The sequence below is a fragment of the Triticum aestivum genome, chromosome 5D, assembly GCF_018294505.1.
Source record: "Triticum aestivum cultivar Chinese Spring chromosome 5D, IWGSC CS RefSeq v2.1, whole genome shotgun sequence".
Classification (NCBI taxonomy): Eukaryota; Viridiplantae; Streptophyta; class Magnoliopsida; order Poales; family Poaceae; genus Triticum; species Triticum aestivum.
In genome coordinates, this window is record NC_057808.1 from 187,292,340 (window position 1) to 187,436,518 (window position 144,179).

A 144,179-nucleotide genomic window follows, 5' to 3' on the forward strand; every position below is an offset into this window, starting at 1 on the left:
ATGCATTATCATTTATTTTCTCTAACACCTTAAAAGGACCATCAGCACGTGGCATTAGCTTTGATTTGCGCAAATCAGGAAATCTATCCTTACGCAAATGTAACCAAACAAGATCTCCAGGTGCAAACACAACATGTTTTCTACCCTTATCTCCAGCAAGTTTATATTTACCATTCATACGCTCAATGTTTTCCTTAGTTAACTCATGCATTTTAAAGATCAATTCAGCACGTTGTTTAGCATCAAAATTAACCTTCTCCGAAGATGGAAGAGGCAACAAATCAATAGGTGCACGAGGTAGGAAACCATACACAATTTCAAAAGGGCACATCTTAGTAGTAGAATGCAATGAACTATTATAAGCAAACTCAATATGAGGCAAGCATTCTTCCCACATTTTCTTATTATTCTTCAAAACAGCCCTAAGCATAGTAGACAATGTTCTATTGACTACTTCAGTTTGTCCATCAGTTTGGGGGTGACAAGTAGTACTAAAAAGCAATTTAGTCCCCAACTTAGCCCATAAACATCTCCAAAAGTGGCTAAGAAATTTAGTATCATGATCTAAAACAATAGGATTTGGCACACCATGCAAACGAATAATTTCACGGAAGAACAAATCAGCAACATTAACAGCATCATCGCTTTTATGACATGGTATAAAGTGTGCCATTTTTGAGAATCTATCCACGACAACAAATATGCTATCCCTCCCCTTCTTTGTTCGAGGTAAACCTAAAACAAAGTCCATAGATATAACCTCCCAAGGAACACTAGGTACAGGCAAAGGCATATATAAACCATGAGGATTGATTCGTGACTTAGCTTTTTGACATGTTGTGTAGCGAGCAACAAAACGCTCAACATCCCATCTCATCTTTGGCCAAAAGAAATGTGTAGCAAGTACGTCCTCCGTCTTCTTCACGCCAAAGTGTCCCATTAATCCTCCTCCATGCGCCTCCTGCAACAACAAAAGACGAAGAGAGCTAGCTAGAATGCATAGCTTGTTAGCACGGAACACAAATCCATCATGAACGACAAACTTGTTCCAGGTTCTTCCTTCTTTACAATTCTGCAAAACATCTTTAAAATCCGCATCATGCACATATTGATCTTTGATGGTTTCCAAACCAAATATTTTGAAGTCAAGTTGTGAAAGCATAGTATAGCGACGAGACAATGCATCAGCAATAACATTTTCTTTACCTTTCTTGTGTTTAATGACATAAGGGAAAGTTTCAATGAATTCAACCCATTTAGCATGTCTACGATTCAGTTTAGCTTGACATTTAATATGTTTCAAAGATTCATGATCAGAATGTATAACAAATTCTTTGGGCCATAAATAATGTTGCCATGTTTCTAAAGTCCGAACAAGAGCATATAGTTCTTTATCATAAGTACAATAATTTAGACTAGGCCCACTGAATTTTTCAGAAAAGTATGCAACAGGTTTACCATCTTGTAATAACACACCTCCTAATCCAATTCCACTAGCATCACATTCAAGCTCAAAAGTCTTATTAAAATCAGGAAGTTGGAGTAAAGGAGCATGTGTCAACTTATCTTGCAATACCGTGAAGGCTTCTTCCTGTGCGGTACCCCAAACAAAAGGCACATCCTTCTTTGTAAGCTCGTTGAGAGGTGCAGCAATGGTGCTAAAATCTCTCACAAAACGCCTATAGAAACCAACGAGTCCAAGAAAACTCCGCACTTATGTGACCGTTTTGGGCTGCAGCCAACTCTCAATAGCTTCAATCTTGGCTTTATCAACTTCAATTCCCTGTGGAGTAACAACATAGCCAAGAAAAGATACTCGTTCGGTGCAAAAGGTGCACTTCCCAAGGTTACCAAACAAACATGCATCACGTAGAACAATAAAAACAGCACGTAAATGTTCCAAATGTTCTTCCAAAGATTTGCTATAAATCAGTATATCATCAAAATAGACTACCACAAATCGTCCAATGAAGCACGTAAAACTTCGTTCATTAGTCTCATGAAAGTACTAGGTGCATTAGTTAACCCAAAAGGCATGACTAACCACTCATATAAACCAAACTTAGTTTTAAATGCAGTTTTCCATTCATCTCCCAATTTCATACGAATTTGATGGTATCCACTACGCAAATCAACTTTGGAAAATATTGTAGAGCCACTCAATTCATCAAGCATATCATCTAGCCTAGGAATAGGATGACGATAACGAATAGTAATGTTATTAGTGCCTCTACAATCAACACACATACGCGATGTACCATCCTTTTTAGGCACAAGTATAATAGGAACAGCACATGGACTAAGAGATTCGCGTATATAACAGTTGTCGAGCAGCTCCTGTACTTGACGCATAATCTCCTTCGTCTCCTCTGGATTGGTACGGTATGGTGCACGGTTGGGTAGCGATGCACCGGGAATTAAGTCAATTTGATGCTCAATCCCTCGAATAGGTGGTAATCCCGGTGGCACGTCTTGTGGAAAGACGTCAGCGAACTCCTGCAAAATGTTAGTGACAGCAGGGGGCAAAGAGGAAGGCACGTCCTCGAATGAAAATAATGCCTCTTTGCACACAAAAGCATAGCAAACAGATTTGCTGAAATCTAGCTCATAAATATCAGATTTTGTGGCAAGTAAACATGCACTTTTCAATTTAATTTCAGAAAGAACACTAGATGGTTTATTATTAGGTTTCATTTGTTGCTCAAATTCTTTTGCCAAAATCTGATTTTAACTCTTATTTTTCTCCTGTTTTGCTTTATTAGCTCTATTAATGTCATCTTTCAAAATGGAATCAGGAGTCATAGGAAGCAAAGTAATATTTTTATCCTTATGAAGAAGAGTATACTGATTGTTTCTACCATGGTGTACAATTTTTTTATCAAATTGCCATGGTCTACCAAGTAATGAGGAACATGCTTGCATGGGTACCACATCACAATCAACATAATCAGCATATGTAGAGATACTAAAATGCACACGAACAGTACGTGTTACCTTAACCTTGCCGCTGTTGTTGAACCATTGGATGTAGTAAGGATGTGGATGTGGTCTTGTGGTGAGAGATAGTTTCTCCACCATCTCCATGCTAGCCAAGTTGTTACAGCTCCCTCCATCTATGATGACGCGAACAGAACGTTCCTTCACAACTCCCTTTGTATGGAACAAATTATGCCTCTGATTTTGCTCTGCTTGTGTGACCTGCACACTCAAAACACGTTGAGCAACTAAACATTCATACCTGTCAGCGTCTTCAGGAGCCATGTATTGCGTCTCATTTTCAGAATCATCTCCACCATGTTCTTCACGTGTACTAAGAGCCAAAGTCTCCTCATCATAGTCACTAGCGGACTCATACCCACCATCCTCAGTAGCAATCATTACACGCTGAGATTTGCATTCTCGCGCATAATGTCCTCTTCCCTTCCAACGACGACAAATAATATCACTTGTGTGCCCTGTTGATGCCATGGAAGAAGAAGAGCTCTGTGCAGGCCCGGCAGGTGCGCTCTTGGCAGATAGTGGTGGTTGTGCCTGCTTTCTTGTATCACGGCTGGAGGTGGAACCTGATGGAGGTGCTGGTGCAGTGGAAGTAGAAGATGCACGCGGTGTCCATGATGAAGGTCGACCTGCAGAAAAGTTAGTTCGCGCCAATGCTTGTCGATCCTGCACTTCACGTTCAGCTTTACAAGCAAGATGGAATAAACGAGTGATATTAGTATACTCCTTATACTCTAGAATGGTCTGAATCTCTCTATTTAAACCACCCATAAAACTTGCAAGCATAGCTTCATTCTCCTCAACAATACCACGTCTAATCATGCCAGTTTGTAATTCCTGATAATATTCTTCTACAGAATTTTTCCCTTGTCGTAAACGCTGCAGTTTTTGAAGCAATTCACGTTGATAATATGGTGGAACCCAACGAGTACGCATAGCAGTTTTCAAAGCAGCCCAAGTAGCTGGAATAGGATATAATCTACAATGTTCAGACCACCATACACATGCAAAACTAGTGAAAGCACAAACAGCAGCAGCAACCCGTCTCTCCTCGGGATATTGTAAACATGTAAAACGTTGTTCAGTTTCTAACTCCCAAGTAAGATATACATCAGGAATGTATCTACCCTCAAAAAGTGGAATATTCAATTTCAGTTTAGGAACATTGTCATGATCTCGTACCTGAGGTGGTGGTGCAGGCCTACCGTTGCGAATATATACCTGAGGTCGACCTGCTGGAGGTGGTGCTGGTGGCTGCACGTAGTTCTGATTTTGATCAACCTCATCCTCATAATCGCCCGCATAATCGTCATCCTCCTCAGCCGCCGCAGTAGCAGGAACCAAAGAAGCATCAACAGTAGGTGCAGCGGCACCCGAATTTTGAGCAGTCTCAATTGGAACGCGCTGTGCTCGTCCCACTTGATTTGGAAGGCAGCGTTGGAGATGTGGTTGTTGTTGTTGTAGAGGTGCGACAGGTGCAGCCGGTGGTGGTTGGGGAAGACGCTTGAGCAATTCATTAAACCTGTTATCCAGCTTTGTCTCAAACGACTTCTCCACGGCATCTATCTTCTCCATAGCCTCTTCAAATCTGTTTAGCACATCTCCCACCTGGCCACTCATCATTTGCTGAAATTTATCATGCAACCCCTTGTTCGTCATGTTCTCCCAATCAGTCTCATCGGCTTGTGATCCTGCCATGGTTAGCAGCAATAGAAACACAAAAGAATATGATCCTACAGACTACTAGGAAGTGGTGGTGATGGTGGTGTGTCACAAATCCTTCAAGCGAATCTCAAATTCTTACCAGTTCTTACCCAGAAGCAGGTGGTGATCGGCAACCGTTGTTGTCAAAACTCTCAAAGCTTGGATAGAGCGATTACCAGGGAGAGTCAAACGCACGACGTAGATGTATGTGGAGCTGGGAAGGCTTATAATATGGTAGAAAAAAGGATCAGCAATAATCAATTCAGATATGCAAAGTTGAATAAACGCTCAATGACGGTACTGTGCTGGTCCTAGGCTAGACCGTGCTAGAGACGCGAGCCTAGAACACTAACAAAATCACGGTGCTGCACGTAAACAAGGGAAGAGCACACTCTGAATTTTTTTCTCTTTTTTTCGCACTTTTTTTCCTCTCTTTTTTTTGCTCCGCAACAATTTTTTTTCGAAAAAGTCTACAAATGGTCTAAAAACTGCCTAGCCAGAATTTTCCAGACTTAGTTTTTTTTTGAAACTGGAACTATTTTTCTACGGCGGGTAACACAGAAGTTTGGGAGTCCTTCTCTGTCACGACTCGGAGTATGGCGCGATCTGGAAATCCAAAACAGAGTAACAAAATACTGGACTTGGACTAGGACTGGTGGCGGAGATGAATCTGGTGGAACTCGGACTGGTGGCGGAGATGAATCTGGTGGAACTCGGACTGGTGGCGGATATATGTTGTAGGTGTACTCGGATTGGCGTGATGGCGGCGGATATGTGGTGGCATATATGGACTCGGATTGGCGGTGAATATGTGGTGGTGGTATATGGCAGCGGCGATGAAGTTGGTGCGGTGGTGGTAAATGGCAGCAGCGATGATGATGATGCGGTGGTGATATATGGCAGCGGCGACGTGACAACCTGTGAACAGAACTCGAAACTCTAAAGGACTAGACGCTAAGACCAGCAACTTGACACGACGATGCAACCGCAAATTCAACAAAGCAAACACAGAAAAGATTATGCAAAGGCTCAGCTTGGTTCGGATAGGATGAACTAACCCTTTTTTTTTGGCTTTTTCGTGGACTATAGGTATGAAGAACAAACTCGATCTAAACTACGAAAAACTGTAAAATCTCACCGAGCAACCTGGAAATCTGATACCACTTGATAGAGGCAAAGGTGTCCCGTCTTTCGATGAGATGATGGATATCGCTTTGGTGGAAGTCGACTTTGACGATCCGACTACGAACGTGCGATGACGTCGCGCCTTAGCAATCGCTAAACCAACTCCTAGAGGTTATTGACCACGCCGGAGCACGATCAACCTGACCACGAGGGTCTGTTTCCTGCGAGCAAACGAAGAACAAGCAAGAAACTGAGATTGCAATCTGGATATCGCGAATATAAGATGAAATCTTTATTGATCAAGGTGGGGTTCTGTGACGCCTTTGTCTGGTCGTTGAACACAAACGAAGTACATGAAGTTGCAGCTATGGCGAACTTTTAATCTAAACAAAACCCAAAGTCTAAACGATGCCCTAAGGGCTGTATATATGGAGGAAGAGGGGGGAATTTCATGGCCCTTGGGGAAGGGGTCCGAAACCAACCCTATCTCTTGTTTCCCCACACATACGGACTCTAAAAACAGCCTATACTCAAGTATTTCGAAATTACATGGGCCTGGCCCAATAATAAGGTGACGCAGCACCTAGAATAGCCTCTGGACGAAAGTTATGAAGTAGCATCTTGTATATTTCGTCCAAGGCTTCATGCACGCATTATGGTGGCTTCAACGTCCTGAAATCATCACTTGTAACTCCGTTCTTGTTCCCCATGCGCATGCCATCATCTCCATGCTTGTTCTTGCTCCAATGTTCATCCTTCTCAATGCTAGGCCCTTCATTTGTAAGCAAAACAAATGTATCCAATTTAGGCAGCATCATATTCTCATGAACATTAGAATCATTACCAAGAAACGAAAGTACCTGGTAATTTAATTGGCGTGCGCGAGCTCTAGTAATTGGTCCAGTATGTATAGCAGCAGGGGCTGTGGGTGTAACAATGGTATTGATGTCCTCATCAATACGTCAATCGTAGCGGAACTGGTGCGAAGCATCCTATGGTCATCCCCATGGACCTACCATCGTCTCACCAAGTGCCAAGAGGACCTATGACATGAGCACGAGCTAGAGCTCTCGAGACCGAGGTGACCTCCTTCCTTAGTGATATCACATCTGATCCACTCGAGACATGGCTACTACCTAAGTCCGAGATGTTGTGCATGATTAGGTACCAAGAGGACCCTTCCGAAGATGCACGTGAAGACGGACAAGTCCCCAAGTTCATGGACGAAGAGAACCAACGTAAGGAGTCAAGAACATCTCCCAGGAACCGGACATCCGGCCGTGACCCCGGACATCTGGCCCCTGGAGCATCATCTGCAGCAGCCGCCCAGCCGCCAAGTACATATAGGCCCCGGACATCCGGCTGCAGCCCGAACATTCCGCCTGAAGCCCGGAAGTCCAGCACCCTCTATCCAGAGAGCACCAAGGCCGACCACGCCAGCCCGGACATCCGGCCCCCAGCCCGGACATCCGGCTCCTCCTGAAGGCCCAGACATCCAAACATGTACCCCTTCGCCCACCTAGACTATATATACTCCTCCTCCTCCCTCTTTCTAGGGTTAGCGTTGTGATAGCTCATATGTGAGATAGAGCCTCTCTCATCCATCCGGATCTACTCCATCGCGAAGGACCGACGCCTCTTCGGAGAAGATCCACTTGGATTCAAACCCCTAACGGGAAGACCTCAAGACCTCCTCACGGAGAAGAACCGGTTACCCTATGTATCATCTCTTGTTGGATTTGGACCGTGTGATCTCTGTGTGTACTCAGATCTAGCATATGTGTGACCTAATCTTGTTGGTTTGAGTTATACTCTCGTGTTTCCCCTCGTGATTTCTCCTCGTGTTCTTCGTGTTCTTCACGGGATCCGCTCCTTTCGTGAAAGATTGGCCGTATAGGGTTCCACCCTACATCAGGAACCGTCGGTGATGCACAGCAGATCGCAAACGATTTCTAGCGCTACTACGTGTGCGTGGAACCTCTGGAACCATTTGTGACATCGCGTTATCGCACACGAGAACTCAGAGTAAACCGTGCCCAATGTAAAATACAATCACAGTCGTAATTTTTTCAGGAAACGTGTGGGATCCCAAACGAAAAGCACACGTCACTCTTGCGGCAATCATCGGTGATACCCAACAAATCACAAACGGTCTGCAGCACTTGTACGTGTGCGAAGGGGCTCCTGAACTGTTTGTGATAGAACATTATCGCAGATGGTAATTGTTGGGAAACGTGTGCGATGGAGTCTTGCATTGCAGACGGGTTACGCAGAAAACTCGTTAGCGATGGGGCACTAATCGCAAACAGTTCATATGTTCGCCTGTGTGCCTTACATACTGTTTCCCAAATGGTTCATTACGACATACCGTATGGTTTCACTTCGTCATTAGAAATGTTTAATCACCGATACCACACGTGTGAATGAATTTAGTGTGTGATGCATCACACACGATTACATTTTGGAAGGCCTCTCGATCATTGCTCCATATCCCCGGCGGTTTCTGGGTCGTGTGGGAAGGACACCCTATCGCCCACACTCACTTGGCGACGGTCCCAAATGCCGTCGCGGAAAGGGGTTAAAAACCGTTTGTATAGCACTGATGCGTACCAGTGTAGTCCGGGGTGCTACCTGGCTAAGCCAACACTTGGTGTAGCAATGCTTACACCAATTCTTCCACACATTGATTCGTCTTCGTGCACACCGTCACAGTATGTTAGATCATAATCCCGGAGTTCCCGCTAGATTTGTCTGGTTAAGTAGGCATGCATATTGTGTGACTAGCAGTAATATGTGACCTTGTTTGTGTGTGGATTGATTGTTGTGTGCTTTTGTTTCGTTGAGTTGCTTCTTTCTTTTTGGGCCCTCGGTGTTACCTTATTTCCCCTTATGGAAGTTTCTCATCAACCAACACTAGACTCGAAGAAGCAATAAGGATTTCAAATAATTGGAAGAAGCTCAGCTAAACATTATGGTCTACCCAGTCAGCTGCATTATAGTATTAATATCTGCTCAGAATACCAATGGTGTCTTGGATTGATTATCAGCATTGAGTCTACATCAGTACTCAATCCGCACAACAGTAATAATTCAGTCAGCATGAAGACAAGTCAGGTACCAAAATCCACAGTATATTTTCAGCCAAAGGTATGGATCTTGTGCAATGTTCGGCTCAGTAATGAATGATGCTCGAAATATGTTATCATCCAAAAGAACGTCAGAATTTGCTATGATCAAGGAAGAAGGTCAATGATGAGGACATCAATACCATTGTTACACCCACAACCCTTGCTACTATACATACTGGACCGATTACTAGAGCTCGCGCACGCCAATTAAATTACCAGGTACTTTCGTTTCTTGGTAATGATTCTAATGTTCATGAGAATATGATGCAGCCTAAATTGGATACATTTGTTTTGCTTACAAATGAAGGGCCTAGCTTGGAGAAGGATGAACATCGGAGCAAGAACAAGCATGGAGTTGATGGCATGCGCAAGGGAGATAAGAACAGAGTTTCAAGTGACGATTTCAGGACTTTGAAGCCACCATAATGCGTGCATGAAGCCTTGGACGAAATATACAAGATGCTACTTCATAACTTTCGTCCAGAGGCTATTCTAGGTGCCGCGTCACCTTATTATTGGGCCAGGCCCATGTAATTTCAAAATACTTGAGTATAGGCTGTTTTTAGAGTCCGTATGTGCGGGGAAACAAGAGATAGGGTTGGTTTCGGACCCCTACCCCAAGGGCCACGAAATTCCCCCCCTCTTCCTCCATATATACAGCCCTTAGGGTGTCGTTTAGACTTTGGGTTTTGTTTAGATTAAAAGTTTGCCATAGCTGCACTTCGCGTACTTCGTTTGTGTTCAACGACCAGACAAAGGCGTCACAGAACCCCACCTTGATCAATAAATCTTTCATCTTATATTCGCAATATCTAGATTGCAATCTCAGTTTCTTGCTTGTTCTTTGTTTGCTCGCAGGAAACAGACCCTCGTGGTCAGGTTGATCGTGCTCCGGCGTGGTCAATAACCTCTCGGAGTTGGTTTAGCGATTGCTAAGGCGCGACGTCATCGCACGTTCGTAGTCAGATCGTCAAAGTCGACTTCCACCAAAGCGATATCCATCATCTCATCGAAAGGCGGGACACCTTTGCCTCTATCACTGGACCGATTACTAGAGCTCGCGCATGCCAATTAAATTACCAGGTACTTTTGTTTCTTGGTAATGATTCTAATGTTCATGAGAATATGATGTTGCCTAAATTGGATACATTTGTTTTGCTTACAAATGAAGGGCCTAGCTTGGAGAAGGATGAACATCGGAGCAAGAACAAGCATGGAGTTGATGGCATGCGCATGGGGAACAAGAACGGAGTTACAAGTGATGATTTCAGGACGTTGAAGCCACCATAATGCGTGCATCAAGCCTTGGACGAAATATACAAGATGCTACTTCATAACTTTCGTCCAGAGGCTATTTTAGGTGCTGCGTCACCTTATTATTGGGCCAGGCCCATGTAATTTCGAAATACTTGAGTATAGGCTTTTTTTAGAGTCCGTATGTGTGGGGAAACAAGAGATAGGGTTGGTTTCGGACCCCTTCCCCGAGGGCCACGAAATTCCCCCCTCTTCCTCCATATACAGCCCTTGGGGCGTCGTTTAGACTTTGGGTTTTGTTTAGCTTAAAAGTTTGCCATAGCTGCAACTTCGCGTACTTCGTTTGTGTTCAACGACCAGACAAAGGCGTCACAGAACCCCACCTTGATCAATAAAGCTTTCATCTTATATTTGCAATATCCAGATTGCAATCTCAGTTTCTTGCTTGTTCTTCGTTTGCTCGCAGGAAACAGACCCTCATGGTCAGGTTGATCGTGCTCCGGCGTGGTCAATAACCTCTCGGAGTTGGTTTAGCGATTGCTAAGGCGCGACGTCATCGCACGTTCGTAGTCGGATAGTCAAAGTCGACTTCCACCAAAGCGATATCCATCATCTCATCGAATGACGGGACACCTTTGCCTCTATCAAGTGGTATCAGATTTCCAGGTTGCTCGGTGAGATTTTACAGTTTTTCGTAGTTTAGATCGAGTCTGTACTTCATACCTATAGTCCACGAAAAAGCCAAAAAAAATTAGGGTTAGTTCATCCTATCCGAACCAATCTGAGTCTTTGCATAATCTTTTCTGTGTTTGCTTTGTTGAATTTGCGGTTGCATCGTCGTGTCAAGTTGCTGGTCTTAGCGTCTAGTCCTTTAGAGTTTCGAGTTCTGTTCACAGGTTGTCACGTCGCCGCTGCCATATATCACCACCGCATCATCATCATCGCTGCTGCCATATACCACCACCGCACCAACTTCATCGCCGCTGCCATATACTACCACCACATATTCACCGCCAATCCGAGTACACCTGCAACATATATCCGCCACCAGTCCGAGTTCCACCAGATTCATCTCCGCCACCAGTCCGAGTTCCACCAGATTCATCTCCGCCACCAGTCCTAGTCCAAGTCCAGTATTTTTTTACACTGTTTTTGATTTCCAGATCACGCCATACTCCGAGCCGTGATAGAGAAGGACTCCCAAACTTCTGTGTTACCCGCAGTAGAAAAATAGTTCCAATTTCAAAAAAAAACTAAGTCTGGAAAATTCTGGCTAGGCAGTTTTTACACCATTTGTAGACTTTTTTGAAAAAAAATTATTGCAGAGCAAAAAAAAGAGGGAAAAGTGCAAAAAAAGAGAAAAAAAAGAGAAAAAAAATTCAGAGTGTGCTCCTCCCTTGTTTACGTGCAGCGCCGTGATTTTGTTAGTGTTCTAGGCTCGCGTCTCTATCACGGTCTAGCCTAGGACCAGCACAATACCGTCGTTGAGCGTTTATTCAACTTTGCATATCTGAATTGATTATTGCTGACCCTTTTTGCTACCATATTATAAGCCTTCCCAGCTCCACATACATCTACGTCGTGTGTTTGACTCTCCCTGGTAATCGCTCTATCCAAGCTTTGAGAGTTTTGACTACAACGGTTGCCGATCACCACCTGCTGCTGGGTAAGAACTGGTAAGAATTTGAGATTCGCTTGAAGGATTTGTTGTGACACTACACCATCACCACCACTTCCTAGTAGTCTGTAGGATCATATTCTTTTGTGTTTCTATTGCTGCTAACCATGGCAGGATCACAAGCCGATGAGACTGATTGGGAGAACATGACGAACAAGGAGTTGCATGATAAATTTCAGCAAATGATGAGTGGCCAGGTGGGAGATGTACTAAACAGATTTGAAGAGGCTATGGAGAAGTTAGCTGCAGTGGAGAAGTCGTTCTAGACAAAGCTGGATAACAAGTTTAATGAATTGCTCAAGCGTCTTCCCCATCCACTACCGGCTGCACCTATCGCACCTCTACAACAACAACAACCACATCTCCAACGCCGCCTTCCAAATCGAGTGGGACGAGCACAGTGCGTTCCAATTGAGACTGGTCAAAATTCAGGAGCCGCTGCACCTACTGTTGATGCTTCTTTGGCTCCTACTACTGCGGCGGCTGAGGAGGATGACGATTATGCGGGCGATTATGAGGATGAGGTTGATCAAAATCAGAACTACGTGCAGCCACCAGCACCACCACCGGTAGGTCGACCTCAGGTATATATTCGCAACGGTAGGCCTGCACCACCACCTCAGGTATGAGATCATGACCATGTTCCTAAACTGAAATTGAATATTCCACCGTTTGTGGGTAGATACATTCCTGATGTATATCTTACTTGGGAGTTAGAAACTGAACAACGTTTTACATGTTTACAATATCCCGAGGAGAGACGGGTTGCTGCTGCTGTTTGTGCTTTCACTAGTTTTGCATGTGTATGGTGGTCTGAACATTGTAGATTATATCCTATGCCAGCTACTTGGGCTGTTTTGAAAACTGCTATGCGTACTCGTTGGGTTCCACCATATTATCAACGTGAATTGCTTCAAAAACTGCAGCATTTACGACAAGGGAAAAATTCTGTAGAAGAATATTATCAGGAATTACAAACTGGCATGATTAGACGTGGTATTGTTGAGGAGAATGAAGCTATGCTTGCAAGTTTTATGGGTGATTTAAATAGAGAGATTCAGACCATTCTAGAGTATAAGGAGTATACTAATATCACTCGTTTATTCCATCTTGCTTGTAAAGCTGAACGTGAAGTGCAGGATCGACAAGCATTGGCGCGAACTAACTTTTCTGCAGGTCGACCTTCATCATGGACACCGCGTGCATCTTCTACTTCCACTGCACCAGCACCTCCATCAGGTTCCACCTCCAGCCGTGATACAAGAAAGCAGGCACAACCACCACTATCTGCCAAGAGCGCACCTGCCGGGCCTACACAGAGCTCTTCTTCTTCCATGGCATCAACCGGGCACACAAGTGATATTATTTGTCGTCGTTGTAAGGGAAGAGGACATTATGCGCGAGAATGCAAATCTCAGCGTGTAATGATTGCTACTGAGGATGGTGGGTATGAGTCCGCTAGTGACTATGATGAGGAGACTTTGGCTCTTATTACACGTGAAGAACATGGTGGAGATGATTCTGAAAATGAGACGCAATACATGGCTCCTGAAGACGCTGACAGGTATGAATGTTTAGTTGCTCAACGTGTTTTGAGTGTGCAGGTCACACAAGCAGAGCAAAATCAGAGGCATAATTTGTTCCATACAAAGGGAGTTGTGAAGGAACGTTCTGTTCGCGTCATCATAGATGGAGGGAGCTGTAACAACTTGGCTAGCATGGAGATGGTGGAGAAGCTATCTCTCACCACAAGACCACATCCACATCCTTACTACATCCAATGGTTCAACAACAGCGGCAAGGTTAAGGTAACACGTACTGTTCGTGTGCATTTTAGTATCTCTACATATGCTGATTATGTTGATTGTGATGTGGTACCCATGCAAGCATGTTCCTTATTACTTGGTAGACCATGGCAATTTGATAAAAATTCTGTACACCATGGCAGAAATAATCAGTATACTCTTGTTCATAAGGATAAAAATATTACTTTGCTTCCTGTGACTCCTGATTCCATTTTGAAAGATGACATTAATAGAGCTAATAAAGCAAAACAGGAGAAAAATAAGAGTGAAAATCAGATTGTGGCAAAAGAATTTGAGCAACAAATGAAACCTAATAATAAACCATCTAGTGTTGTTTCTGAAATTGAATTGAAAAGTGCATGTTTACTTGCCACAAAATCTGATATTGATGAGCTAGATTTTAGCAAATCTGTTTGCCACTTTTGTGTGCAAAGAGGCATTATTTTCATTCGAGGACGTGCCTTCCTCTTTGCCCCCTGCTGTCACTAACATTTTGCAGGAGTTCGCTGACGTCTTTCCACAAGATGTGCCACCGGGATTACCACCAATTCGAGGGATTGAGCATCAAATTGACTTAATTCCCGGTGCATCGCTACCCAACCATGCACCATACCGTACCAATCCAGAGGAGACGAAGGAGATTATGCTTTAAGTACAGGAGCTGCTCGACAAAGGTTATATACGCGAATCTCTTAGTCCTTGTGTTGTTCCTATTAGACTTGTGCCTAAAAAGGATGGTACATCGCGTATGTGTGTTGATTGTAGAGGTATTAATAACATTACTATTCGTTATCGTCATCCTATTCCTAGGCTACATGATATGCTTGATGAATTGAGTGGCTCTACAATATTTTCCAAAGTTGATTTGCGTAGTGGATACCATCAAATTCGTATGAAACTGGGAGATGAATGGAAAACAGCATTTAAAACTAAGTTTGGTTTATATGAGTGGTTAGTCATGCCTTTTGGGTTAACTAATGCACCTAGTACTTTCATGAGACTAATGAACAAAGTTTTACGTGCTTTTATTGGACGATTTGTGGTAGTCTATTTTGATGATATACTGATTTATAGCAAATCTTTGGAAGAACATTTGGAACATTTACGTGCTGTTTTTATTGCTCTACGTGATGCACGTTTGTTTGGTAACCTTGGGAAGTGCACCTTTTGCACCGACCGAGTATCTTTTCTTGGCTATGTTGTTACTCCACAGGGAATTGAAGTTGACAAAGCCAAGATTGAAGCTATTGAGAGTTGGCCGCAGCCCAAAACGGTCACACAAGTGAGGAGTTTCCTTGGCCTCGCTGGTTTCTATAGGCGTTTTGTGAGAGATTTCAGCACCATTGCTGCACCTCTCAACGAGCTTACAAAGAAGGATGTGCCTTTTGTTTGGGGTACCGCACAGGAAGAAGCCTTCACGGTATTGAAAGATAAGTTGACACATGCTCCTTTACTCCAACTTCCTGATTTTAATAAGACTTTTGAGCTTGAATGTGATGCTAGTGGAATTGGATTAGGAGGTGTGTTATTACAAGATGGTAAACCTGTTGCATACTTTTCTGAAAAATTGAGTGGGCCTAGTCTGAATTATTCTACTTATGATAAAGAACTATATGCTCTTGTTCGGACTTTAGAAACATGGCAACATTATTTATGGCCCAAAGAATTTGTTATACATTCTGATCATGAATCTTTGAAACATATTAAAAGTCAAGCTAAACTGAATCGTAGACATGCTAAATGGGTTGAATTCATTGAAACTTTCCCTTATGTCATTAAACACAAGAAGGGTAAAGAAAATGTTATTGTTGATGCATTGTGTCGTCGCTATACTATGCTTTCACAACTTGACTTCAAAATATTTGGTTTGGAGACCATCAAAGATCAATATGTGCATCATGCTGATTTTAAAGATGTTTTGCAGAATTGTAAAGAGGAAAGAACCTGGAACAAGTTTGTCGTTAATGATGGATTTGTGTTCCGTGCTAACAAGCTATGCATTCCAGCTAGCTCTCTTCGTCTTTTGTTGTTGCAGGAGGCGCATGGAGGAGGATAAATGGGACACTTTGGCGTGAAGAAGACAGAGGACGTACTTGCTACACATTTCTTTTGGCCAAAAATGAGACGGGATGTTGAGCGTTTTGTTGCTCGCTGCACTACATGTCAAAAAGCTAAGTCACGACTCAATCCTCATGGTTTATATATGCCTTTGCCTGTACCTAGTGTTCCTTGGGAGGATATATCTATGGACTTTGTTTTAGGTTTACCTGGAACAAAGAAGGGGAGGGATAGCATATTTGTTGTCGTGGATAGATTCTCAAAAATGGCACACTTTATACCATGTCATAAAAGCGATGATGCTGTTAATGTTGCTGATTTGTTCTTCCGTGAAATTATTCGCTTGCATGGTGTGCCAAATACTATTGTTTCAGATCGTGATACTAAATTTCTTAGCCACTTTTGGATATGTTTATGGGCTAAGTTGGGGACTAAACTGCTTTTTAGTACTACTTGTCACCCCCAAACTGATGGACAAACTGAAGTAGTCAATAGAACAATGTCTACTATTCTTAGGGCTGTTTTGAAGAATAATAAGAAAATGTGGGAAGAATGCTTGCCTCATATTGAGTTTGCTTATAATCGTTCATTGCATTCTACTACTAAGATGTGCCCTTTTGAAATTGTGTATGGTTTCCTACCTCGTGCACCTATTGATTTGTTGCCTCTTCCATCTTCGGAGAAGGTTAATTTTGATGCTAAACAACGTGCTGAATTGATCTTAAAAATGCATGAGTTAACTAAGGAAAACATTGAGCGTATGAATGGTAAATATAAACTTGCTGCAGATAAGGGTAGAAAACATGTTGTGTTTGCACCTGGAGATCTTGTTTGGTTACATTTGCGTAAGGATAGATTTCCTGATTTGCGCAAATCAAAGCTAATGCCACGTGCTGATGGTCCTTTTAAGGTGTTAGAGAAAATAAATGATAATGCATATAAACTTGAGCTGCCTGCAGATTTTGGGGTTAGTCCCACTTTTAACATTGCAGATTTGAAGCCTTATTTGGGTGAGGAAGATGAGCTTCCGTCGAGGACGACTTCATTTCAAGAAGGGGAGGATGATGAGGACATCAATACCATTGTTACACCCACAGTCCCTGCTGCTATACATACTGGACTAATTACTAGAGCTCGCGCACGCCAATTAAATTACCAGGTACTTTCGTTTCTTGGTAATGATTCTAATGTTCATGAGAATATGATGGTGCCTAAATTGGATACATTTGTTTTTCTTACAAATGAAGGGCCTAGCTTGGAGAAAGATGAACATCGGAGCAAGAACAAGCATGGAGTTGATGGCATGCGCATGGGGAACAAGAACAGAGTTACAAGTGATGATTTCAGGACGTTGAAGCCACCATAATGCGTGCATGAAGCCTTGGATGAAATATACAAGATGCTACTTCATAACTTTCGTCCAGAGGCTATTCTAGGTGCTGCCACCTTATTATTGGGCCAGGCCGATGTAATTTCGAAATACTTGAGTATAGGCTGTTTTTAGAGTCCGTATGTGTGGGGAAACAAGAGATAGGGTTGGTTTCGGACCCCTTCCCCAAGGGCCACGAAATTCCTCCCCTCCTCCTTCATATATACAGCCCTTAGGGCGTTGTTTAGACTTTGGGTTTTGTTTAGATTAAAAGTTCGCCATAGCTGCAACTTCGCGTACTTCGTTTGTGTTCAACGACCAGACAAAGGCGTCATAGAACCCCACCTTGATCAATAATGCTTTCATCTTATATTCGCAATATCCAGATTGCAATCTAAGTTTCTTGCTTGTTCTTCGTTTGCTCGCAGGAAACAGACCCTCGTGTTTAGGTTGATCGTGCTCCGACGTGGTCAATAACCTCTCGGAGTTGGTTTAGCGATTGCTAAGGCGCGACGTCATCGCACGTTCGTAGTCGGATCGTCAAAGTCGACTTCCACCAAAGCGATATCCATCATCTCATCGAAAGACGGGACACCTTTGCCTCTATCAGTGGTGGAAATTGATGGATGGTGTGGTGGACAGCAGAAGGGATAACGATGCAGCGGCGACGTGACTAATGTGAACAGAACTCGAAACTCTAAACGAACAAGACCCTAAGACCAGCAACTCGACACGACGATGCAACCGATAATTCAATAATGCAAACAATGAAAAGAAAATTGCAAAGGCTCAGACTGGCTTAGATAAAAGGATGAATAGATCTAACTTTTTGTGGCTTTTTCTTGGACAATAGGTAAGAAAATAAATCTAATCTAGGGGAAACTGGAAATTCTCACCGAGCAACCTAAAAACTGATAGCACTTAATAGAGGCGAGGGTGTCCCGATCTTTCGATGAGATGATAACTATCGATTTGGTGGAGTCGACTTTGGCGATCCGACTACGAACGTGCGAGGACGTCGCGCCTTAGCAGTCGCTAAACCAATCTCCTGAGGTTACTGACGATGCCGGAAGCACGATCAGCCTGACCACGAAGGTCTATTCCTGCAAACAGTCGAAGAACGAGCAAGAATATGATAAAGCAATCTGAATATTGCGAATATATTAAGTATTGATAATGGTGGTGATCCGTAAGCGGTCTTGGTCTGGTCGTTGGACACAAACGAAGTACACGAAGTTGCAATGGCTAACTTTTAACTAAACAAATCTCAAGCAAAAAGCTACTAGATGGATCTACTTATATAGGATCAAGGGGTGACGGCCAAGGAGGTGGGAGGACGTCCCAAGGCAGCCTAAAACTAACCCTAGGTCGTACAAGGCTCATGGGCCCAAGTGGAGGTGATGCAACACCTTTGGACTTGTTGTTTGACTCGGATTCTGCTGCAGCGTCAGATTGTTTCATCCATATCTCAATGCTCCGGACGAATTTAAAGGTGAATCCGATTGGGTTGGAAAGAGGACGAAATCTACTTTCCAACAAAAAAAGAATCACCCAATTCGGAGTCCGTATGAAAAAATTGTTGGCGTTTTGAGTCAGGTATGTCTGTGCAGTCCGAATCTGTGCAGTCCGAATCTGAATCCAGAACGTGAGAGACTTGGACTCTATCTTCTCTTGGCCCAAAAATGACGTGAGAGGACTTTTTGAACAGAACCTAAACTTCTCCTTTTCCCCTATCTTCATATGTGGATTGTACAAATGTCCCATACACCTGCAATTAGACAAAACACAAAAGTGTGTGAAGGATTTTTGTTCTGGATAACATAAAGAGATTATTGAATAGTTTGCACTAGAAATCACCTGACAAATATGCATGTATGCAATATTTTTGGTCGTATCCAAGGTAGTCATGTCCTCATCAGGGCCCGTGGTGACTGCCTCCTTGGCATGGCGCTTCACACGCTCTGGCGGCATCCGACGCGTTCTGAGCTTCGGGCAGCTCTGCCTCGACGGTTTCCTCACGTCCGCTGGTGCCGACCTAACTCCCCTGCTCGCTCCCGTCGCCCTCGACCCTCAGCCCCATCTCGAAGCCTCCTCGCCGGAGCTAGCCGCCGAGTGCCCACGAGAGCACAGTGGCCCTTTGGCTCTATCTTCGTCTCGGCCGCTTCCTCCCCGTGCCTCTTGGCGTTGTGTTGCCCCGTGAGCCTCCTCTGCCTCCTCGTCAGGTCGGCAGCGTCGCAGAGTCGAGCTAGCTGCCACCAACCAAAGTTTGAGCACTAGAGCTCCGGCCGGATTCCCGCGGCGGCACTTGGTCACGGGCGCCATGTCCCGCCTATAAAAAGGCCCTCGAGCCCCTCCTCTCCTCACCACTCTCCTCTGGCCCTCCCCATCCACTTACACAAGCTCCAAGAGCTCTCTTCACTGACCATTACCGCCATGGCCGCCTCTGGCCCCGTCCCAAATTCGAGGCAACCGAGCCTCCATTCCACGCCCTGACCTCTCCATCCACTTACCCACACGCCGGTGATCCTCCCTAGCCTCTCACCTCGTCGCCGAAGTGACTGAAGCCGCCGTCCCCAACGTCCAGCGCCACCATGATTGCTCTCTGTTCTGGTGGCCATCCCATCTCCCGCCCTCCTCGATGTTCGTGCGACCCAGGAACCGATGCGCGGCAGCCTCCTGAGTTCTCCGGTGGTCGCGTCATCCCAAATGGTGGCAGGAGTTGGCCGGAATCCCGCCGGCGCCGTCGACCGACCCCTGTCTAGCGAGCAGGCGCGGGGGAAGAAGAAGGGGGCGAGGGAGGAGGGAGAGTCAACGACGGGCCCCACCTGTATGTGACCCAGAGCCCGGTCCCACCACTACCACGTCATTTAAGTGGAAGCGTACTTTTGAATGTATGTTTTCTCGTGGAGTAAGCGTATTCTGCCCCGGCTTTAGCCAAAAATGCGTTTACTCTTCTAGAAAACGTATTCCATTTTAATGCGCTTTCTGATGAGGACATCAATACCATTGTTACACCCACAGCCCCTACTGTTACATATAATGGACCAATTACTAGAGCTCGCGCACGCCAATTAAATTACCAGGTACTTTTGTTTCTTGGTAATGATTCTAATGTTCATGAGAATATGATGCTGCCTAAATTGGATACTTTTGTTTTGCTTACAAATGAAGGGCCTAGCTTGGAGAAGGATGAACATTGGAGCAAGAACAAGCATGGAGTTGATGGCATGCGCAAGGATGCGGAGCATCCTACGATCATCCCCATGTACCTACCATCGTCTCATCAAGAGCCAAGAGGACCTATGACACGAGCACGAGCTAGAGCTCTCGAGAACGAGGTGACTTCCTTCCTTAGTGATATCACATATGATCCACTCGAGACATGGCTACTACCTAAGTCCGATATGCTATGCATGATTAGGTGTCAAGAGGAACCTCCCGAGGATGCACATGAGACGGACAAGCCGCCAAGTCCATGGATGAAGAGAACCAACGGAAATGGGCAAGTTCTCCTTCCAGGCCCCGGACATCCGACCAAGACCCCGGACATCCGGCCCCTGGAGCAACCACAGCAGCAGCAGCCCAGACGCCCAAGTCTACAGGGCCCGGACATCCGGCGTCCAGCCCGGAAATCCGGCCAGAACCCCGGAAATCCGGCGCCACGCTACAGAACATCCAGAAGCTGAGCCCTCCAGCCCGGCCATCCGGCCCCTCGGGAAGGCCCGGATATCCGGCCCGTCGCCTGGACATCGGGACCCCCCTGTCTGCGCACAGTAAAGGGCCGAGGCCCGTGTACCCCTTCGACCCTCTAGACTATATATACTCCTTCTCCCCCATCTTTCGAGGGTTAGCAAAGGATTAGCTCATTTAGAGATAGAGCTTTGCTCATCCATATCGGATCTACTCCACGAGAGAGACCGCGGCCCCTCTACGGAGACGATCCACCTTAGATTCAAGACCTCCTCACGGAGAAGACCCCCATCAAGACCTCCTCACGGAGAAGAACCGGTTACCCTTTTATCGTCCGTTGTTGACTTTGGATCTTGTATCTTACCTTTGTGTTCATCGATCTAGCGCATGCGTGATCTATTCTTGTTGGTTGAGTGATTTCTCTCATGTTCCTCTCGTGTTTCCCTCGTGTTTCCCCTCGTGTTCATCACGTTCTTCGTAGGGATCCGCTCCTTTCGTGAAAGATCGGCCATATAGGGTTCCACCCTACATCATCTTGGTATCATGAGCCAGGTTGATCACGATTTCGAAGCCCCCTCTCTTTGTTTTCTAGCTTGATTTTGTTGTTTTTCATCCTAATCCGAAAATTGCCCCACAAAAATAGCCCCAATTTTTTTTGTGATTTGTTGGTGTGATGAAGTTTGGTTGGATTTGATCCGCGGATTTCGTGTGTTGCAGGTAGATCTAGCTTTTCCCCATCTTTTCCCCAATTTCCATCCACAAAATCTTCCGAATTTTGCCACGGATTTGACCTCTCCACGCGGTGTTCTTCGGATCCCGAGCCCGGACATCCGGCCCGACCGGCCCGGACATCCGGCCCGGCCCGGACATCCGGCCCGGCCCGGACATCCGGCCATCAGCCCGGACATCCTGCCCCTGACAGCTTTACTTCCATCCTCCACTCCGTTTACCGCCTAACTTTCGTCCAATTTTGTCCCGGTGCCCACATACACTTCCGCATACCACCACCACTTCCGCATAGCTCCACCATAGCCTTTCCCGCTACCAACTCCGACAATTTTGACCCATTTTGCTTTGAGAATTTGAGTTGTGGTTTCCGTGTCCTATTGTTTTTCGGCTATCTCGGTACGGTTCGACATCAACATCACCACCGCTCATTTTCGCCAAGGACTACTACGAACGGCTACATCACTTCGGTATCACCTTCACCTTCATATCATCTTGGTATCGTGATATCATCATACTCTCTTGCATTTGCATTGATACCCCATAGCCTCACTATTGCGTAGCTTACCCATCGAGACTAGCCTTTGAGTATAGCCGGCAACGTGACTTGTGCACATTAGTGTTCATACTTCCCATAGCATACATACCATCATTGAGTTGCATATCTTGGTATCATCTCTTGTGTCACAAAGTTGTCTTCGCATACACAATTGCTATCTTGGTTCGTGAAGCATTGCATGAGAAAAGAGCTCCAACAACAAAGAGCCAACCAAGCTTTTAAGCAAAAAGGAGAAAGATAAGCAAAGAGCTTATAAGCAAGAACCATAGCATCAAACATCATTAAGATTGTCATACTCGATCATCTTGGATCAAAGCATAGAAACATCATACATATAGCATACTTGGGATAGAAGTCGTTGCATTTTTGCTTAGTAGGTTGTGCACAAGTTCGTATCCGCCTATTGTGCAATCGTGCTAGCGTCTCTCTAGTGTTGTGCAACGAGAGCATCTTGGTGGATTCCACATTTTGGCTCATCCTTGGTTGCCCAACCCCACATTATCTATTTGCGTGTGTGTTTCCGTGTACCATATCTTGCTATTGGTCTACTTGTTGCATTTGCAAATTTGTGAATCTTTTCCAACATTATTGAGTCTCACTTACAATTGCATCAAATTTTGTGCCACCATCCTAACCAAGCTCCACCATAAACTTTTACTTGTGTAGGTGTGAGAACCGACAAGAATTGGTACCAATTGTGTTATTTCCTTGATACACATTGGAGTGATCTTTGATCCATTTTCAATATCGGTCAAGGTACATTTGGTAGTGGTTCTTCTCTTTCTCCCACTCACATATCTTTGTTTGGAATGATGGATAGGCCAAGTACTTCTACCAACCCACTCTTCTTGGAGCAAGACGACGACATGTCATCCTACGTCACCAAGACTCAACTATTTGGTGCACATCGGGCTTTGCATCAAGAACAACTTGCTTTGGGCGACCGCATCGACAACCTTGCCACCGACCTACGACAATCCGAGCAACGTACAAGAGACTACTTCGACACATCCATGAGTTCCCTCAAAGAAGATATCCGAACCATGATGGTCCGCTCTTCTACAACTTCGTCTTCGTCAAGACGGAACCGCTCAAGTCGACACTCCGACGACACCATCTCCAGTTCAAGTACACTGACATCGAACACTCTTCGTCGTGCCGCGCATCAAGACCGTCAAGCTAACCGCAATCCTCTACATGACACCGACTCTCAAGAGCATCGACATCGTCAAAACCAAGCTGCTTTCGCACAAGCACAAGATCGGCAACGCCAACGACAACAAGAACAAGAGGAGCGAGCGCGACAACATCAAGATGCACAAGACGCTGAGGCACAACGTCAAGAACAACAACTACATGAAGCTCAAGCACTTGAGGCGCAACGTGGCCTTCAAGATTCAAGTCGCGCCGTAGCCAATCGAGGCCGACAAGATCGACTACATCAAGAAGCACTTCGCGACGAAGCTAAAGACAGGATTTACGAAGCACGTGTGCATCGACAAGCTCCTCGACAAGATCGACAAGCTCCTCCTCAAGCGAGACAAGAACGGCAAGAGCATCATGAGGAAGACAACCCTCCTCGCCAAGAGCAACATGAGGAAGACAACCCTCCTCGCCAAGAGCGACATGAGATTGCCAATCCTCACCGACATGGGCGTCATCATCCCCGACCCCAACACAATGAAGAGCAACGATATGGCAAGCTAAAGTTCACCATGCCCAAGTTTACCGGAAGCAATGACCCCGAAGAGTACATATCATGGGCATTGAAGTCTGACAAAATCTTCCGCTTGCACAACTACGAAGAAGAGAAGAAGATCGCATTGGCATCCCTCGAATTCCAAGACTACGTCCTCATTTGGTGGGAACAAGTCATTGAGCGCCGAGCGGCAAGAGGTGAACCACCCATCACCACTTGGGCACAAATGAAGGATGTCATCAGAGCACGATTCGTGCCAAACTACTAAAACCGTGACCTCTTCAAGAAACTCCAACAACTCAAGCAAGGAACCAAGAGCGTTGAAGAGTACTACAAGGAAATGGAGATTGCCATGATACGAGCCAATGCCAAAGAAGATGATGAGCAAACTATGGCGCGTTTCTTGAATGGACTCAATCACCCTATGATAGAGGCAAAGGTGTCCCGTCTTCCGATGATAGAGGCAAAGGTGTCCCGTCTTTCGATGAGATGATGAATATCGCTTTGATGGAAGTCGACTTTGACGATCCGACTACGAACGTGCGAGGACGTCGCGCCTTAGCAATCGCTAAACCAACTCCGAGAGGTTATCGACCACGCCGGAGCACGATCAACCTGACCACGAGGGTCTGTTTCCTGCGAGCAAACGAAGAACAGGCAAGAAACTGAGATTGCAATCTGGATATTGCGAATATAAGATGAAAGCTTTATTGATCAAGGTGGGGTTCTGTGACGCCTTTGTCTGGTCGCTGAACACAAACGAAGTACGCGAAGTTGCAGCTATGGCGAACTTTTAATCTAAACAAAACCCAAAGTCTAAACGACGCCCTAAGGGCTGTATATATGGAGGAAGAGGGGGGAATTTCGTGGCCCTTGAGGAAGGGGTCCGAAACCAACCCTATCTCTTGTTCCCCACACATACGGACTCTAAAAACAGCCTATACTTATGTATTTCGAAATTACATGGGCCTGGCCCAATAATAAGGTGACGCAGCACCTAGAATAGCCTCTGGACGAAAGTTATGAAGTAGCATCTTGTATATTTCGTCCAAGGCTTCATGCACGCATTATGGTGGCTTCAACGTCCTGAAATCATCACTTGTAACTCCGTTCTTGTTCCCCATGCGCATGCCATCATCTCCATGCTTGTTCTTGCTCCAATGTTCATCCTTCTCAAAGCTAGGCCCTTCATTTGTAAGCAAAACAAATGTATCCAATTTAGGCAGCATCATATTCTCATGAACATTAGAATCATTAGCAAGAAACGAAAGTACCTGGTAATTTAATTGGCGTGCGCGAGCTCTAGTAATTGGTCCAGTATGTATAGCAGCAGGGCCTGTGGGTGTAATAATTGTATTGATGTCCTCATCATCCTCCCCTTCTTGAAATGAAGTCGTCCTCGACGGAAGCTCATCTTCCTCACCCAAATAAGGCTTCAAATCTGCAATATTAAAAGTGGGACTAACCCCAAAATCTGCAGGCAGCTCAAGTTTATATGCATTATCATTTATTTTCTCTAACACCTTAAAAGGACCATCAGCACGTGGCATTAGCTTTGATTTGCGCAAATCAGGAAATCTATCCTTACGCAAATGTAACCAAACAAGATCTCCAGGTGCAAACACAACATGTTTTCTACCCTTATCTCCAGCAAGTTTATATTTAGCATTCATACGCTCAATGTTTTCCTTAGTTAACTCATGCATTTTTAAGATCAATTCAGCACGTTGTTTAGCATCAAAATTAACCTTCTCCGAAGATGGAACAGGCAACAAATCAATAGGTGCACGAGGTAGGAAACCATACACAATTTCAAAAGGGCACATCTTAGTAGTAGAATGCAATGAACGATTATAAGCAAACTCAATATGAGGCAAGCAGTCTTCCCACATTTTCTTATTATTCTTCAAAACAGCCCTAAGCATAGTAGACAATGTTCTATTGACTACTTCAGTTTGTCCATCAGTTTGGGGGTGACAAGTAGTACTAAAAAGCAGTTTAGTCCCCAACTTAGCCCATAAACATCTCCAAAAGTGGCTAAGAAATTTAGTATCACGATCTGAAACAATAGTATTTGGCACACCATGCAAGCGAATAATTTCACGAAAGAACAAATCAGCAACATTAACAGCATCATCGCTTTTATGACATGGTATAAAGTGCGCCATTTTCGAGAATCTATCCACGACAACAAATATGCTATCCCTCCCCTTCTTTGTTCGAGGTAAACCTAAAACAAAGTACATAGATATATCCTCCCAAGGAACACTAGGTACAGGCAAAGGCATATATAAACCATGAGGATTTAGTCGTGACTTAGCTTTTTGACATGTAGTGCAGCGAGCAACAAAACGCTCAACATCCCGTCTCATCTTTGGCCAAAAGAAATGTGTAGCAAGTACGTCCTCCGTCTTCTTCACGCCAAAGTGTCCCATTAATCCTCCTCCATGCGCCTCCTGCAACAACAAAAGACGAAGAGAGCTAGCTGGAATGCATAGCTTGTTAGCACGGAACACAAATCCATCATTAACGACAAACTTGTTCCAGGTTCTTCCTTCTTTACAATTCTGCAATACATCTTTAAAATCAGCATCATGCACATATTGATCTTTGATGGTCTCCAAACCAAATATTTTGAAGTCAAGTTGTGAAAGCATAGTATAGCGACGAGACAATGCATCAGCAATAACATTTTCTTTACCCTTCTTGTGTTTAATGACATAATGGAAAGTTTCAATGAATTCAACCCATTTAGCATGTCTACGATTCAGTTTAGCTTGACTTTTAATATGTTTCAAAGATTCATGATCAGAATGTATAACAAATTCTTTGGGCCATAAATAATGTTGCCATGTTTCTAAAGTCCGAACAAGAGCATATAGTTCTTTATCATAAGTAGAATAATTCAGACTAGGCCCACTCAATTTTTCAGAAAAGTATGCAACAGGTTTGCCATCTTGTAATAACACACCTCCTAATCCAATGCCACTAGCATCACATTCAAGCTCAAAAGTCTTATTAAAATCAGGAAGTTGGAGTAAAGGAGCATGTGTCAACTTATCTTTCAATACCGTGAAGGCTTCTTCCTGTGCGGTACCCCAAACAAAAGGCACATCCTTCTTTGTAAGCTCGTTGAGAGGTGCAGCAATGGTGCTAAAATCTCTCACAAAACGCCTATAGAAACCAGCGAGTCCAAGAAAACTCCGCACTTCTGTGACCGTTTTGGGCTGCGGCCAACTCTCAATAGCTTCAATCTTGGCTTTATCAACTTCAATTCCCTGTGGAGTAACAACATAGCCAAGAAAAGATACTCGGTCGGTGCAAAAGGTGCACTTCCCAAGGTTACCAAACAAACGTGCATCACGTAGAGCAATAAAAACAACACGTAAATGTTCCAAATGTTCTTCCAAAGATTTGCTATAAATCAGTATATCATCAAAATAGACCACCACAAATCGTCCAATGAAAGCACGTAAAACTTCGTTCATTAGTCTCATGAAAGTACTAGGTGCATTAGTTAACCCAAAAGGCATGACTAACCACTCATATAAACCAAACTTAGTTTTAAATGCAGTTTTCCATTCATCTCCCAATTTCATACGAATTTGATGGTATCCACTACGCAAATCAACTTTGGAGAATATTGTAGAGCCACTCAATTCATCAAGCATATCATCGAGCCTAGGAATAGGATGACGATAACGAATAGTAATATTATTAATGCCTCTACAATCAACACACATACGCGACGTACCATCCTTTTTAGGCACGAGTATAATAGGAACAGCACAAGGACTAAGAGATTCGCGTATATAACCTTTGTCGAGCAGCTCCTGTACTTGATGCATAATCTCCTTCGTCTCCTCTGGATTGGTACGGTATGGTGCACGGTTGGGTAGCGATGCACCGGGAATTAAGTCAATTTGATGCTCAATCCCTCGAATAGGTGGTAATCCCGGTGGCACGTCTTGTGGGAAGACGTCAGCGAACTCCTGCAAAATGTGAGTGACAGCAGGGGGCAAAGAGGAAGGCACGTCCTCGAATGAAAATAATGCCTCTTTGCACACAAAAGCATAGCAAACAGATTTGCTGAAATCTAGTTCATCAATATCAGATTTTGTGGCAAGTAAACATGCACTTTTCAATTTAATTTCAGAAACAACACTAGATGGTTTATTATTAGGTTTCATTTGTTGCTCAAATTCCTTTGCCACAATCTGATTTTCACTCTTATTTTTCTCCTGTTTTGCTTTATTAGCTCTATTAATGTCATCCTTCAAAATGGAATCAGGAGTCATAGGAAGCAAAGTAATATTTTTATCCTTATGAACAAGAGTATACTGATTGTTTCTACCATGGTGTACAGAATTTTTATCAAATTGCCATGGTCTACCTAGTAATAAGGAACATGCTTGCATGGGTACCACATCACAATCAACATAATCAGCATATGTAGAGATACTAAAATGCACACGAACAGTACGTGTTACCTTAACCTTGCCGCTGTTGTTGAACCATTGGATGTAGTAAGGATGTGGATGTGGTCTTGTGGTGAGAGATAGCTTCTCCACCATCTCCATGCTAGCCAAGTTGTTACAGCTACCTCCATCTATGATGACGCGAACAGAACGTTCCTTCACAACTCCCTTTGTATGGAACAAATTATGCCTCTGATTTTGCTCTGCTTGTGTGACCTGCACACTCAAAACACGTTGAGCAACTAAACATTCATACCTGTCAGCGTCTTCAGGAGCCATGTATTGCATCTCATTTTCAGAATCATCTCCACCATGTTCTTCACGTGTAATAAGAGCCAAAGTCTCCTCATCATAGTCACTAGCGGACTCATACCCACCATCCTCAGTAGCAATCATGACACGCTGAGATTTGCATTCTCTCGCAAAATGTCCTCTTCCCTTACAACGACGACAAATAATATCACTTGTGTGCCCTGTCGATGCCATGGAAGAAGAAGAGCTCTGCACAGGCCCGGCAGGTGTGCTCTTGGCAGAGAGTGGTGGTTGTGCCTGCTTTCTTGTATCACGGCTGGAGGTGGCACCTGATGGAGGTGATGGTGAAGTGGAAGTAGAAGATGCACGCGGTGTCCATGATGAAGGTCGACCTGCAGAAAAGTTAGTTCGCGCCAATGGCTGTCGATCCTGCACTTCACGTTCAGCTTTACAAGCAAGATGGAATAAACGAGTGATATTATTATACTCCTTATACTCTAGAATGGTCTGAATCTCTTTATTTAATCCACCCATAAAACGTGCAAGCATAGCTTCATTCTCCTCAACAATACCACATCTAATCATGCCAGTTTGTAATTCCTGATAATATTCTTCTACAGAATTTTTTCCTTGTCTTAAACGCTGCAATTTTTGAAGTAATTCACGTTGATAATATGGTGGAACCCAACGAGTACGCATAGCAGTTTTCAAAGCAGCCCAAGTAGCTGGAACAGGATATAATCTACAATGTTCAGACCACCAAACACATGCAAAGCTAGTGAAAGCACAAACAGCAGCAGGAACACGTCTCTCCTTAGGATATTGTAAACATGTAAATCGTTGTTCAGTTTCTAACTCCCAAGTAAGATATATATCAGGAACATATCTACCCTCAAATGGTGGAATATTCAATTTCAGTTTAGGGAGATGGTCATGATCTCGTACCTGAGGTGGTGGTGCCGGCCTACCGTTGCGAATATATACCTGAGGTCGACCTGCTGGTGGTGGTGCTGGTGGCTGTACGTAGTTCTGGTTTTGATCAACCTCATCCTCATAATCGCCTGCATAATCGTCATCCTCCTCAGCCGCCGCAGTAGCAGGAGCCAAAGAAGCATCAACAGTAGGTGCAGCGGCACCCGAATTTTGACCAGTCTCAATTGGAACGCGCTGTGCTCGTCCCACTTGATTTAGAAGGGGGCGTTGGAGATGTGGTTGTTGTTGTTGTAGAGGTGCGACATATGCAGCCGGTGGTGGTTGGGGAAGACGCTTGAGTGATTCAGTAAACTTGTTATCCAGCTTTGTCTCGAACGACTTCTCCACGGCATCTATCTTCTCCATAGCCTCTTCAAATCTGTTTAGCACATCTCCCACCTGGCCACTCATCATTTGCTGAAATTTATCATGCAACTCCTTGTTCGTCATGTTCTCCCAATCAGTCTCATCGGCTTGTGATCCTGCCATGGTTAACAGCAATAGAAACACAAAAGAATATGATCCTACAGACTACTAGGTAGTGGTGGTGATGGTGGTGTGTCACAAACCCTGCAAGCGAATCTCAAATTCTTACCTGTTCTTACCCAGCAGCAGGTGGTGATCGGCAACCGTTGTAGTCAAAACTCTCAAAGCTTGGATAGAGCGATTACCAGGGAGAGTCAAACGCACGACGTAGATGTATGTGGAGCTGGGAAGGCTTATAATATGGTAGCAAAAATGGTCAGCAATAATCAATTCAGAGATGCAAAGTTGAATAAACGCTCAACGACGGTACTGTGCTGGTCCTAGGCTAGACCGTGCTAGAGACGCGAGCCTAGAACACTAACAAAATCACGGCGCTGCACGTAAACAAGGGAAAAGCACACTCTGGAATTTTTTTTGCTCTTTTTTTCGCGCTCTTTTTTTTTGCGCTCCTTTTTTTTGCGAAAAATCACTATAATGGCGAGTGTCTCAAAACTCTTCCCAGGTCAAACTGACAGGATAGGCACAAATTTTTTTTGACTATTTTTTTCGGAAATCAGGGCAGCGACGACGAAAAAGTGCGACAAAAAATCACTATGATGGCGAGTGTCTCAAAACACTCCCCGGGACCTAAAAATAGGATAGGGAAAAAATATTTTTGGTCGCCGAAATTTTGGCCTAAAAACTGCCCGGGGGTCTCCAGACTTTTTTTTTCCGAGACCTACTCAGGCAAGGAAACATGAAACGGAAAATAGATGGATCTCTAAAACAAACCGAATATGAAAAGAACCCGGATTGGTTGTGGATATATGGTGGTAGGATATGGCAGCGGTGGTGGTATATGGTAGCGGTGGTGGTATATGGATACGGATCGGTGGTGGTATATGGATACGGATTGGTGGTGGTATATGGATACGGATTCAAAGCGGTGGCGGATAAGCAATGGTGGTAGATGGCAAGGCGATGATGATGGTGCGGCGGCGGCGTGACAACTTATGACCAGAACTCGAAACTCAAAGACTAGACTCTAAGACCAGCAACTTGACACGACGATGCAACCGCAAAATCAACAAAGCAAAAACCCTAAAAAGATTATGCAAAGGCTCAGATTGGTTCGGATATGATGAACTAACCCTAATTTTTTTGTGTGGCTTTTTCGTGGACTGTAGGTATGAAGAACAGACTCGATCTAAACTACGAAAAACTGTAAAATCTCACCGAGCAACCTGGAAATCTGATACCACTTGATAGAGGCAAAGGTGTCCCGTCTTTCGATGAGATGATGGATATCGCTTTGGTGGAAGTCGACTTTGACGATCCGACTACAAACGTGCGATGACGTCGCGCCTTAGCAATCGCTAAACCAACTCCGAGAGGTTATTGACCACGCCGGAGCACGATCAACCTGACCACGAGGGTCTGTTTCCTGTGAGCAAACGAAGAACAAGCAAGAAACTGAGATTGCAATCTGGATATTGCGAATATAAGATGAAAGCTTTATTGATCAAGGTGGGGTTCTGTGACGCCTTTGTCTGGTCGTTGAACACAAACGAAGTACGCGAAGTTGCAGCTATGGCGAACTTTTAATCTAAACAAAACCCAAAGTCTAAACGACGCCCTAAGGGCTGTATATATGGAGGAAGAGGGGGGAATTTCGTGGCCCTTGGGGAAGGGGTCCGAAACCAACCCTATCTCTTGTTTCCCCACACATACGAACTCTAAAAACAGCCTATACTCAAGTATTTCGAAATTACATGGGCCTGGCCCAATAATAAGGTGACACAGCACCTAGAATAACCTCTGGACGAAAGTTATGAAGTAGCATCTTGTATATTTCGTCCAAGGCTTCATGCATGCATTATGGTGGCTTCAATGTCCTGAAATCATCACTTGTAACTCCGTTCTTGTCCCCCATGCGCATGCCATCATCTCCATGCTTGTTCTTGCTCCAATGTTCATCCTTCTCAAAGCTAGGCCCTTCATTTGTAAGCAAAACAAATGTATGCAATTTAGGCAGCATCATATTCTCATGAACATTAGAATCATTACCAAGAAACGAAAGTACCTGGTAATTTAATTGGCGTGCGCGAGCTCTAGTAATTGGTCCAGTATGTATAGCAGCAGGGGCTGTGGGTGTAACAATGGTATTGATGTCCTCATCACACTATCAAGAAGATTGCCGACTTCCAACCATACTCGAACCTCATCGAGCTAGTGCATCAAGCTACCAAAGCGGAACGGCAAGTACAAGACGACTTCAAGTATGCCAAGTTCTCATCCAAGTCCTATGGCCTCTCCAACAATCAAGCTTCGACGACTCCAACACCTTCAACCAAGAATCTACAAGCAACGGCGACAAGTCAAGTTACAAGAAAGTTTCGACAAGCTCAAGTCGTCCTCCTTCTACAAGCAACTTCAAGCCGAAAGCTTCATCATCATCTACTCCAACCGATGAGACCATCAAGACAAGTTCCATCAAATGTTTCACATGCGGAGGCCGAGGCCACAAGTCCTTCGAGTGCACAAACAAGCGCACCATGATCCTCAACGACGACGGAACCTATGACTCCATGAGTGAAGGAGAAATGGAAGCCCTTGAGCAAGTGGCCATGCACCGACAAGTGAACAATGAAGAAGAAGATAATCACATCTTTTGTGACGAAGACTCAAGTCCCGCTCTTGTTGTCTCCAAGGTCTTGACTCTTCCACATCAACAAGACGAAGATCAAAGATGCCATATCTTCCACACAAAGGCCGGCATCAATGGACGGTCCGTCAAGGTCATCATCGATGGAGGGAGTTGCCATAACTTAGCAAGTGAAGAACTATGCTCCAAACTCCAATTGGTCAAGATGAAGCACCCGCACCCCTACAAGGTTCAATGGCTAAGCGACACCGGCACCATCCAAGTCGAGCATAGAGTACAAGTCTCTTTCAAGATCGGCGCCTATGAAGACACTTTGGAGTGTGGTGTCCTTCCGATGACCGTGTGCCACCTCCTTCTTGGACGGCCATGGCAATTTGACCGAGGTGTCATTCACAATGGGCGTACAAATCACTATAGCTTCAAGATGAAAGGGAAAGAGTTTGTGCTACGTCCTATGTCTCCAAGCCAAGTGCTCGCCGACAAGCAAAACACCCATCGTGGAGAGAATAGTGAGAGAGTGATCCACCAAAAAGAGAGTGAGTGCCACAAGCCCAAATTGAGTGCCTCCACGATGAGTGACAAGAAAAACTTAGTCCTATTTGCCAACAAACGTGAGATGAGAGAAGTGTGTGAGAACCCATCAAGTGTCCTACACTATGTCCTATTGTGCAAGGACGAGGCACCAAAAACTAACAACTCTCACGATCTACCTTTGGTGTTATCTTCTTTATTGCAGGAATTCCAAGATGTTTTCCCCGATGAGCTACCTCTGGGTCTACCTCCAATACGAGGCATTGAGCACCGAATCGATCTCATCCCCGGAGCGCAGCTTCCAAACAAAGCTCCCTACCGCGTCAACCCCGAAGAAACCAAAGAAATACAAAGGCAAGTAAAGCATCTCATAGACCATGGTCATGTGCGTCAAAGTTTGAGTCCTTGTGCCGTACCGGTCATTCTTGTGCCAAAGCGAGACGGTAGCTTTCGCATGTGTTCCGATTGTAGACCTATCAATGCTATCACCGTTCGATATAGGTACCCCATTCCACGCCTTGATGATATGCTTGATGAACTTTGCGGTGCCACTATCTTTTCTAAAATTGATCTTAAAAGTGGTTACTATCAAATCCGCATACAAGAGGGTGATGAATGGAAAACCGCTTTCAAAACAAAGTTTGGTCTATATGAGTGGTTAGTCATGCCTATGGGTTTATCAGAAGCACCCAGTACCTTCATGCCCCTTATGCATCATGTGTTTCGACCTTACATTGGTGAATTTGTTGTTGTCTACTTTGATGATATCGTTGTGTTTAGCAAATCTCTCAAAGAACATGTCACCCACCTTCGCACCGTGCTACAAACTCTTCGAAAAGAGCAACTTTATGCTAATATGGAAAAATGCCTATTTGGTGTTGATAAGCTTGTTTTCTTGGGTTTCGTAGTATCTTCCAAGGGTGTTCATGTTGATGAATCTAAGAACAATGCAATTAAAACTTGGCCCCAACCAACCAATTTGCAACAAGTGCGTAGTTTTCTTGGTTTAGCCGGTTTCTACCGTAGATTTGTGAAGGATTTTAGCACCATTGCTTCACCTTTGCATGCTTTGAGTAAGAAAAATGCACCGTTTGTTTGGGGAACATCCCAAGATATCGCTTTCAATGAGCTTAAGAATTTGCTTACTCATGCTCCCGTGCTTGCATTACCCAACTTTGACAAACCTTTCGAAATTCATTGCGATGCTAGTGGTCATGGCATAGGAGGTGTGTTAACACAAGAGAAGGGACTAATTGCTTATTTTAGTGAGAAACTCTCCGGAGCGCAACTCAATTTCCCCATCTATGACAAAGAGCTATATGCTTTAGTGCGAGTTTTGCATGAATGGGAACATTACCTACGCCGTCACGAGTTCATCATCCATACTGACCATGAAACGCTTAAATATCTTAAGGGTCAAACTAAGTTGAACAAGCGTCATGCTAAGTGGAGTGAGTTTATTGAGTCTTTTCCTTATGTCATCAAGTATATTAAAGGTAAGGAAAATGTTGTGGCGGATGCACTTTCCCGTATATGCATGCTTGTCACTCAACTTGAGTTAAATTTCATTGGTTTTGAGCACATAAAAGACTTGTATGAGCATGATCCTACATTTAATATTCCCTATGCCAAGTGTTTGACGCATACTTCTTGGGATCGATTGATAGAGGCAAAGGTGTCCCGATCTTTCGATGAGATGATAACTATCGATTTGGTGGAGACGACTTTGACGATCCGACTACAAACGTGCACGACGTTGCGCCTTAGCAATCGCTAAACCAATCTCCTGAGGTTACTGACGATGCCGGAAGCACGATCAGCCTGACCACGAAGGTCTATTCCTGCAAGCAATCGAAGAACGAGCAAGAATATGATAATGCAATCTGAATATTGCGAATATATATGAAGTATTGATAGTGGTGGGAATCCGTAAGCGGTCTTGGTCTGGTCGTTGGACACAAACGAAGTACACGAAGTTGCAGTGGCTAACTTTTAACTAAACAAATTCCAAGGAAAAAGCTACTAGATGGATCTACTTATATAGGAGTAAGGGGTGGCGGCCAAGGAGGTGGGAGGACGTCCCAAGGCAGCCTAAAACCAACCCTAGGTCGTACAAGGCTCATGGGACCAAGTGGAGGTGATGCAACACTTTTGGACTTGTAGTTTGACTCGGATTCTGGTGCAACGTCAGATTGTTTCGACCATAACTCAATGCTCCGGATGAATTTAAAGGTGAATCCAATTGGGTTGGAAAGAGCACGATATCTAGTTTCCAACAAAAAAAGAATCACCCAATTCGGAGTCCGTATGAAAAAGTTGTTGGCGTTTTGAGTCAGGTATGTCTGTGCAGTCCGAATCTGAATCCAGAACGTGAGAGACTTGGACTCTATCTTCTCTTGGCCCAAAAGTGACGTGAGAGGACTTTTTGAACAGAACCTAAACTTCTCCTTTTGCATTATCTTCATATGTGGATTGTACAAATGTCCCATACACCTGCAATTAGACAAAACACAAAAGTGTGTGAAGTATTTTTGTTCTGGATAACATAAATAGATTATTGAATAGTTTGCACTACAAATCACCTGAAAAATATGCATGTATGCAATATTTTTGGTCGTATCCAAGGTAGTCATGTCCTCATCATCCTCCCCTTCTTGAAAACAAAGCCGTCCTCGGCGTTGCTTAATCTGAAATGTGGCTAACAAAAGAGAGAAGGTGTACATGTTGTATATGTATATGTCATCCATTTTTACTTCCCGTGGATTTTGCACATATGACACATGTATACATGAGTAACTTTCATAGTTAATAAAATATAAAGCCAACATATTATCACAAGAAGTAGAAGGCATGAAAGTATTGCAACTCAGTTTGCACATATAAGTGAAGCTCTTATTCATATGAAAAGATTGACAATATTCATCATTAAACCATCCCAACATTGATGAACCATCACCAAGATTAGAGGTCATATCAAAATGATTAAACATTGGCACAATTATTTTCAAACATATTTGATCCAAATCTGATTTATTCCCTGATTCACTTGATTCTTTTGCATCGATAGTTAATTCAATGGGCTCACTCAAAATTGTTTGATCACATGGCAAAGTCAAATCATCAACATAGTCCTCTAAGGTAGCTGGTGTGATCAAAGTAGTGGGTAGCTCACCGCATGGTGCACTTAAATTGACAAGACATTCATCATACTCATGTGGAAGTGGAAGATTAGTACCTTTGTCATTACCTCTTATGATCAACTCAGATGAGGTAGGCACTCTCGGTGATGATGTGTCACATGGTGGAGGTGATGTAGTCCTCACAACAACGGATGTGGTTGTCATAGTATGCTTAGTAGTTGAAGGGACAACCGTATCAACTCTTGGAATGTGCATCTCGCGCTTGTTCTCCTTGTGTGCAACACGTCGTTTTATTTCCTGTTCCGCTTTGCAAGCAAGATGAAACAAATGGTCCATAGGATAACACTCTTCATGTATTAGTATTTCCTGAATGTCACGATTTAATCCTCCCCAAAATCTATCCATAAAATCTTCTTCACTTTCTTCTAAAGAGAAATGCAGCAAGGTAGTTTGTAAAGTATCATAATATTTCGTTACGGTGTCACTACCTTGTTTTAAATGTTGCAACTTTGTAATCATGTCACGAGTATAATAAGCGGGAACGAATGTATGTCGCATGGCAAGTTTCAAATCATCCCAAGTAGTAGGTATATCATTAGGGTGTAACCGACAATATTCACTCCACCAAACTACAGCATAACCAGTGAAATAACCAACCGCAACCTTAACTTTTTTACGTACATCAAAATTATTGGAAGGAAATATATTATTTAGGTCAAACTCCCATTCAATATATAAAGCAGGTCTAAAACGGCCATTAAATGGTGGTATAGAAACATTAACCTGATCATGTGCATTTGGATGTTTGTGCACCTCTCGTGACGGTTGTGGTATTTGCATAGGTGATGGCACATCTCCCACGATCGACAAACCCCATGAATTGACTCTAGATCCTGTCATGATTAGTAGAAACAAGAAACAAAATTCAAGAATAATGTTCCTATGAACTACTAGGATGTGGTGGTAAAGCGCTCACAGTAAAGCAAATATCAATATCTTACAAGTTCTTACCAAGCAGCAGGTGGTGACAGGCAACCAGCGGTGTCAAATAACTCCAAAGATTGAGTAAAGCGATTGCCAGGGGAACGTACGTATACACGGTGTAGAAATATGTGGAGCTGGGTTGGCTATATATGGTAGCAAAATATGAGCAATAATCAATTCAGAGATGCAATGTTGAATAAACGCTCAACGACGGTACTGTGCTGGTCCTAGGCTAGACCGGACTAGAGACGCGAGCCTAGAACACTAATGAGGTCACGGCGTAGCACAACTAGCATCAATGAAGGATACTAAGTAGCTCTGGACAGCAAGATATAAGTGAAGATCACAACGGCAGTAAAGATAATGATGAAAAACAACTGCCAAGCACGATATACAACAACTCTCTCCAACTTTCCTCTTGAAAAGTTTGTGCCAATTTTCTGATAATTTTTTTCAAAGAATGCTACTAACTCAAGCTTTCCAATGCAAAAAGAATCACTCAATTCCGAGTTGATATGAGGAGTGAAAGAATTCTGAAACTGGCTTGAAAAACTGGAATAAGCTGTGTCCGCGAACTTCAGAGGGCAAAAAGACCTATTTAGAAGACGATTTTGAGGTGTCAAATATTGAACTAGTCTCTGCAACTATTTAGATGCGGCTCGTCGCTAGCTTTCATTTGAGTACTCGCGGAGTCAAAACGGACTTCGTATGAGGAAGGTATCCCTGTTTTACTAAACAGTGCACAAAACAGATTCCAATCCGAATTCAACTACGAGATTGAGTCTAGATAGATCCGAATTTTGTTTTTTTCTTCTCTCTTTTTTTCCTCACACATTTTTTCTTTCTCTTTTTTTTTCTGACTTCTTTTTCTTTTTTTTCTCTCTTTTTTTTCTCTGTCTTTTTTTTCTCTCCCTCTTTCCAAGACAAACTAGATAAGATGCAGATTGGATCAAGCGAAGATGTGAACGACCTCAACTATGATTGTGACAATGAACTATGGGTAGTACATGGTGGAATTTGATGGATGGTGTGGTGGACAGCAGAAGGGATAACGATGCAGCGACGACGTGACTAATGTGAATAGAACTCGAAACTCTAAACGAACTAGACCCTAAGACCAGCAACTCGACACGACGATGCAACCGATAATTCAATAATGCAAACAATGAATAGAAAATTGCGAAGGCTCAGACTGGCTTGGACAAAAGGATGAATAGATCTAACTTTTTTGTGGCTTTTTCTTGGACAATAGGTAAGAAAATAAATCTAATCTAGGGGAAACTGGAAATTATCACCGAGCAACCTGAAAACTGATACCACTTGATAGAGGCAAAGGTGTCCCGATCTTTCGATGAGATGATAACTATCGATTTGGTGGAGACGACTTTGACGATCCGACTACAAACGTGCACGACGTTGCGCCTTAGCAATCGCTAAACCAATCTCCTGAGGTTACTGACGATGCCGGAAGCACGATCAGCCTGACCACGAAGGTCTATTCCTGCAAGCAATCGAAGAACGAGCAAGAATATGATAATGCAATCTGAATATTGCGAATATATATGAAGTATTGATAGTGGTGGGAATCCGTAAGCGGTCTTGGTCTGGTCGTTGAACACAAACGAAGTACACGAAGTTGCAATGGCTAACTTTTAACTAAACAAATTCCAAGGAAAAAGCTACTAGATGGATCTACTTATATAGGAGCAAGGGGTGGCGGCCAAGGAGGTGGGAGGACGTCCCAAGGCAGCCTAAAACCAACCCTAGGTCGTACAAGGCTCATGGGCCCAAGTGAAGGTGATGCAACACCTTTGGACTTGTAGTTTGACTCGGATTCTGGTGCAACGTCAGATTGTTTCGACCATAACTCAATGCTCCGGATGAATTTAAAGGTGAATCCAATTGGGTTGGAAAGAGCACGAAATCTAGTTTCCAACAAAAAAAGAATCACCCAATTCGGAGTCCGTATGAAAAAGTTGTTGGCGTTTTGAGTCAGGTATGTCTGTGCAGTCCGAATCTGAATCCAGAACGTGAGAGACTTGGACTCTATCTTCTCTTGGCCCAAAAGTGACGTGAGAGGACTTTTTGAACAGAACCTAAACTTCTCCTTTTGCCTTATCTTCATATGTGGATTGTACAAATGTCCCATACACCTGCAATTAGACAAAACACAAAAGTGTGTGAAGTATTTTTGTTCTGGATAACATAAATAGATTATTGAATAGTTTGCACTACAAATCACCTGACAAATATGCATGTGTGCAATATTTTTGGTCGTATCCAAGGTAGTCATGTCCTCATCATCGATACTACATCAAAGATGGATATCTTATGAGAACTAACAAACTTTGCATCCCCGAGTCCTCTCTTCGCTTGTTGCTTTTGCAGGAATCTCATGGAGGCGGACTCATGCGACACTTTGGACGCGACAAGACATTTCCTACGCTCACCAAGAACTACTTTTGGCCCAAGATGTTTCGCGACATCAATCGCTTCACCAACCGATGCTCTACATGTCGTAAAGCTAAGTCTAAAGCTCAATCTCATGGCCTCTATATGCCACTTCCAATTTGATGAGGACATCAATACCATTGTTACACCCACAGCCCCTGCTGCTATACATACTGGACCAATTACTAGAGCTCGCGCACGCCAATTAAATTACCAGGTACTTTCGTTTCTTGGTAAAATGTTCATGAGAATATGATGCTGCCTAAATTGGATACATTTGTTTTGCTTACAAATGAAGGGCCTAGCTTTGAGAAGGATGAACATTGGAGCAGGAACAAGCATGGAGATGATGGCATGCGCATGGGGAACAAGAACGGAGTTACAAGTGATGATTTCAGGACGTTGAAGCCACCATAACGCGTGCATGAAGCCTTGGACGAAATATACAAGATGCTACTTCATAACTTTCGTCCAGAGGCTATTCTAGGTGCTGCGTCACCTTATTATTGGGCCAGGCCCATGTAATTTCAAAATACTTGAGTATAGGCTGTTTTTAGAGTCCGTATGTGTGGGGAAACAAGAGATAGGGTTGGTTTCGGACCCCTTCCCCAAGGGCCACGAAATTCCCCCCTCTTCCTCCATATATACAGCCCTTAGGGCGTCGTTTAGACTTTGGGTTTTGTTTAGATTAAAAGTTCGCCATAGCTGCAACTTCGCGTACTTCGTTTGTGTTCAACGACCAGACAAAGGCGTCACAGAACCCCACCTTGATCAATAAAGCTTTCATCTTATATTCGCAATATCCAAATTGCAATCTCAGTTTCTTGCTTGTTCTTCATTTGCTCGCAAGAAACAGACCCTCGTGGTCAGGTTGATCGTGCTCCGGCGTGGTCAATAACCTCTCGGAGTTGGTTTAGCAATTGCTAAGGCGCGACGTCATCGCACGTTCGTAGTCTGATCATCAAAGTCGACTTCCACCAAAGCGATATCCATCATCTCATCGAAAGACGGGACACCTTTGCCTCTATCAAGTGGTATTAGATTTCCAGGTTGCTCGGTGAGATTTTACAGTTTTTCGTAGTTTAGATCGAGTTTGTTCTTCATACCTATAGTCCACGAAAAAGCCAAAAAAAAATTAGGTTTAGTTCATCCTATCCGAACCAATCTGAGCCTTTGCATAATCTTTTCTGTGTTTGCTTTGTTGAATTTGCGGTTGCATCGTCGTGTCAAGTTGCTGGTCTTAGCGTTCCTTTAGAGTTTCGAGTTCTGTTCACAGGTTGTCACGTCGCCGCTGCCATATATCACCACCGCATCATCATCATCGCTGCTGCCATATACCACCACCGCACCAACTTCATCGCCGCTGGCATATACAACCACCACATATTCACCGCCAATCCGAGTCCATATACGCCACCACATATCCGCCGCCATCACGCCAATCCGAGTACACCTGCAACATATATCCGCCACCAGTCCGAGTTCCACCAGATTCATCTCCGCCACCAGTCCGAGTTCCACCAGATTCATCTCCGCCACCAGTCCTAGTCCAAGTCCAGTATTTTGTTACTCTGTTTTGGATCCAGATCACGCCATACTCCGAGTCGTGACAGAGAAGGACTCCAAAACTTTTGTTTTACCCGCAGTAGAAAAATAGTTCCTGTTTAAAAAAAACTAAGTCTGGAAAATTTTGGCTAGGCAGTTTTTACACCATTTGTAGACTTTTTCGAAAAAAAATTATTGCGGAGCAAAAAAAGAGGAAAAAAGTGCAAAAAAAAGTGAAAAAAAATTCAGAGTGTGCTCCTCCCTTGTTTACGTGCAGCGCCGTGATTTTGTTAGTGTTCTAGGCTCGCGTCTCTAACACGGTCTAGCCTAGGACCAGCACAGTACCGTCGTTGAGCGTTTATTCAACTTTGCATATCTGAATTGATTATTGCTGACCCTTTTTGCTACCATATTATAAGCCTTCCCAGCTCCACATACATCTACGTCGTGCGTTTGACTCTCTCTGGTAATCGCTCTATCCAAGCTTTGAGAGTTTTGACTACAACGGTTGCCGATCACCACCTGCTGCTGGGTAAGAACTGGTAAGAATTTGAGATTCGCTTGAAGGATTTGTGACACACCACCATCACCACCACTTCCTAGTAGTCTGTAGGATCATATTCTTTTGTGTTTCTATTGCTGCTAACCATGGCAGGCTCACAAGCCGATGAGACTGATTGGGAGAACATGACGAACAAGGGGTTGCATGATAAATTTCAGCAAATTATGAGTGGCCAGGTGGGAGATGTGCTAAACAGATTTGAAGAGGCTATGGAGAAGATAGATGCCGTGGAGAAGTCGTTTGAGACAAAGCTGGATAATAGGTTTAATGAATTGCTCAAGCGTCTTCCCCAACCACCACCGGCTGCACATGTCGCACCTCTACAACAACAACAACCACATCTCCAACGCCGCCTTCCAAATCAAGTGGGACGAGCACAGCGCGTTCCAATTGAGACTGGTGAAAATTCGGGTGCTGCTGCACCTACCGTTGATGCTTCTTTGGCTCCTGCTACTGCGGCGGCTGAGGAGGATGACGATTATGCGGGCGATTATGAGGATGAGGTTGATCAAAATCAGAACTACGTGCAGCCACCAGCACCACCTCCAGCAGGTCGACCTCAGGTATATATTCGCAACGGTAGGCCTGCACCACCACCTCAGGTACGCGATCATGACCATGTTCCTAAACTGAAATTGAATATTCCACCGTTTGAGGGTCGATACATTCCTGATGTATATCTTACATGGGAGTTAGAAACTGAACAACGTTTTACATGTTTACAATATCCCGAGGAGAGACGGGTTGCTGCTGCTGTTTGTGCTTTCACTAGTTTTGCATGTGTATGGTAGTCTGAACATTGTAGATTATATCCTATTCCAGCTACTTGGGCTGCTTTGAAAACTGCTATGCGTACTCGTTGGGTTCCACCATATTATCAACGTGAATTGCTTCAAAAACTGCAGCGTTTACGACAAGGGAAACATTCTGTAGAAGAATATTATCAGGAATTACAAACTGGCATGATGAGATGTGGTATTGTTGAGGAGAATGAAGCTATTCTTGCACGTTTTATGGGTGGTTTAAATAGAGAGATTCAGACCATTCTAGAGTATAAGGAGTATACTAATATCACTCGTTTATTCCATCTTGCTTGTAAAGCTGAACGTGAAGTGCAGGATCGACAAGCATTGGCGCGAACTAACTTTTCTGCAGGTCGACCTTCATCATGGACACCGCGTGCATCTTCTACTTCCACTGCACCAGCACCTCCATCAGGTTCCACCTCCAGCCGTGATACAAGAAAGCAGGCACAACCACCACTATCTGCCAAGAGCGCACCTGCCGGGCCTGCACAGAGCTCTTCTTCTTCCATGGCATCAACAGGGCACACAAGTGATATTATTTGTCGTCGTTGTAAGGGAAGAGGACATTATGCGCGAGAATGCAAATCTCAGCGTGTAATGATTGCTACTGAGGATGGTGGGTATGAGTCCGCTAGTGACTATGATGAGGAGACTTTGGCTCTTATTACACGTGAAGAACATGGTGGAGATGACTCTGAAAATGAGACGCAATACATGGCTCCTGAAGACGCTGACAGGTATGAATGTTTAGTTGCTCAACCTGTTCTGAGTGTGCAGGTCATACAAGCAGAGCAAAATCAGAGGCATAATTTGTTCCATACAAAGGGAGTTGTGAAGGAACGTTCTGTTCGCGTCATCATAGATGGAGGGAGCTGTAACAACTTGGCTAGCATGGAGATGGTGGAGAAACTATCTCTCACCACAAGACCACATCCACATCCTTACTACATCCAATGGTTCAACAACAGCGGCAAGGTTAAGGTAACACGTACTGTTCGTGTGCATTTTAGTATCTCTACATATGCTGATTATGTTGATTGTGATGTGGTACCCATGCAAGCATGTTCCTTATTACTTGGTAGACCATGGCAATTTGATAAAAATTATGTACACCATGGTAGAAACAATCAGTATACTCTTGTTCATAAGGATAAAAATATTACTTTGCTTCCTATGACTCCTGATTCCATTTTGAAAGATGACATTAATAGAGCTAATAAAGCAAAACAGGAGAAAAATAAGAGTGAAAATCATATTGTGGCAAAAGAATTTGAGCAACAAATGAAACCTAATAATAAACCATCTAGTGTTGTTTCTGAAATTAAATTGAAAAGTGCATGTTTACTTGCCACAAAATCCGATATTGATGAGCTAGATTTCAACAAATCTGTTTGCTATGCTTTCGTGTGCAAAGAGGCATTATTTTCATTCGAGGACGTGCCTTCCTCTTTGCCCCCTGATGTCACTAACATTTTGCAGGAGTTCGCTGACGTCTTTCCACAAGACGTGCCACCGGGATTACCACCTATTCGAGGGATTGAGCATCAAATTGACTTAATTCCCGGTGCATCGCTACCCAACCGTGCACCATACCGTACCAATCCAGAGGAGACGAAGGAGATTATGCGTCAAGTACAGGAGCTGCTCGACAAAGGTTATATACGCGAATCTCTTAGTCCTTGTGCTGTTCCTATTATACTTGTGCCTAAAAAGGATGGTACATCGCGTATGTGTGTTGATTGTAGAGGCATTAATAACATTACTATTCGTTATCGTCATCCTATTCCTAGGCTAGATGATATGCTTGATGAATTGAGTGGCTCTACAATATTTTCCAAAGTTGATTTGCGTAGTGGATACCATCAAATTCGTATGAAACTGGGAGATGAATGGAAAACAACATTTAAAACTAAGTTTGGTTTATATGAGTGGTTAGTCATGCCTTTTGGGTTAACTAATGCACCTAGTACTTTCATGAGACTAATGAACGAAGTTTTACGTGCTTTTATTGGACGATTTGTGGTAGTCTATTTTGATGATATAATGATTTATAGCAAATCTTTGGAAGAACATTTGGAACATTTACGTGCTGTTTTTATTGCTCTACGTGATGCACGTTTGTTTGGTAACCTTGGGAAGTGCACCTTTTGCACCGACCGAGTATCTTTTCTTGGCTATGTTGTTACTCCACAGGGAATTGAAGTTGATAAAGCCAAGATTGAAGCTATTGAGAGTTGGCCGCAGCCCAAAACGGTCACACAAGTGAGGAGTTTCCTTGGCCTCGCTGGCTTCTATAGGTGTTTTGTGAGTGATTTCAGCACCATTGCTGCACCTCTCAACGAGCTTACAAAGAAGGATGTGCCTTTTGTTTGGGGTACTGCACAGGAAGAAGCCTTCACGGTATTGAAAGATAAGTTGACACATGCTCCTTTACTCCAACTTCCTGATTTTAATAAGACTTTTGAGCATGAACGTGATGCTAGTGGAATTGGATTAGGAGGTGTGTTATTACAAGATGGTAAACCTGTTGCATACTTTTCTGAAAAATTGAGTGGGCCTAGTCTGAATTATTCTACTTATGATACAGAACTATATGCTCTTGTTCGGACTTTAGAAACATGGCAACATTATTTATGGCCCAAAGAATTTGTTATACATTCTGATCATGAATCTTTGAAACATATTAAAACTCAAGCTAAACTGAATCGTAGACATGCTAAATGGGTTGAATTCATTGAAACTTTCCCTTATGTCATTAAACACAAGAAGGGTAAAGAAAATGTTATTGCTGATGCATTGTGTCGTCGCTATACTATGCTTTCACAACTTGACTTCAAAATATTTGGTTTGGAGACCATCAAAGATCACTATGTGCATGATGCTGATTTTAAAGATGTTTTGCAGAATTGTAAAGAAGGAAGAACCTGGAACAAGTTTGTCGTTAATGATGGATTTGTGTTCTGTGCTAACAAGCTATGCATTCCAGCTAGCTCTCTTCGTCTTTTGTTGTTGCAGGAGGCGCATGGAGGAGGATTAATGGGACACTTTGGCATGAAGAAGACGGAGGACGTACTTGCTACACATTTCTTTTGGCCAAAGATGAGATGGGATGTTGAGCGTTTTGTTGCTCGCTGCACTACATGTCAAAAAGCTAAGTCACGACTCAATCCTCATGGTTTAGATATGCCTTTGCCTGTACCTAGTGTTCCTTGGGAGGATATATCTATGGACTTTGTTTTAGGTTTACCTCGAACAAAGAAGGGGAGGGATAGCATATTTGTTGTCGTGGATAGATTCTCAAAAATGGCACACTTTATACCATGTCATAAAAGCGATGATGCTGTTAATGTTGCTGATTTGTTCTTCCGTGAAATTATTCGTTTGCATAGTGTGCCAAATACTATTGTTTCAGATCGTGATACTAAATTTCTTAGCCACTTTTGGAGATGTTTATGGGCTAAGTTGGGGACTAAACTACTTTTTAGTACTACTTGTCTCCCCCAAACTGATGGACAAACTGAAGTAGTCAATGGAACATTGTCTACTATGCTTAGGGCTGTTTTGAAGAATAATAAGAAAATGTGGGAAGAACGCTTGCCTCATATTGAGTTTGCTTATAATCGTTCATTACATTCTACTACTAAGATCTGCCCTTTCGAAATTGTGTATGGTTTCCTACATCGTGCACCTATTGATTTGTTGCCTCTTCCATCTTCGGAGAAGGTTAATTTTGATGCTAAACAACGTGCTGAATTGATCTAAAAAATGCATGAGTTAACTAAGGAAAACATTGAGTGTATGAATGCTAAATATAAACTTGCTGGAGATAAGGGTAGAAAACATGTTGTGTTTGCACCTGGAGATCTTGTTTGGTTACATTTGGGTAAGGATAGATTTCCTGATTTGTGAAAATCAAAGCTAATGCCACGTGCTTATGGTCCTTTTAAGGTGTTAGAGAAAATAAATGATAATGCATATAAACTTGAGCTGCCTGCAGATTTTGGGGTTAGTCCCACTTTTAACATTGCAGATTTGAAGCCTTATTTGGGTGAGGGAGATGAGCTTCCGTCGAGGACGACTTCATTTCAAGAAGGGGAGGATGATGAGGACATCAATACCATTGTTACACCCGCAGCCCCTGCTGCTATACATACTGGACCAATTACTAGAGCTCGCGCACGCCAATTAAATTACCAGGTACTTTCGTTTCTTGGTAATGATTCTAATGTTCATGAGAATATGATGCTGCCTAAATTGGATACATTTGTTTTGCTTACAAATGAAGGGCCTAGCTTTGAGAAGGATGAACATTGTAGCAAGAACAAGCATGGAGATGATGGCATGCGCATGGGGAACAAGAACGGAGTTACAAGTGATGATTTCAGGACGTTGAAGCCACCATAATGCGTGCATGAAGCCTTGGACGAAATATACAAGATGCTACTTCATAACTTTCGTCCATAGGCTATTTTAGGTGTATTATTGGGCCAGGCCCATGTAATTTCGAAATACTTGAGTATAGGCTTTTTTAGAGTCCGTATGTGTGGGGAAACAAGAGATAGGGTTGGTTTCGGACCCCTTCCCCAAGGGCCACGAAATTCCCCCCTCTTCCTCCATATATACAGCCCTTAGGGCGTCGTTTAGACTTTGGGTTTTGTTTAGATTAAAAGTTTGCCATAGCTGCAACTTCGCGTACTTCGTTTGTGTTCAACGACCAGACAAAGGCGTCACAGAACCCCACCTTGATCAATAATGCTTTCATCTTATATTCGCAATATCCAGATTGCAATCTCAGTTTCTTGCTTGTTCTTCATTTGCTCGCAGGAAACAGACCCTCGTGGTCAGGTTGATCGTGCTCCGGCGTGGTCAATAACCTCTCGGAGTTGGTTTAGCGATTGCTAAGGCGCGACGTCATCGCACGTTCGTAGTCGGATCGTCAAAGTCGACTTCTACCAAAGCGATATCCATCATCTCATCGAAAGACGGGACACCTTTGGCTCTATCACAATTCCATATCACCCATGGGAAGATATTAGCATGGACTTTGTGCTTGGTTTGCCTAGAACTAGAAATGGCAAGGATTCCGTTTTTGTTGTTGTTGACCGATTCTCCAAAATGGCTCATTTCATTCCTTGCAACAAGATAGACGATGCTTCACATGTTGCAAATTTGTTTTGTAGGGAAATCTTGCGACTTCATGGAGTGCCAAAGACGATTGTCTCGGACCGCGACGTCAAGTTCTTGAGTTAATTTTGGAAGACCTTGTGCGCCAAGCTTGGAATCAAGCTTTTGTTCTCTTCGGCATACCAGCCACAAACCGACGGCCGAACGGAGGTGACGAACCGCACGCTCTCCACTCTACTACGCGTGTTGATAAAGAAGAACATCAAGGAGTGGGAGGAGTGCCTACCTATCGCCGAGTACGCCTACAACCGTGCAAGACATTCGACTACCGGCAAGTCCCCCTTCGAGGTCGTCTATGGCTTCAACCCATTGTCACCATTGGACATCCTACCTCTACCGCTACAAGAGCGCACAAACATGGACGCGAGTGCCCGAGTCAACTTCCTCAAGAAGATGCATGAAGATACAAGGAACACCATCGAGCGCCAAGTACAACGACTCGCGACCAAGCTCAACGTCAACAAGCAACCCATGATGTTCAATGTTGGAGATCTTGTGTGGCTACACCTTCGCAAGGATCGCTTCCCCAAGGAACGCAAGTCCAAGCTACGACCCCGAGCGGATGGACCCTTCAAGGTGCTTGCACGCTACAACAACAACGCATACAAGATCGACATCCCACGCGACAAGTACTCCGTGAGCGACATCTTCAACATCAACGATCTCTCCCCGTACCATGGTGATGAGGATTTCGATCCGAGGTCGGATCTTTCCCAAGGGAGGGAGATGATGCGGAGCATCCTACGATCATCCCCATGGACCTACCATCGTCTCATCAAGAGCCAAGAGGACCTATGACACGAGCACGAGCTAGAGCTCTCGAGAACGAGGTGACTTCCTTCCTTAGTGATATCACATATGATCCACTCGAGACATGGCTACTACCTAAGTCCGATATGCTATGCATGATTAGGTGTCAAGAGGAACCTCCCGAGGATGCACGTGAAGACGGGCAAGCCGCCAAGTTCATGGATGAAGAGAACCAACGGAAACGGGCAAGTTCTCCTTCCAGGCCCCGGACATCCGGCCAAGACCCCGGACATCCGGCCCCTGGAGCAACCACAGCAGCAGCAGCCCAGACGCCCAAGTCTACAGGGCCCGGACATCCGGCGTCCAGCCCGGACATCCGGCCCCAGCCCGGAAATCCGGCCAGAACCCCGGAATCCGGCGCCACGCTACAGAACATCCAGAAGCTGAGCCCTCCAGCCCGGACATCCGGCCGCCAAGCCCGGACATCCGGCCCCTTGGGAAGGCCCGGACATCCGGCCCGTCGCCCGAACATCCGCCCCCCCTGTCTGCGCACAGTAAAGGGCCGAGGCCCGTGTACCTCTTCGACCCTCTAGACTATATATACTCCTTCTCCCCCATCTTTCGAGGGTTAGCAAAGGATTAGCTCATTTAGAGATAGAGCTTTGCTCATCCATATCGGATCTACTCCACGAGAGAGACCGCGGCCCCTCTACGGAGACGATCCACCTTGGATTCAAGACCTCCTCACGGAGAACACCCCCATCAAGACCTCCTCACGGAGAAGAACCGGTTACCCTTTGTATCGTCTGTTGTTGACTTTGGATCTTGTATCTTACCTTTGTGTTCATCGATCTAGCGCATGTGTGATCTATTCTTGTTGGTTGAGTGATTTCTCTCCTGTTCCTCTCGTGTTTCCCTCGTGTTTCCCCTCGTGTTCATCACGTTCTTCGTAGGGTTCCTCTCCTTTCGTGAAAGATCGGCCATATAGGGTTCCACCCTACATCACAAGGGGAACAAGAACGGAGTTACAAGTGATGATTTCAGGACTTTGAAGCCACCATAAGGAGTGAATGAAGCCTTGGACGAAATATACAAGATGCCACTTCATAAATTTCGTCCAGAGGCTATTCTAGGTGTTGTGTCACCTTATTATTGGGCTAGGCCCATGTAATTTCGAAATACATAAGAATAGGCTGTTTTTAGAGTCCGTATGTGTGGGGAAACAAGAGATAGGGTTGGTTTCGGACCCCTTCCCCAAGGGCCACGAAATCCCCCCCTCTTCCTCCATATATACAGCCCTTAGGGCACCGTTTAGACTTTGGGTTTTGTTTAGATTAAAAGTTCGCCATAGCTGCAACTTCGCATACTTCATTTGTCTTCAACGACCGGACAAGGGCGTCACAGAACCCCACCTTCATTAATAAAGCTTTTCTCTTTTATTCGCTATCTAGATTGCAATCTCAGTTTCTTGCTTGTTCTTCGTTTGCTCACAGGAAATAGACCCTCGTGGTCAGGTTGATCGTGCTCCGGCGTGGTCAATAAGTCCTCGGAAGTTGGTTTAGCGATTGCTAAGACGCGACGTCTTCGCACGTTCGTAGTCGGATCGTCAAAGTCGACTCCCACAGAAAACGATTGCTATCTCATCGAAACATCGGGACACCTTTGCCTCTATCAAGTGGTACCAGTTTTCAGGTTGCTCGGTGAGAATTTCCAGTTTCCCCTAAATTAGATTTATTTTCTTACCTATTGTCCAAGAAAAAGCCACAAAAAAGTTAGATCTATTCATCCTTTTGTCCAAGCCAGTCTGAGCCTTTGCAATTTTCTTTTCATTGTTTGCATTATTGAATTATCGGTTGCATCGTCGTGTCGAGTTGCTAGTCTTAGTGTCTAGTTCGTTTAGAATTTTGAGTTCTATTCATATTAGTCACGCCGCCGCTGCATCGTTATCCCTTCCGTTGTCCACCACCCATCCATCAATTTCCACCATGTGCTACCCACTGTTCATTGTCACAATCATAGTTGCGGTCGTTCATATCTTCGCTTGGTTCAATCTGCATCTTATCTAGTTTGTTTTGGAAATAGGGAGAGAGAAAAAAAAAGAGACAGAGAAAAAAAAAGTCTGGAGACCCCCGGGCAGTTTTTAGGCCAAAATTTTGGCGACGAAAAATATTTTTTCCCTATCCTATTTTTAGGCTTTTCCGAGTCTTTTGAGACACTCGCCAACATAGTGATTTTTTGCCGCACTTTTCATCGTCGCTGCCCTGATTTCCGAAAAAATAGTAAAAAAAATTCGTGCACATCCTGTCAGTTTGAACTGGGAAGAGTTTTGAGACACTCGCCATCATAGTGATTTTTCGCAAAAAAAAAGAAAAAGAGGAGCGCAAAAAAAACAGAGCGAAAAAAATATTCCAGAGTGTGCTTTTTCCCTTGTTTACGTGCAGCGCCGTGTTTTTGTTACTGTTCTAGGCTCGCGTCTCTAGCACGGTCTAGCCTAGGACCAGCACAGTACCGTTGTTGAGCGTTTATTCAACTTTGCATCTCTGAATTGATTATTGCTGACCCTTTTTGCTACCATATTATAAGCCTTCCCAGCTCCACATACATCTACATCGTGCGTTTAACTCTCCCTGGTAATCGCTCTATCCAAGCTTTGAGAGTTTTGACTACATCGGTTGCCGATCACCGCCTGCTGCTGGGTAAGAACTGGTAAGAATTTGAGATTTGCTTGACGGATGATGCGGAGCATCCTATGGACATCACCATGTCAAGAGTCCATTCCGCGAGTGACACGTGTGACATCTACTTCACATACGCAAAGGTGAATCATCTCCTTTACACGTGCTCACTTGACCCCTTCGAGGATGGTATACTACTTGACACTCCACTCGTCTGCATGCATAGGTATTGTCGGAACACTACGGACAACGAGGAGGAGTGCAAGCGCCAAGGTACAACTACACCATCCGCGAGGGAGGCCTGGAAGCGACGACGGAAGAAGACGGAGCTGCTGAAGCTACAGCGGCCGGACATCCGGGCCAAAGGCCGGACATCCGGCGCCTGTGCAGCCGCCAAGGAGCTGCACCAACAGACGACCAACAAGATCAGCGGCCGGACATCTGGCGCCAGCCCCGGACATCCGGCGGCTCGCCAAAGCACGGACATCCGGCCCTTCCCCCGGAAATCCGGCATCAACGACAGAAGACATCCAGAAGTTTTACCCTCCAGCCCGGCCATCTGGCCCCCAGCCCGGACATCCGGCCCCTCCTGAAGCCCCGGACATCCGGCCACCCCTGTCTGCGCACAGTAAGGGCCGAGGCCCGTGTACCCCTTCGACCCCCTAGACTATATATACTCTTTCTCCTCCATCTTTCTAGGGTTAGCAAAGGATTAGCTCATTTAGAGATAGAGCTTTGCTCATCCATATCGGATCTACTCCATGAGAGAGACTGCGGCCCCTCTACGGAGAAGATCCACCTTGGATTCAAGACCCCTCACGGGAAGATCCCCTCGTGGATTCAAGACCTCCTCACGGAGAAGAACCGGTTACCGTTTGTATCATCCGTTGTTGACTTTGGATCTTGTATCTTACCTTTGTGCTCATCGATCTAGGGCATGTGTGATCTATTCTTGTTGGTTGTGTGATTTCTCTTGCGTTCCTCTCGTGTTTCCCTCGTGTTTCCCCTCGTGTTCATCACGTTCCTCGTAGGGATCCGCTCCTTCGTGAAAGATCGGCCATCTAGGGTTCCACCCTACATCATCTTGGTATCATGAGCCACGTTGATCACGATTTTGGAGCCCCCTCTCTTTGTTTTCTAGCTTGATTTTGTTGTTTTTCGTCCTAACCCGGAAATTGCCCCACAAAAATAGCCCCAATTTTTTTTGTGAATTGTTGGTGTGATGAAGTTTTGTTGGATTTGATCCGCGGATTTCGTGTGTTGCAGGTAGATCTAGCTTTTCCTCATCTTTTCCCCAATTTCCATCCACAAAATCTTCCGAATTTTGCCCCGGATTTGACCTCTCCACGCGGTGTTCATCTACGGATCCCGAGCCCGGACATCCGGCCCGGCCCGGACATCCGGCCATCAGCCCGGACATCCGGCCCCTGATAGCATCAACTCCATCCTCCACTCCGTTTACCGCCTAACTTTCGTCCAATTTTCTTCCGGAGCCCACATACACTTCCGCATACCACCACCATTTCCGCATAGCACCACCATAGCCTTTCCCGCATAACCACCACCAACTTCCGCAACCTCACCAATTTTGTTCCCATAGCATTTGAGGTTGTTTGAGTTGTGATTCAAGTCTCCTAAGGTGTTTCGGCTACTTAGGGATGATTGCTTCTTCATCAACCGCCACCATAACTTCTGCATAGGCTTACCCACCATACACTCCCACCAACCCAACTTAACCCAATTTTATTTGTGTTGTGAGTTGTGTCTCCTAAGGTGTTTCGGCTACTTAGGGACCGTGTTTTGAACTCCGACACCGTGTATAGTCCATCCACCTTACCCTCGACTTCCGCATTGCATCTCAAAACCCATCATTGCATTTCCGCAATCCCATTGAGCTTCCGCAAAACCACCACCGCTTACAATACCACCGTTTGACTTTTGTCCTTGATATTTTGAGTTGAGGTTTTTCCGTTTCCTAAGGTGTTTCGGCTACTTAGGGACGAGGCTCCATCATCTTGGTATCTACATCAAGAATACCGCCACTCATCATCGCCAAGGACGGTAACCTCGACGACACCTTTGTATATTCCCCTTGCAATTGCATTGTTAACCCCTAGCCCATTTTGTGTCACTTGCCTATCGAGACTAGCCATTTGAGTATTGCCGGCAACGGTACTTGTGCACATTAGTGATCTACACTATACATAGCATACATACCATACCATATTGGTATCATATCATCTCTTGTGTCACAAGTTTGTTCCCGCATACACACTATTGCTATCTTGGTTTGTGCGTTTTGCAAAGTGGCCATACATACAAAAAGAAGAAGAAAGAATAAGCTTTTAAGAAAAAGAGAAGAGCAAAGAAGCTTGTAAGCAAGTGCCATAGCATCATACCACATTGCATATAAGATTGTCATATCCGATCATCTTGGATCATCTTGAGAGAAACACCAGGAACCATACATACATAGCATACTTGGGATAGAAGTTTATCCATTTTGCATATCATAGGTTGTGCACAAGTGTCGTATCCGCCTATTGAGCAATCGTGCTAGCGTCTCTCTTGAGTTGTGCAACACGAGCGTTTTCCGTGGACTCCACATTTTGTGCTCATTCCTTGGTTACACGACCCCATTTATCTATCCGTGTGTGTGTTTCCGTGTGCCATTCTTTGCTATTGGTCTACTTGTTTCACTTGCGAATTTGTGAATCTTTTTCAACATTATTGACTCTTGCTAACATTTTGCATCAAATTTTTTGTGCCACTATCCTCACCGAGCTCCACTATAAGCCTTACTTGTGTAGGTGTGAGTAACCGACAAGAATTGGTACCAATTGTGCTATTTCCTTGTTACACATTGAGTGATCATTGATCCATCTTCAACATCGGTCAAGGTACATTTGGTATCGTTCTTCTCTTTCTCCCACTAATATTTGCTCGAGTCTTGTGATGGATAGGCAAGGTATTTCACCTTCGGTCTACAACAACAACGACAAGTTCGATGCCACGAACAACAACTTCGACGCCAAGATGCAAGCTCAAATGGAGGAGATCCAATCCCTCATCAAATCCTACAAGCGATCTTCCTCATCTTCGAGAAGACGCTCAAGAGCACATGCCTCCGAGCTACCATCTCCGGCAAGGTCACATCGGCATCGACACCATCACCACCACGAACGTGAAGGTCAAGAGCTCTACACCAACAACCGCTCAACGACTTCACCATCTCCCTTGGCATCTCCGCCAAGCGTCTTCAAGGCATCTTCGCCTACAGATATACGGCATCTTCCCCAACAAGCACCTCAAGACTACGCTCAAGAGAAGCTCCCCAAGCTCAAGCCCACGACTTCCACGAGCTACTACGACCTCGACACCGACCATGACTTTCCTTTCTATGGGACTCAAGAACCCGAGGAGTATCTCGAGTGGGAGCACCTAATGGACGACTACCTCAAGCTACATCAAGTTCCTCCCGAAGATCAAGTGAAGTGCGCCACAAGAAACTTCCACGACTACGCCTCGACATGGTGGCTTCACACACCTTCGGAAACCTACGACATGAGTTGGCCCAAGACGAAGAAAGCTTTGCGGCGAGAATTTGTGCCTCCAACCTACACGGAACAACTTCTACGCCAATTGGAGAACACCAACCAAGGATCCAAGTCCATCGACGCGTACTTCAAGGAGATGAAGATTGCCTTGCGACGAGCCGGCGTGGACGACCCCATGTCAATGAAGTTCCACTTCATGACGGGATTGAACAATGCCATCTCCAAGACCATCTTCCTCGAGAACTACAAGGCCCTCGACGACAACTACATTGGTGCTCTCAAGGCGGAACAAGAACTCATGAAGGCCAAGGCTTCTCCACCCCAAGCACACTTCTCGAAGTCCAAACTCAAAGACGACGAGCATGAGGCTAGTACCACCAAGATGTCCAAGCCCGACGAGCTCCAAGACGATGCTCCCAAGTTCGACTTCACCGCCATCCCTCTTTGTGGCATTGATGATGCCGAGTCCTCCACGACTCTTTTTCAAGATGGTGCGGCGACGAGTACGACTACGGAGACCTTCAAGGACCAAGCTTTTGAGGCAAGCGACATGGTGACGAGCAAGGATGATGCTTCCATCTTAGGAGGCGAGAGTGATGATGTGCCATCTTCGGCCTTCATCCACGGCGACGGCGATGAGATGGTTGAGTATTTCACTTCGACCACGGCGACGTATGATGACTTGAGTGACTTGTGCCACCATATTGAGAGTGAGAGTGACTTCACCACTAGCCCCATATCCGATGTGTTGCCCCAATTCCCATGTGAGGAGAGCCACAACCCCCACCACTTGAGTGAGATGAGTGACTCCACCATACGTGCGATTGAGTGCACCTACTTTGAGGGAGTGAGTGAACCACTACATAGAGAGAGTGAGGAGATTTTGAACTCTAACGATTTAACCTCTACCTCTATTGTGTCTTCTCATTTGGTGCTAGGTCTCATTTATGATGACGCGCCGATTCACGACGACTTTGTCCTTCCTATGGACACGACGATGGCCATGGTGGAATATGATGCACCCCCACATGGTTCCATCAAGATGAAGATGACCACCATTTGGTCTTTCCCACCTCACCTACACCACTTATGAACAAGGTAACATAGGTGACGGTGATGCTCTAGTCCCACTAGTGGACATTCTTGACATTGATTGCTTGCATGATGTTGATCCACCTATTACCTTGCTTCATGCTAGTGAGATTTCCCCATGGGATGATTTACCCATTTATGATGAGTATGATGATTGCCATGTGGAGTCTATTAGTTGTGATGCCATGTTACATAGGATTTCTTGTGACAATTCTTTAGGTCACATCATGTTTAACAATCCGCTTGACTTGTCATATGCTATGCATGAGATCAATCATATGTCATATTTGCAATCTTTTCGTAGTGACTATGCATATGCCATTAAAATTAACCCAATTTGCACATATGGCATAGATGACAAGCCCATGGTTATTGGCATTTGTTTTTCTTGTGATGATATTGACATGCTCCCTTTGCATCATTTATCTCATATGCCATGCCATGACCACCTAGCTTCGGATATGCATTGTTGTGGATGTTGTCCATTTTCTCCATATGATTACAATATTGCTCATGAGGAGACCCCCATAGTTTCCTCATACATTTTAGGAGATTTTGATCCATCCTATCCATTGCATGATCCCAATAATTATGTGCACAATATGCTCCCCATGAATCATAATGATATTGTTGTGCCATATACTAGTATGCTCAATTTGCATCCCTATCGTGTCATACATAAAATCTATTCTTTCATGATGGATGACATGTTCTTATACCATGCATCAAATTTCTTTGAGCGATGCTTATCTTGTGTTAACACTCACTTGCACATACACATCATGATGGATGATGTGTACATTTACCACGCACACAATTTCTTTGGTTTGTGTCTCTTTTGTGTAGGTACCCATGCATACTTGTCAACCACGCAATCCCACGAGTTGACAAAACGAGCTCTAGAGAGCAATGATGACTAGGGACCCCATGGATTGCCTTTCCCACCGCTCACTTCGCGCAAACACTTCGCGCATTTCTTTTACATGGCCCTCACATGGTTATGGGTTATTGTAAATTATATATCCTTTGCCCATCTTGCCATGTTCACTTTGCATGATATGCCCATTCCTATGCCTTTGCCATGCATTTGTGACCCATGCTTTGCATTACACATGATGATTGATTCTAGTACTTGTATGTGTATTTGCAAGCGTGGTGGAGATATTGTTTGTTATTGCCATGATTGCTTTGTGCCCCATGCCTATGATGATACTATGATCTTGATTTGTGTTCGTGCTTGCGATATGTCATGTACATTGCCTATGCCTATTCTTTGCTCACATGACATGATTGCCATGATTTCCTCTAGTGTGTTGCATCTTCGCTCCACTAGTTTGCACGACTTGATTATTATTGCTTGCCTTGTTGCATCACCAATGATTTATACTTGCTCACTTCATGCGGTTGATGACAACTATCTACATGCTTTGCACATGATTGTTATTGCTTCTTGTCATATCTCTCCATATGTTGCCTCTATCATGATAGATGATTTGACATGTACTGAGTGCAACAATGCTATTAGTCTTGCTTATGAGTTTGCCCCCATAGCATTCTCACACATATTTGGAGATTTCGACATATTTCTTGTGAAGCCTCCTTGTCTTACCTCTTTGCACCATATACCTAGTGCCATGAATATTGCCATTGTTGTATCATATTATTCCTGCACTTGTGCTTCTAATGGTTATGTGCAAGAGAAGAGAACCATCATGATGGATGATGTGTTTATCTACCATGCGCATACGTTCTTTGTTTTGTTGTGTGCATGTGTAGGATACTTGGACTTTGTGTCGACTTCCGCTTCACGTGAGTTGACCATTCGATCTCTTGAGAGCGAGCCTCATACATTCGACCACGACTCGTTTCTACGCCACCTTTCCTACCACTTCGGGATTGTGAAGAATGCACAAGGACACGCCATCAAGGTGATATCTTTCTTGAGCATGGATATTGCGGATCATACTACTTGTGTTGCTTGCACCATGAGACTTATTGTTCATCTTGGACCACTTGATTGCACACTTGATAGAGATCTTGCTTCGACTTGTCATTTTCACCGTCCCATGCATCATGATATATATGCCTTGTGTGTTGCATCCGATTCTTGGATTACTTGCTCCTCTCATATGTTTGGTTGCAACAATGTCATCCCTTCACATATGCCATGTCCCATTGCTTGTCACATGATTGACTTGATTGCCTCACACATGATGAACAATTGCTCTTTCTATTGTGTTGAGTGCCACACTATGTTCACTACACCCTATGCACGTTATGCTTGGATTGTCTTGCACTTAACCCATGTGTTTAGACATCTCATCTTCTTAGGTGTCGTGAATGATTCCTATGCCTACCATAGACCTTTCATTGAGCGCTTTGCCCATGCTTGCTATGAACATGAGGTAGATGCTTATTCTCTTGACACACATATTTACATCTCTACCTCCAATTTACATGCTTGCCCCCATGATATCTTTGCTTGTGCTCGATTGATATACTTACATGCCATGTCTCAATCCTTTGTCACACCATATGCTTTGCATGATGACGACACTTGTTTGGTGCATCACCTCTTGAATGCTTGGTTTTGCACTAACGCTAACCACATTTGTTTTTCCAAGTGTTTGTTGTCCTTACTCCTTTTGAAGGAATCACAAGACGGTGCGACATTGGAGAGTGCCCATTTCGAGCTTCAAGATGACACGTACTTGGGGAACGTCCACTTCTACACGGCGAAGCCATCTCTTTTCCATGGTGATTTGGTTTTCGATCCGAGGTCGGATCTTTCCCAAGGGAGGGGAGATGATGCGGAGCATCCTATGGACATCACCATGTCAAGAGTCCATTCGGCGAGTGACACGTGCGACATCTACTTCACATACGCAAAGGTGAATCATCTCCTTTACACGTGCTCACTTGACCCCTTCGAGGAAGGTATACTACTTGACACTCCACTCGTCTGCATGCATAGGTATTGTCGGAACACTACGGACGACGAGGAGGAGTGCAAGCGCCAAGGTACAACTACACCATCCGCGAGGGAGGCCTGGAAGAGACGACGGAAGAAGACGGAGCTGCTGAAGCTACAGTGGTCGGACATCCGGGCCAAAGGCCGGACATCCGGCGCCTGTGCAGCCGCCAAGGAGCTGCACCAACAGACGGCCAATAGCATCAGCGGCCGGACATCCGGCGCCAGCCCCGGACATCCGGCGCCTCGCCAATGCCCGGACATCCGGCCCTTCCCCCGGAAATCCGGCATCAACGACAGAAGACATCCAGAAGTTTTACCCTCCAGCCCGGACATCCGGCCCCCAGCCCGGACATCTGGCCCCACCTGAAGCCCCGGACATCCGGGCCGTCGCCCGGACATCCGGCCACCCCTGTCTGCGCACAGTAAGGGCCGAGGCCCGTGTACCCCTTCGACCCCTAGACTATATATACTCTTTCTCCTCCATCTTTCTAGGGTTAGCAAAGGATTAGCTCATTTAGAGATAGAGCTTTGCTCATCCATATCGGATCTACTCCACGAGAGAGACTGCGGCCCCTCTACGGAGAAGATCCACCTTGGATTCAAGACCCCTCACGGGAAGATCCCCTCGTGGATTCAAGACCTCCTCACGGAGAAGAACCGGTTACCATTTGTATCGTCTGTTGTTGACTTTGGATCTTGTATCTTACCTTTGTGCTCATCGATCTAGCGCATGTGTGATCTATTCTTGTTGGTTGTGTGATTTCTCTCGTGTTCCTCTCGTGTTTCCCTCGTGTTTCCCCTCGTGTTCATCACGTTCCTCGTAGTGATCTGCTCCTTTCGTGAAAGATCGGCCATCTAGGGTTCCACCCTACATCAACGGATTTGTGACACCCACCACCACCACCACCACTTGTCAGTAGTCTATAGGATCATATTTTTGTGTGTTTCTATTACTGCTAACCATGCCAGGATCACAAGCTGACGAGATTGACTGGGAGAACTTAACGAACAAGGAGCTTCATGATAAGTTTCAGCAAATGATGACTGAACAGGTGCAAGATGTGCTGAACAATTTTGAAGAGGCCATGGAGAAGATCACTGGCCTTGAGAAGACGTTCGAAACAAAGCTTGATAACAGATTTAATGAACTGCTTGCGCGTCTTCCAGCACCGGCTGCACCTCTGCAACAACGACAACAACAACGACTACCTCCACGTCGGGAAACAGCCCTCCGCCGAGCGAGCCGTGTCCCTCTTCAGCCTGGCCAAACTGCTGGTGCTGCTGTTGATACTTCTGTGGCTCCTGCTGCTGATGTGGAGGAGGATGATTATGCGGGAGATTACGAGGATGAGGTTGATCAAAATCAGAACTACGTACAACCACCAGCACCACAACCACCAGGTCGTCCACATGCAAATAATGGCAATGTTAGGGCTCCCCCTCAGGTACGAGATCATGACCAGCTCCCTAAACTGAAATTGAATATTCCACCATTTGAGGGTAGATATGTTCCTGATATATATCTTACTTGGGAGTTAGAAACTGAACAACGATTTACATGGTTACAATATCCCGAGGGGAGATGTGTTCCTGCTGTTGTTTGTGCTTTCACTAGCTTTGCATGTGTTTGGTGGTCTGAACATTGTAGATTATATCCTGTTCCAGCTACTTGGGCTGCTTTGAAAACTGCTATGCGTACTCGTTGGGTTCCACCATATTATCAACGTGAATTACTTCAAAAATTGCAGCGCTTAAGACAAGGGAAAAATTCTGTAGAAGAATATTATCAGGAATTACAAACTGGCATGATTAGATGTGGTATTGTTGAGGAGAATGAAGCTATGCTTGCACGTTTTATGGGTGGATTAAATAGAGAGATTCAGACCATTCTAGAGTATAAGGATTATAATAATATCACTCGTTTATTCCATCTTGCTTGTAAAGCTGAACGTGAAGCGCAGGATCGACAGGCATTGGCGCGAACTAACTTTTCTGCAGGTCGACCTTCATCATGGACACCACGTGCATCATCTACTTCCACTGCACCATCACCTCCTTCAGGTGCCACCTCCAACCGTGATACAAGAAAGCAGGCACAACCACCACTATCTGCCAAGAGCACACCTGCCGGGGCTGCACAGAGCTCTTCTTCTTCCATGGCGTCAACACAAGTGATATTATTTGTCGTCGTTGTAAGGGAAGAGGAAATTTTGCGAGAGAATGCAAATCTCAGCGTGTGATGATTTCTACTGAGGATGGTGGGTATGAGTCCGCTAGTGACTATGATGAGGAGACTTTGGCTCTTATTACGCATGAAGAACACGGTGGAGATGATTCTGATCATGAGACGCAATACATGGCTGCTGAAGATGCTGACAGGTATGAATGTTTAGTTGCTCAACGTGTTTTGAGTGTGCAGGTTACACAAGCTGAGCAAAATCAGAGGCATAATCTGTTCCATACAAAGGGAGTTGTGAAGGAACGTTCTATTCGCGTCATCATAGATGGAGGGAGCTACAACAACTTGGCTAGCATGGAGATGGTGGAGAAGCTATCTCTCACCACAAGACCACATCCACATCCTTACTACATCCAATGGTTCAACAACAGCGGCAAGGTTAAGGTAACACGTACTGTTCGGGTGCATTTTAGTATCTCTACATATGCTGATTATGTTGATTGTGATGTGGTACCTATGCAAGCATGTTCCTTATTACTTGGTAGACCATGGCAATTTGATAAAAATTCTGTACACCATGGTAGAAACAATCGGTATACTCTTGTTCATAAGGATACAAATATTACTTTGCTTCCTATGACTCCTGATTCCATTTTGAAAGATGATATTCATAGAGCGAATAAAGCAAAACAAGAGAAAAATAAGAGTGAAAATCAGATTGTGGCTCAAGAATTTGAGCAACAAATGAAGCCTAATAATAAACCATCTAGTGTTGCTTCTGAAATTAAATTGAAAAGTGCATGTTTACTTGCCACCAAATCTGATATTGATGAGCTAGTTTTTAGCAAATCTGTTTGCTATGCTTTTTTGTGCAAAGAGGCATTATTTTCATTCGAGGACATGCCTTCCTCTTTGCCCCCTACAGTCACTAACATTTTGCAGGAGTTCGCTGACGTCTTCCCACAAGACGTGCCACCGGGATTACCACCTATTCGAGGGATTGAGCATCAAATTGACTTAATTCCCGGTGCATCGCTACCCAACCATGCACCATACCGTACCAATCCAGAGGAGACGAAGGAGATTATGCGTCAAGTACAGGAGCTGCTCGACAAAGGTTATATTCGCGAATCCCTTAGTCCTTGTGTTGTTCCTATTATTCTAGTGCCGAAAAAGGATGGTATGTCGCGTATGTGTGTTGATTGCAGAGGCATTAATAATATTACTATTCGTTATCGTCATCCTATTCCTAGGCTAGATGATATGCTTGATGAATTGAGTGGCTCTACAATATTCTCCAAAGTTGATTTGCGTAGTGGATACCATCAAATTCGTATGAAATTGGGAGATGAATGGAAAACAGCTTAAACTAAGTTTGGTTTATATGAGTGGTTAGTCATGCCTTTTGGGTTAACTAATGCACCTAGTACTTTCATGAGACTAATGAACGAAGTTTTACGTGCTTTCATTGGACGATTTGTGGTAGTCTATTTTGATGTTATACTGATTTATAGCAAATCTTTGGAAGAACATTTGGAACATTTACGTGCTGTTTTTATTGCTCTACGTGATGCACGTTTGTTTGGTAACCTTGGGAAGTGCACCTTTTGCACCGACCGAGTATCTTTTCTTGGCTATGTTGTTACTCCATAGGGAATTGAAGTTGATAAAGCCAAGATTGAAGCTATTGAGAGTTGGCCGCAGCCCAAAACGGTCACACAAGTGAGGAGTTTTCTTTGACTCCTTGGTTTCTATAGGCGTTTTGTGTGAGATTTTAGCACCATTACTTCACCTCTCAATAAGCTTACAAAGAAGGATGTGCCTTTTGTTTGGGGTACCGCACAGGAAGTAGCCTTCACGATATTGAAAGATAAGTTGACACATGCTCTTTTACTCCAACTTCCTGATTTTGATAAGACCTTTGAGCTTGAATGTGATGCTAGTGGAATTGGATTTGGAGGTGTGTTATTACAAGATGGCAAACCTGTTGCATACTTTTCTGAAAAATTGAGTGGGCCTAGTCTGAACTATTCTACTTATGATAAAGAATTATATGCTCTTGTTCGGACCTTAGAAACATGGCAACATTATTTATGGCCCAAAGAATTTGTTATACATTCTGATCATGAATCTTTGAAACACATTAAAAGTCAAGCTAAACTGAACCGTAGACATGCTAAATGGGTTGAATTCATTGAGACGTTCCCTTATGTCATTAAACACAAGACGGGTAAAGAAAATGTTGTTGCTCATGCATTGTCTCGTTGTTATACTATGCTTTCACAACTTGACTTTAAAATATTTGGTTTGGAGACCATCAAAGATCAATATGTGCATGATGCTGAATTTAAAGATGTATTGCAGAATTGTAAAGAAGGTAGAACATGGAACAAGTTCGTCGTTAACGATGGATTTGTGTTTCGTGCTAACAAGCTATGCATTCCAGCTAGCTCCGTTCGTCTTTTGTTGTTGCAGGAGCTGCATGGAGGACTAACGGGACACTTTTGCGTGAAGAAGACGGAGGATATACTTGCTACACATTTCTTTTGGCCAAAGATGAGACGGGATGTTGAGCGTTTTGTTGCTCGATGCACTACATGTCAAAAAGCTAAGTCACGACTCAATTCTCATGGTTTATATATGCCTTTGCCTGTACCTAGTGTTCCTTGGGAGGATATATCTATGGACTTTGTTTTAGGTTTACCTCGAACAAAGAAGGGGAGGGATAGCATATTTGTTGTCGTGGATAGATTCTCGAAAATGGCACACTTTATACCATGTCATAAAAGCGATGATGCTATTAATTTTCCTGATTTGTTCTTTCGTGAAATTATTCGCTTGCATGGTGTGCCAAATACTATTGTTTCAGATCGTGATACTAATTTTCTTAGCCACTTTTGGAGATGTTTATGGGCTAAGTTGGGGACTAAACTGCTTTTTAGTACTACTTGTCACGCCCAAACTGATGGACAAACTGAAGTAGTCAATAGAACATTGTCTACTATGCTTAGGGCTGTTTTGAAGAATAATAAGAAAATGTGGGAAGAATGCTTGCCTCATATTGAATTTGCTTATAATCGTTCGTTGCATTCTACTACTAAGATGTGCCCTTTTGAAATTGTGTATGGTTTCCTACCTCATGCACCCATTGATTTGTTGCCTCTTCCATCTTCGGAGAAGGTTAATTTTGATGCTAAACAACGTGCTGAATTGATCTTAAAAATGCATGAGTTAACTAAGGAAAACATTGAACGTATGAATGCTAAATATAAACTTGCAGGAGATAAGGGTAGAAAACATGTTGTCTTTGCACCTGGAGATCTTGTTTGGTTACATTTGCGTAAGGATAGGTTTCCTAATTTGCGCAAATCAAAGCTAATGCTACGTGCTGATGGTCCTTTTAAGGTGTTAGAGAAAATAAATGATAATGCATATAAACTTGAGCTGCCTGCAGATTTTGGGGTTAGTCCCACTTTTAACATTGTAGATTTGAAGCCTTATTTGGGTGAGGAAGATGAGCTTCCGTCGAGGACGACTTCATTTCAAGAAGGGGAGGATGATGAGGACATCAATACCATTGTTACACCCACAGCCCCTACTGTTACATATAATGGACCAATTACTAGAGCTCGTGCACGCCAATTAAATTACCAGGTACTTCCGTTTCTTGGTAATGATTCTAATGTTCATCAGAATATGATGCTGCCTAAATTGGATTCTTTTGTTTTGCTTACAAATGAAGGGCCTAGCTTGGAGAAGGATGAACATTGGAGCAAGAACAAGCATGGAGTTGATGGCATGCGCAAGGGGAACAAGAACGGAGTTACAAGTGATGATTTCAGGACTTTGAAGCCACCATAAGGAGTGAATGAAGCCTTGGACGAAATATACAAGATGCCACTTCATAAATTTCGTCCAGAGGCTATTCTAGGTGCTGCGTCACCTTATTATTGGGCCAGGCCCATGTAATTTCGAAATACATAAGAATAGGTTGTTTTTAGAGTCCGTATGTGTGGGGAAACAAGAGACAGGGTTGGTTTCGTACCCCTTCCCCAAGGGCCACGAAATTCCCCCCCTCTTCCTCCATATATACAGCCCTTAGGGCACCGTTTAGCCTTTGGGTTTTGTTTAGATTAAAAGTTCGCCATAGCTGCAACTTCGCGTACTTTGTTTGTGTTCAACGACCAGACAAGGGCGTCACAGAACCCCACCTTCATTAATAAAGCTTTCCTCTTTTATTCGCAATATCCAGATTGCAATCTCAATTTCTTGCTTGTTCTTCGTTTGCTCGCAGGAAATAGACCCTCGTGGTCAGGTTGATCGTGCTCCGGTGTGGTCAATAACCCCTCAGAAGTTGGTTTAGCGATTGCTAAGATGCGACGTCTTCGCACGTTCGCAGTCGGATCGTCAAAGTCGACTCCCACAGAAAACGATTACTATTTCATCGAAACATCGGGACACCTTTGCCTCTATCACTTTCAGTTTTTCTTTCCAGGCCCTGTTTGAAAATATTTTTCTTGCTGATAGGTCCCTGCCAGAAAACCCCTTCTAACTTTTTGCTCACAACTCCAAATGAGGTGATTCCAAAGCCCACTTCTTCATCTCGTCGATCCCATTCTGTTGGTATCATTTTCACCATGTGTTAACATTCTGAAAATAACCATCATGCCCTTGCCCTTATTCAGCCCCCTCCGAGAGAGAACATTTTCCAACGATTCTTTCGCGAGCTTCTCGCACTTCCTCCCGGTGAATCCTTCCACCCAGGCAAGCCACACCCTCCATTTGCATGATTGCAATGCAGTGACATGGTTTACATTATTTGAACTTATTTAAAATATTATTTTAGCTACTTTTGATTTGTTCATGGCATTTCTCAGAGTATTATTTTGATCTTGTTATTGCCATGATATTGCTTGGAGTTCTAGGACTAATACTTTGCAGCTTACGAGGATGACCTGCTGCCATTGGATTATTAGTGCCCATGTTATGATTATTTTCATGTTGGTATCTAGTATTATATTTTGGAGTATTACTTTGAAGGTCATGCTGCCTTTGGATTATTAGTGGCCAGAATTATTTTCATCATGATGATAGTTGCTATTATGTTTTGAGTATGATTTAGTAGATGATGCTTGCATGTGGATCTTAGCTGGATAGCTTGTTCCTGATATTTGAGTAGAAGTATTATCGTTCTTGGATTCATCATGATAGTAGTGTTATGCTATCCTCGTAGTATTTTGATATGACGATAAGATGCTTTGGGTTATTTGTTGGCTAGAGTTATGACTTGGATTACAGGTTGATAGATGATATTGGAGTATCAGTCATTACTGTTATATTTTGGGGATAAATTCTGTCATTAAGTTGGTCAGCTACCACCGAACCGGGCTTTTTCAGTGCAACCACATTTGCCTTTTATGGGAAGGCCCTAATGCGGTCTGTTGTCGTGCCTCTCGCCGGTGCCTCCAACGAGGGAAGGTTATGGGCATGCGGTACCCGGGCCGGGTAAGCAGACATAATGATGTAGGGTGGAATCCTATACGGCCGATCTTTCACGAAAGGAGCGGATCCCAACTAAGAACACGAGGGGGAAACGAGGGAAAACACAAGAGAAACACTCAAACCAACGAGATTAGGTCACACATATGCTAGATCCTCGAAACACAAAGGGAAATACAAGATCCACAATCAACAAGGGACGATACATAGGGTAACCGGTTCTTCTCCGTGAGGAGGTCTTGAAGGGGGTCTTCTCCGTGAGGAGGTCTTGAATCCAACGTGGATCTTCTCCGTAGAGGGGTCGCGGTCTCTCTCGTGGAGTAGATCCGTAATGGATGAGCAAAGCTCTATCTCACATCAGAGCTAAACCTATGCTAACCCTAACTAGGAGGAGGGGGTGTCCTATTTATAGTCATAGTGCAAATGGGGCGAAGTGAAGGGGTACATGGGCCTCAGCCCTCAACTGGGCACAGCCAGGGACCAGACGTCCGCTGGGCACCAGACGTCTGGTGGTTCCAGGGGGACCGGTTGATGAGGACATCAATACCATTGTTACACCCACAACCCCTGCTACTATACATACTGGACCGATTACTAGAGCTCGCGCACGCCAATTAAATTACCAGGTACTTCCGTTTCTTGGTAATGATTCTAATGTTCATGAGAATATGATGCTGCCTAAATTGGATACATTTGTTTTGCTTACAAATGAAGGGCCTAGCTTGGAGAAGGATGAACATTGGAGCAAGAATAAGCATGGAGTTGATGGCATGCGCAAGGGAGACAAGAACAGAGTTTCAAGTGATGATTTTAGGACTTTGAAGCCACCATAATGAGTGCATGAAGCCTTGGACGAAATATACAAGATGCCACTTCATAATTTTCGTCCAGAGGCTATTCTAGGTGCTGCGTCACCTTATTTTTGGGCCAGGCCCATGTAATTTCGAAATACTTCAATATAGGCTGTTTTTAGAGTCCGTATGTGTGCATGAAGCCTCCTCCAAGGGCCACGAAATCCCCCCCTCTTCCTCCATATATACAGCCCCTAGGGCATCGTTTAGACTTTGGGTTTTGTTTAGATTAAAAGTTCGCCATAGCTGCAACTTCGCGTACTTCGTTTGTGTTCAACGACCAGACAAAGGCGTCACTGAACCCCACCTTCATTAATAAAGCTTTCCTCTTTTATTCGCAATATCCAGATTGCAATATCAGTTTCTTGCTTGTTCTTCGTTTGCTCGCAGGAAATAGACCCTCGTGGTCAGGTTGATCGTGCTCTGGCGTGGTTAATAACCCCTCGGAAGTTGGTTTAGCGATTGCTAAGGCGCGACGTCTTCGCACGTTCGTAGTCGGATCGTCAAAGTCGACTCCCACAGAAAACGATTGCTATCTCATCGAAACATCGGGACACCTTTGCCTCTATCAAGTGGTATAAGATTTCCAGGTTGCTCGGTGAGATTTTACAGTTTTTCGTAGTTTAGATCGAGTCTGTTCTTCATACCTATAGTCAACGAAAAAGCCAAAAAAAATTAGGGTTAGTTCATCCTATCCGAACCAATCTGAGCCTTTGCATAATCTTTTCTGTATTTGCTTTGTTGAATTTGGGGTTGCATCGTCGTGTCAAGTTGCTGGTCTTAGCGTCTAGTCCTTTAGAGTTTCGAGTTCTGTTCACAGGTTGTCACGTTGCCGCTGCCATATATCACCACCGCATCATCATCATCGCTGCTCCCATATACCACCACCGCACCAACTTCATTACCGCTGCCATATACTACCGCCACATCTTCATCGCCAATCCGAGTCCATATACGCCACCACATATCCGCCGCCATCACGCCAGTCCGAGTTCCACCAGATTCATCTCCGCCACCAGTCCGAGTTCCACCAAATTCATCTCCGCCACCAGTCCGAGTTCCACCAGATTCATCTCCGCCACCAGTCCTACTCCGAGTCTAGTATTTTGTTACTCTGTTTGGGATTTCCAGATCTGATACGGGGCTAACCCGGTGTATGCCGATCTTTCACGATTGGAGTGGGTTCCCTCGAAGAACATGATGAACACGGGGAAGAACGAAGAGAAATCACAAGGGGAAACACTTAAGAACAAGTCCAATCACACATCCACTAGATAATCAAACACACAAGATCCACAAGGTACATGAACAACAAAGGGAAAGATACAAGGTAAAGTTCATCTCCATGAGGAGGTCTTGAAGGGGGCCGCCCAAGAAGGGGTCTTGATGATATATCCCGCAGGATCTTCTCCTAGATGGAGGTCTTGGCCTCCATAAGGAGTAGTAGTCTCTCTCTCTCAAGAGTAGAGTGGTACAAGGAGCAAAACTCTCTATCAAATGAGCTATCACTTTTCTAACCCTAACTAGGAGGAGGGGGAGTAGTATATATAGTCTAAGCCACGAAGGGGTAAGTGGGAAAGAGAGATACATGGGCCTCTGGCCCGTGGCTGCGCGTAGGTAGGCGCCGGATGTCCGGGCTGGGGGCCGGATGTCCGGGGCTTCGCGGGGCGCCGGATGTCCGTGGCTCGGGCCGGATGTCCGGGCTGAAGTGGCCAAACTTCGGGTGCGTTCTGTCGTCGATGCCGGATTTTCGGGGGAAGGGCCGGATGTCCGGGCTTTGGCGAGGCGCCGGATGTCCGAGGCTGGCGCCGGATGTCCGGCCGCTGATGCTGTTGGCCGTCTGTTGGTGCAGCTCCTTGGCGGCTACACAGGCGCCGGATGTCCGGCCTCTGGCCCGGATGTCCGGCCGCTGTAGCTTCAGCAGCTCCGTCTTCTTCCGTCGTCGCTTCCAGGCTTCCCTCGCGGATGGTGTAGTTGTTCCTTGGCGCTTGCACTCCTCCTCAACATCCGTGAAGCTCCGACAATACCTATGCATGCACACGGGAGAAGTGTCAAGTAGTATACCATCCTCGAAGTGGTCAAGTGAACACGTGTAAAGGAGATGATTCACCTTTGTGTATGTGAAGTAGATGTCGCACGTGTCACTCGCCGAACGAACTCTTGACATGATGATGTCCATACTCCGCATCATCTCCCCTCCCTTGGGAAAGATCCGACCTCGGATCGAAAACCAAATCACCATGGGAAAGAGATGGCTCCGCCATGTAGAAGTGGACGTTCACCAAGTACTTGTCATCTTGAAGCTCGAAATGGGCACTCTCCAATGTCACACCATCTTATGATTCCTTCAAAAGGAGTAAGGACAACAAACACTTGGAAAAACAAAATGTGGTTAGCTTTAGTGCAAAACCAAGCATTCAAGAGGTGAGTCACCAAACAAGTGTCGTCATCATGCAAAGCATATGGTGTGACAAAAGATTGTGACATGGCATGTAAGTATATCACTCGAGCACAAGCAAAGATATCATGAGGACAAGCATGTAAATGTGAGGTAGTGATGCAAATATGTGTGTCAAGATAATAAGCATCTACCTCAAGGTCATAGCAAGCATTCACAAAGCGCTCAATGAAAGGTCTATGGTAGGCATAGGAATTATTCACAACACCCAAGAAGATGAGATGTCTAAACACATGGGTCAAGTGCAAGACAATCCAAGCATAACGTGCATAGGGTGGAGTGAATATAGTGTGGCACCCAACACAATAGAAAGAACAATTGTTCATCAAGTGTGAGGCAATCAAGTCAATCATGTGACAAGCAATGGGATATGGCATATGTGAAGAAGTGACATTGTTGCAACCAAACATATGATAGGAGCAAATAATCAAAGAATTGGATGCAACACACAAGGAATATATATCATGATGCATGGAATGGTGAAAATGACAAGTCGAAGCAAGATCTCTAACATGTGTGCAATCAAGTGGTCCAAGATGAACAATAAGTCTCATGGTGCAAGCAACACAAGTAGTATGATCCGCAATATCCATGCTCAAGAAAGATATCACCTTGAAGGCGTGTCCTTGTGCATCCTTCACAATGCCGAAGTACAAGCAAGTGTGATGTAGAATCGTCGTGGTAGAAGGTGGTTCGCTCTCAAGAGCTCGAATGGTCAACTCACATGACGTGGAAGTTGACACAAAGTCCAAGTATCCTACACATGCACACAACAAAAGAAAGAACGTATGCGCATGGTAGATAAACACATCATCCATCATGATGGTTCTCTTATTTTGCACACAACCATTAGAAGCACAAGTGCATGAATAATATGATGCAACAATGGCTATATTCATGCCACTAGGTATATGATGCAAAGAGGTAAGACAAGCATGCTTCACAAGAAATATGTCAAAATTTCCAAATATATGCGAGAATGCTATGGGGGCAAACTCATTATCAAGATTAAAGGCATAATTGCACTCAATACATGGCAAATCATCTAGCATGAGAGAGGCAACATATGGAGAGATATGACAAGAAGCAATAACAATCATGTGCAAAGCATGTAGATAGTTGTCATCCACCGGATGAAAGTAGCAAGTATGGATCATCGGTGATGCAACATAAGCAAGCATAGTAATCAAGTCGTGCAAGCTAGTAGTGTGAAGATGCAACATACTAGAGGAAATCATGGCAATCATGTCATGTGAGCAAATAATAGGCATAGGCAATGCACATGACATATCGCAAGCACGAACACAAAGCAAGATCATGGTATAATCATAGGAATGGGTCATGAATGGAACATGGCAATAACAAGTAATATCTCCATCAAGCTTACAAATACACATACAAGTAGTAGAATCAATCATCATGTGTAATGCAAAGCAGGGGTCACAAATGCATGGCAAAGGCATAGGAATGGGCATATCATGCAAAGTGAACATGGCAAGATGGGCAAAGGATATATAATTTACAATAGCCCATAACCATGTGAGGGCCATGTAAAAGAAATGCGCGAAGTGTTTGCGCGAAGTGAGCGGTGGGAAAGGCAATCCATGGGATCCCAAGTCATCATAGCTCTCTAGAGCTCGTTTTGTTAACTCGTGGGATTGCGAGGTTGACAAGTATTCATGGGTACCTACACAAAAGAGACACAAACCAAAGAAATTGTGCGCGTGGTAAATGTACACATCATCCATCATGATGTGCATGTGCATGTGTGAGTTAGCACAAGGTAAGCATCGCTCAAAGAAATTTGATGCATGGTATAAGAACATGTCATCCATCATGAAAGAATAGTTATTGTGTATGACACGATGGGGATGCAAATTTAGCATAGAAGTATATGGCACATCAATAGCATGTTTATTCATGGGAAGCATATTGTGCACACAAGTATCGGGATCATGCAATGGATAGGATGAATCAAAATCTCCTAAAATGTATGAGGAAACTATGGGGGTCTCCTCATGAGCAATATTGGAAACATCATATGGAGAAAATGGACAACATCCAAAACAATGCATATCCGAAGCTAGGTGGTCATGGCATGGCATATGAGATAAATGATGCAAAGGAAGCATATCAATATCATCACAAGAAAAACAAATACCAATAACCATGGGCTTGTAATCTATGCCATAAGTGCAAATTGGGTTTATTTTAATGGCATATGCATAGTCACTATGAAGAGATTGCAAATATGACATATTGTTGATCTCATGCATAGCATATGACAAGTCAAGCTGATGAGGACATCAATACCATTGTTACACCCACAGCCCCTGCTGCTATACATACTGGACCAATTACTAGAGCTCTTGCACGCCAATTAAATTACCAGGTACTTTCGTTTCTTGGTAATGATTCTAATGTTCATGAGAATATGATGCTGCCTAAATTGGATACATTTGTTTTGCTTACAAATGAAGGGCCTAGCTTTGAGAAGGATGAACATTGGAGCAAGAACAAGCATGGAGTTGATGACATGCGCATGGGGAACAAGAACGGAGTTACAAGTGATGATTTCAGGACATTGAAGCCACCATAATGCGTGCATGAAGCCTTGGACGAAATATACAAGATGCTACTTCATAACTTTCGTCCAGAGGCTATTCTAGGTGCTGCGTCACCTTATTATTGGGCCAGGCCCATGTAATTTCGAAATACTTGAGTATAGGCTGTTTTTAGAGTCCGTATGTGTGGGGAAACAAGAGATAGGGTTGGTTTCGGACCCCTTCCCCAAGGGCCACGAAATTCCCCCCTCTTCCTCCATATATACAGCCCTTAGGGCGTCGTTTAGACTTTGGGTTTTGTTTAGATTAAAAGTTCGCCATAGCTGCAACTTCGCGTACTTCGTTTGTGTTCAACGACCAGACAAAGGCGTCACAGAACCCCACCTTGATCAATAAAGCTTTCATCTTATATTCGCAATATCCAGATTGCAATCTCAGTTTCTTGCTTGTTCTTCGTTTGCTCGCAGGAAACAGACCCTCGTGGTCAGGTTGATCGTGCTCCGGCGTGGTCAATAACCTCTCGGAGTTGGTTTAGCGATTGTTAAGGCGCGACGTCATCGCACGTTCGTAGTCGGATCGTCAAAGTCGACTTCCACCAAAGCGATATCCATCATCTCATCGAAAGACGGGACACCTTTGCCTCTATCACAAGCGGATTGTCAAACATGATGTGACCTAAAGAATTCACAAGAAATCCTATGTAACATGGCATCACAACTAAGAGACTCCACATGACAATCATCAAACTCATCATAGATGGGTAAATCATCGCATGGGGAAATCATACTAGAATGAAGCATGGTAATAGGTTGATCAACATCATGCAACCAGTCAATGTCAAGAATGTCCACTAGTGGGACTAGAGCATCACCTTCACCTATGTTACCTTGTTCATTCCACTCAAGTGGTGTAGGTGAGGTGGCAAAGACCAAATGGTGGTCATCTTCATCTTGATGGAACCATGTGGGGGGTGCATCATATTCCACCATGGCCATCGTCTTGTCCAAAGGAAGGACGTAGTCGTCGCGAATCGGCGCGTCATCATATATGGGACCTAGCACCAAATGAGTAGACACAATAGAGTTAGAGGTTAAGTCATTAGAAATCAAAGTGGCCTCACTCTCTCTATGTGGTGGTTCACTCACTCCCTCAAGGTAGGTGCACTCAAAGTCACATATGGTGGAGTCACTCACTCACTCAAGTGGTGGGGGTTGTGGCTCTCCTCATATGGGAATTGGGGCAACTCGTCATATATGGGGCTAGTGGTGAAGACACTCTCACTCTCAATATGGTGGCACAAGTCACTCAAGTCATCATACGTCACTGTGGTCGAAGGGAAAATCCCATGCTCAACCATCTCGTCGTTGTCACCGTGGATGAAGGCCGAAGATGGCACATCATCACTTTCGCCTCCTAAGATGGAAGCATCATCCTTGCTCGTCACCAAGTCGCTCGCCTCCAAAGCGTGGTCCTTGAAGGTCTCCGTAGTCGTACTCGTCGCCGCACCATCTTGAAAAAGAGTCGTGGAGGACTCGGCATCATCAATGCCACAAAGAGGGATGGCGGTGAAGTCGAACTTGGGAGCATCGTCTTGGAGCTCATCGGGCTTGGGCATCTTGGTGGTACTAGCCTCATGCTCGTCGTCTTTGAGCTTGGTCTTCGAGAAGTGTGCTTGGGGTGGAGAAGCCTTGGCCTTCATGAGTTCTTGTTCCGCCTTGAGAGCACCAATGTAGTTGTTGTTGAGGGACTTGTAGTTCTCGAGGAAGATAGTCTTGGAGATGTCATTGTTCAATCCCATCATGAAGTGGAACTTCATTGACATGGGGTCATCCATGCCGGCTCGTTGCAAGGCTTTCTTCATCTCCTTGAAGTACTCGTCGATGGACTTGGATCCTTGGATGGTGTTCTCCAATTGGCGTAGAAGTTGTTCCGTGTAGGTTGGAGGCACGAACTCTCGCCGCAAAGCTTTCTTCGTCTTGGGCCAACTCATGTCGTAGCTCTCCGAAGGTGTGTGAAACCACCATGTCGAGGCGTAGTCGTGAAGTTTCTTGTGGCGCACTTCACTTGATCTTCGGGAGGAACTTGATGTAGCTTGAGGTAGTCATCCATTAGGTGCTCCCACTCGAGATACTCCTTGGGTTCTTGAGTCCCATAGAAAGGAATCTCATGGTCGGTGTCGAGGTCGTAGTAGCCTGTGGAGGTCGCGGACTTGAGCTTGGGGAGCTTCTCTTGAGCGTAGTCTTGAGGTGCTTGTTGGCGAAGATGCCGCATATCCGAAGGCGAAGATGCCTTGAAGTCACTTGGCGAAGATGCCAGGGAGATGGTGAAGTCACTGAGCGGTTGTTGGTGTTGAGCTCTTGACCTTCACGTTCATGGTGGTGATGGTGTCGATGCCGATGTGACCTTGCCGGAGATGGTAGCTCTGAGGCATGTGCTCTTGAGCGTCTTCTCGAAGATGAGGAAGATCGCTTGTAGGACTTGATGAGGGCTTTGATCTCCTCCATTTGAGCATTCATCTTGGCGTCGTTGGAGTTGTGCGTGGCATCGAACTCGTTGTTGTTGTTGTAGACCGAGGGTGAAATACCTTGCCTATCCATCACAAGACTCGAGTAGAGGTGGGTAGGAAATAAGATAAACAATACCAAGTTACCTTTTCCCAAAGTTGAGGATGTATCCCGTTTCACTCAATGTGAGATGAAAGAATAGTGAAATTGGTACCGGACTTGTTCATAGCTCGGTGAGGATAGTGGCACAAAAATTTAATGCAAAATGTTAACAAGAGTCAATAATGTTGAAAGAGATTCACAAATTCGCAAGTGTAACAAGTAGACCAATAGCAATATGTGGCACACGGAAACACACACATGGATAGATAAATGGGGTCGTGCAACCAAGGAATGAGCACAAAATGTGGAGTCGACGGAAAACGCTCGTGTTGCACAACTCAAGAGAGACGCTAGCACGATTGCTCAATAGGCGGATACGACACTTGTGCACAACCTATAAGATGCAAAATGGATAATCTTTCTATCCCAAGTATGCTATATATGTATGGTTCCCGGTGTTTGATCCAAGATGATCAAATATGATATATTGTAATGTGGTATGATGCTATGGCACTATCTTACAAGCTTCTTTGCTCTTTTTTTCTTTGCTTAAAAGCTTATTCTCTTTTTTTGGATAGCCACTATGCGAAATGCACAAACCAAGGTAGCAATTGTGTATATGCGGGAACAATCTTGTGACACAAGAGATGATATGATGATACCAATGTGATATGGTATGTATGCAATGGAAGGTGTAGATCACTAATGTGCACAAGTAACGTTGCCGGCAATACTCAAATGGCTAATCTTGACCAGGCAAGTGACGCAAAATGGGCTAGGGGTTAACAATGTAATGGTAAGGGAGAATGTACAATGATGTCATCGAGGTTACCGTCCGTGTCGATGATGAGAGGCGGTGTTGTCGATGTGAACCCGTTCCTAATTAGCCGAAACACCTTAGGAAACGGAAAAACCACAACTCAAAATCTCAAGGACAAAAGTCAAATGGTGGTAGCGGGAATGCGGTGGTGGTTTTGCGGAAGCTCAATGGGATTGCGGAAATGCAATGATGGGTTTAGGAGTACGCAATGTGGAAGTCGTGGGTAAGGTTGATGGACTATACACGGTGTCGGAGTTGGAAGCACGGTCCCTAAATAGCCGAAACACCTTAGGAGACACAACTCACAACACAAACAAAATTGGGTTGAGTTGGGATGGCGGAAGTGTATGGTGGGCAAGCCTATGCGGAAGTTATGGTGGTGGTTGATGAAGAAGCAACCGTCCCTAAGTAGCCGAAACACCTTAGGAGGCTCGAATCGCAACTCAAACAACCACTAAAGCTATAAGGAACAAAATTGGTTAGGTTGCGGAAGGCTATGGTGGTTTTGCGGAAGTTATGGTGGAAGCCCTAGGCAAAGATGCCAAAATGCCAAAATTTAGATGGACTCAAATGGGGATGGAACCTATCTAGATGGATAGAGGATGTCAATAGCTACTCAACGAGCTAAAGAACGCGAAAATCGGACTCCGGATGTGAAAGTTATGGACAAAACAGTGAAACACGGGAGGCTGAAATCTACAGGGGTCGGACATCCGGGGTTGGGTCCGGATTTCCGGGGGTCAGTGTCCAGAACCGTGCAGATTTGGTGCTCCAGGAGCCGGATGTCCGGCTTGGGGCCCGGATGTCCGGCCCGACGATTCCAGATCGGGATTTGGACTTCAAAACTCGATTTGGGGCGGAAATGGATGATTTCGGGGGCAAAATTTGATGATTTTGTGGATGGAAAGGAGGAAAAGATGGGGGAAAGCTAGATCCACTTGAAACCAAGAAAATCCATGGATCAAAATCAACAAAACATCATCAAACCAACAAATAACAAAAAAACTTGGGGGCTATTTTTGGTGGGGATTTTCGAATATAGGACGAAATCAAGCAAAAGAAGGCTAGAAAACGGTGGGAGGGACTCCAAATACGTGATCAACGTGGCTCATGATACCATATGATACGGGGCTAACCCGGTGTAGGCCGATATTTCACAATTGGAGTGGGTTCCCTCGAAGAACACGATGAACACGGGGAAGAACGAAGAGAAATCACAAGGGGAAACACTCAAGAACAAGTCCAATCACACATCCACTAGACAATCAAACACACAAGATCCACAAGGTACATGAACAACAAAAGGAAAGATACAAGGTAAAGTTCATCTCCATGAGGAGGTCTTGAAGGGGGCCACCCAAGATGGGTCTTGATGACATATCCCGCAGGATCTTCTCCTAGATGGAGGTCTTGGCCTCCATAAGGAGTAGTAGTCTCTCTCTCTCTCTCAAGAGTAGAGTGGTACAAGGAGCAAAGCTCTCTATCAAATGAGCTATCACTTTGCTAACCCTGACTAGGAGGAGGGGGAGTAGTATATATAGTCTAAGCCACGAAGGGGTAAGTGGGAAAGAGAGATACATGGGCCTCTGGCCCGTGGCTGCGCGTAGGCAGGCGCCGGATGTCCGGGCTGGGGGCCGGATGTCCGGGGCTTCGCGGGGTGCCGGATGTCCGGGGCTCGGGCCGGATGTCCGGGCTGAAGTGGCCAAACTTCGGGTGCATTCTGTTGTCGATGCCGGATTTCCGGGGGAAGGGCCGGATGTCCGGGCTTTGGCGAGGCGCCGGATGTCCGGGGCTGGCGCCAGATGTCCGGCCGCTGATGCTGTTGGCCGTCTGTTGGTGCAGCTCCTTGGCGGCTGCACAGGCGTCGGATGTCCGGCCTCTGGCCCGGATGTCCGGCCGCTGTAGCTTCAGCAGCTCCGTCTTCTTCCGTCGTCACTTCCAGGCTTCCCTCGCGGATGGTGTAGTTGTTCCTTGGCGCTTGCACTCCTCCTCAACATCCGTGAAGCTCCGACAATACCTATGCATGCACACGGGAGAAGTGTCAAGTAGTATACCATCCTCGAAGGGGTCAAGTGAACACGTGTAAAGGAGATGATTCACCTTTGTGTATGTGAAGTAGATGTCGCACGTGTCACTCGCCGAACGAACTCTTGACATGGTGATGTCCATAGGATGCTCCGCATCAAGATCACGCCATACTCCGAGTCGTGACAGAGAAGGACTCCCAAACTTCCGTGCTACCCGCAGTAGAAAAATAGTTCCAGTTTAAAAAAAACTATGTCTGGAAAATTCTGGCTAGGCTGTTTTTAGGCCATTTGTAGACTTTTTAAAAAAAAATTGTTGCGGAGCAAAAAAAGTGCAAAAAAAAGGAAAAAGAGAAAAAAAAAGAGTGTGCTCCTCCCTTGTTTACGTGTAGCGTCGTGATTTTGTTAGTGTTCTAGGCTCGCGTCTCTAGCACGGTCTAGCCTAGGACCAGCACAGTACCGTCGTTGAGCGTTTATTCAACTTTGCATCTCTGAATTGATTATTGCTGACCCTTTTTGCTACCATATTATAAGCCTTCCCAGCTCCACATACATCTACATCGTGCGTTTGACTCTCCCTGGTAATCGCTCTATCCAAGCTTTGAGAGTTTTGACTACCTCGGTTGCCGATCAGCGCCTGCTGCTGGGTAAGAACTGGTAAGAATTTGAGATTTGCTTGACGGATTTGTGACACCCACCACCACCACCACTTGTTAGTAGTCTATAGGATCATATTTTCGTGTGTTTCTATTGCTGCTAACCATGCCAGGATCACAAGCCGACGAGATTGACTGGGAGAACTTAACGAACAAGGAACTTCATGATAAGTTTCAGCAAATGATGACTGAACAGGTGCAAGATGTGCTGAACAATTTTGAAGAGGCCATGGAGAAGATCACTGGCCTTGAGAAGACGTTCGAAACAAAGCTCGATACAAGATTTAATGAACTGCTTGCGCATCTTCCACCACCGGCTGCACCTGCCGCACCTCTGCAACAACAACAACAACAACAACAACAACAACGACTACCCCCACGTCGGGAAACAGCCCTCTGCCGAGCGAGCCGTGTCCCTCTTCAGCCTGGCCAAACTGTTGGTGCTGCTGTTGATACTTCTGTGGCTCCTGCTGCTGATGTGGAGGAGGATGATTATGCGGGAGATTACGAGGATGAGGTTGATCAAAATCAGAACTACGTGCAACCACCAGCACCACAACCACCAGGTTGTCCACATGCACATAATGGCAATGTTCGGGATCCCCCTCAGGTACAAGATCATGACCATCTCCCTAAACTGAAATTGAATATTCCACCATTTGAGGGTAGATATGTTCCTGATATATATCTTACTTGGGAGTTAGAAACTGAACAACGGTTTACATGTTTACAATATCCTGAGGAGACACGTGTTCCTGCTGCTGTTTGTGCTTTCACTAGCTTTGCATGTGTTCGGTGGTCTGAACATTGTAGATTATATCCTGTTCCAGCTACTTGGGCTGCTTTGAAAACTGCTATGCGTACTCGTTGGGTTGCACCATATTATCAACGTGAATTACTTCAAAAATTGCAGAACTTAAGACAAGGAAAAAATTCTGTAGAAGAATATTATCAGGAATTACAAACTGGCTTGATTAGATGTGGTATTGTTGAGGAAAATGAAGCTATGCTTGCACGTTTTATGGGTGGATTGAATAGAGAGATTCAGACCATTCTAGAGTATAAGGATTATAATAATATCACTCGTTTATTCCATCTTGCTTGTAAAGCTGAACGTGAAGTGCAGGATCGACAGGAATTGGCGCGAACTAACTTTTCTGAAGGTCGACCTTCATCATGGACACCACGTGCATCATCTACTTCCACTGCACCATCACCTCCTTCAGGTGCCACCTCCAACCGTGATACAAGAAAGCAGGCACAACCACCACTATCTGCCAAGAGCACACCTGCCGGGCCTGCACAGAGCTCTTCTTCTTCCATGGCGTCAACAGGGCACACAAGTGATATTATTTGTCGTCGTTGTAAGGGAAGAGGACATTTTGCGAGAGAATGCAAATCTCAGCGTGTGATGATTGCTACTGAGGATGGTGGGTATGAGTCCCCTACTGACTATGATGAGGAGAGTTTGGCTCTTATTACACATGAAGAACACGGTGGAGATGATTCTGATCATGAGATGCAATACATGGCTGCTGAAGATGCTGACAGATATGAATGTTTAGTTGCTCAACGTGTTTTGAGTGTGCAAGTTACACAAGCTGAGCAAAATCAGAGGCATAATTTGTTCCATACAAAGGGAGTTGTGAAGGAACGTTCTATTCGCGTCATCATAGATGGAGGGAGCTGCAACAACTTGGCTAGCATGGAGATGGTGGAGAAGCTATCTCTCACCACAAGACCACATCCACATCCTTACTACATCCAATGGTTCAACAACAGCGGCAAGGTTAAGGTAACACGTACTGTTCGGGTGCATTTTAGTATCTCTACATATGCTGATTATGTTGATTGTGATGTGGTGCCTATGCAAGCATGTTCCTTATTACTTGGTAGACCATGGCAATTTGATAAAAATTCTGTACACCATGGTAGAAACAATCAGTATACTCTTGTTCATAAGGATACAAATATTACTTTGCTTCCTATGACTCCTGATTCCATTTTGAAAGATGATATTCATAGAGCTAATAAAGCAAAACAGGAGAAAAATAAGAGTGAAAATGAGATTGTGGCAAAAGAATTTGAGCAACAAATGAAGCCTAATAATAAACCATCTAGTGTTGCTTCTGAAATTAAATTGAAAAGTGCATGTTTACTTGTCACCAAATCTGATATTGATGAGCTAGTTTTTAGCAAATCTGTTTGCTATGCTTTTGTGTGCAAAGAGGCATTATTTTCATTCGAGGACGTGCCTTCCTCTTTTCCCCCTGCAGTCACTAACATTTTGCAGGAGTTCGCAGACGTCTTCCCACAAGACGTGCCACCGGGATTACCACCTATTCGAGGGATTGAGCATCAAATTGACTTAATTCCCGGTGCATTGCTACCCAACCGTGCACCATACCGTACCAATCCAGAGCAGACGAAGGAGATTATGCGTCAAGTACAGGAGCTGCTCGACAAAGGTTATATTCGCGAATCCCTTAGTCCTTGTGCTGTTCCTATTATTCTAGTGCCGAAAAAGGATGGTACGTCGCGTATGTGTGTTGATTGTAGAGGCATTAATAATATTACTATTCGTTATCGTCATCCTATTCCTAGGCTAGATGATATGCTTGATGAATTGAGTGGCTCTACAATATTCTCCAAAGTTGATTTGCGTAGTGGATACCATCAAATTCGTATGAAATTAGGAGATGAATGGAAAACAGCATTTAAAACTAAGTTTGGTTTATATGAGTGGTTAGTCATGCCTTTTGGGTTAACTAATGCACCTAGTACTTTCATGAGACTAATGAACGAAGTTTTACGTGCTTTCATTGGACGATTTGTGGTAGTCTATTTTGATGATATACTGATTTATAGCAAATCTTTGGAAGAACATTTGGAACATTTACGTGCTGTTTTTATTGCTCTACGTGATGCACGTTTGTTTGGTAACCTTGGGAAGTGCACCTTTTGCACCGACCGAGTATCTTTTCTTGGCTATGTTGTTACTCCACAGGGAATTGAAGTTGATAAAGCCAAGATTGAAGCTATTGAGAGTTGCCCGCTGCCTAAAACGGTCACACAAGTGCGGAGTTTTCTTGGACTCGCTGGTTTCTATAGGTGTTTTGTGAGAGATTTTAGCACCATTGCTGCACCTCTCAACGAGCTTACAAGGAAGGATGTGCCTTTTGTTTGGGGTACCGCACAGGAAGAAGCCTTCACGGTATTGAAAGATAAGTTGACACATGCTCCTTTACTCCAACTTCCTGATTTTACTAAGACTTTTGAGCTTGAATGTGATGCTAGTGGAATTGGATTAGGAGGTGTGTTATTACAAGATGGCAAACCTGTTGCATACTTTTCTGAAAATTGAGTGGGCCTAGTCTGAACTATTTTATTTATGATAAAGAATTATATGCTCTTGTTCGGACTTCAGAAACATGGCAACATTATTTATGGCCCAAAGAATTTGTTATACATTCTGATCATGAATCTTTGAAACACATTAAAAGTCAAGCAAAACTGAACCATAGACATGCTAAATGGGTTGAATTCATTGAGACTTTCCCTTATGTCATTAAACAGAAGAAGGGTAAAGAAAATGTTATTGCTGATGCATTGTCTCGTCGTTATACTATGCTTTCACAACTTGACTTTAAAATATTTGGTTTGGAGACCATCAAAGATCAGTATGTGCATGATGCTGAATTTAAAGATGTATTGCAGAATTGTAAAGAAGGTAGAACATGGAAGAAGTTCGTCGTTAACGATGGATTTGTGTTTCGTGCTAACAAGCTATGCATTCCAGCTAGCTCCGTTCGTCCTTTGTTGTTGCAGGAGGCGCATGGAGGAGGACTAATGGGACACTTTGGCGTGAAGAAGACGGAGGATATACTTGCTACACATTTCTTTTGGCCAAAGATGAGACGGGATGTTGAGCGTTTTGTTTCTCGCTGCACTACATGTCAAAAAGCTAAGTCACGACTCAATCCTCATGGTTTATATATGCCTTTGCCTGTACCTAGTGTTCCTTGGGAGGATATATCTATGGACTTTGTTTTAGGTTTACCTCGAACAAAGAAGGGGAGAGATAGCATATTTGTTGTCGTGGATAGATTCTCGAAAATGGCACACTTTATACCATGTCATAAAAGCATTGTGAAATTATTGTTGCTGATTTGTTCTTTCGTGAAATTATTCGCTTGCATGGTGTGCCAAATACTATTGTTTCAGATCGTGATACTAAATTTCTTAGTCACTTTTGGAGATGTTTATGGGCTAAGTTGGGGACTAAACTGCTTTTTAGTACTACTTGTCACCCCTAAACTGATGGACAAACTGAACATTGTCTACTATGCTTAGGGCTGTTTTGAAGAATAATAAGAAAATGTGGGAAGAATGCTTGCCTCATATTGAATTTGCTTATAATCGTTCATTGCATTCTACTACTAAGATGTGCCCTTTTGAAATTGTGTATGGTTTCCTACCTCGTGCACCAATTGATTTGTTGCCTCTTTCATCTTCAGAGAAGGTTAATTTTGATGCTAAAGAACGTGCTGAATTGATTTTAAAAATGCATGAGTTAACTAAGGAAAACATTGAGCGTATGAATGCTAAATATAAACTTGCTGGAGATAAGGGTAGAAAACATGTTGTGTTTGCACCTGGACATCTTGTTTGGTTACCTTTGCGTAAGGATAGATTTCCTAATTTGCACAAATCAAAGCTAATGCCATGTGCTGATGGTCCTTTTAAGGTGTTAGAGAAAATAAATGATAATGCATATAAACTTGAGCTACCTGCAGATTTTGAGGTTAGTCCCACTTTTAACATTGCAGATTTGAAGCCTTATTTGGGTGAGGAAGATGAGCTTCCGTCGAGGACGACTTCATTTCAAGAAGGGGAGGATGACGAGGACATCAATACCATTGTTACACCCACAGCCCCTACTGTTACATATAATGGACCAATTACTAGAGCTCGTGCACGCCAATGAAATTACCAGGTACTTTCGTTTCTTGGTAATGATTCTAATGTTCATGAGAATATGATGCTGCCTAAATTGGATACTTTTGTTTTACTTACAAATTAAGGGCCTAGCTTGGAGAAGGATGAAACATTGGAGCAAGAACAAGCATGGAGTTGATGGCATGCGCAAGGGGAACAAGAACGGAGTTACAAGTGATGATTTCAGGACTTTGAAGCCACCATAAGGAGTGAATGAAGCCTTGGACGACATATACAAGATGCCACTTCATAAATTTCGTCCAGAGGCTATTCTAGGTGCTGCGTCACCTTATTATTGGGCCAGGCCCATGTATTTTCGAAATACATAAGTATAGGCTGTTTTTAGAGTCCGTATGTGTGGGGAAACAAGAGATAGGGTTGGTTTCGGACCCCTTCCCCAAGGGCCACGAAATTCCCCCCCCCCCCTCTTCCTCCATATATACAGCCCTTAGGGCACTGTTTAGACTTTGGGTTTTGTTTAGATTAAAAGTTTGCCATAGCTGCAACTTCGCGTACTTCGTTTGTGTTCAACGACCAGACAAAGGCGTCACAGAACCCCACCTTGATCAATAAAGCTTTCCTCTTATATTCGCAATATCCAGATTGCAATCTTAGTTTATTGCTTGTTCTTTGTTTGCCTGTAGGAAACAGACCTTCGTGGTCAGGTTGATCGTGCTCCGGCGTGGTCAATAACCTCTCGGAGTTGGTTTAGCGATTGCTAAGGCGCGACATCCTCGCACGTTCGTAGTCGGATCGTCAAAGTCGACTTCCTCCAAAACGATAGCCACCATCTCATCGAAAGACGGGACACCTTTTGCCTCTATCATGTATGGACAAACGTTGCATTCTGCACATGCTCTATTATCTGAGGAATTCCATTTGGTTGTAAATTAAAGAAAATAAGGCGACAATAAGCCTTATTCTCCTAGTTTTTGCCGTGTGGCATGACATAGCCTGCGTGTGTTACAACCAATAATAGGAGGGCGTTCCTGGCATTAGTCTATATATATGTGGAATCAATGTCTCCACTATGGAGGACACCGAATTTTGGGGCTGCGCACCAGAATGCGTCACGCGGAAACGAAGTTCTTTCAAGGACTGCCATATAAAGGACCGGTGTTCACTAAAACAGTCATAACTTTGTCATTCGCAGTTTGTTTCAGACCCACGAGTACTCCAAATGCTCGCTACGAGCATGGGAATCTAGAAAATAATCCCGGTCTGTGTAGGAGGCCCGGAGGAGCCTCAAATTCGACCCCTAAGCAGGACTTTTTGCCCCTGAAAGTCAAAGAACATCATTTGCTGCTGCTTTTCAGACAAGTTTCTGAATCCATTGGCAATCCTTTGGAAGGAAATCCGAGAGACTATGGTGAGTATAAACATTAGTCCGCCTGGTAACGACAAACGTTGCATTCTACGCATGCTCTATTATCCGCGGAATACCATTTGTTTATAAATTCAAGAAAATAAGGTGACTATAAGCCTTATTCTCCTTGTTTTTGTCGTGTGGCATGCCGCAACGTAAGTGTTTTACAACCAATAATAGGAGGGCTTTCCTGGCACCGGTCAATATATATGTGGAAACAATATCTCCACTATGGAGGACACAAAATTTTGGGGCGGCGTGCCGGAACGCGTCACGAGAAAATGAAGTTCTTTCAAGGACTGCCATATAAAGGACCGATGTTCACTAAAACGGTCATAACTTTGTCATCCGGAGTCCGTTTCAGACCCACCAGTACTCAAAATGCTCGCGACGAGCGTGGGAATCTAGAAAATACTTCCGACTTGTGCAGGAGGCCGGAGGACCCTCAAATTCTACACCTAAGCAGAACTTTTTACCCCTGAAAGTAAAAGAACATCATTTGCCGCTGCTTTTCAGACAAGTTTCTGAACCCATTGGCACTCATTTGAAAGGAAATCCGAGAAACTATGGTGAGCATAAACATTAGTCCACCTGGTATGGACAAACGTTGCATTCTGCACATGCTCTATGATCCCGGGAATCCCATTTGGTTGTAAATTCAACAAAATAAGGCGACCAGAAGCCTTATTCTCCTTGTTTTTGCCTTGTGGCATGCCGTAACATACGTGTGTTACGGCACATAATAGGAGGGAATTCCTGGCATCGGTCAATATATATGTGGAAACAATATCTCCACTATGGAGGACACACAATTTTGGGGCTGCGCACCAGAACGCGTCACGAGGAAATAAAGTTCTTTCAAGGGCTGCCATATAAAGATCCGGTGTTCACTAAAACGGTCATAACTTTGTCATTCCGAGACCGTTTGGGACCCACAAGTACTCAAAATGCTCGCGACGAGAGTGGGAATCTAGAAAATACTTCCGGCTTGCGCAGGAGGCCCAGAGGATCCTAAAATTCGGCCCCTAAGCAGGACTTTTTTCCACTGAAAGTCCAAGAACATCCTTTGCCGCTGCTTTTCAGAAAAGTTTCTGAACCCATTGGCACTCCCTTGGAAGGAAATCCAAGAGACTGTGGTGAGTATAAACATTAGTCCGCCTGGTATGGACAAACATTGCATTCTGCACATGCTCTATGATCCATGGAAAACGCATTTGGTTGTTAATTCAAGAAAATAAGGCGACTATAAGCCTTATTCTACTTGTTTTTTCCGTGTGGCATGTCGTAACCTATGTGTGTTACAGCCAATAATAGGAGGGCATTCCTAGCATCGGTCAATATATATGTGGAAGCAATATCTCCACTATGGAGGACACAAAATTTCGGGGCGGTGCGCGTGAACGCTTCACGAGAAAATGAAGTTCTTTCAAGTACTGCCATATAAAGGACTGACGTTCACTAAAACGGTCATAACTTTGTACTCCGGAGTCCGTTCCGGACCCAAAAGTACACAAAATGCGTGGGAATCTAGAAAATACTTCTGGCTTGCGCAGGAGGCCCAGAGGACCCTCAAAGTCGGCCACTAAGCAGGATTTTTTGCCCCTGAAAGTCACAGAACATCAGTTGCCTTTGCTTTTCAGACAAGTTTCTGAACCCATTGGCACTCCTTTGGAAGAAAATCCAAGAGACTATGGTGAGTATAAACATTACTCTGCCTGGTAAGGACAAACGTTGCATTATTCAAATGCTCTATGATCTTGGGAATCCCATTCGGCTGTAAATTCAAGAAAACAAGGCGACTATAAGGCTTATTCTCCTTGTGTTTGCCGTGTGGCATGCCATAACGTACTGGTGTTACAACAAATAATAGGAGGGAATTCCTTGCATCGGTCAATATATATGTGGAAACAATATCTCCACTATGGAGGACACAAAATTTTGGGGTGGCGCACTAGAACGCGTCACGAGAAAATGAAGTTCTTTCAAGGACTGCCATATAAAGGACCGGTGATTACTAAAACGGTCATAACTTTGTCATTCGGAGTCCGTTTAATACCGACAAGTACTCAAAATGCTTGAGACGAGCATGGGAATCTAGAAAATAATTCCGGCTTGTGCAGGAGGCCCGGAGGGGCCTCAAATTCGGCCCCTAAGTGATGCGGACATCAATACCATTGTTACACCCACAGCCCCTGCTGCTATACATACTGGACCATTTACTAGAGCTCGCGCACGCCAATTAAATTACCAGGTACTTTTGTTTCTTGGTAATGATTCTAATGTTCATGAGAATATGATGCTGCCTACATTGGATACATTTGTTTTGCTTACAAATGAAGGGCCTAGCTTTGAGAAGAATGAACATTGGAGCAAGAACAAGCATGGAGATGATGGCATGCGCATGGGGGACAAGAACGGAGTTACAAGTGATGATTTCAGGACGTTGAAGCCACCATAATGCGTGCATGAAGCCTTGGACGAAATATACAAGATGCTACTTCATAACTTTCGTCCAGAGGCTATTCTAGGTGCTGCGTCACCTTATTATTGGGCCAGGCCCATGTAATTTCGAAATACTATAGTATAGGCTATTTTTAGAGTCCGTATGTGTGGGGAAACAAGAGATAGGGTTGGTTTCGGACCCCTTCCCCAAGGGCCACGAAATTCCCCCTCTTCCTCCATATATACAGCCCTTAGGGCGTCGTTTAGACTTTGGGTTTTGTTTAGATTAAAAGTTTGCCATAGCTGCAACTTCGCGTACTTCGTTTGTGTTCAACGACCAGACAAAGGGGTCACAGAACCCCACCTTGATCAATAAAGCTTTCATCTTATATTCGCAATATCCAGATTGCAATCTCAGTTTCTTGCTTGTTCTTCGTTTGCTCGCAGGAAACAGACCCTCGTCGTCAAGTTGATCGTGCTCTGGCGTGGTCAATAACCTCTCGGAGTTGGTTTAGCGATTGCTTAGGCACGACGTCCTCGCACGTTCGTAGTCGGATCGTCAAAGTCGACTTCCATCAAAGCGATATCCATCATCTCATCGAAAGACGGGACACCTTTGCCTCTATCACTAAGTAGGAATTTTTGCCCCTGAAAGTCAAAGAACATCATTTGCCGCTGCTTTTCAGACAAGTTTCTGAATCCATTGGCAATCCCTTGGAAGGAAATCCGAGAGACTATGGTGAGTATAAACATTAGTTCGCCTGGTAACGACAAACGTTGCATTCTGCGAATGCTCTATGATCCGCGGAATACCATTTGGTTCTAAATTCAAGAAAATAAGGCGACTATAAGCCTTATTCTCCTTGTTTTTGCCGTGTGGCATGCCGTAACGTACATCTCTTACAGCCAATAATAGGAGGGCATTCTTGGCATCGGTCAACATATATGTGGAAACAATATCTCCACTATGGAGGACACAAAATTTTGGGGCCGCGCGCCAGAACGCGTCACGAGAAAATGAAGTTCTTTCAAGGACTGCCTTATAAAGGACCAGTGTTCACTAAAACGGTCATAACTTTGTCATTCGGAGACCGTTTCGGACCCACAAGTACTCAAAATTCTCACGACGAGCATGGGAATCTAGAAAATACTTCCGGCTTGCATAGGAGGCCCGGAGGACCCTCAAATTCGGCCCCTAAGTAGGACTTTTTGCCCCTGAAAGTCGAAGGACATCATTGCCGCTGCTTTTCAGACATGTTTCTAAATCCATTGGCACTCCTTTGGAAGGAAATTCGAGAAATTATGGTGAGTATAAAATTAGTTCGCCTGGTAAGGACAAACGTTGCATTCGGCACATGCTCTATGTGATAGAGGCAAAGGTGTCCCGTCTTTCGATGAGATGATGAATATCGCTTTGATGGAAGTCGACTTTGACGATCCGACTACGAACGTGCGAGGACGTCGCGCCTTAGCAATCGCTAAACCAACTCCGAGAGGTTATCGACCACGCCGGAGCACGATCAACCTGACCACGAGGGTCTGTTTCCTGCGAGCAAACGAAGAACAGGCAAGAAACTGAGATTGCAATCTGGATATTGCGAATAGAAGATGAAAGCTTTATTGATCAAGGTGGGGTTCTGTGACGCCTTTGTCTGGTCGCTGAACACAAACGAAGTACGCGAAGTTGCAGCTATGGCGAACTTTTAATCTAAACAAAACCCAAAGTCTAAACGATGCCCTAAGGGCTGTATATATGGAGGAAGAGGGGGGGAATTTCGTGGCCCTTGAGGAAGGGGTCCGAAACCAACCCTATCTCTTGTTTCCCCACACATACGGACTCTAAAAACAGCCTATACTTATGTATTTCGAAATTACATGGGCCTGGCCCAATAATAAGGTGACGCAGCACCTAGAATAGCCTCTAGACGAAAGTTATGAAGTAGCATCTTGTATATTTCGTCCAAGGCTTCATGCACGCATTATGGTGGCTTCAACGTCCTGAAATCATCACTTGTAACTCCGTTCTTGTTCCCCATGCGCATGCCATCATCTCCATGCTTGTTCTTGCTCCAATGTTCATCCTTCTCAAAGCTAGGCCCTTCATTTGTAAGCAAAACAAATGTATCCAATTTAGGCAGCATCATATTCTCATGAACATTAGAATCATTAGCAAGAAACGAAAGTACCTGGTAATTTAATTGGCGTGCGCGAGCTCTAGTAATTGGTCCAGTATGTATAGCAGCAGGGCCTGTGGGTGTAATAATTGTATTGATGTCCTCATCACTATGATCCGGGGAATCCCATTTGGTTGTAAATTCAAGAAAATTACGTGACTATAAGCCTTATTCATAGAGGCAAAGGTGTCCCATTTTTCGATGAGATGGTGGCTATCGTTTTGGAGGAAGTTGACTTTGCGTGCGAGGACGTCGCGCCTTAGCAATCGCTAAACCAACTCCGAGAGGTTATTGACCACGCCGGTGCACGATCAACCTGACCACGAAGGTCTTTTTCCTGCAGGCAAACGAAGAACAAGCAAGAAAATAAGATTTCAATCTAGATTTTGCGAATATAAGAGGAAAGCTTTATTGATCAAGGTGGGGTTCTGTGACGCCTTTGTCTGGTCGTTGAACACAAACGAAGTACGCGAAGTTTCAGCTATGGCGAACTTTAATCTAAAATAAACCCAATGATGCGGAGCATCCTTCCATCATCCCCATGGACTCTACACCGATACATCAAGCCCCACGTGGACCTATGACAAGAGCTAGAGCACATGCATTGGAAACCGAGGTGAACTCCTTCCTACTTGACTTGCATTCGGATACGGACGGACATTGTTGCTACCTCACCAAAATATGCTATGTCTCATTAGGTAAGAAGAGGAACACCACCAAGAGGCTCAGGAGCATCCCCGAGGAGAAGAAGGACCACCCCAAGGCCACGCGGACCAAGACGGAGTGCAACAACAGCAACACTGGAAGTCCTAGGCGACCCCGTGCGCACGGGCCCCCGAGACCCCGTGCCCAAGGACTATCCAGAGAGTTGGCGCTGGGGCACCCCATGCGCACGGACATGTACCGTGCCCACGGGACCCCCGTGCGCACGGGCCCAACTTTCCCCGTGCGCACGGGCCTCCCAGGATGGCCGGCTGAGATCTCCTGTTCGAGCCCCTCTCCATCTCCTTCGACCCCAAGCCTATATAAACCATGCCTAGGGTTATGTTTAGGGTTAGCAAAGTATTAGATGAGATATTTGTGAGCTTTGCTCCTTCTACCTTCCCACTTGTGGATCAAGACCCCTTTGGGAAGAATCCTTGTGGATTTCAAGATCTCCTCAAGGAGAAGACTATCTTCAAGACCTCATCTCCTAGGAGTGGGAAGAACTTTGCCATTGTATCTTTCCTTTGATTGTGTTTGAGACTTGTGGATCTTATGTTGCTATTCTAGTGGATGTGTAATTGGGAATTGTTTGAGTGATTTCCTCTTTGTGTTCTTGAGTGATTTTGCCCTTTTCCCCCTCCAAGTGTGAAAAGATCCCCTCTAGGGTTTCACCCTAGATCATCTTGGTATCATGAGCAAGGTTGATTCACATCTTGGAGTCCCATCCCCCCATTTGCTAGCTTGATTTTGTTGTTTTTCGTCCAAATTCGAAAATCCCCACAAAAATAGCCCAAAAATTTTTCTTGCAATTTGTTGGATCTTGTGAGATTTGGTTGTTTTGATCCACGAATTTGGTGTTTGGCAAGTCTACCCATCTTCCAGTTTCCCCACCCTTCAAATCCTCGAAATTGGCCTTAGCTTTGAAGATTCCCACGGATCTGGAGCTTTTCATCCGCTCCCAGAACACCCCGTGCACACGGGCCGTCGAGACCCCGTGCACACGGGCCTCACTTACTCCGTGCGCACGGACCATCCAGTGACTTTCGGCCATCTTTTGTTTTGCACCATTTTGTTTCCCAACCAACACTCGTGTTCTCCCGCACTATTTCTCGTGGTTGTTTGAGTTTCGGACCGCGGTTTCTCTTGTGTCCTAAGGTGTTTCGGCTACTTAGGCGCATTCGGACATCATCATCGCCGCCACTCGATCATCAACTCGGACACCACACCGGCTTCAACAACTTCATTCTTACCGTAAGATCGAACGGTAACCCCGATGACTCTCACCTTTGCTTTTGCATTGATAACTCGAGCCATTTCGCGTTGCTTACCCATCAAGACTAGCAAGTTGAGAATTGCCGGGCCACGCTATTGTGCACCGTAGTGATCTTGTTACCATCTTAGTGCCATAAGTCTCTCCCGTGCATATCTTACATACTTGTCTCATATCATACTTGGCTCAAGCATCAAGCATCAAAAAAAAAAGATACAAGCAAAGCTTTTAAGCACAAGAGAAGAAACAAAGAGCTCGTAAACAATAGCATCGAGCCATTTTGCATATCATCTTCGACACCGCATACATAGCATAGTTGGGATTGTAGACGGCACGTTTCTCTTATAGGTTGGCGCACATGCGTATCTAGCCCATTTGAGCAATCGAGCTAGCGTCTCTCTAGCATTCGCACAACAAGAGCATTCTCCGTGGTTGCACATTTTGAGCTCACCCCTTGGTTGTGCGGATCCCATCTATCTTCCGTGTGTGTGTTCCTAGTGATATCCTTGGGTTTGATCTCTTTGCTTTACTTGCATTTTTGTGAATCTTCTCAACCTTATTGATATCTTGACTAACATTTGCTTGAAATTTTTGCCACCATCCTAACCAAGCTCCTCCATAAGCCTTTTACTTGTAGGTGTGAGAAACAATTCCCGGTACCAATTCCCCTATTATAGCATCACGTGAGATCGTACTTGTTACATCCACAATCTTCGGAAAAGGTAACTTTGGTTTTGTTCTCTCATTTTTCCTACTCACCACCACTTTCTCATGATGGATAGGCCGAGTTCTTCTACCAATCCACTCTTCACAGAGCAAGATGGCGACATGACAAATTTCGTCACCAAGACGCAACTATTTGGCGCACATCGAGCTTTGCATCAAGAACAACTTGCTTTGGGCGACCGCATAGACAATCTCGCCACCGACCTACGACAATCCGAGCAACGTACAAGAGACTACTTCGACACATCCATGAGTTCCCTCAAAGACGATATCCGCTCTTCTACAACTTCGTCCTCTTCAAGACGGAGCCGCTCAAGTCGACACTCCGATGACACCATCTCCGGTTCAAGTACACCGACATCGAACACTCTTCGTCGTGCCGCGCGCCAAGATCATCGAGCAAACCACAATCCTCTACACAACAACGACTCTCAAGAGCAAGCTCACGCGCAAGAACATCGACACCGTCAAAATCAAGAAACATTCGCGCAAGCACAAGAACGGCAACGTCAGCGCCAACACGAACAAGAGGAACAAGCGCGCCAACACCAAGAGGAGCAAGACGCCGGAGCACTTCGCCAACAACAACAACGCCGCGAGGCCCAAGCTCAAGCGGCTCAAGACACACTTCGAGATTCCACTCGTGCCGTTGCCCAACGCGGATGGCAAGCACGTGAGCAAGATGAAGCTCTCCGTCGCGAGGTACAAGAAGAAATCGCGCATCGCGAAGAACAACAAGAAAGGCGGAACGTCGGGCATATTCAAGACCCTCCTCCACGGTAAGAACGGCATCAAGAGAATCAAGTGTTTCAAGACCCTCCTTCACGGCAAGAGCGACATCAAAATCGCTACTTTGATGAAGAACTCCGCTACGGCAAGCTAAATTTCACCATGCCCAAGTTCAACGGAAGCAATGACCCCGAAGAGTACATCTCATGGGCATTGAAGGTTGACAAAATCTTCCGCTTGCACAACTACGAAGAAGAGAAGAAGATCGCAATGGCATCCCTTGAGTTTCAAGACTACGTCCTCATTTGGTGGGAAGAAGTCATTGAACGCCGAGAAGCAAGAGGTGACCACCCATCACCACTTGGGCACAAATGAAGAATGTCATGAGAGCACGCTTCGTGCCAAACCACTACAACCGCGACCTCTTCAAGAAACTACAACAACTCAAGCAAGGAACCAAGAGCGTTGAAGAGTACTACAAGGAAATGGAGATAGCCATGATACGAGCCAATGTCACGGAAGATGATGAGCAAACTACGGCACGTTTCTTGAATGGACTCAATCATCCTATCAAGAAGATCGCCGACTTCCAACCATACTCGAACCTCATCGAGCTCGTGCATCAAGCCACCAAAGCAGAACGTCAAGTGCAAGATGATCTCAAATATGCCAAATTCTCATCCAAGTCATATGGTTTCTCCAACAATCAAGCTTCGACGACTCCAACACCTTCTACCTCAACCAAGCCTTCTACAAGCAACGGCGACAAGTCAAGTTACACGAAAGCTTCGACAACCTCAAGCCGTCTTCCTACTACGAGCAACTTCAAGCCAAGAACTTCGTCATCTTTCCCAACCGATGAGACCGTCAAGACAAGTTCCTTGAAATACTTCACATGCGGAGGCCGAGGCCACAAGTCCTTCGAGTGCACAAACAAGCGCACCATGATCCTTAACGACGACGGAACCTATGACTCAATGAGTGAAGGAGAAATGGAAGCCCTTGAGCAAGTGGCCATGCACCGTCAAGTGAACAATGAAAATGAGGATGGTCAAGTCTTTTGTGACAAAGATTCAAGTCCCGCTCTTGTTGTCTCTAAGGTCTTGACTCTTCAACATCAACAAGACGAAGATCAAAGATGCCATATCTTCCACACCAAGGCCGGAATCAATCGAAGGTCCGTCAAGGTCATCATCGATGGAGGAAGTTGTCATAACTTAGCAAGTGAAGAACTATGCTCCAAACTCCAATTGGCCAAGATGAAGCACCCGCACCCCTACAAGGTTCAATGGCTAAGCGACACCGGCACCATACAAGTCGAGCATCAAGTACAAGTCTCTTTCAAGATTGGCGCCTATGAAGACACTTTGGAGTGTGATGTCCTTCCGATGACCGTTTGCCACCTCCTTCTTGGACGGCCATGGCAATTTGACCGAGGTGTCATTCACAATGGGCGTACAAATCACTATAGCTTCAAGATGAAAGGGAAGGAGTTTGTGCTACGTCCTATGTCTCCAAGCCAAGTGCTCGCTGATAAGCAAAACACCCATCATGGAGAGAATAGTGAGAAAGCGAACCACCAAAAAGAGAGTGAGCGCCACAAGCCCAAATTGAGTGCCTCCACGATGAGCGACAAGAAGAACTTAGTCCTATTTGCCAGCAAACGTGAGATGAGAGAAGTGTGTGAGACCCATCAAGTGTCCTACACTATGTCCTATTGTGCAAGGACGAGGCACCAAAAACTAACACCTCTCATGATCTACCTTTAGTGTTATCTTCTTTCTTGCAGGAATTCAAAGATGTTTTCCCCGATGAGCTACCTCCGGGTCTACCTCCACTACGAGGCATTGAGCACCGAATCGACCTCATCCCCGGAGCACCACTTCCAAACAAGGCCCCATACCGCGTCAACCCCGAAGAAACCAAAGAAATACAAAGGCAAGTAAAGCATCTCATAGACCATGGACATGTGCGTGAAAGTTTGAGTCCTTGTGCCGTGCCGGTCATTCTTGTGCCAAAACGAGACGGTAGTTTTCGCATGTGTTCCGATTGTAGACCTATCAATGCTATCACCGTTCGCTATAGGTACCCCATTCCACGCCTTGATGATATGCTTGATGAACTTAGCGGTGCCACTATCTTTTCCAAAATTGATCTTAAAAGTGGTTACTATCAAATCCGCATACAAGAGGTATATGAAAGGAAAACCGCTTTCAAAACAAAGTTTGGTCTATATGAGTGGTTAGTCATGCCTATGGGTTTATCGGAAGCACCCGGTACCTTCATGCGTCTTATGCATTATGTGTTTCGCCCTTATATTGGTGAATTTGTTGTTGTCTACTTTGATGATATCCTTGTGTTTAGCAAATCTCTCAAAGAACATGTCACCCACCTTCGCACCGTGCTACAAACCCTTCGAAAAGAGCAACTTTATGCTAATATGGAAAAATGCCTCTTTGGTGTTGATAAGCTTGTTTTCTTGGGTTTCGTAGTATCCTCTAAGGGTGTTCATGTTGCTGAATCTAAGATCAATGCTATTAAAACTTGGCCCCAACCAACCAATTTGCAACAAGTGCGTAGTTTTCTTGGTTTAGCCGGTTTCTACCGTCCATTTGTGAAGGATTTTAGCACCATTGATTCACCTTTGCATGCTTTGAGTAAGAAAAATGCACCGTTTGTTTGGGGAACATCCCAAGACATCGCTTTCAATGAGCTTAAGAATTTCCTTACTCATGCTCCTGTGCTTGCATTACCCAATTTTGACAAACCTTTTGAAATTCATTGCGATGCTAGTGGTAATGGCATAGGAGGTGTGTTAACGCAAGAGAAGTGCCCCATTGCATACTTTAGTGAGAAACTCTCCGGAGCACAACTCAATTACCCCATCTATGAAAAAGAGCTATATGCTTTAGTGCGAGTCTTGCATGAATGGGAACATTACCTCCGCCCTCATGAGTTCATCATCCACATCGATCATGAAACGCTTAAATACCTTAAGGGTCAAACTAAGTTGAACAAGTGTCATGCTAAGTGGAGTGAGTTTATTGAGTCTTTTCCTTATGTCATCAAGTATATTAAAGGTAAGGAAAATGTTGTGGTGGATGCGCTTTCCCGTATTTGCATGCTTGTTACTCAACTTGAATTGAATGTCATTGGCTTTGAGCACATAAAAGACTTGTATGAGCATGATCCTACTTTTGCTATTCCTTATGCAAAGTGTTTGACGCATCCATTTTGGGAACGCTACTACATCAAAGATGGATATCTTATGAGAGCTAACAAACTTTGCATCCCCGAGTCCTCTTTTCGCTTATTGCTTTTGCAGGAATCTCATGGAGGAGGACTAATGGGACATTTTGGACGCGACAAGACAGTCGCTACGCTCTCCAAGAACTATTTTTGGCCAAAGATGTTTCGCGATGTCAACCGTTTCACCAACCGATGCTCTACATGTCGCAAAGCTAAGTCTAAAGCTCAATGTCATGGCCTTTACATGCCACTTTCAATTCCATATCAACCATGGGAAGACATTAGCATGGATTTTGTGCTTGGTTTGCCTAGAACTAGAAATGGCAAGGACTCCGTGTTCGTTGTTGTGGACCGATTCTCTAAAATGGCACATTTCATTCCTTGCAACAAGATAGACGATGCTTCACATGTTGCCAATCTCTTTTGTAGGAAATATTGCGTCTACATGGAATGCCAAGGACAATTGTCTCGGACCGTGACGTCAAGTTCTTGAGTTACTTTTGGAAGACCTTATGCGCCAAGCTCGGAATCAAGCTACTCTTCTCCATGGCTTACCATCCTCAAACCGACGGCCAAACGGAGGTGACGAACCGAACACTCTGCACTCTACTACGCGTCTTGATCAAGAAGAACATCAAGGAGTGGGAGGAGTGTCTACCAATCGCCGAGTACGCCTACAACCGTGCAAGACATTCGACTACAGGCAAGTCCCCTTTCGAGGTCGTCTACGGTTTCAACCCGTTGTCCCCATTGGAGATTCTTCCTCTACCACTACAAGAGCGCATCAACATGGACGCGAGCGACCGACTGAACCACCTCAAGAAGATGCATGAAGATACAAGGCACACCATCGAGCGCCAAGTACAACAACTCGCGTCAAAGCTCAACACCCACAAGTCTCCAATGGTGTTCCAACCGGGTGACCTAGTTTGGGTACATCTCCGCAAGGACCGTTTCCCCAAGGAGCGCAAGTCCAAGCTCCTTCCAAGAGCCGATGGTCCACTCAAGGTACTCGCACGCTACAACGACAATGCCTACAAGGTCGACATTCCACGAGACAAGTACAATGTGAGCGACACATTCAACGTCAAAGACTTGGCCAAGTACCATGGTGATGAAGATCACGATCCGTGGACGGATCTCTCCCAAGGGGGGAGAGACGATGCGGAGCATCCTTCCATCATCCCCATGGACTCTATACCAATACATCAAGCCCCACATGGACCTATGACAAGAGCTAGAGCACGTGCATTGGAAACCGAGGTGAACTCCTTCCTACTTGACTTGCATTCGGATACGGACGGAACATTGTTGCTACCTCACCAAAATATGCTATGTCTCATTAGGTACGAAGAGGAACACCACCAAGAGGCTCAGGAGCATCCCCAAGGAGAAGAAGGACCACCCCAAGGCCACGCGGACCAAGACGGAGTGCAACAGCAGCAACACTGGAAGTCCCAGGCGACCCCGTGCGCACGGGCCCCCGAGACCCCGTGCCCACGGACTATCCAGAGAGTTGGCGCTGGGCACCCCGTGCGCACGGGCCTGTACCGTGCCCACGGGACCCCAGTGCGCACGGGCCCAACTTACCCCGTGCGCACGGGCCTCCCAGGATGGCCGGCTGAGATCTCCTGTTCGAGCCCCTCTCCATCTCCTTTGACCCCAAGCCTATATAAACCGTACCTAGGGTTATGTTTAGGGTTAGCAAAGTATTAGATGAGATATTTGTGAGCTTCGCTCCTTCTACCTCAAGGAGAAGATCAAGACCCCTTTGGGAAGAATCCTTGTGGATTTCAAGATCTCCTCAAGGAGAAGACTATCTTCAAGACCTCATCTCCTAGGAGTGGGAAGAACTTTGCCATTGTATCTTTTCTTTGATTGTGTTTGAGACTTGTGGATCTTATGTTGCTATTCTAGTGGATGTGTAATTGGGAATTGTTTGAGTGATTTCCTCTTTGTGTTCTTGAGTGATTTTGCCCTTTGCCCCCTCCAAGTGTGAAAAGATCCCCTCTAGGGTTTCACCCTACATCACCCAAAGTCTAAACGACGCCCTAAGGGTTGTATATATGGAGGAAGAGGGGGAAATTTCGTGGCCTTTGGAGGAGGGGTCCAAAACCAACCCTAACTCTTGTTTCCCCACACATGCGGACTCTAAAAACATCCTATACTCAAGTATTTCGAAATTACATGGGCCTGGCCTAATAATAAGGTAACGCAGCACCTATAATAGCCTCTCGATGAAATTTATGAAGTGGCATCTTGTATATTTCGTCCAAGGCTTCACGCACTCATTATGGTGGCTTCACAGTCCTGAAATCATCACTTGTAACTCCGTTCTTGTTCCCCTTGCGCATGCCATCATCTCTATGCTTGATCCTTCTCCAATGATCATCCTTCTTGTCCAAGCTAGGCCCTTCATTTGTAAGCATGACAAATGTATCCAATTTAGGCAGCATCATATTCTCACGAACATTAGAGTCATTACCAAGAAACGAAAGTACCTGGTAATTTAATTGGCGTGCGCGAGCTCTAGTAATTGGTCCTGTATATGTATCAGTAGGGGTTGTGGGTGTATCTTTGTTAGTCATGTCCTCATCATCCTCCCCTTCTTGAATTGAAGTCGTCCTAGATGGAAGCTCATCTTCCTCACCCAAGTAAGGCTTCAAATCTGCAATGTTAAAAGTGGGACTAACCCCAAAATCTACAGGCAACTCAAGTTTATATGCATTATCATTTATTTTTTCTAACACCTTAAAAGGACCATCAGCACGTGGCATTAGCTTTAACTTGCGCAAATTAGGAAACCTATCCTTACGCAAATGTAACCAAACAAGATCTCTTGGTGCAAAGATGATGCGGAGCATCCTACGGTCATCCCCATGGACCTACCATCGTCTCATCAAGAACCAAGAGGACCCATGACACGAGCACGAGCTAGAGCTCTCGAGAACGAGGTGACTTCCTTCCTTAGTGATATCACATATGATCCACTCGAGACATGGGTACTACCTAAGTCCGATATGCTATGCATGATCAGGTGTCAAGAAGACCCTCCCGAAGATGCTCGTGAAGACGGACAAGTCGCCAAGTCCATGGATGAAGAGAACCAACCGAAAGAGGCAAGAACACCTCCCAAGCCCAGGACCCCGGACATCCGGCCCCTGGAGCATCATCCTCTGCAGCCTCCCAGCCGCCGACCATTCTACAGGCCCCGGACATCCGGCCCCAGCCCAGACATCCGGCCCCAGCCCGGAAATCCAGCCAGAAGCCCGGACATCCGCGCCACGCACCAGAACCTACAGAAGCTGACTCCACCAGGCCGGACATCCGGCCCCTCCCGAAGCCCCGGACATCCGGCCCGTCGCCCGGACATCCGGCCCCGTCTGTCTGCGCACAGTAAAGGGCCGAAGCCGTTGTACCTATTCGCCCCCTAGACTATATATACTCCATCCCCTTTCTCTTTCTAGGGTTAGCATTGGTTTAGCTCATATGTGAGATAGAGCATTGCTCATCCATACGGATCTGCTCCACGAGAGAGACTGCGGCCCCTCTACGGAGACGATCCACCTTGGATTCAAGACCCCCTCTTGGGTGGCCCCCTCAAGACCTCCTCACGGAGAAGAACCGGTTACCCTTTGTATCGTCCTTTGTTGATCGTGGATCTTGTATCTCCTCTCGTGTTTCGAGGATCTAGCACATGTGTGATTGTTCTTGTTGGTTTGAGTGATTCTCTCGTGTTTCCCCTTGTGTTTCCCCTCGTTTTCTCCTCGTATTCTTCGTGTTCTTCGCGGGATCCGCTCCTTTCGTGAAAGATCGGCCGTCTAGGGTTCCACCCTACATCATCTTGGTATCAGAGCCACGTTGATCACGATTTCGGAGCCCCCTCTCTTTGTTTTCTAGCTTGATTTTTTTGTTTTTCGTCCTAATCCGAAAACTCCCCACAAAAATAGCCCCCAATTTTTTTTGTGATTTGTTGGTGTGATGAAGTTTTGTTGGATTTGATCCGCGGATTTCGTGTGTTGCAGGTAGATCTAGATTTTCCCCATCTTTTCCCCAATTTCCATCCATGAAATCTTCCAAATTTTGCCCCGGATTTGACCTCTCCACGCGGTGTTCTTCGAGTTCGTCCACGGATCCAGAGCCCGGACATCCGGCCCGATAGCCCGGACATCCGGCCCGCCCCGGACATCCGGCGTCCAGCCCGGACATCCGGCCCCTGACAGCATCACTTCCATCCTCCACTCCGTTTACCGCCTAACCTTCGACCAATTTTGTCCCGGTGCCCACATACACTTCCGCATATCACCAGTTCCGCATAGCACCACCATAGCCCTTCCCGCTACCAACTCCGACAATTTTGACCCGTTTTGCTTTGAGAATTTGAGTTGTGGTTTCCGTGTCCTATTGTGTTTCGGCTATCTAGGTACGGTTCGACATCAACATCACCACCGCTCATCTTCGCCAACGACTACTACGAACGGCTACATCACTTTGGTATCACCCTCACCTTGGTATCATCTTGGTATCGTGATATCATCCTTGATAAAGGCAAAGGTGTCCCGTCTTTCGATGAGACGATGGATATCGCTTTGGTGGAAGTCGACTTTGACGATCTGACTACGAACGTGCGAGGACGTCGCGCCTTAGCAATCGCTAAACCAACTCCGAGAGGTTATTGACCACACCGGAGCACGATCAACCTGACCACGAGGGTCTATTTCCTGCGAGCAAACGAAGAACAAGCAAGAAACTAAGATTGCAATCTAGATATTATGAATATAAGATGAAAGCTTTATTGATCAAGGTGGGGTTCTGTGACGCCTTTGTCTGGTCGTTGAACACAAACGAAGTACGCGAAGTTGCAGCTATGGCGAACTTTAATCTAAACAAAACCCAAAGTCTAAACGACGCCCTAAGGGATGTATATATGGAGGAAGAGGGGGGGGGGATTTCGTCGCCCTTGGGGAAGGGGTCCGAAACCAACCCTATCTCTTGTTTCCCCACACATACGGACTCTAAAAACAGCCTATACTCAAGTATTTCGAAATTACATGGGCCTGGCCCAATAATAAGGTGACGCAGCACCTAGAATAGCCTCTGGACGAAAGTTATGAAGTAGCATCTTGTATATTTCGTCCGAGGCTTCATGCACACGTTATGGTGGCTTCAACGTCCTGAAATCATCACTTGTAACTCCGTTCTTGTTCCCCTTGCGCATGCCATCATCTCCATGCTTGTTCTTGCTCCAATGTTCATCCTTCTCCAAGCTAGGCCCTTCATTTGTAAGCAAAACAAATGTATCCAATTTAGGCAGCATCATATTCCCATGAACATTAGAATCATTACCAAGAAACGAAAGTACCTGGTAATTTAATTGGCGTGCGCGAGCTCTAGTAATTGGTCAAGTATGTATAGCAGCAGGGGCTGTGGGTGTAACAATGGTATTGATGTCCTCATCAATCCTACTTTCTTGCATTTGCATTGATAACCCCATAGCCTTACTTTTGCGTCACTTACCCATCGAGACTAGCCTTTGAGTATTGCCGGCAACGTGACTTGTGCACATTAGTGATCATACTTCCCATAGCATACATATAATATCATCGTGTTGCATATCTTGGTATCATCTCTTGTGTCACAAAGTTGTCATCGCATACACAATTGCTATCTTGGTTCGTGAAGCATTGCATGAGAAAAGAGCTCAAACAACAAAGAGCCAAACAAGCTTTTAAGCAAAAGAGAAACATAAGCAAAGAGCTTATAAGTAAGAACCATAGCATCATACAACATTAAGATTGTCATACTCGATCATCTTGGATCATATCAGCGGAATACCATACATATAGCATACTTGGGATAGAAGTCGTTGCATTTTTGCTTAGTAGGTTATGCACAAGTTCGTATCCGCCTATGGTGCAATCGTGCTAGCGCCTCTCTAGTGTTGTGCAACAAGAGCATTTTCGTGGACTCCACATTTTGGCTCATTCCTTGGTTGCACGGCCCCACTTATCTATTTGTGTGTGTGTTTCCGTGTACCTTATCTTGCTATTGGTCTACTTGTTGCATTTGCAAATTTGTGAATCTTTTCCAACATTATTGAGTCTCACTTACAATTGCATCAAATTTTGTGCCACCATCCTAACCAAGCTCCACCATAAGCTTTTACTTGTGTAGGTGTGAGAAACCGACAAGAATTGGTACCAATTGTGCTATTTCCTTGTTACGCATTGGAGTGATCTTGATCCATCTTCAACATCGGTCAACGTACATTTGGTATTGGTTCTTCTTTTTCTCCCACTCACATATCTTTGTTTGGAATGATGGATAGGCCAAGTACTTATACCAACCCACTCTTCTTGGAGCAAGACGACGACATGTCATCCTACGTCACCAAGAGCCACCTCTTTGGTGCACAACAAGCTTTGCATCAAGAACCACAAGCAATGAGCAACCGCATCGACAACCTCGCCACCGACTTGCGACTCTCCGAGCAACGGACAAGAGACTACTTCGACAACAAGCTCGACGAGCACAAGCGTGAGAACGACGCAAGAATGGACGAGATTCGTGCATTGTTGGTCAACCGCTCTTCTACCACTTCGTCCTACTCAAGACGGAGCCGCTCGAGTCGACACTCCGACGACACTATCTCCGGCTCAATGATGCGGAGCATCCGACGATCATCCCCATCTACACTCGAGCCTACGCCATTGGACCTAAGGTGAACTCGCTCCTTTCCGAATCTTCCATTTCCGCATGCAAGACATGGATGCTACTTCAAGCGCGGACCTTGTTCATACTTAGGTACACCCGCGGAGACCATGGAGAACCCAAGGACCAAGGCCAAGCGTGCGCGGAAGCAAAGGAAGGAGAAGGAAGAAGAGACAGCTGCTACAGGCCCTGGACATCCGCCCCCAGCCCGGACATCCGGCCCGACCCCCGGAAATCCGGCACCCATCACAGAAGACACCCGAAGCTGAACCAAGTCAGCCCGGACATCCGGCCCGTCGCGAGCCGCCGGACATCCGGCCCAGCTCCCGGAAATCCGGCGCCCCATCACAGAAGCTGGACCCTGCCAGCCCGGACATCCGGTCCCAGCGCCCGGACATCCGGCGTCTCGGGAAGGCCCGGACATCCGGCCCGTCGCCCGGACATCCGGCCCCCTCTGCCTGCATGCAGCGCATCTGGGCCGAGGCCCATGTACCCCTTTGTCCCTTAGACTATATATACTCCCCCACCTCCTCCTAGTTAGGGTTAGCAAAGGATTAGCTCATTTAGAGATAGAGCTTTGCTCATCCATATCGGATCTACTCCACGAGAGAGACTGCGGCCCCTCTACGGAGAAGATCCACCTTGGATTCAAGACCCCTCACGGGAAGATCCCCTTGTGGATTCAAGACCTCCTCATGGAGAAGAACCGGTTACCATTTGTATCGTCCGTTGTTGACTTTGGATCTTGTATCTTACCTTTGTGTTCATCAATCTAGCGCATGTGTGATCTATTCTTGTTGGTTGTGTGATTTCTCTCGTGTTCCTCTCGTGTTTCCCCTCATGTTCATCACGTTCCTCGTAGGGATCCGCTCCTTTCGTGAAAGATCGGCCATCTAGGGTTCCACCCTACATCATCTTGGTATCAGAGCCACGTTGATCACGATTTCGGAGCCTCCCCGTTGTGTTTTCTAGCCTAGTTTTGTTGATTTTGTTCCTAATTCGAAAATTGCCCCAAAAAAATAGCCTCAAATTTTTTTGTGATTTGTTGGTTTGATGATGTTTTGTTGAATTTGATCCGTGGATTTGCTTTGTTACTTGTGGATATAGCTTTCCCCCAATTTTCCCCACTTTGCATCCACGAAATCTCCGCAATTTTGCCCCCGAAATCATCAATTTCCGCCCCCAAAATCGAGTTCCCCGAGTTCATCCTCGGATTTGGAGCCCGGACATCCGGCCCGTAGCCCCGGACATCCGGCCCGTAGCCCGGACATCCGGCTCCTGGAGCGCAATTTCGCGCATGTTTCTGGACATCAGGTCCCGGAAATCCGGCCCCGACCCTGGATGTCCGGCCCCTGTACATTTCAGCTTTTCCGTTTCACCGTTTTGTATATAACTTCCACATCCGGAGTCCGATTTTCGCGTTCTTTAGCTCGTTGAGTAGCTATTGACATCCTCTATCCCTCTAGATAGGTCTCATCACCATTTGACTCCATCAAATTTTTGGCACTTTGGCATCTTTGCCTAGGGCTTCCACCATAACTTCCGCATAACCACCACCGACTTCCGCAACCTAACCAATTTTGTTCCCCTTTGCATTTGAGGTTGTTTGAGTTGTGATTCGAGTCTCCTAAGGTGTTTAGGCTACTTAGGGACAATTGCTTCTTCATCAACCACCACCATAACTTCCGCATAGACTTACCCACCATACACTTCCGACAACAACTTAACCCAATTTTGTTTGTGTTGTGAGTTGCGTCTCCTAAGGTGTTTCGGCTACTTAGGGACCGTGCTTCGAGCTCCGACACCGTGTATAGTTCACCACCTTACCCTCCACTTCCACATTGCCTACTCAAAAAAACCCATCATTGCATCTTCGCAATCCCATTGAGTTTCCGCTTTCCACTACTACCGTTTGACTTTTGTCCTTGAGATTTTGAGTTGTGGTTTTTTCCGTTTCCTAAGGTGTTTCGGCTACTTAGGGACGAGTCTCCATCATCTTAGTATCTACATCAAGAACACCGCCACTCATCATCGCCTCGGACAGTAACCTCCATATCATCTTGGTATCGTGGTATCCCTCCATTGTATATTCCCTTGCAATTGCATTGATAACCTCCTAGCCCATTTTGCGTCACTTGCCTATCGAGACTAGCCATTTGAGTATTGCCGGCAACGTTAGTTGTGCACATTAGTGATCCATACCATATACATTGCATACATACCATATCATATTGGTATCATATCATCTCGTGTGCCTCAAGTTTGTTCCCGCATATACACTATTGCTATCTTGGTTTGTGCATTGTGCAAAAGTGGCCATACATATATAAAAATAAGAGAATAAGCTTTTAAGCAAAGAAAAAGAGTGAACAAAGAGCTTGTAAGCAAGTGCCATAGCATCATACCACATTGCATATAAGATTGTCATATCCGATCATCTTGGATCATCTTGAGCGAACACCGGGAACCATACATACATAGCATACTTGGGATAGAAAGTTTATCCATTTTGCATATCATAGGTTGTGCACAAGTGTCGTATCCGCCTATTGAGCAATCGTGCTAGCGTCTCTCTTGAGTTGTGCAACACGAGTGTTTTCTGTGGACTCCACATTTTGTGCTCATTCCTTGGTTGCACGACCCCATTTATTTATCCGTGTGTGTGTTTCCGTGTGCCATTCTTTGCTATTGGTCTACTTGTTTCACTTGCGAATTTGTGAATCGTTTTCAACATTATTGACTCTTGCTAACATTTTGCATCAAATTTTTGTGCCACTATCCTCACCAAGCTCCACCATAAGCCTTATTTGTGTAGGTGTGAGAAACCGACAAGAATTGGTACCAATTGTGCTATTTCCTTGTTACACATTGAGTGATCATTGATCCATCTTCAACATCGGTCAAGGTACATTTGGTATAAGTTCTTCTCTTTCTCCCACTCATATTTGCTCGACTCTTGTGATGGATAGGCAAGGCATTTCATCTCCGGTCTTCGACAACAACGACGGCACGAACAACTACATCACCAAATGATAGAGGCAAAGGTGTCCCGTCTTTCGATGAGATGATGGATATCGCTTTGATGGAAGTCGACTTTGACGATCCGACTACGAACGTACAAGGACGTCGCGCCTTAGCAATCGCTAAACCAACTCCGAGAGGTTATTGACCACGCCGGAGCACGATCAACCTGACCACGAGGGTCTATTTCCTGCGAGCAAACGAAGAACAAGCAAGAAACTGAGATTGCAATCTGGCTATTGCGAATATAAGATGAAAGCTTTATTGATCAAGGTGGGGTTCTGTGACGCCTTTGTCTGGTCGTTGAACACAAACGAAGTACGCGAAGTTGCAGCTATGGCGAACTTTTAATCTAAACAAAACCCAAAGTCTAAACGACGCCCTAAGGGCTGTATATATGGAGGAAGAGGGGGGAATTTCGTGGCCCTTGGGGAAGGGGTCCGAAACGAACCCTATATCTTGTTTCCCCACACATACGGACTCTAAAAATAGCCTATACTCAAGTATTTCGAAATTACATGGGCCTGGCCCAACAATAAGGTCACGCAGCACCTAGAATAGCCTCTGGACGAAAGTTATGAAGTAGCATCTTGTATATTTCGTCCAAGGCTTCATGCACACATTATGGTGGCTTCAACGTCCTGAAATCATCACTTGTAACTCCGTTCTTGTCCCCCATGCGCATGCCATCATCTCCATGCTTGTTCTTGCTCCAATGTTCATCCTTCTCAAAGCTAGGCCCTTCATTTGTAAGCAAAACAAATGTATCCAATTTAGGCAGCATCATATTCTCATGAACATTAGAATCATTACCAAGAAACAAAAGTACCTAGTAATTTAATTGGCGTGCGCGAGCTCTAGTAATTGGTCCAGTATGTATAGCAGCAGGGGCTGTGGGTGTAACAATGGTATTGATGTCCTCATCACCAAAGAGTCCATCTTCGATCTACAACGACAAATGCAAGGCACACAATCTACCTTGCGAGAGCGCCTCGACAACCTCGCCATCGACATACACCACTCCGAAGCAAGGAAAAGGGACTACATCGACACCAAGTTGGGCGAGCTAAAGGATCAACTACGAGACATGGTGGCAGACTACATGTCTTCTTCCCCTTCATCATCCTCAAGGCGGCGGCGAGCAAGTCGATCATCTTCGGAGCGCAAACAAGATGCAAGCGCAAGTCGTCCACGTCCACATATACATGGCGACCACCATCGCGTTCGTGATCCACATCGTCATGAAGGGCAAGTCACCTCCAAGCATCATGTGCACAACGACGATGAACGACATCTACTACGAGCTCAAGTACGACAACGACACCATCCTCATGAAGATGCTCCACAAGCGCAAATGCACAAGTCCCAACAAGCTCTACTTCACGCCAAGTCCAAGCTTCATGAGCAAAAGAGAAGACCGCGAGACGAGCACCACCAAGACGGAGCTACGACTACAACAACCACTTCGGCATCTTCGCCAAGTGCTATGAAGGCATCTTCGCCTTCGGACGTACGGCATCTTCGCCTACTTCCCATGAGTTCGCCTGCATCAACATCTTCGACAACAAGGCGACCACCTACGAGCGAGGGCGACACTTCCATCTTCGGAAGCCCCTCAAGGAAGATGGCCGAGCATGGGAAATTCCCTTCGGTCATGGAGACGAGCTACGAGGTGCCACATCATATGGGCCTCCAACAACAGGACGGCGACAAGAAGGTTGAGCATGGGACTATCCCTTCAACCAAGGCCGCGATAGGAGTTGAGCATGGAGACATTTGCACCAACATCTCTCCGACACCCACATATCATGAGATGACCCAATTGCCATGTGAGGAGAGCCACCCCACCATGAGTGATATGAGTGACTCCACCATATGTGACATTGAGCGCATTTCCTATGAGAGGATGAGTGTGACCACCACTAGCCCCACACTTGAGAGCATGCCACACATCCTATGTGAGGTTGAGAGCCATTTGAGTGACTCCACCAACCATACGAGTGAACGCATCCTTGAGGGGAGTGAGTGAGCCACAACACTTAGTGAGTGAGGTAGTTGACACGGCACGTGTGGCCACTATGATTTCTAATGACTTAACCTCTACTCCGAGTGTGTTTTCTTATTTGGTGCTAGGTCTCCTACATGACGACATGCCTATCCTCGACGAGTCCATACCTCCAATGGAGACGACGATGGCCATGGTGGACGATGATGCACCCCCACATGGTTCCATCAAGATGAAGGTGACTACGAGTGGATCTTCAACACCTCACCTACAACACATGAGCGATGCTCCAAAGGTAACATAGGTGATGGTGCTTCTCTTGTCCCACTAGTGGACTATCTCACCAATGATTGCTTGCATGATGTTGATCCACCTATTCCCATGCTTCATGCTAGTGCGACTTCTTCATGTCATGACTTACCCATTTATGATGAATATGATGATGAGCATGTTGACTTGCCTAGTTATGATGCTATGCTCCATAGGATATCATGTGAAAATTCTATTGGTCACTTCATGTTTGACAATCCATTGAACTTGTCATATGCTATGAGTGAGATCTACCATATTGCTTCATTTCTAGCTCAACATAGTAACTATGCATGCCCTATTAAGATAAATCCCATTTGCACTTATGGCATAGATGACGAAATGATGGTCATTGGCTTTTGTTTTTCATGTGATGATATTGTCATGCTTCCTTTACATGATTTACGCAATTCATCTACTATGCCATGCCATGATCACATTGCTATGAATATGCATTGTTTTGGATGTTGTCAATATTCTCCATGTGATGTTTCTACAAATGCTCATGAGGAGACCCCCATAGTTTCCTCATACATATTAGGAGATTTTGATGCATTCCATACTTTGCATGATTCCCATGATTGCTTGCACTATATGCATTCCATGAATAACAATGCTCTAGATATTTCTCATGATGCATTACACAATTTGAGTCTCCATTATGCCATACATAACAACAAACCTCTCATGATGGATGACATGTTTCTATATCACGCATCTCATTTATTTGAGCATTGGCTATTTTGTGCTAACCAACACATGCACGTGCGCATCATGATGGATGATGTGTACATCTACCACGCACACACAATTTTCCCTTTGTCTTTGTTTTGTGTAGGTACTTATGAACACACGTCAACCTCACAATCCCATGAGTTGACGAAACGAGCTCTTGAGAGCAAAGATGACTTGGGATCCCGTGGATTGTCCTTCCCACCATTCCCTTCGCCCAACGACTTCGCGCATTCCTTTTACTTGTCTCTCACACGGCTTTGGGCTATTTACCATTTGTCACCTTATGCCCATTCTGTCGTGTTCACTTTGCATGTTATGCTTGCTTCTATGCCTTTGTCGTGCAATTGTGACCCTTGCTTGCATTTACCCATGAAACACCATTATGCTATTTCTATGAGTATTTGCATGCTTGGTGGAGATCCTTGTTGCTATTGCCATGTTTATCATGTGCCTCATGCTATTGTTGATTGTTGTGTTGGGATAGTCATGATGTCCCATTGCTATTTACATACGGCCTCTCGCCAATACATTGATGACATATATGCTCATGCCTCTCACATGATATATCTTGTTTATTCTCGCTTGCCTCCAATAGGTGCCTCTATGCTTAATGATCTTGGAGACTTGGATACTTCACTTGTGATGCATACTTGGTTGATTGAGCCTATTGTCTTTGGTTGTAGTTGCATCATATGCTTACATACCATGAAATGCTCCCTTGTCCTTTCTTATGATGAGAATGATGAGAACACTTGTTGGGTATCTTACCACTCGAATGATAGGTTTTGCATTTACGCTAACCTCATTTGTTTTTCCGAGTGTTTGTCATGTTCTTTCATTTTGAAGGATTCAAAAGGAGGTACCATCACGAGACATATTGGTTATGTGAAGGCATACAAGATGTGCAACTCCATCATCCTTGAGAAATTCCTAAAGGTGAACTCATTCCCTTTGAGCCATTCTCAAATATGCATATTGGATGGGCCATACTTTCATTGTTGTTTCCTTCTTCTTGTCTACATGATACATCTCGTGAACGGAGGAGCGACATTGGAGATGGAACCTATGGACCTTCAAGTTGAGGAGTGCCACGACATCGAGCATTGGTACATCAACACTCCTTTGACACATTGCACCAACACATACATATTTGTTGATTGTGTTCCCATATGTCATGCTCGATGGACATATCATACCCATCGCAAATTTGCATATTATGCATGGATTGACTCACCCTATGATTGCCTTGTTGCATCTTGTAGCTCTATGTCATCCATGATATATGAGCTTGCGCATTCCCTTAGCAAATTTTTTGTGATCTTTCTTGATGGCATATTCATACATAATGATCACATTGCCTACCATCAATTGCATGGTCACATACTCACATTGAGCATCCATTGCCATATTCATGCTATTGATAAACCGTCTCACTATGACATCATTTTGCACCGTGGTTGCATTAATCACATTCACAACACATTTGTGTGCACAATGAATGCTTTTGCTGCCATGAATGCTTTACATCTCATTCCATATCATCTTGCTAAGCTTCATGTGCTTTCTCATGAACAATCTTGCCTCACGGACTCATTCTTACATGATGGACACCTTGTGTGCGCTTACCATTGTATTTCCAAGTGTCGCTTGTGTTTGCTCTTTTTGCATGTGTACCACTCCGGAGACACCTTGGAGTACTTGGATTGCGCCATGTCTTCCACTTCGTCCAACTACAAGTCCGTCCATGACAACCGTTTCCATGGTGATGAGGTTTTCGATCCGAGGTCGGATCTATCCCAAGGGAGGGGAGATGATGCGGAGCATCCGACGATCATCCCCATGTACACTCGAGCCTACGCCATTGGACCTAAGGTGAACTCGCTCCTTTCTGAATCTTCCATTTCCGCATGCAAGACATGGATGCTACTTCAAGCGCGGACCTTGTTCATACTCAGGTACACCCGAGGAGACCATGGAGAACCCAAGGACCAAGGCCAAGCGTGCGCGGAAGCAAAGGAAGGAGAAGGAAGAAGAGACAGCTGCTACAGGCCCCGGACATCCGGCCCCAGCCCGGACATCCGGCCCGACCCCCGGAAATCCGGCGCCCATCACAGAAAACACCCGAAGCTGAACCAAGTCAACCCGGACATCCGGCCCGTCGCGAGCCGCCGGACATCCGACCCAGCTCCCGGAAATCCGGCGCCCCATCACAGAAGCTGGACCCTGCCAGCCCGGACATCCGGCCCGTCGCCCGGACATCCGGCCCCCTCTGCCTGCGTGCAGCGCATCTGGGCCGAGGCCCATGTACCCCTTCGTCGCTTAGAATATATATACTCCCCCACCTCCTCCTAGTTAGGGTTAGCAAAGGATTAGCTCATTTAGAGATAGAGCTTTGCTCATCCATATCGGATCTACTCCACGAGAGAGACTGCGGCCCCTCTACGGAGAAGATCCACCTTGGATTCAAGACCCCTCACGGGAAGATCCCCTCGTGGATTCAAGACCTCCTCACGGAGAAGAACCGGTTACCGTTTGTATCGTCCGTTGTTGACTTTGGATCTTGTATCTTACCTTTGTGTTCATCGATCTAGCGCATGTGTGATCTATTCTTGTTGGTTGTGTGATTTCTCTCGTGTTCCTCTCGTGTTTCCCCTCGTGTTCATCACGTTCCTCGTAGGGATCCACTCCTTTCGTGAAAGATCGGCGATCTAGGGTTCCACCCTACATCACTCAAGTACCCCAATATCAAACACTCTTCGTCGTGCCGCGCGTCAAGCTCGTCAAGAAAACCGCAATCCTCTACACGACAACGACTCTCAAGAGCAAGGTCGCGTGCAAGAACATCAACACCGTCAAAACCAAGCTACATTCGCGCAAGCACAAGAACGACAACGCCAACGACAACCAGAACAAGAGGAACGAGCGCGACAACATCAAGATGCACAAGACGCCGAGGCAGAACGTCAAGAACAACAACTTCGTGAATCTCAAGCACTTGAGGCGCAACATGCCCTTCGAGATTCAAGTCGAGTCGTAGCCAACCGAGGCCGACAAGCTCGTCTACACCAAGAAGCGCTTCGCGATGAAGCACAAGAGAGGATTTTCCAAGCACGTGTGCATCGACAAGTTCCTCAACAAGCTCGACAAGCTCCTCCACAAGCTCGCCAAGAACATCACGTTCAACAAGAGCAAGATGACAATGGAAATCCTCCAAGACAAGAGCAACATGAGTTCGACAACCCTCCTCGCCAAGAGCAACATGAGATTGTCAATCCTCAATGACATGGGCGTCATCATCCCCGACCCCAACACAATGAAGAGCAACAATATGGCAAGCTAAATTTCACCATGCCCAAGTTTACCGGAAGCAATGACCCCGAAGAGTACATTTCATGGGCATTGAAAGTTGACAAAATCTTCCGCTTGCACAATTACGAAGAAGAAAAGAAGATAGCAATGGCATCCCTTGACTTCCAAGACTATGTCCTCATTTGGTGGGAACAAGTCATTGAGCGCCGAGAGGCAAGAGGAGAACCACCCATCACCACTTGGGCGCAAATGAAGGATGTCATGAGAGCACGATTCGTGCCAAACTACTACAACCGCGACCTCTTCAAGAAATTCCAACTACTCAAGCATGAAACCAAGAGCGTTGAAGAGTACTACAAGGAAATTGAGATTGCCATGATACGAGCCAATGTCACGGAAGATGATGGGCAAACTATGTGATAGAGGCAAAGGTGTCCCGATGTTTCGATGAGATAGCAATCGTTTTCTGTGGGAGTCGACTTTGACGATCCGACTACGAACGTGCGAAGACGTCGCGCCTTAGCAATCGCTAAACCAACTTCCGAGGGGTTATTGACCACGCCGGAGCGCAATGAATCTGACCACGAGAGTCTATTTCCTGCGAGCAAACGAAGAACAAGCAAGAAACTGAGATTGCAATCTGGATATTGCGAATAAAAGAGGAAAGCTTTATTAATGAAGCTGGGGTTCTGTGACGCCTTTGTCTGGTCGTTGAACACAAACGAAGTACGCGAAGTTGCAGCTATGGCAAACTTTTAATCTAAACAAAACCCAAAGTCTAAACGATGCCCTAGGGCCTGTATATATGGAGGAAGAGGGGGGAATTTCGTGGCCCTTGGAGGAGGGGTCCGAAACCCACCCTAACTCTTGTTTCCCCACACATACGGACTCTAAAACAGCCTATATTGAAGTATTTCGAAATTACATGGGCCCGGCCCAAAAATAAGGTGACGCAACACCTAGAATAGCCTCTGGACGAAAATTATGAAGTGGCATCTTGTATATTTCGTCCAAGGCTTCATGCACTCATTATGGTGGCTTCAAAGTCCTGAAATCATCACTTGAAACTCTGTTCTTGTTTCCCTTGCGCATGCCATCAACTCCATGCTTGTTCTTGTTGCAATGTTCATCCTTCTCCAAGCTAGGCCCTTCATTTGTAAGCAAAACAAATGTATCCAATTTAGGCAGCATCATATTCTCATGAACATTAGAATCATTACCAAGAAACGAAAGTACCTAGTAATTTAATTGGCGTGCGCGACCTCTAGTAATCTGATAGAGGCAAAGGTGTCCCGTCTTTCGATGAGATGCTGGCTATCTTTTTGGAGGAAGTCGACTTTGACGATTCGACTACGAACGTGGGAGGACGTCGCGCCTTAGCAATCGCTAAACCAACTCCAAGAGGTTATTGACCACGCCGGAGCACGATCGACCTGACCATGAAGGTCTGTTTCCTGCAGGCAAACGAAGAACAAGCAAGAAACTAAGATTGCAATCTGGATATTCTGAATATAAGAGGAAAGCTTTATTGATCGAGGTGGGGTTCTGTGACGCCTTTGTCTGGTCGTTGAACACACATGAAGTACGCGAAGTTGCAGCTATGGCGAACTTTTAATCTAAACAAATCCCAAAGTCTAAACGGTGCCCTAAGGGTTGTATATATGGAGGAAGAGGGGGGGAATTTCGTGGCCCTTGGGGAAGGGGTCCGAAACCAACCCTATCTCTTGTTTCCCCACACATACGGATTCTAAAAACAGCCTATACTTATGTATTTCAAAAATACATGGGCCTGGCCCAATAATAAGGTGACGCAGCACCTAGAATAGCCTCTGGACGAAATTTATGAAGTGGCATCTTGTATATTTCGTCCAAGGCTTCATTCACTCCTTGTGGTGGCTTCAAAGTCCTGAAATCATCACTTGTAACTCCATTTTTGTTCCCCTTGCGGATGCCATCAACTCCATGCTTCTTCTTGCTCCAATGTTCATCCTTCTCCAAGCTAGGCCCTTCATTTGTAAGCAACACAAAAGTATCCAATTTAGGCAGCATCATATTCTCATGAACATTAGAATCATTACGAAGAAACGAAAGTACCTGGTAATTTAATTGGCGTGCGCGAGCTCTAGTAATTACACCCACAGCCCCTACTGTTCATGAGAATATGATGCTGCCTAAATTGGATACTTTTGTTTTGCTTAGAAATGAAGGGCCTAGCTTGGAGAAGGATGAACATTGGAGCAAGAACAAGCATGGAGTTGATGGCATGCGCAAGGGGAACAAGAACGGAGTTACAAGTGATGATTTCAGGACTTTGAAGCCACCATAAGGAGTGAATGAAGCCTTGGACGAAATATACAAGATGCCACTTCATAAATTTCGTCCAGAGGCTATTCTAGGTGCTGCGTCACCTTATTATTGGGCCAGGCCCATGTAATTTCGAAATACATAAGTATAGGCTGTTTTTAGAGTCCGTATGTGTCGGGAAACAAGAGATAGGGTTGGTTTCGGACCCCTTCCCCAAGAGCCACGAAATTCCCCCCTCTTCCTCCATATATACAGCCCTTAGGGCACCGTTTAGACTTTGGGTTTTGTTTAGATTTAAAGTTTGCCATAGCTGCAACTTCGCGTACTTCGTTTGTGTTCAACGACCAGACAAAGGCGTCACAGAACCCCACCTTGATCAATAAAGCTTTCCTCTTATATTCGCAATATCCAGATTGCAATCTTAGTTTCTTGCTTGTTCTTCGTTTGCCTGCAGGAAACAGACCTTCGTGGTCAGGTTGATCGTGGTCCGGCGTGGTCAGTAACCTCTCGGAGTTGGTTTAGCGATTGCTAAGGCGCGACGTCCTTGCACGTTCGTAGTCGGATCGTCAAAGTCGACTTCCTCCAAAACGATAGCCACCATCTCATCGAAGGACGGGACACCTTTGTCCCTATGAAGTTGTATCAGATTTCCAGGTTGCTCAGTGAATTTGCGGTTCATCCTATCCGAACCATATCTGAGCCTTTGCATAATCTTTTCTGTGTTTGCTTTGTTGAATTTGCGGTTGCATCGTCGTGTCAAGTTGCTGGTCTTAGCGTCTAGTCCTTTAGAGTTTCGAGTTCTGTTCACAGGTTGTCACGTCGCCGCTGCCATATATCACCACCGCGTCATCATAATCGCTGCTGCCATATACCACCACCGCACCAACTTCATCGCCGCTGCCATATACCAACACCACATATTCACCGCCAATCCGAGTCCATATACGCCACCACATATCCGCCGCCATCACGCCAATCCGAGTACACCTGCAACATATATTCGCCACCAGTCCGAGTTCCACAAGATTCATCTCCACCACTGATGAGGACATCAATACCATTGTTACACCCACAATCCCTGCTACTATACATACTGGACCAATTACTAGAGCTCGCGCACGCCAATTAAATTACCAGGTACTTTCGTTTCTTGGTAATGATTCTAATGTTCATGAGAATATGATGCTGCCTAAATTGGATACATTTGTTTGGCTTACAAATGAAGGGCCTAGCTTTGAGAAGGATGATGGCATGCGCATGGGGGACAAGAATGGAGTTACAAGTGATGATTTCAGGACGTTGAAGAAACCATAATGCGTGCATGAAGCCTTGGACGAAATATACAAGATGCTACTTCATAACTTTCGTCCAGAGGCTATTCTAGGTGCTGCGTCACCTTATTATTGGGCCAGGCCCATGTAATTTCGAAATACTTGAGTATAGGCTATTTTTAGAGTCCGTATGTGTGGGGAAACAAGAGATAGGGTTGGTTTCGGACCCCTTCCCCAAGGGCCACGAAATTCCCCCCTCTTCCTCCATATATACTGCCCTTAGGGCGTCGTTTAGACTTTGGGTTTTGTTTAGATTAAAAGTTCGCCACAGCTGCAACTTCGCATACTTCGTTTGTGTTCAACGACCAGACAAAGGCGTCACAGAACCCCACCTTGATCAATAAAGCTTTCATCTTATATTCGCAATATCCAGATTGCAATCTCAGTTTCTTGCTTGTTCTTCGTTTGCTCGCAGGAAACAGACCCTTGTGGTCAGGTTGATCGTGCTCCGGCGTGGTCAATAACCTCTCGGAGTTGGTTTAGCGATTGTTAAGGCGCGACGTCCTCGCACGTTCGTAGTCGGATCGTCAAAGTCGACTTCCATCAAAGCGATATCCTTCATCTCATCGAAAGACGGGACACCTTTGCCTCTATCAACCACCAGTCCGATTCCACCAGATTCATCTCCGCCACCAGTCCTAGTCCAAGTCCAGTATTTTGTTACTCTGTTTTGGATTTCCAGATCACGCCATACTCCGAGTCGTGACAGAGAAGGACTCCCAAACTTCTGTGGTACCCACAGTAGAAAAATAGTTCCAGTTTCAAAAATACTCCAAGTCCAGTACCGTCGTTGAGCGTTTATTCAACTTTGCATATCTGAATTGATTATTGCTGACCCTTTTTGCTACCATATTATAAGCCTTCCCAGCTCCACATACATCTACGTCATGCGTTTGACTCTCCCTGGTAATCGCTCTATCCAAGCTTTGAGAGTTTTGACTACAACGGTTGCCGATCACCACCTGCTGCTGGGTAAGAACTGGTAAGAATTTGAGATTCGCTTGAAGGATTTGTGACACACCACCATCACCACCACTTCCTAGTAGTCTGTAGGATCATATTCTTTTGTGTTTCTATTGCTGCTAACCATGGCAGGATCACAAGCCGATGAGACTGATTGGGAGAACATGACGAATAAGGAGTTGCATGATAAATTTCAGCAAATGATGAGTGGCCAGGTGGGAGATGTGCTAAACAGATTTGAAGAGGCTATGGAGAGGATAGATGCCGTGGAGAAGTCGTTCGAGACAAAGCAGGATAACAAGTTTAATGAATTGCTCAAGCGTCTTCCCCAACCACCACCGGCTGCACCTGTCGCACCTCTACAACAACAACAACCACATCTCCAACGCCGCCTTCCCAATCAAGTGGGACGAGCACAGCGCGTTCCAATTGAGACTGGTCAAAATTCGGGTGCCGCTGCACCTACTGTTGATGCTTCTTTGGCTCCTGCTACTGCGGCGGCTGAGGAGGATGACGATTATGCGGGCGATATGAGGATGAGGTTGATCAAAATCAGAACTACGTGCAGCCACCAGCACCACCACCAGCAGGTCGACCTCAGGTATATATTCGCAACGGTAGGCCTGCACCACCACCTCAGGTACGAGATCATGACCATATTCCTAAACTGAAATTGAATATTCCACCGTTTGAGGGTAGATACATTCCTGATGTATATCTTACTTGGGAGTTAGAAACTGAACAACGTTTTACATGTTTACAATATCCCGAGGAGAGACGGGTTGCTGCTGCTGTTTGTGCTATCACTAGTTTTGCATGTGTATGGTGGTCTGAACATTGTAGATTATATCCTATTCCGGCTACTTGGGCTGCTTTGAAAACTGCTATGCGTACTCATTGGGTTCCACCATATTATCAACGTGAATTGCTTCAAAAACTGCAGCGTTTACGACAAGGGAAAAATTCTGTAGAAGAATATTATCAGGAATTACAAACTAGCATGATTAGATGTGGTATTGTTGAGGAGAATGAAGCTATGCTTGCACGTTTTATGGATGGATTAAATAGAAAGATTCAGACCATTCAAGAGTATAAGGATTATAATAATATCACTCGTTTATTCCATCTTGCTTGTAAAGCTGAACGTGAAGTGCAGGATCGACAAGCATTGGCGCGAACTAACTTTTCTGCAGGTCGACCTTCATCATGGACACCGCGTGCATCTTCTACTTCCACTACACCAGCACCTCCATCAGGTTCCACCTCCAGCCGTGATACAAGAAAGCAGGCACAACCACCACTATCTGCCAAGAGCGCACCTACCGGGCCTGCACAGAGCTCTTCTTCTTCCATGGCGTCAACAGGGCACACAAGTGATATTATTTGTCGTCGTTGTAAGGGAAGAGGACATTTTGCGAGAGAATGCAAATCTCAGTGTGTGATGATTGCTACTGAGGATGGTGGGTATGAGTCCGCTAGTGACTATGATGAGGAGACTTTGGCTCTTATTACACATGAAGAACACGGTGGAGATGATTTTGATCATGAGATGCAATGCATGGCTGCTGAAGATGCTGACAGGTATGAATGTTTAGTTGCTCAACGTGTTTTGAGTGTGCAGGTTACACAAGCTGAGCAAAATCAGAGGCTTAATTTGTTCCATACAAAGGCAGTTGTGAAGGAACGTTCTATTCGCGTCATCATAGATGGAGGGAGTTGCAACAACTTGGCTAGCATGGAGATGGTGGAGAAGCTATCTCTCACCACAAGACCACATCCACATCCTTACTACATCAAATGGTTCAACTACAGCGGCAAGGTTAAGGTAACACGTACTGTTCGGGTGCATGTTAGTATCTCTACATATGCTAATTATGTTGATTGTGATGTGGTACCTATGCAAGCATGTTCCTTATTAATTGGTAGACCATGGCAATTTGATAAAAATTCTGTACACCATGGTAGAAACAATCAGTATACTCTTGTTCATAAGGATACAAATATTACTTTGCTTCCTATGACTCCGGATTCCATTTTGAAAGATGATATTCATAGAGCTAATAAAGCAAAACAGGAGAAAAATAAGAGTGAAAATCAGATTGTGGAAAAAGAATTCGAGGAACAAATGAAGCCTAATAATAAACCATCTAGTGTTGCTTCTGAAATTAAATTGAAAAGTGCATGTTTACTTGCCACCAAATCTGATATTGATGAGCTAGTTTTTAGCAAATCTGTTTGCTATGCTTTTGTGTGCAAAGAGGCATCATTTTCATTCGAGGACGTGCCTTCCTCTTTGCCCCCTGCTGTCACCAACATTTTGCAGGAGGTCGCTGACGTCTTCCCACAAGACGTGCCACCGGGATTACCACCTATTTGAGGGATTGAGCATCAAATTGACTTAATTCCCGGTGCATTGCTACCCAACCGTGCACCATACCGTACCAATCCAGAGGAGACGAAGGAGATTATGCGTCAAGTACAGGAGCTGCTCGACAAAGGTTATATTCGCGAATCCCTTAGTCCTTGTGCTGTTCCTATTATTCTAGTGCCAAAAAAGGATGGTACGTCGCGTATGTGTGTTGATTGTAGAGGCATTAATAATATTACTATTCGTTATCGTCATCCTATTCCTGGGCTAGATGATATGCTTGATGAATTGAGTGGCTCTACAATATTCTCCAAAGTTGATTTGCGTAGTGGATACCATCAAATTCGTATGAAATTGGGAGATGAATGTTAAACAGCATTTAAAACTAAGTTTGGTTTATATGAGTGGTTAGTCATGCCTTTTGGGTTAACTAATGCACCTAGTACTTTCATGAGACTAATGAACGAAGTTTTACGTGCTTTCATTGGACGATTTGTGGTAGTCTATTTTGATGATATACTGATTTATAGCAAATCTTTGGAAGAACATTTGGAACATTTACGTGCTGTTTTTATTGCTCTACGTGATGCACGTTTGTTTGGTAACCTTGGGAAGTGCACCTTTTGCATCGACCGAGTATCTTTTCTTGGCTATTTTGTTACTCTACAGGGAATTGAAGTTGATAAAGCCAAGATTGAAGCTATTGAGAGTTGGCCGCAGCCCAAAACTGTCACCCAAGTGCGGAGTTTTCTTGGACTCGCTGGTTTCTATAGGCGTTTTGTGAGAGATTTTAGCACCATTGCTGCACCTCTCAACGAGCTTACAAAGAAGGATGTGCCTTTTGTTTGGGGTACCGCACAGGAAGAAGCCTTCACGGTATTGAAAGATAAGTTGACACATGCTCCTTTACTCCAGCTTCCGGATTTTAATTAGACTTTTGAGCTTGAATATGATGCTAGTGGAATTGGATTAGGAGGTGTGTTATTACAAGATGGCAAACCTGTTGCATACTTTTCTGAAAAATTGAGTGGGCCTAGTCTGAACTATTCTACTTATGATAAAGAATTATATGCTCTTGTTCGGGCTTTAGAAACATGGCAACATTATTTATGGCCCAAAGAATTTCTTACACATTCTGATCATGAATCTTTGAAACACATTAAAAGTCAAGCAAAACTGAACCGTAGACATGCTAACTGGGTTGAATTCATTGAGACTTTCCCTTATGTCATTAAACACAAGAAGGGTAAAGAAAATGTTATTGCTGATGCATTGTCTCGTCGTTATACTATGCTTTCACAACTTGACTTTAAAATATTTGGTTTGGAGACCATCAAAGATCAATATGTGCATGATGCTGAATTTAAAGATGTATTGCAGAATTGTAAAGAAGGTAGAACATGCAACAAGTTCGTCGTTAATGATGGATTTGTGTTTCGTGCTAACAAGCTATGCATTCCAACTAGCTCCGTTCGTCTTTTGTTGTTGCAGGAGGCGCATGGAGGAGGACTAATGGGACACTTTGGCGTGAAGAAGACGGAGGATATACTTGCTACACATTTCTTTTGGCCAAACATGAGATGGGATGTTGAGTGTTTTGTTGCTCGTTGCACTACATGTCAAAAAGCTAAGTCATGACTCAATCCTCATGGTTTATATATGCCTTTGCCTGTACCTAGTGTTCCTTGGGAGGATATATCTATGGACTTTGTTTTAGGTTTACCTCGAACAAAGAAGGGGAGGGATAGCATATTTGTTGTCGTGGATAGATTCTCGAAAATGGCACACTTTATACCATGTCATAAAAGCGATGATGCTGTTAATGTTGCTGATTTGTTCTTTCTTGAAATTATTCGCTTGCATGGTGTGCCAAATACAATTGTTTCAGATCGTGATACTAAATTTCTTAGCCACTTTTGGAGATGTTTATGGGCTAAGTTAGGGACTAAACTGCTTTTTAGTACTACTTGTCACCCCCAAATTGATGGACAAACTGAAGTAGTCAATAGAACATTGTCTACTATGCTTAGGGCTGTTTTGAAGAATAATAAGAAAATGTGGGAAGAATGCTTGCCTCATATTGAGTTTGCTTATAATCGTTCATTGCATTCTACTACTAAGATGTGCCCTTTTGAAATTGTGTATGGTTTCCTACCTCGTGCACCAATTGATTTGTTGCCTCTTCCATCTTCGGAGAAGGTTAATTTTGATGCTAAAGAACATGCTGAATTGATTTTAAAAATGCATGAGTTAACTAAGGAAAACATTGAGCGTATGAATGCTAAATATAAACTTGCTGGAGATAAGGGTAGAAAACATGTTGTGTTTGCACCTGGAGATTTTGGTTGGTTACATTTGCGTAAGGATAGATTTCCTAATTTGTGCAAATCAAAGCTAATGCCACGTGCTGATGGTCCTTTTAAGGTGTTAGAGAAAATAAATGATAATGCATATAAACTTGAGCTACCTGCAGATTTTGGGGTTAGTCCCACTTTTAACATTGCAGATTTGAAGCCTTATTTGGGTGAGGAAGATGAGCTTCCGTCGAGGACAACTTCATTTCAAGAAGGGGAGGATGATGAGGGCATCAATACCATTGTTACACCCACAGCCCCTAATGTTACATATAATGGACCAATTACTAGAGCTCGTGCACGCCAATTAAATTACCAGGTACTTTCGTTTCTTGGTAATGATTCTAATGTTCATGAGAATATGATGCTGCCTAAATTGGATACTTTTGTTTTGCTTACAAATGAAGGGCCTACCTTGGAGAAGGATGAACATTGGAGCAAGAACAAGCATGGAGTTGATGGCATGCGCAAGGGGAACAAGAACGGAGTTACAAGTGATGATTTCAGGACTTTGAAGCCACCATAAGGAGTGAATGAAGCCTTGGACGAAATATACAAGATGCCACTTCATAAATTTCGTCCAGAGGCTATTCTAAGTGCTGCGTCACCTTATTATTGGGCCAGGCCCATGTAATTTCGAAATACTTGATTATAGGCTATTTTTAGAGTCCGTATGTGTGGGGAAACAAGAGATAGGGTTGGTTTCGGACCCCTTCCCCAAGGGCCACGAAATTCCCCCCTCTTCCTCCATATATACTGCCCTTAGGGCGTCGTTTAGACTTTGGGTTTTGTTTAGATTAAAAGTTCGCCACAGCTGCAACTTCGCATACTTCGTTTGTGTTCAACGACCAGACAAAGGCGTCACAGAACCCCACCTTGATCAATAAAGCTTTCATCTTATATTCGCAATATCCAGATTGCAATCTCAGTTTCTTGCTTGTTCTTCGTTTGCTCGCAGGAAACAGACCTTCGTGGTCAGGTTGATCGTGGTCCGGCATGTTCAATCACCTCTCAGAGTTGGTTTAGCGATTGCTAAGGCGCGACGTCCTCGCACGTTCGTAGTCGGATCGTCAAAGTCGACTTCCTCCAAAACAATAGCCACCATCTCATCGAAAGACGGGACACCTTTGCCCCTATCACATCCGGCTCTAGCCCGGACATCCGGCCCGATCCCCGGAAATCCGGCACCCATCACAGAAGGCACCCGAAGCTGAACCCGGCAGCTCGGACATCCGGCCAAAGGCCCGGACATCCGGCTCTTCCCGAGCCGCCGGACATCCGGTGATAGAGGCGAGGGTGTCCCGATCTTTCGATGACGTGATAACTATCGATTTGGTGGAGACGACTTTGACGATCCGACTACAAACGTGCACGACGTTGCGCCTTAGCAATCGCTAAACCAACTCCGAGAGGTTATTGACCACGCCGGAGCACGATCAACCTGACCACAAAGGTCTATTCCTGCACGCAATCGAAGAACAAGCAAGAATATGATAATGCAATCTGAATATTGCGAATATAGATGAAGTATTGATAAAGGTGGGGATCCGAAAGATGTCTTGGTTTGGTCGTTGGACACAAACGAAATACACGAAGTTGCAATGGCTAACTTTTAACTAAACAAATCCCAAGCAAAAAGCTACTAGATGGATCTACTTATATAGGAGCAAGGGGTGGCGGCCAAGGAGGTGGGAGGACGTCCCAAGGCAGCCTAAAACCAACCCTAGGTCGTACAAGGCTCATGGGCCCAAGTGGAGGTGATGCAACACCTTTGGACTTGTTGTTTGACTCGGATTCTGCTGCAGCGTCAGATTGTTTCGTCCATATCTCAACGCTCCGGATGAATTTAAAGGTGAACCCAATCGGGTTCGAAAGAGGACGAAATCTACTTTCCAACAAAAAAAGAGTCACCCAATTTGGAGTCCGTAAGAAAAAGTTATTAGCGTTTTGAGTCAGGTATGTCTGTGCAGTCCGAATCTGAATCCAGAACGTGAGAGACTTGGACTCTATCTTCTCTTGGCCCAAAAGTGACGTGAGAGGACTTTTTGAACAGAACCTAAACTTCTCCTTTTCCCCTATCTTCATATGTGGATTGTACAAATGTTCCATACACCTGCAATTAGACAAAACACAAAAGTGTGTGAAGTATTTTTGTTCTGGATAACATAAATAGATTATTGAATAATTTGCACTAGAAATCATCTGACAAATATGCATGTATGCAATATTTTTGGTCGTATCCAAGGTAGTCATGTCCTCATCATCCTCCCCTTCTTGAAAATAAAGTCATCCTCGGCGTTGCTTAAACTGAAATGTGGCTAACAAAAGAGACAAGGTGTACATGTTGTATATGTATATGTCATCCATTTTTACTTCCCGTGGATTTTGCACATATGACACATGTATACATGAGTAACTTTCATAGTTAATAAAATATAAAGCCAAAATATTATCACAAGAAGTAGAAGGCATGAAAGTATTGCAACTCAGTTTGCACATATAAGTGAAGCTCTTATTCATATGAAAAGATTGACAATATTCATCATTAAACCATCTCAACATTGGTGAATAAACCTTACTTGCATCAAATTTACATGCTACAACATGCTTAAATAAGCAAACATGCAATAAGTCATTTGACACAGAATCATCACCAAGATTAGAGGTCATATCAAAATGATTAAACATTGGTTCTTTTGCATCAACAGTTAATTCATTGGGTGCACTCAAAATTGTTGGTATTTCAGTTGTTTGATCACATGACGCATTCATGACAGTAACATGATTCTTTAAAATAGGTGATGCGCTCAAATCAACAGGTAACTCAACACATGATGTATTCAAGTTAACTAGGCATGCATCATTCTCATGTGAAGTTATATCATCAATACCCTTACAGTTACCTTGTCGCAAAGATGTAGCTGATGTAGGTACGGATGATGGCAATGTACCATACTCTTGAGATGATGTTGCGCTCACAATCTGAGGTGTGGCTGCTCTAGTAGGTGCAATGGTGGAGGAACCAAGCGGTGGTGGTGAGCATGAACTAGAATAGTAGTTGCTGTAGTCACTCAATGCTTCCTCCTGTAACTGTCTGATAGAGGCAAAGGTGTCCCGTCTTTCGATGAGATGATGGATATCGCTTTGGTGGAAGTCGACTTTGACGATCCGACTACGAACTGCGATGACGTCGCGCCTTAGCAATCGCTAAACCAACTCCGAGAGGTTATTGACCACGCCGGAGCACGATCAACCTGACCACGAGGGTCTGTTTCCTGCGAGCAAACGAAGAACAAGCAAGAAACTGAGATTGCAATCTGGATATTGCGAATATAAGATGAAAGCTTTATTGATCAAGGTGGGGTTCTGTGACGCCTTTGTCTGGTCGTTGAACACAAACGAAGTACGCGAAGTTGCAGCTATGGCGAACTTTTAATCTAAACAAAACCCAAAGTCTAAACGACGCCCTAAGGGCTGTATATATGGAGGAAGAGGGGGGAATTTCGTGGCCCTTGGGGAAGGGGTCCGAAACCAACCCTATCTCTTGTTTCCCCACACATACGGACTCTAAAAACAGCCTATACTCAAGTATTTCGAAATTACATGGGCCTGGCCCAATAATAAGGTGACGCAGCACCTAGAATAGCCTCTGGACGAAAGTTATGAAGTAGCATCTTGTATATTTCGTCCAAGGCTTCATGCACGCATTATGGTGGCTTCAACGTCCTGAAATCATCACTTGTAACTCCGTTCTTGTTCCCCATGCGCATGCCATCATCTCCATGCTTGTTCTTGCTCCAATGTTCATCCTTCTCAAAGCTAGGCCCTTCATTTGTAAGCAAAACAAATGTATCCAATTTAGGCAGCATCATATTCTCATGAACATTAGAATCATTACCAAGAAACGAAAGTACCTGGTAATTTAATTGGCGTGCGCGAGCTCTAGTAATTGGTCCAGTATGTATAGCAGCAGGGGCTGTGGGTGTAACAATGGTATTGATGTCCTCATCATCCTCCCCTTCTTGAAATGAAGTCGTCCTCGACGGAAGCTCATCTCCCTCACCCAAATAAGGCTTCAAATCTGCAATGTTAAAAGTGGGACTAACCCCAAAATCTGCAGGCAGCTCAAGTTTATATGCATTATCATTTATTTTCTCTAACACCTTAAAAGGACCATCAGCACGTGGCATTAGCTTTGATTTGCGCAAATCAGGAAATCTATCCTTACGCAAATGTAACCAAACAAGATCTCCAGGTGCAAACACAACATGTTTTCTACCCTTATCTCCAGCAAGTTTATATTTAGCATTCATACGCTCAATGTTTTCCTTAGTTAACTCATGCATTTTTAAGATCAATTCAGCACGTTGTTTAGCATCAAAATTAACCTTCTCCGAAGATGGAAGAGGCAACAAATCAATAGGTGCACGAGGTAGGAAACCATACACAATTTCAAAAGGGCACATCTTAGTAGTAGAATGCAATGAACGATTATAAGCAAACTCAATATGAGGCAAGCATTCTTCCCACATTTTCTTATTATTCTTCAAAACAGCCCTAAGCATAGTAGACAATGTTCTATTGACTACTTCAGTTTGTCCATCAGTTTGGGGGTGACAAGTAGTACTAAAAAGCAGTTTAGTCCCCAACTTAGCCCATAAACATCTCCAAAAGTGGCTAAGAAATTTAGTATCACGATCTGAAACAATAGTATTTGGCACACCATGCAAACGAATAATTTCACGGAAGAACAAATCAGCAACATTAACAGCATCATCGCTTTTATGACATGGTATAAAGTGTGCCATTTTTGAGAATCTATCCACGACAACAAATATGCTATCCCTCCCCTTCTTTGTTCGAGGTAAACCTAAAACAAAGTCCATAGATATATCCTCCCAAGGAACACTAGGTACAGGCAAAGGCATATATAAACCATGAGGATTGAGTCGTGACTTAGCTTTTTGACATGTAGTGCAGCGAGCAACAAAACGCTCAACATCCCGTCTCATCTTTGGCCAAAAGAAATGTGTAGCAAGTACGTCCTCCGTCTTCTTCACGCCAAAGTGTCCCATTAATCCTCCTCCATGCGCCTCCTGCAACAACAAAAGACGAAGAGAGCTAGCTGGAATGCATAGCTTGTTAGCACGGAACACAAATCCATCATTAACGACAAACTTGTTCCAGGTTCTTCCTTCTTTACAATTCTGCAAAACATCTTTAAAATCAGCATCATGCACATATTGATCTTTGATGGTCTCCAAACCAAATATTTTGAAGTCAAGTTGTGACAGCATAGTATAGCGACGAGACAATGCATCAGCAATAACATTTTCTTTACCCTTCTTGTGTTTAATGACATAAGGGAAAGTTTCAATGAATTCAACCCATTTAGCATGTCTACGATTCAGTTTAGCTTGACTTTTAATATGTTTCAAAGATTCATGATCAGAATGTATAACAAATTCTTTGGGCCATAAATAATGTTGCCATGTTTCTAAAGTCCGAACAAGAGCATATAGTTCTTTATCATAAGTAGAATAATTCAGACTAGGCCCACTCAATTTTTCAGAAAAGTATGCAACAGGTTTACCATCTTGTAATAACACACCTCCTAATCCAATTCCACTAGCATCACATTCAAGCTCAAAAGTCTTATTAAAATCAGGAAGTTGGAGTAAAGGAGCATGTGTCAACTTATCTTTCAATACCGTGAAGGCTTCTTCCTGTGCGGTACCCCAAACAAAAGGCACATCCTTCTTTGTAAGCTCGTTGAGAGGTGCAGCAATGGTGCTGAAATCTCTCACAAAACGCCTATAGAAACCAGCGAGGCCAAGGAAACTCCTCACTTGTGTGACCGTTTTGGGCTGCGGCCAACTCTCAATAGCTTCAATCTTGGCTTTATCAACTTCAATTCCCTGTGGAGTAACAACATAGCCAAGAAAAGATACTCGGTCGGTGCAAAAGGTGCACTTCCCAAGGTTACCAAACAAACGTGCATCACGTAGAGCAATAAAAACAGCACGTAAATGTTCCAAATGTTCTTCCAAAGATTTGCTATAAATCAGTATATCATCAAAATAGACTACCACAAATCGTCCAATAAAAGCACGTAAAACTTCGTTCATTAGTCTCATGAAAGTACTAGGTGCATTAGTTAACCCAAAAGGCATGACTAACCACTCATATAAACCAAACTTAGTTTTAAATGCTGTTTTCCATTCATCTCCCAGTTTCATACGAATTTGATGGTATCCACTACGCAAATCAACTTTGGAAAATATTGTAGAGCCACTCAATTCATCAAGCATATCATCTAGCCTAGGAATAGGATGACGATAACGAATAGTAATGTTATTAATGCCTCTACAATCAACACACATACGCGATGTACCATCCTTTTTAGGCACAAGTATAATAGGAACAGCACAAGGACTAAGAGATTCGCGTATATAACCTTTGTCGAGCAGCTCCTGTACTTGACGCATAATCTCCTTCGTCTCCTCTGGATTGGTACGGTATGGTGCACGGTTGGGTAGCGATGCACCGGGAATTAAGTCAATTTGATGCTCAATCCCTCGAATAGGTGGTAATCCCGGTGGCACGTCTTGTGGAAAGACGTCAGCGAACTCCTGCAAAATGTTAGTGACAGCAGGGGGCAAAGAGGAAGGCACGTCCTCGAATGAAAATAATGCCTCTTTGCACACAAAAGCATAGCAAACAGATTTGTTGAAATCTAGCTCATCAATATCAGATTTTGTGGCAAGTAAACATGCACTTTTCAATTTAATTTCAGAAACAACACTAGATGGTTTATTATTAGGTTTCATTTGTTGCTCAAATTCTTTTGCCACAATCTGATTTTCACTCTTATTTTTCTCCTGTTTTGCTTTATTAGCTCTATTAATGTCATCTTTCAAAATGGAATCAGGAGTCATAGGAAGCAAAGTAATATTTTTATCCTTATGAACAAGAGTATACTGATTGTTTCTACCATGGTGTACAGAATTTTTATCAAATTGCCATGGTCTACCAAGTAATAAGGAACATGCTTGCATGGGTACCACATCACAATCAACATAATCAGCATATGTAGAGATACTAAAATGCACACGAACAGTACGTGTTACCTTAACCTTGCCGCTGTTGTTGAACCATTGGATGTAGTAAGGATGTGGATGTGGTCTTGTGGTGAGAGATAGTTTCTCCACCATCTCCATGCTAGCCAAGTTGTTACAGCTCCCTCCATCTATGATGACGCGAACAGAACGTTCCTTCACAACTCCCTTTGTATGGAACAAATTATGCCTCTGATTTTGCTCTGCTTGTGTGACCTGCACACTCAAAACACGTTGAGCAACTAAACATTCATACCTGTCAGCGTCTTCAGGAGCCATGTATTGCGTCTCATTTTCAGAATCATCTCCACCATGTTCTTCACGTGTAATAAGAGCCAAAGTCTCCTCATCATAGTCACTAGCGGACTCATACCCACCATCCTCAGTAGCAATCATTACACGCTGAGATTTGCATTCTCGCGCATAATGTCCTCTTCCCTTACAACGACGACAAATAATATCACTTGTGTGCCCTGTTGATGCCATGGAAGAAGAAGAGCTCTGTGCAGGCCCGGCAGGTGCGCTCTTGGCAGATAGTGGTGGTTGTGCCTGCTTTCTTGTATCACGGCTGGAGGTGGAACCTGATGGAGGTGCTGGTGCAGTGGAAGTAGAAGATGCACGCGGTGTCCATGATGAAGGTCGACCTGCAGAAAAGTTAGTTCGCGCCAATGCTTGTCGATCCTGCACTTCACGTTCAGCTTTACAAGCAAGATGGAATAAACGAGTGATATTAGTATACTCCTTATACTCTAGAATGGTCTGAATCTCTCTATTTAAACCACCCATAAAACGTGCAAGCATAGCTTCATTCTCCTCAACAATACCACATCTAATCATGCCAGTTTGTAATTCCTGATAATATTCTTCTACAGAATTTTTCCCTTGTCGTAAACGCTGCAGTTTTTGAAGCAATTCACGTTGATAATATGGTGGAACCCAACGAGTACGCATAGCAGTTTTCAAAGCAGCCCAAGTAGCTGGAATAGGATATAATCTACAATGTTCAGACCACCATACACATGCAAAACTAGTGAAAGCACAAACAGCAGCAGCAACCCGTCTCTCCTCGGGATATTGTAAACATGTAAAACGTTGTTCAGTTTCTAACTCCCAAGTAAGATATACATCAGGAATGTATCTACCCTCAAACGGTGGAATATTCAATTTCAGTTTAGGAACATGGTCATGATCTCGTACCTGAGGTGGTGGTGCAGGCCTACCGTTGCGAATATATACCTGAGGTCGACCTGCTGGAGGTGGTGCTGGTGGCTGCACGTAGTTCTGATTTTGATCAACCTCATCCTCATAATCGCCCGCATAATCGTCATCCTCCTCAGCCGCCGCAGTAGCAGGAGCCAAAGAAGCATCAACAGTAGGTGCAGCGGCACCCGAATTTTGACCAGTCTCAATTGGAACGCGCTGTGCTCGTCCCACTTGATTTGGAAGGCGGCGTTGGAGATGTGGTTGTTGTTGTTGTAGAGGTGCGACAGGTGCAGCCGGTGGTGGTTGGGGAAGACGCTTGAGCAATTCATTAAACCTGTTATCCAGCTTTGTCTCAAACGACTTCTCCACGGCATCTATCTTCTCCATAGCCTCTTCAAATCTGTTTAGCACATCTCCCACCTGGCCACTCATCATTTGCTGAAATTTATCATGCAACCCCTTGTTCGTCATGTTCTCCCAATCAGTCTCATCGGCTTGTGATCCTGCCATGGTTAGCAGCAATAGAAACACAAAAGAATATGATCCTACAGACTACTAGGAAGTGGTGGTGATGGTGGTGTGTCACAAATCCTTCAAGCGAATCTCAAATTCTTACCAGTTCTTACCCAGCAGCAGGTGGTGATCGGCAACCGTTGTAGTCAAAAACTCTCAAAGCTTGGATAGAGCGATTACCAGGGAGAGTCAAACGCACGACGTAGATGTATGTGGAGCTGGGAAGGCTTATAATATGGTAGCAAAAAGGGTCAGCAATAATCAATTCAGATATGCAAAGTTGAATAAACGCTCAACGACGGTACTGTGCTGGTCCTAGGCTAGACCGTGCTAGAGACGCGAGCCTAAAACACTAACAAAATCACGGCGCTGCACGTAAACAAGGGAGGAGCACACTCTGAATTTTTTCTCTCTTTTTTTTCACTTTTTTTTGCACTTTTTTCCTCTTTTTTTGCTCCGCAACAATTTTTTTTCGAAAAAGTCTACAAATGGTCTAAAAACTGCCTAGCCAGAATTTTCCAGACTTAGTTTTTTTTTGAAACTGGAACTATTTTTCTACTGCGGGTAACACAGAAGTTTGGGAGTCCTTCTCTGTCACGACTCGGAGTATGGCGTGATCTGGAAATCCAAAACAGAGTAACAAAATACTGGACTCGGACTAGGACTGGTGGCGGAGATAAATCTTGTGATATATGTGGTGGTGGTATATGGCAGCGGCGATGAAGTTGGTGCGGTGGTGGTATATGCAGCAGCGATGATGATGATGCGGTGGTGATATATGGCAGCGGCGACGTGACAACCTGTGAACAGAACTCGAAACTCTAAAGGACTAGACGCTAAGACCAGCAACTTGACACGATGATGCAACCGCAAATTCTACAAAGCAAACACAGAAAAGATTATGCAAAGGCTCAGATTGGTTCGGATAGGATGAACTAACCCTAAAATTTTTTTTTGGCTTTTTCGTGGACTATAGGTATGAAGAACAAACTCGATCTAAACTACGAAAAACTGTAAAATCTCACCGAGCAACCTGGAAATCTGATACCACTTGATAGAGGCAAAGGTGTCCCGTCTTTCGATGAGATGATGGATATCGCTTTGGTGGAAGTCGACTTTGACGATCCGACTACGAACGTGCGATGACGTCGCGCCTTAGCAATCTCTAAACCAACTCCGAGAGGTTATTGACCACGCCGGAGCACGATCAACCTGACCACGAGGGTCTGTTTCCTGCGAGCAAACGAAGAACAAGCAAGAAACTGAGATTGCAATCTGGATATTGCGAATATAAGATGAAAGCTTTATTGATCAAGGTGGGGTTCTGTGACGCCTTTGTCTGGTCGTTGAACACAAACGAAGTACGCGAAGTTGCAGCTATGGCGAACTTTTAATCTAAACAAAACCCAAAGTCTAAACGACGCCCTAAGGGCTGTATATATGGAGGAAGAGGGGGGAATTTCGTGGCCCTTGGGGAAGGGGTCCGAAACCAACCCTATCTCTTGTTTCCCCACACATACGGACTCTAAAAACAGCCTATACTCAAGTATTTCGAAATTACATGGGCCTGGCCCAATAATAAGGTGACGCAGCACCTAGAATAGCCTCTGGACGAAAGTTATGAAGTAGCATCTTGTATATTTCGTCCAAGGCTTCATGCACGCATTATGGTGGCTTCAACGTCCTGAAATCATAACTTGTAACTCCGTTCTTGTTCCCCATGCGCATGCCATCATCTCCATGCTTGTTCTTGCTCCAATGTTCATCCTTCTCAAAGCTAGGCCCTTTATTTGTAAGCAAAACAAATGTATCCAATTTAGGCAGCATCATATTCTCATGAACATTAGAATCATTACCAAGAAACGAAAGTACCTGGTAATTTAATTGGCGTGCGCGAGCTCTAGTAATTGGTCCAGTATGTATAGCAGCAGGGGCTGTGGGTGTAACAATGGTATTGATGTCCTCATCACTGTCTCTCAAAGGTACAAGCACGAACATACATACCAGTAATGCAACGAGGAATATACTAAAATCGTGCCTGAATATCATGGTTCAAACCACCAAAAAATCTATTCATTGTATCATCCACAGATTCTTCTATGTCACAATGATGCATATAAGATTTGAACTCTTGGTAGTAAGCATGAACAGTGTTACTGCCTTGTATTAATTGTTCCAATTTGCGAAGCAATTCATGACGATAGTAAGGAGGAAAAAATTGTTGTCTCATTACAGCTTGCAAATCTTTCCAAGTTGTGGGTTGGTTATCAATGTTTTTCTTACAATGCACACTCCACCAAACAGAAGCAAAACCAGTAAATGCTCTAGTGGCAGCTCGTACTCGCTCAAGTTCAGAAAAGTCATGGTGACTAAAAACTTGTTCTACTTCAAGCTCCCAAGCTAGATAAATAGCAGGATTAAATCTACCCTCAAATGACGGTAAAGAGATAACCTGACCATGTGCTTGTGTGTGTTGTCCCAACTCTCGTGATGGTGAAGATGTGTCCGTCGTCCAAGAACGTCTATCTCCGGAACTTGTCATGATTAGTAGAAACAAGAAACAAAATTCGAGAATAATGTTCCTATGAACTACTAGGATGTGGTTGTAAAGTGCTCACAGTAAAGCAAATATCAATATCTTACAAGTTCTTACCAAGCAGCAGGTAGTGACAGGCAACCAGCAGTGTCAAATAACTCTGAAGGTTGTGTAAAGCAATTGCCAGGGGAACGTACGTATACACGATGCAGAAATATGTGGAGCTGGGTTGGCTATATATATGGTAGCAAAATATTAGCAATAATCAAGTCAGAGATGCAATGTTGAATAAACGCTCAACGACGGTATTGTGCTGGTCCTAGGCTAGACCGGACTAGAGACGCGAGCCTAGAACACTAATGAGGTCACGGCGTAGCACAACTAGCATCAATGAAGGATACTAAGTAGCTCTGGACAACAAGATATAAGTGAAGATCACAACGGCAGTAAAGATAATGATGAAAAACAACTGCCAAGCAGGATATACAACAACTCTCTCTCCAACTTTCCTCTTGAAAAGTTTGAGCCAATTTTCTGATAAATTATTTCAAAGAATGCTACTAACTCAAGCTTTCCAATGCAAAAAGTATCACTCAATTCTGAGTTGATATGAGGAGTCAAAGAATTCTGAAACTGGCTTGAAAAACTGGAATAAGCTGTGTCCGCGAACTTCGGAGGGCAAAAAGACCTATTTAGAAGACGATTTTGAGGTGTCAAATATTGAACGAGTCTCTGCAACTATTTAGATGCGGCTCGTCGCTAGCTTTCACTTGAGTACTCGTGGAGCCAAAACGGACTTCGTATGAGGAAGTTATGCCTGTTTTACTGAACAGGGCACAACACAGATTCCAATCCGAATTCAACTACGAGATTGAGTCTAGATAGATCCGAATTTTCTTTTTTTTTCTTCTCTCTTTTTTTTCCTCACACTTTTTTTTCTTTTTCTTTCTCTCTTTTTTTTCTCTGACTTTTTTTCTCCCTCTTTCCAAGACAAACTAGATAAGATGCAGATTGGATCAAGCGAAGATGTGAACGACCTCAACTATGATTGTGACAATGTTCTATGGGTAGCACGTGGTGGAAAATGATGGATGGTGTGGTGGACAGTGGAAGGGATAACGATGCAGCGGCGACGTGACTGATGTGAACAGAACTCAAAACTCTAAACGAACTAGACCCTAAGACCAGCAACTCGACACGACGATGCAACCGATAATTCAATAATGCAAATAATGAAAAGAAAATTGCAAAGGCTCAGACTGGCTTGGACAAAAGGATGAGTAGATCTAACTTTTTTATGGCTTTTTCTTGGACAATAGGTGAGAAAATAAATCTAATCTAGGGGAAACTGGAAATTCTCACCAAGCAACCTGAAAACTGATACCACTTGATAGAGGCGAGGGTGTCCTGATCTTTCGATGAGGTGATAACTATCGATTTGGTGGAGACGACTTTGACGATCCGACTACAAACATGCATGATGTTGCGCCTTAGCAATCGCTAAACCAACTCCGAGAGGTTATTGACCACGCCGGAGCACAATCAACCTGACCACGAAGGTCTATTCCTGCATGCAATCGAAGAACAAGCAAGAATATGATAATGCAATCTGAATATTGCGAATATAGATGAAGTATTGATAAAGGTGGGGATCCGAAAGCGGTCTTGGTTTGGTCGTTGGACACAAACGAAATACACGAAGTTGCAATGGCTAACTTTTAACTAAACAAATCCCAAGCAAAAAGCTACTAGATGGATCTACTTATATAGGAGCAAGGGGTGGAGGCCAAGGTGGTGGGAGGACGTCCCAAGGCAGCCTAAAACCAACCCTAGGTCGTACAAGGCTCATGGGCCCAAGTGGAGGTGATGCAACACCTTTGGACTTGTTGTTTGACTCGGATTCTACTGTAGCGTCAGATTGTTTCGTCCATATCTCAACGCTCCGGACGAATTTAAAGGTGAATCCAATTGGGTTGGAAAGAGGACGAAATCTACTTTCGAACGAAAAAAGAATCACCCAATTCGGAGTCCGTATGAAAAAGTTATTGGCGTTTTGAGTCAGGTATGTATGTGCAGTCTGAATCTGAATCCAGAACGTGAGAGACTTGGACTCTATCTTCTTTTGGCCCAAAAGTGACGTGAGAGGACTTTTTGAACATAACCTAAACTTCTCATTTTCCCCTATCTTCATATGTGGATTGTACAAATGTTCCATACACCTGCAATTAGACAAAACAAAAAAGTGTGTGAAGTATTTTTGTTCTGGATAACATAAATAGATTATTGAATAATTTGCACTAGAAATCACCTGACAAATATGCATGTATGTAATATTTTTGGTCGTATCCAAGGTAGTCATGTCCTCATCATCCGGCCCCCAGCCCGAACATCCGGACCCCGCCTATCCAGAGAGCTCCGAGACCGGCCACGCCAGCCCGGACATCCGGCCCGTAGCGAAGCCCCGGACATCCCGCCCGTCGCCCGGACATCCGGCGCCTGTCTGCGCACAGTGCATGGGCCAAGGGCCCATGTATCCCCCCTCTCACTTACCCCTTCGTGGGCTAACACTATATATAGACCCCCACCTCCTCCTAGTTAGGGTTAGCATTGGTTTAGCTCATATGTGAGATAGAGCATTGCTCATCCATTACGGATCTACTCCACGAGAGAGACCGCGGCCCCTCTACGGAGAAGATCACCTTGGATTCAAGACCCCCTCTTGGGTGGCCCCCATCAAGACCTCCTCACGGAGAAGAACCGGTTACCGTTTGTATCGTCCGTTGTTGACTTTGGATCTTGTATCTTACCTTTGTGTTCATCGATCTAGCCCATGTGTGATCTATTCTTGTTGGTTGAGTGATTTCTCTCGTGTTCCTCTCGTGTTTCCCTCATGTTTCCCCTCGTGTTCATCACGTTCTTCATAGGGATCCACTCCTTTCGTGAAAGATTGGCCATCTAGGGTTCCGCCCTACATCATCTTGGATCAAAGCCAGGTTGATCAAAAGATTTCGGAGCCTCCCCGTTGTGTTTTCTAGCCTAGTTTTGTTGATTTCATCCTAAATTCAAAAATCCCCACCAAAAATAGCCCCCAAATTTTTTTGTGATTTGTTGGTTTGATGATGTTTTGTTGATTTTGATCCGTGGATTCGTTGTGTCTTGAGTATATCTAGCATTTCCCCAAGTTTCCACACTTTCCATCCACGAAATCTCCGCAATTTTACCCCCGAAATCATCAATTTCTGCCCCCAAAATCGAGTTCCTCGAGTTCATCCTCGGATTTGGAGCCCGGACATCCGGCCCGTAGCCCCGGACATCTGCCCCCCCGGACATCCGGCCTGTGACCCGAACATCCGGCTCCTGGAGCGCATTTTCGCGCGCGGTTCTGGACATCAGGTCCCGGAAATCCGGCCCGAGCCCCTGATGTCCGGCCCCTGAGATTTCAGCTTTCCCCGTTTCACCGTTTTGTGCATAACTAATTCATCCAGAGTCCGTTTTTGACGTTCTTTAGCTCGTTTTGAAGCTATTGACATCCCCCATACCACAAAAATACTACCATCACCATTGACTCCATCAAAGTTTTGGAACTTTGGCATCTTTGCCTAGGGCTTCCACCATATCATCCGCATAACCACCACCGACTTCCGCAACCTAACCCATTTTGTTCCCCTTTGCATTTGAGGTTGTTTGAGTTGTGATTCGAGTATCCTAAGGTGTTTCGGCTACTTAGGGACGATTGCTTCTTCATCAACCGCCACCATAACTTCCGCATAGGCTTACCCACCATACACTTCCACCAACCCAACTTAACCCAATTTTGTTTGTGTTGTGAGTTGTATCTCCTAAGGTGTTTCGACTACTTAGGGACCATGCTTCCAACTCCGACACCGTGTATAGTATACCACCTTACACTCCACTTCCGCATTGCGTCTCAAAACCCATCATTGCATTTCCGCAATCCCTTTGAGTTTCCGCAAAACCACCACCGCATTCCCGCTACCACCATTTGACATTTGAGATTTTGAGTTCGCGGTTTTTCCGTTTCCTAAGGTATTTCGGCTACTTAGGGACGAGTCTCCATCATCTTGGTATCTACATCAAGAACACCGCCACTCATCATCTACTCGGACGGTAACCTCCATATCATCTTGGTATCGTGGTATCCTTCCATTGTATATTCCCTAGCAATTGCATTGTTAACCCCTAGCCCATTTTGCGTTACTTGCCTATCGAGACTAGCCATTTGAGTATTGCCGGCAACGTTACTTGTGCACATTAGTGGTCTACACCTTCCATTGCATACATACCATATCATATTGGTATCATATCACCCATTGTGTCACAAAGATTGTTCCCGCATATACACAATTGCTATCTTGGTTTGTGCATTGTGCAAAAGTGGCCATACATATAAAAAACAATAAGCTTTTAAGCAAAAGAGCAAGAGCAAAGAGCTTGTAAGCAAGTGCCATAGCATCATACCACATTGCATATAAGATTGTCATATCCGATCATCTTGGATCATCTTGAGCGAACACCGGGAACCATACATACATAGCATACTTGGGATAGAAGTTTATCCATTTTGCATATCATAGGTTGTGCACAAGTGTCGTATCCACCTATAGAGCAATCGTGCTAGCGTCTCTCTTGAGTTGTGCAACACGAGCATTTTCCGTGGACTCCACATTTTGTGCTCATTCCTTGGTTGCACGACCCCATTTATCTATCCGTGTGTGTGCTTCCGTGTGCCATTCTTTGCTATTGGTCTACTTGTTTCACTTGTGAATTTGTGAATCTCTTTCAACATTATTGACTCTTGCTAACATTTTGCATCAAATTTTTGTGCCACTATCCTCATCGAGCTCCACCATAAGCCTTATTTGTGTAGGTGTGAGAAACCGACAAGAATTGGTACCAATTATGCTATTTCCTTGTTACACATTGAGTGATCATTGATCCATTTTCAACATCGGTGAAGGTACATTTGGTATAGTTCTTCTCTTTCTCCCACTCATATTTGCTCGAGTCTTGTGATGGATAGGCAAGGCATTTCATCTCCGGTCTTCGACAACAATGACGGCGCGAACAACTACATCACCAAAATGTCCATCTTCGATCTACAACGACAAATGCAAGGCGCACAATCTACCTTGCGAGAGCGCCTCGACAACCTCGCCATCGACATACACCACTCCGAAGCAAGGAAAAAGGACTACATCGACACCAAGTTGGGCGAGCTAAAGGATCAACTACGAGACATGGTGGCCGACTACAAGTCTTCTTCCCCTTCATCATCCTCAAGGCGGCGGCGAGCAAGTCGATCATCTTCGGAGCGCCCACGCGACGCAAGCGCAAGTCGTCCACGTCCACATATACATGGTGACCACCATCACATTTGTGATCAACATCGTCATGAAGGGCAAGTCACCTCCAAGCATCTTGTGCACGACGACGATGAACGACATCTACTACGAGCTCAAGTGCGACAACGAAACCATCATCATGAAGATGCTCCACAAGCGCAAACGTACAAGTCCCAACAAGCCCTACTTCACGCCAAGTCCAAGCTTCATGAGCACAAGAGATGACCGCGAGACGAGCACCACCAAGACGGAGCTACGGCTACAACAACCACTTCGGCATCTTCGCCAAGTGCTATGAAGGCATCTTCGCCTTCGGACGTACGGCATCTTCGCCTACTTCCCATGAGTTCGCCTACATCAACATCTTCAACAACAAGGCGACCACCTACAAGCGAGGGCGACACTTCCATCTTCGGAAGCCCCTCAAGGAAGATGGCCGAGCACGGGAAATTCCCTTCGGTCATGGAAACGAGCTACGAGGTGCCACATCATATGGGCCTCCAACAACAAGACGGCGACAAGAAGGTCGAGCAAGGGCCATCCCCTTCGACCACGGCGACGAGCACGAACCTCTTCAACTACATGAAGAAGGCACCCCAAAAAGACTCATACTCCGAGTCAAGCTACGAGACCGCACATGAGACCTTATCTTTGGTCTTGGAGGGGAGTGATGATGTGCCATCTTCGGCCTTCATCCACGGCTACGATTGCGAAATGATTGAGCATGGAGACATTTGCACCAACATCTCTCCGACACCCACATATGAAGAGATGCCCCAATTGCCATGTGAGGAGAGCCACCAACCCATGAGTGAGATGAGTGACTCCACCATACGTGACATTGAGAGCATTTCCTATGAGAGGATGAGTGTGACCACCACTAGCCCCACACTTGAGAGCATGCCACACATCCTATGTGAGGTTGAGAGCCATTTGAGTGACTCCACCAACCATACGAGTGAGAGCATCCAAGAGGGAGTGAGTGAGCCACAACACTTAGTGAGTGAGATAGTTGACACGTCATGTGAGGCCACTATGATTTCTAACGACTTACCCTCTACTCCGAGTGTGTTTTCTTCTTTGGTGCTAGGTGTCCTACATGACAACATGCCTATCCTCGACGAGTCCATTCCTCCAATGGAGACGACGATGGCCATGGTGGAAGAAGATGCAACCCCCACATGGTTCCATCAAGATGAAGATGACAATGACGTGTTCTTCACCACCTCACCTACAACACATGAGCGACGTTCCAAAGGTAACATAGGTGATGGTGCTTCTCTTGTCCCACTAGTGGACTATCTTACCAATGATTGCTTGCATGATGTTGATCCACCTATTACCATGCTTCATGCTAGTGCGACTTCCTCATGTCATGACTTACCAATTTATGATGAATATGATGATGAGCATGTTGAGTTGCCTAGTTGTAATGCTATGCTCCATAGGATATCATGTGAAAATTCTATTGGTCACTTCATGTTTGACAATCCATTGAACTTGTCATATGCTATGAGTGAGATATGCCATATTACATCATTTCAATCTCAACATAGTAACTGTGCATGCCCCATTAAAATAAATCCCATTTGCACTTATGGCATAGATGACGAGATGATGGTCATTGGCTTTTGTTTTTCATGCGATGATATTGGTATGCTTCCTTTACATGATTTGCGCAATTCATCTACTATGCCATGCCATGATCACATTGTTCCAAATATGCATTGTTTTGGATGTTGTCAATATTCTCCATGTGATGTTTCCACTAATGCTCATGAGGAGACCCCCATAGTTTCCTCATACATATTAGGAGATCTTGATGCATCCCATACTTTGCATGATTCCCACAATTGCTTGCGCATACCATTCATAACAATGCTCTAGATATCACTAGTGATGCATTACACAATTTGAGTCTCCATTATGCTATACATAATAACAAACCTATCATGATGGATGACATGTTTCTATATCACGCACCTCATTTATTCGAGCATTGGATATTTTGTGCTAACCAACACAAGCACGTGCGCATCATGATGGATGATGTGTACATCTACCACGCACACAATTTTCCCTTTGTCTTCGTTTTGTGTAGGTACTCACGTATACTCGTCAACCTCTCAATCCCAAGAGTTGACGAAACGAGCTCTTGAGAGCAACGACGATTTGGGATCCCGTGGACTATCCTTACCACCATTCCTTTTGCGCAAGGACTACGCGCATCTCTTTTACTTGTCTCTCACACGGCTTTGGGCTATATATCACTTGTCATGTTATGCCCATTTTCTCGTGTTCACTTTGCATGCTATGCCTCTTTCCATGCCTTTGCCATGCAATTGTGACCCTTGCTTGCACTTACATATGATTCACCATTATACTACTTCTATGTGTATTTGCATGCTTGGTGGAGGTACTTGTTGCTATTGCCATGTTTACCATGTGCCTCATGCTATTGTTGATTCTTGTGTTGGGAGAGTCATGATGTTCCATTGCTATTTACATAGGACTTCTTGCCAATACAATGATGATACCTTCTTCATATCTTGCTTTCATGCTTGTGCTATGTCATGTGAATTATGCATGCACACTATTTGCACCCATGACATGTTTGCCATGATTCCTCCTAGTACGTTGCATCTTCGCACTACTAGCTTGCTTGACTTGATCTCTATGATTGCTTGCTTTGTTGCATCACCCATGTTCCATTACTCGCTTTCTTGGGTTGATGACATATATGCTCATGCCTCTCACATGATATATCTTGTTTATTGTCGCTAGCCTCCAATAATTGCCTCTATGCTTAATGATCTTGGAGACTTGGACACTTCACTTGTGATGAATGCTTGTTTGATTGAACCAATTGTATTTGGTTGTTCTCGCATCATATACTTTCATACCATACCACACTAATAGAGGCAAAGGTGTCCCGTCTTTCGATGAGATGATGGATATCTCTTTGGTGGAAGTCGACTTTGACGATCCGACTACGAACGTGCGATGACGTCGCGCTTTAGCAATCGCTAAACCAACTCTGAGAGGTTATTGACCACGCCGGAGCACGATCAACCTGACCACGAGGGTCTGTTTCCTGCGAGCAAACGAAGAACAAGCAAGAAACTGAGATTGCAATCTGGATATTGCGAATACAAGATGAAAGCTTTATTGATCAAGGTGGGGTTCTGTGACGCCTTTGTCTGGTCGTTGAACACAAACGAAGTACGCGAAGTTGAAGCTATGGTGAACTTTTAATCTAAACAAAACCCAAAGTCTAAACGACGCCCTAAGGGTTGTATATATGGAGGAAGAGGGGGGAATTTCGTGGCCCTTGGGGAAGGGGTCCGAAACCAACCCTATCTCTTGTTTCCCCACACATACGGACTCTAAAAACAGCCTATACTCAAGTATTTCGAAATTACATGGGCATGGCCCAATAATAAGGTGACGCAGCACCTAGAATAGCCTCTGGACGAAAGTTATGAAGTAGCATCTTGTATATTTCGTCCAAGGCTTCATGCACGCATTATGGTGGCTTCAACGTCCTGAAATCATCACTTGTAACTCCGTTCTTGTCCCCCATGCGCATGCCATCATCTCCATGCTTGTTCTTGCTCCAATGTTCATCCTTCTCAAAGCTAGGCCCTTCATTTGTAAGCAAAACAAATGTATCCAATTTAGGCAGCATCATATTCTCATGAACATTAGAATCATTACCAAGAAACGAAAGTACCTGGTAATTTAATTGGCGTGCGCGAGCTCTAGTAATTGGTCCAGTATGTATAGCAGTAGGGGCTGTGGGTTTAACAATGATATTGATGTCCTCATCATCCTCCCCTGCTTGAAATGAAGTCGTCCTCGACGGAAGCTCATCTCCCTCACCCAAATAAGGCTTCAAATCTACAATGTTAAAAGTGGGACTAACCCCAAAATCTGCAGGCAGCTCAAGTTTATATGCATTATCATTTATTTTCTCTAACACCTTAAAAGGACCATCAGCACGTGGCATTAGCTCTGATTTGCGCAAATCAGGAAATCTATCCTTATGCAAATGTAACCAAACAAGATCTCCAGGTGCAAACACAACATGTTTTCTACCCTTATCTCCAGCAAGTTTATATTTAGCATTCATACGCTCAATGTTTTCCTTAGTTAACTCATGCATTTTTAAGATCAATTCAGCACGTTGTTTAGCACCAAAATTAACCTTCTCCGAAGATGGAAGAGGCAACAAATCAATAGGTGCACGAGGTAGGAAACCATACACAATTTCAAAAGGGCACATCTTAGTAGTAGAATGCAATGAACGATTATAAGCAAACTCAATATGAGGCAAGCATTCTTCCCACATTTTCTTATTATTCTTCAAAGCATAGTAGACAATCTTCTATTGACTACTTCAGTTTGTCCATCAGTTTGGGGGTGACAAGTAGTACTAAAAAGCAGTTTAGTCCCCAACTTAGCCTATAAACATCTCCAAAAGTGGCTAAGAAATTTAGTATCACGATCTGAAACAATAGTATTTGGCACACCATGCAAACGAATAATTTCACGGAAGAACAAATCAGCAACATTAACAGCATCATCGCTTTTATGACATGGTATAAAGTGTGCCATTTTTGAGAATCTATCCACGACAACAAATATGCTATCCCTCCCCTTCTTTGTTCGAGGTAAACCTAAAACAAACTCCATAGATATATCCTCCCAAGGAACACTAGGTACAGGCAAAGGCATATATAAACCATGAGGATTGAGTCGTGACTTAGCTTTTTGACATGTAGTGCAGCGAGCAACAAAACACTCAACATCCCGTCTCATCTTTGGCCAAAAGAAATGTGTAGCAAGTACGTCCTCCGTCTTCTTCACGCCAAAGTGTCCCATTAATCCTCCTCCATGCGCCTCCTGCAACAACAAAAGATGAAGAGAGCTAGCTGGAATGCATAGCTTGTTAGCACGGAACAGAAATCCATCATTAACGACAAACTTGTTCCAGGTTCTTCCTTGTTTACAATTCTGCAAAACATCTTTAAAATCAGCATCATGCACATATTGATCTTTGATGGTCTCCAAACCAAATATTTTGAAGTCAAGTTGTCAAAGCATAGTATAGCGACGACACAATGCATCAGCAATAACATTTTCTTTACCCTTCTTGTGTTTAATGACATAAGGGAAAGTTTCAATGAATTCAACCCATTTAGCATGTCTACGATTCAGTTTAGCTTGACTTTTAATATGTTTCAAAGATTCATGATCAGAATGTATAACAAATTCTTTGGGCCATAAATAATGTTGCCATGTTTCTAAAGTCCGAACAAGAGCATATAGTTCTTTGTCATAAGTAGAATAATTCAGACTAGGCCCACTCAATTTTTCAGAAAAGTATGCAACAGGTTTACCATCTTGTAATAACACACCTCCTAATCCAATTCCACTAGCATCACATTCAAGCTCAAAAGTCTTATTAAAATCAGGAAGTTGGAGTAAAGGAGCATGTGTCAACTTATCTTTCAATACCGTGAAGGCTTCTTCCTGTGCGGTACCCCAAACAAAAGGCACATCCTTCTTTGTAAGCTCGTTGAGAGGTGCAGCAATGGTGCTAAAATCTCTCACAAAACGCCTATAGAAACCAGCGAGTCCAAGGAAACTCCGCACTTGTGTGACCGTTTTGGGCTGCGGCCGACTCTCAATAGCTTCAATCTTGGCTTTATCAACTTCAATTCCCTGTCGAGTAACAACATAGCCAAGAAAAGATACTCGGTCGGTGCAAAAGGTGCACTTCCCAAGGTTACCAAACAAACGTGCATCACGTAGAGCAATAAAACCAGCACGTAAATGTTCC